The sequence below is a fragment of the Cetorhinus maximus genome, chromosome 22 (assembly GCF_964194155.1).
Source record: "Cetorhinus maximus chromosome 22, sCetMax3.hap1.1, whole genome shotgun sequence".
NCBI classification, from domain to species: domain Eukaryota; kingdom Metazoa; phylum Chordata; class Chondrichthyes; order Lamniformes; family Cetorhinidae; genus Cetorhinus; species Cetorhinus maximus.
In genome coordinates, this window is record NC_135900.1 from 33308720 (window position 1) to 33452898 (window position 144179).

Here is a 144179-nt window from a genome sequence, read left to right on the forward strand (position 1 = left end):
CACCGTTACTGAGACTAGCTTTCAATTCCAGGCTTTATTAATTGAATTTAAGTTCCACCAGCTGCCATGGTGGGATTTGAACCCATTTTTTTATTCTTTCACAGGATGTGGGCATCACTGGCTAGACCAGTATTTATTGCCCATTGTTAATTGCCCTTGAGAATCTGGCCTTCCTGAACCACTGCACTCCATTTGGTGTAGGTATACCCACAGTGCTCTTAGGAAGGAGTAACCAGAATTTTGACCCAGCGACAGTGAAGGAACAGTGATATATTTCCAAGCCAGGATGGTTTGTGACTTGGAGGGAAACTTGCAGGTGATGATGTCCCCATGCATCTGCTGCCCTTGTCCTTCTAGGTGGTTGAGGTCACAAGTTAGGAAAGTGCTGTTAAAGGAGCCTTTGTGAGTTGCTGCAGTGCGTCTTGTAGATGGTACACACTGCTGCCAGAGTGTTGGTGGTGGAGAGAGTGAATGTTGAAGGTGGTGGATGAGGTGCCAATCAATTGGGCTGTTTTGTCCTGGATGGTATCAAACTCCTTGAGTGTTGTTGGAGCTGCACTCATCCAGACAAGTGGAGAGTATTCCAACACACTCCTGACTTGTGTCTTATAGAGGGTGGACAGGCTTTGGAAGTCAGGAGTTACTCGCCACAGAATTCCTAGCCTCTGACTTGCTGTTGTAGCCACAGTATTTCTATGACTGGCCCAGTTCAGTTTCTGGTCAATGGTAACACCCAGGATGTTCATAATGGAAGAATTCAGCGATGGTTATACCATTGAATGCCAAGGAGAGATTGTTGGATTCTCTCTTGTTCGAGATGGTCATTCCTTGGCCCTTGTGTGGTGCGAATGTAACTTGCCACTTATTAGACTAAGTTTGAATGTTGTGCGGGTCTTGCTGCATATGGACAGGGACTGCTTCAGTATCTGAGGAGTCACAAATGGTATTCAACATTGTGCAATCATCAGTGAACACTCCTATGTCCCCAGAACATTAGCCTGGGCCTCTGGATTACTTGTTCAGTGACATTACCACTACGCCAGCATCTCCATACATCCAAATAAATTGTGGTTTCATAAATTTACAGAGTTTCATGCAACTTTGTCCTTCTGAGGCAGCCATTGTAAGAGTTGGGCAGACTTGGTCACACCTGCAAGGTCAATCTTGATCTGCAGTAAGCATCATAGTCCCACCCTGGAAGCAGCAATGCCTACCCCTCAATAGGACGGCTATTGCACAGGCCGCAACTGCTCTGAGCAGGTCCTGACACTGACCTCACATATTGAAGCCAGTTTCCAGAAAGACCTGAAGACAGGAACCACCTTTGCTGACTTATTCGGTGTGGCGCACAGGTATACTGCTGAAACTCTCCAAAATCATCTGCTGTATGCAAATCCTACAACTAATCAACTCAATGATCAGCAAACAGATGGTTTTATGTGCACCTTGGAGATCAAATCAACTGCCTACACATTACCAACAACAGACTCGCACAGGGATCAGTCCTCGCATCAGCTCGCTTCAACATATATACCACTGACCTCCCTCCCACAAAGGCATGGCTCTTCACATATGACAACTTGACCCTGATTTTCCACGCTAAAAAGAACTTCAGGGGATTGGGAAAACACTCACTGAAGATCTATGGTCTCTGGAAGCCTACTTCAGAAAATGGAGACTTCTGACAAAACACTGCCAAGACGGTCATTTCCACCTTCCACCTGAACAACTCAAACGCGCTCACGACCCAATGCCAAAATATCTTAGCATCACTCGACCATACATTGATCTACTGGCAACACTCCCAGAGGACTGGAGCCAAGGTCAAGATGAGTGCAAATCTCAGAGAAACTGGTGAGTACCACCTCGGGCAGCAGAGACAACATGCTATGTACTGTTTCGTTCTACCCAACAGCAGGATACTGTTGTCCAAGCTGGTTCAGAAGCCACCACACAAACATGGTAGATATTCACCATCAGCATGCCATGAGGATCATTTCTGGGATGTTGAAACCAACATAGCTCAAGTGGCTTCCTGTGCTAGCGCACATTGAACTTCCCGATATCCACGGAAAAAGCTTCTTCCTCAAAGAATGCCACTGGCTAACAGCTAATGGGGAGAATTTTCTCCCCGTCAGGGGGGCTGAGTGGGAGCGGGCGCACAGCTGATCGCCACCCGCAATCGGCTGTGTTTCGCTATTTTACATGGGTGGAAGAATTAAGGTCCGGCCAACGTGATGCGCACCCAGAAGCGCTGAGCACTCCCTGTGCGGGCGGGGGTGGGGGTGGGGGGAGGCTGAGTCGGGGCCTGTGCTAGGAGTGCAGAAATCTCCCTAAGGCAGCTCCGTGCCTCAGGGAGTTTAATTTCATTATCAAAAAGTGAATAAAAGATTTTTTAAAATTATTTAGACATGTCCTCTCATGGGACATGTCTATGAATTTCATTAAAAATCCTTATTAAAGTTTAAAAACCTTCATGAAATCTCATCCCGCCCGCGGATGAGGTTCCATGAAAAATGCGCAGGCCGCCCGGGCTCTTCGTCTGTCCACCAACCTTAAGGTTGGACGGGCAGCTCAGTTAATTGTTTCAATCACTATTTAAATGGCTTTGATAGGCCTTTGACAGTTGGCGAGTGTGCAGCCGACTCCGGTGTGCATCCGCCAAACTGAAGGTCGGAATGATGCACGGTGATGTCAGGACGCACGCCCCACGTCACCGCGCGTCATTTTATGCATCAGCGAGTGGGGCCCACCCCCCTCACGCCGACCAGAAGATTCAGGCCAATGAAATCTTGCCATTGACACAAGACATCAAAAAAAAAAATTCATACACTCATCTGAAATCCCATAGCCCCTACTGTAACACACTCTGCACATAACAACTGACAAACAATGGCACACCTCCTGGTTGACTGCAAAGATCACCGACCACAACCTGGTAACTGATCGAGTGGTGAAGTCCCAGGTTTCAACCCTCCACAGAAAAGCTGGACAACCCTCAACTGCTTGAGGATGGGCTCGGGAAGATGGGGTCACTTGGTCCCCACAGAGCACGAGGAATAGCTCAAATTGTGACTGTGGTCTGACTTGGGTGGCCATCACCCACATGCCGAACTCCTGTCCTGAGAGATCCATTCCTGGTTGCATCACAACCATTCACACTTCGTTGGCTGAAGACATTGAATGGATTGTTAGCTTCAACATCAAATATACCTGCATCCCAGCCATACAAATAAAACACTATATTACTTCCATTAGATGCCTCCTTCCTAGAAGATCTAACCTTATACATTCCTAGATGCATACATGTGTAACAGTGTCTCTGAGTCACAAAGTTCCAGGTTCAAATCCCACTCCATGGCTGGAGCAGAAGAATCAAAACTGACACTCCAGTGCAATACTGAGGGAACATTGCACTTTTGGATGAGAAATTAAACTGAGGCCCCATCTGCCTGCTCAGTTGAATGTAAAAGAACCCTTGGCACTACCTCGGAGCGGGGGAGTTATCCTTGGTGTCCTGGCCAAAAGTAATCAACATCCCAAATACAGATTATTTGGGTCATTATCATATTGCTGTTTGTGCGAGTTTGCTGTTCATATGTTGGCAGCCACATTTCCTACATTACAATAGTAACTGCACTTCAAAAAGTAATTCATTAGCTGTGAATCACTTTGAGACAATCCAGTGATTGTGAATAGTGCTTTATAAATGCGAGTCTTTCTTTCTAATTGCTACCCCTGAGGAATTGGACTACAGTATCACTTAAATATTTGCCAATACCTTACCAGATTTCATAAAATGCTTTGAACTCTTCCTGTTAACATTTTCTCAGGAAAATTGTACTGTAGAGGTACTCTAAAGCTTTCTCAGATTTCTCCAAATCTCTTCCAGACTTAAGCTGTCTCAACTGGTCGGGATGTTACAAACACATCTATTGTACACTTAATTTTACAAAGTAAGGCCTCTTTTCTAACTAATTTTGATGACTGACCAATAAGATAGTTATTTTATTGCAAGGATTCACTTCCACGTCAATCAACTTAAACAGGCACTTATCAAAAACTTGTAATGAGCTAATTTTAATTGTACAACAAAAACGTTTGCTCTTTGGCTGGTAACTCGTTTTGCTCTCCCAGCCTTAAGCAGCAACAAACCACATAAGTTAAAATTGGCATTCTTTTGAGCTACCTGTTAGTCTAGTTCATCTTGCTCAGACAACATAAACCATGTGTTATCTTTGTTTAGGCTTGTGGCCTTGACAACCTACATCTACCAGCTCCGGTCCTTAATTAAAACCATCTGCCAATTCAAACTCCCTTGTTCTAAGTTGAGATACTACTGCCCATATTAGGGTGATCAGATCACCTATTAGCATCAGCAGTGCAAAATGCAGGATATGCCAGCAGAACATCTCCACAACTAATTTCTTTACTCCATGTTGTGATGAAACCCTTTGATCTCTGGGTCCCTGTCTGCTAAGTCAGCAGCCTGTGGAGATTGTAGCATTTAAGGTAAAGGATGTTCCAAGGCTTGTTACATTTGTTCCTGCCTAGTGACAAGGAGGGAACCCTCTTGCAATGTTGTGATAGGTCACAAGATCAGTTCAAAGGTCAGTGAAAAGCTCTTCTTGAGGCAGTCAGTTTCTGGGAACAAGTGCCATGGAGACAGGGACAGGCAGAGGATCCCAGTTAAGTTAGAGAAAAAGTCTGCTGCCCACAGCCTTAAGTAGAGGGCCATCGGGGCGAAGGTGCCCCATTGGAGCAGTGGTGTTCTGTTTGGCAGGGCCATAGATCTGAAAATGTGCTTGTTAGCTAGTGTGTTTGACTGTACCCAAGAACCCAGGGAGAAGGAATCTTGGAAGGCAAGATTGAAACCCTATGAGGTGTGCCATTGTTAAAGCTGTCTGAGTGGGAGTGACATTTGGAGAGAATTTCAAGGCCAGATCGTCAAATATGGAGATTGGAAACTCTCGGGAGAAAGAAGAAGGTTCAGTGAGATTGGTTGGCTCACAATATGACAAACGCTTGATTGGGGTTTTGAGAAATCCATGGAATTAGGGTTAGCATTGAATGGTAAGTGTTGGTAAGACAGATTTGTAAATTGTATTATCTTTCTACCTTGTGTAGTAAAGTTTATTTTTGTTTGCTCAAAACCCATTGAATCTTGTGACTTTATTCACTTGGTAAGCATCTTTAGTCTCAAACACTCATGCCAAGTTTGGGTTCTGCCAGGGCCACTCAGCTCCTGACCTTATTACAGCCTTGGTTCAAACATGGCCCAAAAGAGCTGAACTCCCGAGGTGAGGTGAGAGTGACTGCCCTTGACAACAAGGCCACATTTGACCGAGTGTGGCATCAAGGGGCCCTGGCAAAACTGGAGTCAATGGGAATCAGGGGGAAAATTCTCTGCTGGTTGGAGTCATTCCTAGCACAAAGGAAGATGTTTGTGGTTGTTGGATGTCAGCTATCTCAGCTCCAGGACATCATCGTAGGAGTTCCTCAGGGGAGTATCCTCAGCCCAACCATCCTTCCATCATAAGGTCAGAAGTGGGATGTTCGCTGATGATTTCACAATGTTCAGCACCATTCGTGACCCCTCAGATACTGAAGCAGTCCATGTCCAAATGCAGCAAGACCTGGACAATATCAAGGCTTGGGCTGGATAGTGGCAAGTAACATTCGCGCCACACAAGTGTCAGGCAATGACGATCCCCAACAAGAGAGAATCCAACCATTGTCCCTTGATGTTCAATGGCATTACCATCACTGAATCCCCCACTATCAACATCCTGGGGATTACCATTGACCAGAAACTGAACTGGATTAGCCATATAAATACTGTGGCTACAAGAGCAGATCAGAGGCTAGGAATCGTGTGACAAGTAACTCACCTCCTGACTCCCTAAAGCCCGTCCACCATCTACAAGGCACAAGTTAGGAGTGAGATGGAATACTACCCACTTGCTTGGATCAGTGCAGCCCCCACAACACTCAAGAACTTGACACCATCCAGGACAAAGCTGTCCACTTGATTAGCACCAGATCCACAAACATTCACTCCCTCCACCACCGATGCACAGTAGCAGCAGTGTGCACCATCTACAAGATGCACTGCAGGAATTCACCAAGGCTCCTTCGAGAGCACCTTCCAAAGCCACGACCACTACCATCTAGAAAGACAAGGACAACAGGTAGATGGGATCACCACCACCTGGAAGTTCCCCTCCAAGCCACTCACCATCCTGACTTGGAAATATATCGCCATTCCATCACTGTCACTGGGTCAAAATCCTGGAACTCCCTTCCTAACAGCATTTTGGTATACCTACACCACATGGACTGCGGCGGTTCACCACCTTCTCAAGGGAAGTTAGGGATGGGCAATAAATGCTGGCCCAGCCAGCAAAGCCCACATCCCATGAATGAATTAAAAAAAACTTTCTACTTTAAACAAAATGTTATTGACTCCTAGCTGGGTCACCCTCTAATCCCAGGGTCTGGCCAAAGATCATAACAATATGCCCAGGAAATTGGGTTGACACTTCCTTGTGGGTGACTAAGCAACTCTCCCAATTTTAAACAGATGACTATATGCTGGAAAGTCTGTTGTGGTAGACTTAAGAGTTCAGTCTCTTAAGAACATAAACACCTTTTTCATCCTTTCTAAAGACAGCAGGACAGCAGTATATCTTTAAAAATTCAGGAAAAACATACATGGGATTTAGAGATCTAAGTTTTACTAACAAAACAGACACTCATACACAGGGAAAACCAATAAGTTACTGGTGATTCCTTTTGAAATCTATCTTCCTGCTTCTGTCACAAGTGACAAAAAGTTCATTGACACACAAGCTTGAATGAACCTATAATTAACACTAAAAACTGGTTCATTCCTTCATCATTAATTTATGCTAAGCCAACTGGGAAAGCTAATTCCAAATGAAACTCTTCTGCACTGGTGCCAAATTATGCACCAAAAGCTAAAACATAAAAAAAATCCCCATCTACAAACAGATTTTGCGTCAGCATCAAAATGAAGATACTGTCCATTGATCTTGAAGAAAGTCTTCTGTGGCACAGGTTTCACTCTTCCCAACATTAATTTAAATCTGGCACCAAGTTTAGGGGATTTGTTTCAGATGTCCAGCAATAATGGTGTTATCAATAAGCAGCCAATCGCATTGAAATATTCTCAAAAATAGCAAACTGCGAACTAGTATTCACTGATTATTCTTCATTTTTATTAAATTTTACAGAGCAAAATAAATGACTGGAATACATACATTAGCAGCTAAAATATCAAGCTTTAAAAATTTGAATGATCAAAACGGAAAAAATAGCATTGCACAAATGTAAAATTAACTTTTCCAGGGCCAAAGAGGCTCTTCAATAGTAATTATGAGTTAGTATGAATATAGCAAGGAACTTTAACAGCAATATCACAGCTTAAAAGGGGATCTCGTCATTTCAGTGATGGAGACTTCAAAAGCACATCCTACGAGCAAATGTAGAATCACTGGTAGCAACTTCTGGATTTCCGCATCTAAGTGCATTTGTGTGGACTCCAGTAGTCGCTGTCAGCTTTAAAAGAGTAACGATGGCGAATGTTGACTACTTCACCATTACTACCACGAAATCTGGGCCAACTGAGGGTTTTTAAAATAGGCAAAGTATAACTGTTGAATTTGAACGTTTGAAACATTTAGAAAGCAGTCTACAAAATCAGTTTCAAGTGTAATACAATCTTCATTCAATATTAGTACATAAATGCTTCAACACTACTAATCAAATTTGCACTATTAAAGATATTTATATTTTGTTAGGGCCAGGTGAGGAGGAGTGAAGTGGCTCCCCTCTATTTAGCCTCCTCGGTTGGCCACAACAAAGGTTTAAGTTTCTTTTTCACAAGGATATGCCTTTTCCACATCCAATTGTATTTAACAATTTGAGCTGTGAGTAATAAGGTGCCAACCAGCCAAGGTTTTCTTGAGTTAAAGAAAGAGCAAATTTATTAACCACTAAACCCAAGAAAAAAAATAATAAAAACACGACGTCAAGCATTTGGCCCTCACACACATAGGTATCAGAGATGAGGGGAGTTAGGAGTCCAATAAAAAAAGGTAAAACAATATATGGTTAAGTGGCCCCGAGATGTAAATTTCAAAGATTTGTCGCCGATTTAGGCTAGCTGGTTTCTTGGCTGCAGTCAGATGTAAAAGATGTTGCAAATATTACAAGATCTTGGTTAGCAGCTAGGTTTCTGATTGTTGACTTCTTGAACCTGATACTACAGCTGTTCCAAAAGAGAGAGAGAGAGCGAGAGAGAGGGAGAGCCCAGTTTTCAGTCTGTTCGTCTGGGTGAAAACGTTCCTGCAATCTCGCTGCAGTGACTACAGCCTGGCCTGAAATACTATATCCATTGTGTATTTCCAAGGGATTTTGGGTGGGTCGACCTGTGGCAGCCGTTATTTCAATAATCGGCACTTTGCACTTTAATGTCTCTTCTTTAGACAGTGATGAGTTTCGATAGCTCTTTGAATTATAGGAAACCCCCCTCTCTTCACACTCCCATGAGGGTGACTTGTTAGTTTTTTCACCTTCACCTTGGAAGGTGGCCTTGCATTTTAAAGTCGTTTGTTCTGTTTCATTTCAAATTGCAAAATTTCCAGTCAATTGAAAGTTGAAAAATAATTTCTTCAAAATTAAAGGGGAATAGTCTCGTGACAATATGGTTAATGAATTTGTTTTCTGATTATGATTACTGGCTACCTTTTCATATTACTGCACCTCTTTTTTGGATTAGTTAGATTAAGTGTTAATCTTTGAATACTTAACAAATATTTCCAAATATGAAAATGAGGAAAACGACAGCTTTTAACTTAAGAATTATTCACATTCCAAGCAGCAAAACGATCTGTATATATGGAACTTATCAATTCTCCACATCGATGTAGTATAGCTAACCAAGCAAGCAGTTGCTTTTGGAGTCCTCTTTTCATGAGCATGCAAGGAATGGCTATAATGTAAGAATGGAAAGTTTAAATTTTATTTTAGTGGAACTTTTCTTAAAGAATCCACGAGGGTGTGGTTAAACTCCTGCCTTCATGTTTTCAGAACAAACAAAAAATTTGGGTCCTCAGGATAGGATAAGGACACTCAATAAAGATATTATAGGAAATCTTATCTGTACATAGAATGTTAATCCCAATGCCAGCCAATATACACATTCAATACATCTATGCAAGATTCTTTAACCTGAACATGGTACAATGAGAGTACAAAAATACTGGCTTGTGACAAAACACATTTGGCGAAGAAAATAGAGGGAAGTAGGAGGAGAATCGATACCCAGAGCTCCAATTAATTAATTTATACGTGTAAGACAAATATTGCTTTTTAACATGCATTTTATAAATATAAAGTTAAATTCCTTGCAAAAATGTCATTTATAGCTTTGAGTTGCAAATGAACACAGGATGCTGACATTGGCATTATTGCTATTTACATATTTGAAATACACTGGAAAGAATTTGCATAATATATTGTAGATATTTACTCCTGGGAGTTGCATTCTAACATATTGGTGCTTAATGAACTCTGAAAAATTAATTTTCCACAGAGTAAATTACAGAATGCATTATAGCTGTTAAAGCAATCTTAAGGGAAATTGCAAGTTTTCCACTGCAGCACCATGCTTGGTAAGTAATAAATTACATGTTATACTTATTTGCCTTAATTCATGCTAATTTTGCCCAATTAATGTATCACAGTAATTCAGAAGCCTGTCACAGGAGAGCTAATTATTTATTGGAATTTTGTGTTCTGCTTCCTGGGAGTTTACTAGCAAACAAACTAGGGATTGTCTTTCAGCTGGGACCACTGTGACATTCCTGGGCTCGTTTCTTCCCCCTGTTCGGAGTTGGATATATGGATTATTATTATCCAGAGTAGGCTTTGTTTACATACCAGGAGTGTAATGCTGACAGGCTGTCAACCAGGCAGACAAACCTAGGAGGCTTCTCCGGAATCATTTCCTGTAGATAGTTCCTGCTTATGCAAGAATGCCTATCAAAATGAGAAAAAATGATAAGGTCAGTCAGGAGAGTCAAATTGTCTTCAGTAATTTCTAGAGTTTGGTGAAAAGGCGGTCATGAAAGCAACCAGCCAAAATACTAGTTTTGTAAATAAAAAATTAAGATGAAAGTTAAACTCAATTAAAATTATTACACATCTAAAATTAGCATACATCTTTATACAAAGAAATCTCAGGAATAAATATTACCAATACAAACATGCCTCAAATACAACAACGACTGAGAAATAGACCAGAAATAGACAAGTCGTCTTATGATGCAAAAATAAAATACTGCAAATACTGGAAATCTGAAATAAAACAGGAAATGCTGGAAACACTCAGCAGATCAGGCAGCGTCTGTGGAGAGAAATACAGAGTTAACACTTCTAGGTCGAAGACCTTGTATCTTGAACTTTTCCCAGTTCTGATGAAACACGTTTTAAGCAAGTGAAAGGGGTGGGACTGAAAATAGAATGAAAGGGGAAGTCTGTGATCGGGTGAAGGAGAGGATACAAAATTCCAATGGAGTTGAAGTACTGAGAGAGTGCTGAACTTTGAGGTTCCTTCCGCCTTTTAGATGTGAGAAACTGAGCCTGCCTCCCAGGTGGCTGTAAAGGATCCCATGGCACTATTTCAAAGAAAACTATGGAGTTCTCACCAATGCCCTGGTCAACACTTATCCCTCAACCAACATCACTAAAAACAAATCAACTGGTCATTATCACATTGCTGTTTGTGGGAGCTTGCTATACACAAATTAGCTGCTCTGTTTCCTATAACAGTGATAATACTTCAAAAAGTACTTAATTAACTGTAAAGAGCTTTGGGGCATCAGGTGGTCATGAATGGTGGTATATAAATGCAAGACTATATTATTAGAAAAAGATGTTGGTGTTACTGAACATAATGGCCAGATTCGTGAAATAATAGCCAAATCAAATAGGTTTCTAGGTTGAAATGCAGCACAATTCAATGTAAAATAAAACATCACATTTTGTCTTCATACAAGACTTTACTTAGACTTCAGTTTGAACACTATGCCCAGTTTTAGTGACACCACATGGTTGGTGATGTAGAGGTTTTGAGAAAGATTCGGGGGGAGGGGGGGGTGGTGGTCACAAGAGTGATATTCCATTTTAAAACACATTCGTTACCCAAATAGGCTGAAAACAAGGTGGGCAGTGCAAGGTGGGGGCAGGGGGTTACTTCACAAATGCGTAGACACAGAGGCAACTTGGTACAGATGTTTAAAATTGTGAAGAACCTAGTCTGTGCCAGACTGGCAGATTATTGCAATTAGGTAAATTACAGATGAGAAGGGGTCCTGTATATAAACAATGAAAGGGCAGTACTAGGTTATACATCGGTAGGTTCCTCTTTAGCCAGAGAATAGGCCTATGAAACAAGTTGCCGGATTGTGTTAGCTTGCTGCATACCTTCAAAGAAGAACAGAAACAGTTCCAAGCTGGGGCAAAGGTCATAGTATTTCAGCTACATGTATGCTAAGTAATTAGTCATGGTCAATATGGTCTCATCTTTTAAATTTGTTCTTGGGATGTGGAAGTCACTGGAAAGACCAGCATTTATTGTCCATTTCTAATTGCCCTTGAGCAGGTGGTGGTGAGCTACTTTCTTGAACCACTGAATTCACTCTGGTACGGGTTCCAGAATTTTGACCCAGTGACAGTGAAGGAGCAGCGATATAGTTTCAAGTCAAGATGACGTGCGACTCGGAGGGAAAATTGTAGATGGCGGTGTTCCCATGTGTTGCTGCCCTCGCTTTTAAAGGTGGCGGGAGACACAGATTTGAAAGGTGCTGTTGAAGGAGCCTTGGCAAATTGCTGCAGTGCATCTCATACACGGTACACACTACTGCCACCTGTGCACTGGCGATGGAGGAGATGAATGTTTAAGTTGGTGGATGGGGTGCCAATCAAGCAGGCTGATTTATTTAATGGTATCAAGCTCGAATGTTGTTAGAGCTGCATTGAACCAGGCAAGTGGAGAGTATACCATCATACACCTGACTTCTGCCTTGTAGATGGTGGAAAGGCTTTGGGGAGTCAAGAGATGAGTTACTTGCCACGGAATTCCAAGCCTCTGACCTGCTCTTGTAGCCACAGTATTTATGTGGCTAGTCCAGTTCAGTTTCAGGAAGTTCATGGTGGGGTATCCAGCATTGTCAAGGAGAGATGGCGAGATTCTTTCTTTTAAGAGATGTTCATTGCCTGGCACTTAAGTGGTAAGTAACATTTGTGCCAAGCCTCAATGTTTTCCAGATCATGAAGACACAGACTGCTTCCGTACCTGAGGAGTCGCAAATACTACTGAACTTTGTCCAATCATCGGCAAACACCCCCAATCCTGACCTTATGATGGAGGGAAGGTCATTGATGAAGCAATTGTAGTTGGTTGACCCAAGGGCACTAATCCGAGGAACTCCTGTATCAAGATGATAGATGCTAATTATCTCAGCTCCAAACAACCACAATCATCTTCCTCTGTGGTAGGTACGACTGCAAGCAGTGGAGAGTTTTTCCCAATTCCCAGTGACTTCAACTTTTCTAAGGTTCCTTGGTGCCCCACTTGACCAAATACTGCTTTAATGTCAGGGCAATCACTCTCACCTCATCTCTGGAATTCAGCTTTTGTCCATATTTGAACGAGGACTGTAATGAGTTGAATGGCTCTGGTGGACCAACACTGAACATCGGTGAACAGGTTATTGCTGAGTTAAGTGCCACTTGATAGCACTTTCAATGACATCTTGCATCACTTTACTGATGATCGAGAGTAGACTGATGGGGTGGTAATTGGTCGGATTGGATTTGTCCTGTCTTTTGTGGACAGGACATTACAGGCATTTTTCCACATTGTCAGGTAAATGCCAATGTTGTAGCTATACTGGAAAGCTTACCTAAGGACACAGCTAGCTCTGGAGCGCAGGTCCTCAGTGCTACAACCGGTATGTTGACAGGATCCATAGTCTTTGCTGTATCCACTGCCCTCAGCCATTTCTTGATATCACATGAGGTGAGTTGAATTGTGTGAAGGTTGACATCTATGATAGCAGGGACCTCAAAAGGTGGCCAAGATGAATCTTTAACCTGCACTTATAGCTGAAGTAGCAAGTACTTCAACCTTGTCTTTTTCACTGAGGTACTAAGCTCGAGGTACAGAGCTCTCCCACCCTCACGACCCCCACCTATTTAGAATGGGGATGTTTTTGAAGCATCCACCCTCAGTTAACTGTTTAACTGTCCACCACCATTCCCGACTGGATGTGGTAGGACTGCAGAACTTTGAGCTGATCCGTTGGCTGTGGGCCGCTTTCCTAGTCTACAGCTTGCTGCTTCTGCTGTTTAGCTTGCATTCAGTCCAATGTTGTAGCTTCACCAGTCTGAAACTTTATTTTTAGGTTTCCTGTGCTGCTCCTGGCATTCTCTCCTACACTCTTCATTTAACTAGGATTGGTCCCCTGGCTTGATGGTAATGGTAGAGTGAGAGATATCCCAGGACATGAGATTGCAGATTGTAATACCATGCAGATTGTAAATGTGTTTGAATACAATTCTGCTGCTGTGATGGCCTATAGCATCTCACGGGTGCCCAGTTTTGAGCAACTGGATCTATTTTGAGTCTATCTCATTTCACAAAGTGGAAATGCAACACAGCACGATGAAGGGTGTCCTCAGTGTGAAGGCAGGTTTGGTCTCTACAAGGCTGAACGGTGGCCCCTCCTACAAATATTATCATGGACTAATGCATCTGTGACAGGTAGATTAGCGAGGACGAGATCTAGTAGGCTTTTCCTTCTTGTTGGTTCCCTCACCACCTGCCACAGGCTCAGGCTGGCAGATATGTTCTGCAGGGCTCAACCAGCTTGGTCAGTAATAGTACCACCAAACCACTGTTGGTGGTGGATATTGAAGTCCCACAGCCAGAGAACACACTGTACACTTTAGTGCTTCTTCAAAGCATGTACAACATGGAGGAGTACTGATTCAGCATCTATGGGGGTGGTAGGTAGCAATCAGCAGGAGTTTTCCTCACCTATGTTTGACCTGATGCCATGAGACTTCATGTGGTCTGGAGTCAAACGTTGAGGACTCAAAGGACTACTTTCCTCCTCATCGTATACCACTGTGCTACCACCTTTGGTGGGTTTGTCCTGCGGGTGGGACAGGACATACCCAGGAGTGGTGACATTGTCTGTAAAGTATGATTCAATGAGTCTGACTATGTCAGGCTGTTGCTTGACTAGTTTATGGAACAGCTGTCCTAATTTTGGCAAGTCCTCAGATGCTAGTGAGGAGAAGTAGTCTTGATCACCCAAGGACATGGAAGAGGAGTTTACACATATTGAAAAGTTTATATAGTTATTTTTGTCTCTCAGGAACATTAAATGGTTGAAGTTGGGTGAAGGATGTTATGAATCATGATGCTTAAGGAATCACAACAATTTAGGGCAGGATCAGTGAACTTGGTCCTTTCCTGTCCCTCATTTTCATGCAAATGTATTTGAATCTCCAATTCAAGATCATACATTCTATTTTTATTTTCACGTTTCCATTAAAAATTTAGATATAGGATTTTAATAATGAAAATTGTAGATATAAATTTGCCATGATGTAATTACAGTTTCTGCCAATGGTAGCACTGCAGTGCCTCCACTGGAAGGAGGGTTCCATTCTAGCCTCAACTTTTTCATCAGCAGTTCCCAGTTGCCAGTTCACACAGAGATTTATAATGGAAAAAGTTGACAGGAAGTAGGTCAAGACGCAAGATTTTAAAACATTAAGTAATATAATATAGATATTATTCAGTTACATTCTCCATAACTGCTATTGCCAGATGACACTAAAATCCAACATGGACAAAGATCTTTTAATCACTAAGCACTGATCTATACTTTTATTATGTTTTATTAGTATTATTTAACAGACCACAAACATACATTTCTTACTACTGAGTCTATTTTTTTGTCCTTGCATATTATCAGGTATTGAAAGTAGCAGATATGAAATTTTAGCAAATTTATCTCATTCTTGCAATAGATGTGCTTCAACTTCAATTTTTAGGTACACAAAAGGCACCATCAAATTTATGTTAGAATAGCTATAGGCCCTCATATTCCAGTAGTAATATTGCAAAATTGTAAATGTCTCCATTATTACTCCTTTGAAACTGACAACAGCTTCTGCAGGCCACACGTGTGCAGTTAAACATGAAAGCCAGAAGTTGCCATCAGTGATTCTATATGCTTCTCCTTGGGTTGTGCTTCTGAAATCCCTGCAGGCTGCAATCAGAAATGATTGAACAGACGAGAACTTCCACTTTTACACTTGCTGTAGAAACCCTTGAAATTCAAGTTAAAGGTTGTTGAATGAGGTGTAACTGGGCTTTTAAATGGCATACTAAGGTCATAATTACCAAGGCTGAAAAACTAATTTTTGTGGAATGTCAAATTTCATTATGATAAAAAAATTCACACATTTTAAAGGTTTTTTTTTTTCAAATTTCAGTTCTACCATTAGCCCATATGTATCTCGATCTTTATTGTGCTCTCTGTAAAATGATTTAAAAGTAAAGGACAATCAGTGCATTTTACTTTTTATTTTGTAATATGTGAGAATTGGCTGTTTATCCTGCTGGATGGTATCAATGTTGCTTGACGCCTGGAGATGACCTTGACTTGGCTCCAGATTCAAACCAACCACAGATATCACTAGAACTTTGTGGGCAGTGTTTTTCCAAGGTCAGCAGCAAACGCCATCACTTCACCACTGACCACAAAATTGGGGCCATTCTGAAAAATGTATTGCTTACTTTTCAATGTAGCGACCATTCTTCAATTGATTTTTAGACTTATATGCTACAATTTAACAGGAGTATGAAAAACAAAAAGGAAAAGGGACAGGGTAGTTCCTAAGATAATGTTTATCTGGAACTTTTGTGCCATTCATTTACTGGTTTGATAAATCCTATCGCTTAACACAAATTTTTTGATGGAAGAAGCAACCTCAATATAAGTAATCTATGAAGAGAATAAGATCCACTCACTTATGGCCTACATGAAAGTCAGCGACAATTCCTTCCTATGATTAAAATCTTCATGACTAAAGCAATAACAATTATATTGTTAAAATAAACCTTTATTTTCCCAACAAAGTTCTTACCTCATTAACTTGAGCATTATAATAACTCTCAATGAATAACCACAGTGAAGTCAGTTCAATCATCTCAAAAGCCAAGAATTGATGGGTAAGAGCCATCTAGGATTGTTGTACTTCTTTCAAAGAACGAGAAAGACCATATTGAAGGCTCATTTCCAACATACCATTAGTTTAACCTGTGCTTACATAAAGGGGTATAGTACAGTAGAATAAATTGGCAGTGGGATTCTTAAAAACTGCTCAGAGCATAGCAACACCAAAGTGCATGTTAGCAGCTGTCTATCTGAGATAACATTGTGACGACATTTAATGAAAGCAAGCATACTACTCCAGGTCAGTACCTGCTGAAACATCTCTGGAGCAACACTTTGCACTTAGTCACAAATAGTTATTTTAAGCACAATGAACTTAAGAATCAAAATTTTAAGGAATAGAAAAAGGCCACAGGAAAGAATGTCTTTACATTTTATGGTTCAAAACCCCAACTACCTGCCTTCTGACCACATTCTTTACTTGTATTCCTTATCAGAGATGCGAATACCTGTAGTTACCTATTGATCTATTTGCATTCTTTGCTTCAATGGCTTTCCGCAGAAACTTGCTCCACAAATACATCACGTGCTTTCTTTCTTAAAAAGTTCCACGTGAGTTTCCTTCTTCATCCCAACTGCCGAGTTATTTTTTAAAACTTGGGTTAGTTTTTATGTAAATAGCTTGAAATATTAACATTTGTGGTGGATTTTGTTCTAGTTAAAGATCAAAAACAAATAGGTATTTTTTTGGTCAGCAGTGAGGTTACAAAAGTAACTGACGCTTCCTTCAACACATGGGGAGATGCACATTGAAATTTCTCCAAAGAAAAGATCAACTGTCGAGGGCCTTATACTTTAGAAATTGGAACAGATGCTAGTTCTCTTATGCTGGTATGTAGCATCTCTTACTATTCCATGCACCTCGTCTTTGAGGATGGAAGAGTCTCTCTGCTCCTTAGTTATCTAGTCCCTCGGGGAATTAGGTAGAGGTCACAAACCCGCCAAAGCCTTAGTCTACCAAGAAGGATCTTATTTCAACATCCTGGTTGCAAGGAGCATCATTTGAGAAAGAAGTCAACCGCATGCAGCCCTAGTTCTGAATCTGGAAACTTATTACATTTTAAAACATTGTGCGATTACAGGGGACACTGAAGACAGCTGTTATGGAAATTATTCAGTGGGAAGGAACCAGTCACCGAAAATGCTCAGCATCACTTGGCACGTTTCAAAGCCAGGTGTTATTGGCAGTCAACTGTGGCTCATAGGAATCAAACAATTTGTGGAATTAAAGTAGGCCTTTAAAGTCACAATTATATTAGTTAAAATGGGATTAAAACTTAGCGGTCTACATGCAATAAAATGAGCACAATTTTTTTTAAAAGGAAATTGTCCAGCTGAGCCAAAATCCAGTGGAGAGGATTTATGTTGTTCAGTGAACAGAATACCAAGCAATAATCATTGGACTTTGTCTTCTTTCATTGGTCCCAAACTATATTCAAACAGCAAAGGCGGTGCCTCATAAAGAACAAACCAAGCAATTACTACTGCTATTCATAAACATAGTGGTCTGAGAAATAAAGCAGGTAACTACAAATTTGGAAAAATCATGATTTGCACTTTTTCAGTATGACTGTATCTAGATGGAAATCATACAACTTTTATAACATTTTAATAGGTCCCATCCATGGTCACTGGCAGAGACAGTTAATCAGAAGTATTTATAAGATATTGAATAGTACCATAAATACTGTTTTTAAACAAAATAGGCTAAATTATTTCCCTTGTATCAATTCATTTTTTTTATACTGGGGGCACACTGAACTCCTAGTTTAAAATAAAGCAGGTTTTTTAAACTGGAGCTTGATGTGATGAAGCTTGCTTTCTTGCAAACTGAAGTCAATCTTATTTTGGGAAGACATGAATTGAATATAGGTTAGCAGGTCTGAGGAAAATGGAAAAACTTATTCAGTGTCTGTGATTTTATTCCCTCTGAAATAATATGTTTGAACTAGTGCAAACCCACTCTCGAGGGATTTGTTGGCACTCTTTCCATCCCGTCTTAAAACAAAACATGTTCTGTCGTGGGTTATGTTTACAATAGTACCAAATATCTGATCACAAATCAAAATCAGTAGGGGGTGCATTAGACGTCAAAGAAAAATGGTAGTATGCTTAAAAATATTTAAATTACAATTAATTTTGGCCACTTCAAAATGTCAGAAATCATCGAATGAAATTCCTGTCAAAATTACTTACTTTGTAGCGCTCAAAATAATATAAGTAATTTTTAATGGGCATACTTTCCTACCTTTATGTATATTTGTGAAAATATTTAACCAATTTAGCAGTTCCAAAGCATCATAGAATCACAGAATGGTTGCAGTGCAGAAGGAAGCCATTCGGTCTGACAAGTCTATGCTGAATCTCTGCAACAGTTATTTAGTTAGCCCCACTCCCTCATCCTTTCCTCAATTCCCTTTTGAAAGCCGTGACTGAACCTGCCCCCCCACCCCACACTCTGGCAGTGCACTCTTACCACTTGCTGCATAAAAAAGTTATTCCTCCTGCTGACTTTGGTTCTTTTGCCGCTCACCATAAATCTGTCTGCTCTGGTTCTTGACCCTCCCACCAAAGGGAACAATTTCTACCTACACTGCCTAGCCCCCTCACAATGTTGAACACCTCTATCAACCTCTCAACCTTCTCTTCTCTAAGGATAACAACCCCAGCTTCTCCAATCTGTTCACGTAACTGAGGTCCCGCATCCGTGTAAATCTTTTCTGCCTCCTCTCTAAAGCCTTCACATCTTTCCCAATGTGGAGTGCCCATATTGGAAGACAATTTGCCTTTACATACATATTTAATTTCCCTAGAATCAATCCAAAATGATTCATAGCTCCCGAGAGTTTATTCCTGTTCTTTCCATTTCTCAGCCTGGTAACTTGTAATCTTAGAACGGACATTCATAGACAGGCTCTCTTTTCTGGGGGCTCTCCCTCTAGCCCAAGCTAGACGACTGTTCCAGCCTTGTTTTCACTCCCCACGAACTTGATCTTTACAATCCAGAGTGAGCTTTCACACACATTCCTGCACTGCAAACCATAGATTCTCTCCCAGATCCAGGCAGTCTGAAAAACATTGCCTGTGATATTCAATGAGATTTTAGGAAAGCCTGTACCCTGATATTTACAATCTTCCTCTGCATCCTTCCCCATGCCAATGTGAACCACATGGGCCTTGTATCTAAGCTGCAATGCTAATTAGCCAAAAGCCTGGAACTCCCTCCCTAACAGCACTGTGGGTGATCCTAGACCACATGTACTGTAGCAGTTCAAGACAACAGCTCACCACAGCCTTCTCAAAGGCAATTAGGGATGGGCAATAAGTGCTGGCCTAGACAACGGCGCCCACATCCCATGAATGAAAAAGATAAATCTATCCCTGTGAGGCCAACTCTCAAAGCTGTCCATTTAGTTCCAAGCTGAAAGCATAACTGTTTACAATCAGACATTCTCAACACTTTTGGGACTTTGGAGATTCTCAATCTGTCCATTGTTAACACACAGACTGTGTGAGATATGTTATATTTTTTGAAACTAAAGGTGAAGGTGTCCTTTGGAATATTAGGAACTAGGCTTGGGTGAATCAGGTTGAGTGGCAAAGAGTGAATGCAAGGTTAAAAAAAATGAGGCAAGCAGGATAGGTGGAGGAAAGGATATAGGGGATAAATGGAGTAGTGGATATGGGGAGAGGGGGTGAGTTGAAGCATGAGCAATTGCGGAGGAATGATTAGCATGGCATGCTGTGACAAAAAAGGAAACCACAGAAAGCTTAAAGTTGCATTTAACAGGTTAACACACTAACCCAAATGTAGCCTGAACAAAAGACAGAGCAGAAGCACCCCAGATTTGCACTAAGTGCAGTAGTGGGCGTGGAAAAAGTTGTCTTATCCACCTGGAGGATTTTGGCAATGGAGGGTTTTCACATCATACTGTCCCATTCCCAGAGTGTCCCACCTCATTAATAATGCATTCACAGGAAATACGCGAGAATGTGGGCGGGCTTGGATTTGCCCATCACACTGTGACCTTTGCGCTTCCTGACTCCAGGCACCATATTTAATGTGCACCAGAGCGAAGCCTTCTTCATGTCTACGGACCAAGACTGCTGATGGTTCAGAAAGCAAAGACAACAGCAGCCCCCAAATTAAGTGACACCTCTCCGGGGCACCTGCTGTACACAGTGGAAAGCTCCTGCGATGTCCTCTCTTCCACCTCCCCCTCTCTGGCCATAGGAGGCTTAATCTGGCCTGGAGGGCGAAGGCAGCAGCAGTCAGCACCACCGGAGCACAGCCATCCAGTGCAGGAAGAGGATGAATGCTCTCATCTGTTCCACCAGGGTAAGTCAACCATCTCACCACACTCAACTCTCACACATCCACAGTGATCTCACACCTCAAGGGACAACACCGCTATCTCTCTCACAACCTCACATCTCCATCAGGTTCATATCCTCTGGAGCTCATATCCTCATCCCGTTCATGGTTCTGCTCACCACAAATATTCCACACAGTGCCATGCACCCTGCTCTCAATCTGCCCTCATGCAAGAGAAGCTGGCTCACAACATTAGGGAGGGGTCCCAGGCCAGATGTGGAGTAGCCCACTTTAGGCCCCTCACTCAATTTGAGGAGCGTGCCATCATGCTGACTGGTGAGGAAGCGGACCGTGCCTGCAGTGACAGTGAGGCCGGCGGCGAATAACCCCACATGAGGATCCTTCGCCCCATCATCCCCCTTTCAATGCAACTGAGTGCTCTCTCTCTCCCGCTTTTGACTCTGCTGCAATGAACTAATTATCTCTACTTTGGTTCACAGGGAGCACTGCCTAGTGTTACGACTCACTGGGGATTATGCATTGCAATATCAAGTGCCACTGTTCCCGAGCTACAACAAATGGGAAAAGATTTGATCAACTCACCTAACTGTTTAATTTAGGTTAACAGAATACGAGCACCAGGTTTGTAAACTTATAGGTAAACTGTTTACTGAACAAATTGTCTTTAACCAGTGGCAAAAGAAGTATGAACTGCTAATTTCTAACTCTATAACCTAAACTCTACCCCTTCCTAAATACCTGTACACACACACATACAAGACACATAAGACACAGAAAAACATGGATTTTAAAGAGTGGGATAAAACAGTTCAATAGCACCAATTCCAGAGTACAGGGTTCAATGGGTTGATTTTGATTGATATCTTCCAAATTCCTTTCAGTCCTTTGTTGATGACACGAGGTGGCCTTCCAGCACTTTCAGTATTTAGCTCACTGGTTGAGCACTTGCCTTTCAATGTCTCTAACAGTGATTTTCCCCTTTGCTGAGAGAGAGCGCAGGTTAGAGATACGAGGAGGAAAAGCCAGCAAGCTACTATTGTAGAATTACTGGAGTCTTACACACACAGGAGAGAGGGGTTTTAGGTCTTTTTCCTTTCAGGCTAGGAGCTATTCTGCTGCATTGCCCTCACACCAACCCTGGCCACCTGGTCAGGAGCCAATTAAAACATTGTTGCCAGGCAGTGCCCTAGTAGACCAGACTCCTCCTTGGCACCAGTGTGTGTCTTTCATGGCACACTCTATTCCAGGACAGCAATATTGTATATACCCCTCACACTGTTCCAGTAGACATGTCTTTCAAACTGCAGCTATTGTAATTTTAGTCCACAGTCCAACAGAAATAAAAAGATATGCTCTTTACGCAAACGATCAACACCCTCAGCCTCTAGCAAAGAGGGCACCTTCTCCATTGAAGAGCTGGAAAAAAGTAGCCTGGAAGACTTGTCACAGCACTTAGCCACACTCTCCAACAGCGCAGAGACACTGCAGTGGCAACAAGAGGGGGAAACGGGGCACCTCGACATCCCTCCAGGTGCTCCTTCCCTCAAGGAGTCAGACCTGGGCACCTGAGTGGAGGAGGAGCGGCAGCTGGAAACCCCTGGGTCATCCACTCGGGAATCTCAGAGGCTGCCTGCTCTCTGAGTTTCTTTTGCCAGTGACCACCCTTTGCAGCCCCCCCCCCCGCCCCCAACCTCATCCTTTGTCACTACAAAGGGAGCAGCTGGCCCACAGGAGGACATCCAAAGCAAGCTGGGACCCTCAAGGACTCGGCTCTCCAGAGGACGCATGTCAAAGTCAGAGGCAACAGGGCCAACCATTCACAGGCTGTCTCCATTCCTGCTGCAGATGGTAGGACAGCACCTAAAAGTGGTAGGCCTAGAAAAGTTAAGAAATTCTCATCACAAGTGGTTGCACGGGTGAACACATTCAGGTGTAATAACCTGAAAATATATTGGCGACGAGGGTGGAATCAACTTCGTCTCTGCACCTCGCCCTGTTACAGTGAATAAATGGATTATTTTTTAAAAACTACTCACCAGCTGCTGTTTGGAATGATCAATCCATATGATGCTAGCATTGAAGATTGAAGCCAGTATGTTCAGCGCCTTGGACTTTACTTTGTAGTAAATGAAATAACCATCAAAGAAAAGTGGAAAGCTATCCTGTTAAGTGTATGCGGCAGTAAAACATATAACCCGATTCCCAACTTGACTGACTGTCTCGAACGCACCCAATTCCAAGTCATGTAGCATATTTGGGGACCTAGTGAAAACACACTTCTAGCTGAAGCCATTTGTGATAATGCAGTGCTTTAAATTCAATTCAAGAGTTCGGGTCCCAGGAGAGTCCATCACAACCTACGTAGCGAACCTCAAACAGTTAACAGAATACTGCGACTTCGGAGACATTTTAAACAATATGCTGTGGGACCGATTGGTATGTGGAGTCAAAGACAATGCCATGCAGCGCCAATTGCTTGCCGAGGTAGATATCAATTTTAAACACGCCCTAGAAATCTCCCTCGCTATGGAAGGTGCTGAGAGAGACTCACAGGCTTTGTAACACATGGACAATGGCGCCTTACTTCATGTGGGGGGAGCCTGCCACCAGACATGATACGAAAGCCAGATCTGCAGAATTAAAGCGCAATTCAATGGCCACTGTGAGAAACATTAAGAAGCCTAACAAATGCTTCATCATCGGTTTCAAGACAAAGTTGCTATAGATGTGGATGTGGCCATGGAGCAGACACCTGTAAATTCAAAGAGGCAGAATGCCATTACTGTCATAAGAAGGGTCATATGGTTAGGCAATGCCAGACAAAGTTGAAGCAGTCTGCGAAACGGCAAACAAACATGATAGAAGTAACGGGTACAGCAAAGGCTGAAGCTGCTGCTCCTAACGTTTACTCCTTAATATAATGTGACTGCTGTGAAGACTGAGCCTATTACGGTGTCAACACAAGTGAATGAGAAGTCACTGAACATGGACGTGGATACTGGTGCCTCAACTACCATGGTAGGAGCGCACACTTTTCAGGGACCTTAATGGAGGAGAGCACACTTTTCAGGGACCTTAATGTAGGAGAGCACACTTTTCAGGGACCTTAATGTAGGAGAGCACACTTTTCAGGGACCTTAATGTAGGAGAGCACACTTTTCAGGGACCTTAATGAAGGAAGACAGCCAATAAACCTGGAGTGGACAACCACTAAATTAGGAAGTTATATGGGAGAATCTATTCAAGTAAAGGGCATTGCCACTGTCCCAGTCTCTTACAAGCAACAGACAGCCCAACTGTCTGTAATAATAGTGAAAGAGGGACCCAGTCTTTTAGGTCGAGATTGGCTACAGAAGATCAAACTCGACTGGTTTGAGATATTTCATTCAAATCAGATGGAAATACAACATGGCTTTTCGGGATGAATTAGGGAAGTTAAAAAGCATGCACGCCGAGATACATGTTGATCCTCAAGAGACACCATGTTTCTTTAAGGCCAGGCCTGTGCCTTACACCTTGAAAGAAAAGGTGGATGCAGAGCTGTGAAGGTTAGAAAAGCTGGGCATCATCCAACCTGTCCAATTCTCGGAGTGGGCTGCACCCATAGTTCCAGTGGTTAAGTCTGACCACACCATACGCATCTATGGAGACTATAAATTGACTGTAAATAAGGCAGTAAAACTAGATAAGTACCCGATTCCAAGGATAGAAGACTTATATGCCAAGCTGGCTGGAGGTAAGTCCTATAGGAAATTGGTTATGAGTCACACCTACAAACAATTAGAACTGGATAACACATCTAGAGAATACGTGACTATAAACATACACAAAGGTCTCTATCAGTACACTCGTCTACCCTTTGGAGTCTCTTCAGCATGCGCTATTTTCCAGAGAACAATGGAGAGTCTTTTGCAAGGACTCCCACGAGTAGTAGTATACCTAGATGATGTTCTCATTATTTGATCAACCGAGCTGGCACACTTGGCCAACCTGGAGGAGGTGGTAAGACGATTCATGGAAGCCAGTGTATGGTTAAAGAAGGAAAAATGCACATTTCAAGCACCAGAAGTCACTTATCTAGGTCATAGGGTGGACGCCATGTGTTTGCACCCGGTAGAAGATAAAGTTCAGGCAATAAAAGGTGCACCATCACCATCCAATGTAACAGAACTCAAGTCCTTCCTGGGTATGATCAACTACTTTAGCCGCTTCTTACCCAATCTGTCAACTGTTTTGGCACCATTACACTCACTGATAAGAAAGAACCATCGTTGGTCATGGGGGTCACAACAGGGAGAAGCCTTTGTGAAAGCAAAGAAACTTCTGCTTTGTGTGTTTATTGATACACTACAACCTATTGAAAGAGTTGGTGTTAACATGTGGTGTCTTTCCTTACAATGTAGGAGCCGTGTTATCACATAAAATGGAAAATGGATCAGAGAGGCCCAAGGGAAGGGGTTCTCGAGACATAGCCCTTCTCAACTTTGGCTGTTCTCAGTTAGAAAAAGAATTATCAGTAGTATTTGGTGTAAAAAACATTTCACCAGTACCTACATGGATGACATTTTACCATTGTGTCAGACCATAAACCATTAACGGGATTATTCAGTGAGGATAAGGCCATTCTGCCAATAGCATCAGCTAGAATACAACACTGGGCTCCGACATTATCTGCGTATGAGTATACTTTTTATGTACAGCCCTGGCCTACACATTGCAAATGCAGATACACTCAGTCATCTCCCGTTACCAGATAGTGTTGTAAATACTCCCGTTCCACAAGAACTAGTGCTATTATTGAATTTCTTAGATTCTTCGCCTGTACGCGTGAAACAAATTAGAAATTGGATGAACAGAGATCCAATATTGTCAAAAGACTTTGTTTTGCAAGGAAGGCCAAAATCACCTGTATCTGAAGAATCAAGGCCATTCCATGTCAGAAACACAGAATTGTATTGTGGAGTTCAAGAATTGTCGTACCATCACAAGGTAGAGAGCCACTTTTCACAGAGCTCCACAATGCGCAGCCAAGCATATCAAAGATCAAAGTGCTTGAGCAAAGCTATGACTGGTGGCTATGCATTGACAGTGACATTGTAAACATGGTCAGGCACTGTCTCCACTGTCAGTAACAACAGAAGTTGCCTGTTTCGACTCCCCTGCATCCGTGGGAGTGGCCTAGACGACCCTGCGTCCAAGTACATATCGATTATGTAGGTCCATTCTTAGGTACCATTTTCTTGTTAATTATAATTGCACATTCAAAATGGACGGATGGCTACAAAGTCAAATCGCCAATGTTGAACGCAACTACCGAGGAACTACATCACTGTTTCAGAATACATGGCCTACATGAAATTGTCATTTCTGATAATGGTACAGTCCTTACCAGCACAGTTTCAAAAATTTATGGATCTGAATGGAACCCGACATGTTAAAACAGCCCCTTGGCATCCCTCATCGAATGGTCCAGCTGAGAGGGCAGTAAAAACTTTAAGTCTGGTATGAAAAAATTATCAGAAGGCACTCTGGAATCTTGACTGTCCCAGTTTCTCTTCAGTTATCATACAACACCACATTTGACTACAGGTTTAACACCGGAGTTATTAATGAAATGCCATCTGCATACACGCTTACACTTGGTGTTTCCGAATTCAGAGGGGGAGGTAGCGCAGAACCAGAGTAATCAGAAATTTAACACAATAAGGCTCGCACAGTATAGGTGACACAGTAGACATGCAAAATTTCGGCAGTGGACCCTGTTGGGCTCCAGGAGCCATTGTTTCAGACACTGGTCCATTATCTTTCCAAGTACAAGTGGGAGATAGAATCATCCGTAAGCACGTAGATCACATCCATGCCAGAGAGACATTCCAACAATTAATTGATCAATCTGTGATTAATGTTAAACCGTCAACTTCTGAGGTGTGTAATCGACCTAGAACAGACATTCCAGATCTTTCAGAAGAGTCCTGAACTGCCCAACTCCAGTAATGTGTCTCAGTGCAGCTCCAGATCCTGTCGATCCTGTTCAGGAACCTCCAGTGGTACAGCTACACTGCTCTAGCTGTATAAGAGCATCTCAGAGGCTTGATTTATAATCAACTGAAATTGTTTAAGTGTTTTTCTGTAAAGAGTAATTGTAAAAAAAACTAAAAGGGGGAGGAAATGTGGCAACTGGATGATGTATAGTCACTCCCTCCTGTCAATCATGGGTCATGTGATGTACTGTGCGGGGGTCCGACCAGTGAGCTCTTAGCACGGACAATCCGCGGGGCAGGGTTTTATGAGGAGAGGTCTGGTCGAGCATGCATGCAAGCACTGAAAATGTCTCTGTAATAAAGTTTAACTGTTTCTTGATGAAACCAGTCTGCTCCATAGTCATCACAGAGGGGAAGGGTACAGGGCTGCAGAGCTCCATTACGCCAATCCTTGATGCCCTAAATTTGCAAGAATCTAGTAATGCAGGAAAATCCCAGTGCTCTTTCTTCGTACTGAATCAGCCTGCAGGGGAAGGATAATGAAATATTGATGCATTGTAAAACAATGCATCAGTAACCTGCCTGATCACCATGTGCACAGCAAATTGACTTTGTGTTGATGTTACCAGAAGCCGTTTGGAAGGAGCCAAACACATGAAAGTTTATAACTACAGTGACCTTAAGTGCCTTGGACGGTGTAGTGCATACACTGGTGTGGGGCTACAATTCTCACTCCAACAAGTGGCATAGATAAGGGGCATTCTTCCTATTAGGACACAGCTGCATTACACCATGCTCCTCCAAGAGGATCATGTATGGTGTTCAGATTCTGAGTGCAGGAATGCCTTCTGTGCCTTTACATCCTTTGCCCTCTTCTTGCAAAATGTGCAGCTCTTGGCTGCTGGTGCAGCTCTTGGCTGCTGGTACTGCTCCTCCTGATTTGACAGTCTAAAGGGTAGACCCAGCAGCATTCTCAGGTTCAGCAATTAAAAGCAAAAAAAAAATGTCAAGAACTTTCCTTTCATAAACTCATGCTCAAAATATCTCAAACACAGGCCAATCAGCCAAAAACATTCCCATAAAGCATCTTAGAAGCCTAAAGCAAATAACAGAGACTAACCTTATTGGAGGTGATGATCCTGTTCAATACCAATCAAAAGATGCTCGCCAATTGCTCCTGTCATGATTCGCTGGGCAGGTTTAAGGAAGTGACATTTCAGGTGTGCATGGATTCAATTTCACAAAGTGCAAGACTCAAATTACCATATTTAAATGATGTCTGTATTGTCTCAGGCAGCCACTGGGGATGCTTGTAGTGCACCTGAACCAACATGGCATCATTTGCTATTTCAGTACAGAATGCTGCCTTATAGATTTTGACATTTTGGAACCTGCTTTGGACGTCAGAAAAATACATACTAATTCTGACCACATGGTTTCTATAATAATAACGATCACTCATCGCAAGACTTTTTTCTTAGGAATTAGCTTTAAATCATATTGACTATTGTTTTTTAAAATAATGTGTATTCCAACATATTTCATGGTGCATACTTAATATTTACGTAGATATTTCATAACCAAATATTTAATCTCAGACAACTAAATTCAAATCTGTTACTCTTAGGATTTAAATATAAAACCCAATCCTCATTAAACTGCAAATGGAGTCATAATTTGTTGCCATCCAATTAAGAACATTTCTTCTGTAAACACTGTGGCCTGATCACTATGAATTCATATAACTAATGCAATAGTGATTCCATTGTAAATTCTCTGTTGGTCTGCTGCAATACAACAGAAAAATATGGCAACAGCATGTATGGACCAACCAATCAGCTAAAGAAAGGAAGGCGGACAAGTTAGCAAACCTTGTAGCATTTTTGCAAACTAAGCAGTTTCAAAAACCCTTTGATGAAATTCTTCAGTAACAGAAACATGCTAAGGCAAGCTGCTCACACCCCCAACTTGAATTAGAACCTCACTGCTGTAAAGAAATTTACAAGGCCAATTTGATTTGCCACACTTCTGACTTGCACATACACATGCCACTTTATTGGAGTGATCTCTGCATGTCTGTTAAAATATGTAATGCTGAATAACTGGCTTCTTCGCCCATTCCACCTTTAAGTAACTTTAAAATGCAAAGCCATTAGAACACATTTTCAAGAAAGTCAAATGCCATGCACAAATGCCAATATTCTTAGAATGAATTCAAAACTCAAGTCTCAAAATCAAACTGCACAATTACTTTCTCGTGTGCCTTTCATGTGACTCAATGCAACAGTTTAATAGGTCAAAAAAAAGTTTGTCTAGCAAAGCTGCCTTGACCACATACACACTTGAAGGTGTACTCATTGCCCATCAAACAAAATCATTTTCATACTGAAAGATTTTCCCGTTCCTATGTAGTTCCCATTTTATTCTGTTCAGCGGGGTCTGTGTTTACACAGTTATCAACACTAACAAACACAAAATAAGGAAGAGAAAAGCAATACTTAAATTCAGAATATGTTCAAGAAGATTCAGTTTATGAACACATTCACACATGGTTAAACAAAATATAGCCAATATTTAAATGGAGTCTAATTACTTTTATTTTTTGTGTTGGTTGTTTTAGTACATGGCTTAGACTAATGCTCTAGTCTTTAAAAAAATACAGACAGCCATAAAAAATATATGTATCTGGTTTGCTTTGGTTTATCTCACAAAATAAAGCTACGTACAAATTAAAAGAAAACACACAACTTACTTTTCAGAGTAAGTATCTCTAACCTGCAGCACTGCATTGCTTCATCAATTTAATTTGTTTCATTACTACTCGACACTAAGTTTCCAGAAAAAATATTTCAAACAAAAAAAATCAAAATCTTAAATTAATGAAATATATGAGTGTATTTAACCCCCCGCCCCCAAATTTCCCCATGCAGGTATGCTTAATCACGTTTTCAATTAAAAACTACAGAAAAATAAGCAGAGATGAATACTTGTAACAATCATTCCTATCATTAGGATACATCAAAAAGGCTTTACAGTTAAATCCCTAATTTGTTTTTAATCCAGACATTTAAAGATTATGCTCTTAACAGTAGTTTATAGTAATATGCATATTTAATAATTTAATGTAACATTTAATATAATTGGTAACCAAACTGATTCCTTTAATTTGAACCAAAAGCATCGAGAAAAATTAAGGCAGAAGGTTGTGAACCTGGATTGTAAATCTGGTTAACTACATAATACAAAATTAGTTTGAAAATATCTTTATCACAAACAACATACAACATTAATGCATATAAAAAGTTTGCAGAGGAACAGCTTTGGTTTTTGAAACTGTACACAAATTAATCATGCACATTTACAATGTTCCATGACAGCACCTTTGCCTATTAACAAAGCAACATTTGCAAACTTTAATGAAGAGCTTGCACTGCATGTTTCAAAACAAAAATACCAAATCTATTGTCCACATTAGTAGAGATGATATAAATTTCCACAGCAATTTAAAAAAAAAATCAATGTAGAAGTTAGAGTGCAACTGTTTTGTCTTCATAATGTTGAACATAACCAGGGTATTTTGGTATCTCCTGTCTTGACCACAGTATGGACATTATCTCCAGTTTATTCAGCTTGCTTTTAAAAAAGTCACGCTGCTTCAGATGATCATGAAGGAAAGCAAATCCCACAACATTCCATACAGATTTCCAAGCAGTCAGAGGACTCGCAGCAGGCATCCATGATGCCACAGTCCATGTCACATGGGCAGTTACAGTCATCCCCAAAGTCATCTGCTCCACAACAGCAGCAACAGTTTTCAGACGTACAGATACCACAGGAAGCTTGTCCCAGGATAATGTTGCAGAAGGTGACGAACTCACAGAATAGGCAGGTGAGAATGCAGTGCACGCAACCATCTTCAAATGGGAAAAAGTAGTTGGTAAATGGGGAAGGGAAGAAAAGTATAATATTACATTATAGCATGGCAAAGGATAACAGTAAACCAAAACATGCTGGTTTGAAGGCATTCCCTGTTTAATAATGACATACTATGATAGCTATACTACTGAAAAAGTGAATCATTTAAAGAAATATGTAACTCATATCAGTGCTGGTTAGCAGAAATACTCAGGTATCTTAATATTTTATCTATTTTACCAACTTCACACTGGAGTAATTCCAATAGGGAAAGAAACTTAATAATCATTCTACTTCGGGTTCCATCCCAAAAACACCAAGAGCAAATATTATGCTAGCATAAATCTGGCTGTGGTAAGGGAAATTAAATGAAGCATTCAATGTCCTTTCATATTTCCAAGGAAATATTTCAGGTTTTCGGTTTGAAGTCACTAAACTGGCTGTTCCTTTTCTTTGTCTATGTTAAGACTTTAAAAGGCCAAGATCTAAAAGCTTGTAAAATACATTTGCATGTTACACAAAACAAGCCCAGACACCAATACACAGGCTGCACAAAAGAGTAGGACTGAAATTTTCTATATTCCTCCCAAAATGTTATACACCAGTTTACAATAGTTTTGCTTAACTTATACCTATGTTGGGGTTAGTCAGAATTCCATTTAATACTTCAAAGTGAATGCAATGCTGGTGACCATGTATTGTGAATGGTGAAATCACTTGCACGTGACTAGCTGGCATCATAATTTACATGTAAAGATGAGGCAAGATGATTCTATTTGAAGAAATACATAAAACTTTTTTTCCCATTATGACTGAAAATTTTCTAAACTTGAGTTTCAATAACTTACACAAAAAAGAAACAATATTCAGTGATGTTATTTTTTGCTGGGCAATTGAACTCTTCCTACTTGAGTGTCCAGTGTCACCATCAAACACTCCCTAGACAGATACAGCAGAGACAGGGTCTGGAAGAAAATCTCCCTCTACTCTACCGTAATGACATGCCTTCATTCCAACTTAGAAAAGCACCATCTATTGCACCAGCTGGATATAAATTGCATTTCCACACCAGCCATCCGAAGGAGGATTGTGAAACAGTGCCAGTTTTTGGCTATGGGTCCACACAGGCTAAGTTCTAGACTGAGACCAACCAAACCCATTTCATAAAGGACCAATACAGACCACAGGCAGAGCAGATCTTCAGCTCATCTGTCTGGACTCTATCTGAATTTATGCTCCAGAGATTAATCCACCACGACACCCAGTTCTTATCATTTACTTTTATTAGCATACTGATTTTACCTTTCTTACACTTAACCAGAATTTTCATGCAAGAAACTTGCATGAAAAATGAAAATAGAATACCACTGAAATAAGTAAAATTAAATCAGGATTCTAAAAATCTGTACCAGGCAATTTCTCCAGATTTCTCCTAATCAGCCGATGTAAATTGGACGAAGATCAGCAGTACTCCATTTAGCTGCTTAAATAAGGTTTCCAAAATTACACTGGCCAATCTGGAGAATGCCTGGCAATAGACAGATCTGAATTGCATGCAAGTAGATTTTAGTGCACAAATTGAACAATGCAAAGATTGTTACCCAATTTAATCTTTGAACTCCAATTTCTTGCTGATTGAAGAGAACAAATTCAAGGTTTTCCCTTAGTAGCTAATTTAAGGTTTGAACATGACATTAACATATCGTTAAGCTCACTTATGCAACACAAACCTTGGGCCAGCTTTGTCTTAGCTAGCTAGCTATGTTGGCAGAGTTCAGAGCACTTGAAACAAATCTCCAGATATTCTGTTGTCTCACAGCAAGAATTAAAGAGTGCAAAATCGAAGTCACAGACACAGTTGAGATCCTCAGCAGGGGTCTCCTCAAGGCTCATGCAGCAACAGGCACAGCAATCACAACAGGAATTACAGACAGCAAGCTGACAAGAGCAAACCTGAAGGTGGCCAAGGGTGAACTCAGCACAGTGACAGAAGAGACAGGCCAGAACCAAAGAAACAGAGCAGTCTGGTGCAGAAAGGAAGGCTTGAATAAACAAAATAATTTCAGTAAAATAAGTATAAGGGTATGAAAATAATAAACACATTTATTCAAATCTTCTTCCTACATTTTTGGATTTGGGCTTTTTTTGTACATAAAATCTAATGCACATGATAAATGAAGCAAACATTCAAATATTTAAACCAACTTATGGTCCAATACAAGGACAAAAGAAAAGATACAGAACAGCTGAGAAGCTGTGTTCCTTTAAAGTAAATCTATAAACACAAGCATATGTAGCAACTAAATATTGTAAGCTTTAATTTCCTTTGACAATTATAGGGGACAACCCAATAGCATTTCTATAGTTTGCCGGTCTCCTAACCAGAGGGTCACAAATTCAAATCACTGCCTTGATTGACAATTGTAACTCACCCATCCTGATTGAGTAAGTTTTGCCAGTTAATACCTAGACTTACAGATGAAGCACCATGAGGCAGCTCCAAAAATAACATAATTCAGTCAACACCAAAAGGGTGCAGCTTCTTGTTAGCTAGCCACAGAGAAACCCCATAGCCAAAACAGAACTGCCCTCCTAACAAGTATGGTGGCAAAAAGCAACAGTGGGGCACCCAATAGGAACACAAGAAGTCAAATTGGTTTAGTTATTTTACTGCTCACTAACGTGAAGGTTGACAGTGCTGAAGAAATTAATATTTTTCCATGAAGTGTCAGATCAAAATCTCGTAGATCATGCATATTAAATGACAAATGTTTAGTAAAGCTTATTTTATTCTGTTATAATAGTATGCCTTATCTTTTGCTCTCAGAAGATGGCCCTACTTCACTAGCATAGATATGCCAAAATATCAGCAATGCAAGTGAGTGGATTGAGACTGCAGAACCCAAGTCACGTCAGAGTCCCTATGGACAAAAATGAGAAGTCACCCCATCAGCCAGGAATGGATCTAAAGGACAATAGGTTAATGCATTGTGTTAAATACTTCAAGCCTAACGTAACTTTTACACTACACAGGCACTCAGTTAAGTCAGTAACATGAGCACATCACATCAATTCCAAATTTTGATAAGTGCAATTTTTAAATTTAGTGACAGGTATTGTGGTAATTGTGGTATCAGTTTCCACCAAATATGGAGTAATTCACTGACAGATCCACCACAATGTCAGATGAGTGGGTCTTACTGAGTTTCCACCCCAGAAAGTCTTTTACGATAAAACACAAAATGAGATAAAAAAATACAAGATAATCCATAGGAGGGGAGGGAAATAAATGGAAGAATGAACATGACATATTATTCTTCCCCATCCCTAAAGCAATGTCCTATTATGAAATAAGGTCTACACTTGAATACACTTCAGACCATATTCCTTTTAAAAAGCAAGTCAATAGACAGCAATCAGGGGAATTTTAGCCCAACTCAACTGGCTGGGAAACCCTCAGGTGGAGTGCTGGTTTTATACCTCACACAATATGACTCTGCAATAATTTCGATGGAGAATAAAATGAGGCGAGTAAACTCGGCGGTCTACCCAATCCCATCAGTTTCCTAATGGGCAGGTCAGGTTAAAATTGCCTGCAGTAATTCTGCACGATTAGCAAGTGCTCAATTCTTTATCTCATTCAGCTGCAGGGCATTAGCGGCAAGGATACTAACCAGCTACTGGATTTTTCTTTTCATTGATATTGCCACCAGCAGGGCAAACTCAGCATAAGCATGAATGAGTTCCTGTGACCTCTCACTAGAGTACAGCTATCTCTGGAACACAACAGGTTGACAGCTATGCTGTCTCCTACTTTTCACTTCTAGTTTACCATTCATAGCAAGCAGAGGAATGGCATGGCTCTTACACAGACAACTAGCATCTATTGTTGATCAGTATGCAAGAATAATAAATGTTGTAAGGAACATATCTTTTTATTTTCTGTTGGACTGTGGATTAGAATTACAATGGCTGCAGGTTGAAAGACATGTCCACTGGAACAGGATGAGAGAAATATATAATGTTGTAGTCCTGGAACAGAGTGTGCCATGAAAGACAGGATGGTGCTGGAAAGGAGTCCTGGACCATGGGAGCTGCCTGACAACAGCATTTTAATTGACTCCTGACCAGGTGACCAGGGTTTTGTGTGGTAGCAATGCAGCAGAAAGCTCCTGGCCTGCAAAGAGAAAACATCTAAAACCTCTCTTCCTAATATCTCTATAACCTGCTCTCTGATGAAATCCCTGTAAAAAGGAAAAGGGGAAAACCACTGCTAGAGACATTGAAAAGCAAGTTCTCAACCAGTGAAATAAATACTGAAAGTGCTGGAAGACCATCTCATGTCATCAACAATAACTGAAAGGAATCCTGTACTCCGGATTGGTGCTACTGAACTGTTTATCCCTTAAAATCCATATTGTGTGTGTGTGTGTGTGTGTGTGTGTGGGGGGGGGGGGGGGGGGCGGGGGGGTGGTGGAGGAGGAGAGATTTAAGAAGGGGTAGAGTTTAAGTTAGTGTTAGAAGTTAGAAGTTCACATTTCTTTCTTTGGCCACTGCTTACGACAGTTTGCTCAATAAACAGTTATTTACTTAAGTTTACAAACCTGGTGCTCGTATTGTAAACCTAAATTAAACAGTTGGGTAGAATTGGGGCAACCTGGTGGTTTGGTCAAAATTTTCAAGTTTGCCACGGTGCGGGGAACAGTGGGGCTTCATATTACAGCACACTATCCCCAGTGAGTCGTGACAATGTATGCAAGTTTTCTTTGGTAAACGCTTGAACACGGCGAAACAATTTTAATATTTCACCAAAGGAGAAGTATCATAATGATGTTGGTTACAGAATGCGTTGGTTACAGAATGTGTCTATTAAGGAAGCCTTCATAGTTTTCTGTATGTAAACAGCAAGCCTTTATTAACTACTTGTAAGTATATACATATATACAGTAAAGGGTGAAGGCATGGAGCTATCTCTAGGCCTTAACACGTCTCTGGCCAACACCAGATTGACCCTAGCTCTGGGTAACGTGCCTACTTACATCACTGTGTGGGTGGTACTGTGTTCAATCCCACATTAACCCTGTGTATACCAGACCCTTATACTACAACTCCCCCCCACCCCCCCCCCCCCCCCACCCCCCACCCCCCAATCTTTATCACATGGATCTGGAGTTACATGAGTTTCCTTCAAGTCTATATTGTTAACATGTTATATTATAATATGCATTTACTTTATTGTTACAGCCTTAATGCTATTCCAACATTATTGCTCTTATTGTATTAGCATTAACAGCAATCTCACTTCCCCGTCGCCCCCTTCAAGTGCTTGAAGCTAGAGGTTTAGGTGGTCTGGAGGCCTTATAACCCTTTCGCATTTCATTCACTGTTCTGTGGAAGGGGTGCTAGGCTCTGTTGGTTCTGGTTCTTGCGGTTGGCTTGGACGTTGGACCGGCACTTGGGTATGCTTTCATTCTTTTCTTCCATTGCTTTATGTTGAACCACGCCTTGTCAGTTTGGCTGTTGTGTTGATCCATGGTTGCTTTTACTCTATGATTTTTTGCGGGGTGGATGAACACGGTGCTAGTCTCCTTAGCGCTGTTTTTCCTTCTTCTTTCTCCATGTGAGCAGCCTCCGAGGTTGAAGAAGAATGTTCCCGTGGTGAGAAGGTAGTTTAGTGGTGCGCTGCCCTCTGAGTTTTGTTGTCAATGGTGAGAGGCTGGTACCAGATTCCAGCATCCCTTGTAGTTGTGGCATGCTCGCTGGAAGTTGCAGCGTGTGCACGGTGGTTGCGGTGTCGACCAGCTGTACCATTGTCGTAGTTGAAGGTAGAGGCTTCTCAGACTGCTGTTAATTCTCTGGTGTCACTCCACTGCAAGTGCAATGGTAATTTTGTGGGCAGTAGATGGGTCTGACAATTGGGGCTTTTCGGAACCTGGAATGATAATACGCGAACCTGCTCTGCAAGGAGAGTAGAAAGATCAAAGGTGAAATCTGAGTCTGAACCTCTTTAGTACACAGGACCATGCTGCTCTGCCTGGCTAACAGTCGTAGTCGTGACATTCTCCTCCATCCATCCACCTGAAGGAGATCCAGGGTGACACAGACACCCCTGCTCAGGAAGAAGAAAGGCTGGTTACAGATGACATACATCAGCTCAAAGATTTGTCTCTTTATGGGGTATGTGGAACATTCCTTGTTCCAGTCCTACTCCGGCCCCCTCCCACAACTCTTTCTCCGGTACATCGATGATTACTTCGGTGCTGCTTCATGCTCTCGTCGGGACCTGGAAAAATTTATTAATTTTGCTTCCAATCTCCACCCCTCCATCATCTTCACATGGTCCATCTCTGACACTTCTCTTCCCTTCCTTGACCTCTCTGTCTCAATTTCTGATGATAGACTGTCCACCAATATCCATTACAAGCCTACCGACTCCCACAGCTACCTCGACTACAGCTCCTCACACCCCGCTTCCTGTAAAGACTCCATCCCATTCTCTCAGTTCCTTCGCCTCCGTCGCATCTGTTCTGATGACGCTACCTTCAAAAACAGCTCCTCTGACATGTCCTCCTTCTTCCTTAACCGAGGTTTTCCATCCACGGTCGTTGACAGGGCCCTCAACCGTGTCCGGCCCATATCCCGCGCATCCTCCCTCACGCCTTCTCCTCCTTCCCAGAAACATGATAGGGTCCCCCTTGTCCTCACTTATCACCCCACCAGCCTCCGCATTCAAAGGATCATCCTCCGCCATTTCCGCCAACTCCAGCATGATGCCACCACCAAACACATCTTCCCTTCACCCCCCTTGACGGCATTCCGTAGGGATCGTTCCCTCCGGGACACCCTGGTCCACTCCTCCATCACCCCCTACTCCTCAACCCCCACTTATGGCACCTCCCCATGCCCACGCAGAAGATGCAACACCTGCCCCTTCACTTCCTCTCTCCTCACCGTCCAAGGGCCCAAACACTCCTTTCAAGTGAAGCAGCATTTCACTTGCATTTCCCCTAACTTAGTCTACTGCATTCGTTGCTCCCAATGCGGTCTCCTCTACATTGGAGAGACCAAACGCAAACTGGGCGACCGTTTTGCGGAACACCTGCGGTCTGTCCGCAAGAAAGACCCAAACCTCCCTGTCGCTTGCCATTTTAACACTCCACCCTGTTCTCTTGCCAACATGTCTGTCCTTGGCTTGCTGCATTGTTCCAGTGAAGCCCAACGCACACTGGAGGAACAGCACCTCATCTTCCGACTAGGCACTTTACAGCCTTCTGGGCTGAATATTGAATTCAACAACTTTAGATCTTAAACTCCCCCTCCCCCCATCCCCACCCCGTTTCTTTTCCCCCCCCCACCCGCCTTTTTTTTCAATAATTTATATAGATTCTTCTTTCCCCACCTATTTCCATTATTTTTAAATCTAAAACTAAAACCTTTAGTCTTTCCACCCCACCCCCACTAGAGCTGTACTTTGAATATCCTGTCTTGCATTCTTAATTAGCACTTTTCTCAGACAAAGACCACCACCTTCAACACCTCTTTGACCCTTTTGTCTCTGACATCTTTTGATTATCTGCTCACACCACATCCTCAATGTGTCTCTTCCCCCCCACCCACCTTAAACCAATTTATATTTCTCCCTTGTTGAAACTATGCTTCAGTTCTGCTGAAGGGCCATGAGGGCTCGAAACGTTGACTGATTTCTTCTCCACCGATGCTGCCAGACTTGCTGAGTTTTTCCAGGTAATTCTGTTTTTATTTTGTCAAAGATTTGTTTACTGCTCCATGTTATATTCTCTCCACTGATCGGCTTTCCCTTGACAGAGTACAATTCCTTTGTGCTACCTTTCAAGCACATATTCTGTAATTGTGCTTCTGCCAATGGCTTTTGAAAGACGTCACAGTCTTTAGTGAGGACTTCTGTCTCTGCTCGTCATTCTACTTTCTTGATTTTCATCTCTTTGTATACCCTTTTGGGAATCTAATGTTTTTCCCAATGTTCCTTCCAAACATGCAACTGTTGCCTTCACTGCTGCAGTCTCTTTTTTGTACCTCTTGATTTCCTCCCAGAATACTGAACATGCCCGAGTCTTCTCAGAAAACTGGCTCATCAGTTCTTTAAGAGTGGCAATAAATTCATTTGGTCTCGCTTCGTAATGTTCTCGAGCGACAAATTTGGACCTGAGGGATCTTTGTGGCATGTCCAGGTCCTTCAACAGATTTTCCTTTTTGTTGAGAAGCTCAAGTACTTAGTCTTGAGTTTTCTTGTAATTTACCAGAATCTCAATCAGTTTGTTCTGCTGTTTTACCATTCCGCTGCTCAAGGTATTCTTTATTCCATCATGTTGAAGGGTAATATACTGTTTTTGAATCTGATCCTGAAAGACAATTAGCTGCTCTTTCAACTGTTTATTTCCTTGTTCAGCTCTTGTGTTCCCAATCGATGTATCAGTGTCATTGCTGATAGCTCCAAGGCAGCTTCTTCTGAAGTAGCATTCAACGTCTTTTCCAACTGCTCTTGTTTTTCCAGGGGCACGTATTGATTCTTCAAAAAGGTTCTTTCAAGGCATCAACTTTTTTTTTTGAGTACCTTTTCAGCATGCTGTTGTACTTGGCAGCACTTATGGTCAAGTTTCTTCAACTCAGCTTTGCAGGTGAATGTTCTCCGATTGTACTTCTGCGTTTTCTTAATCCATCTGTCGCAGTGCTTTTTCCTTGTTGTTCATTACCAAATGCTGGTACACTTCTGGAAACGTGGTCATGCCTTCAAAAAGGAAATTATTTGGGACTTCTGTCTCAGGCTTACCATAAAGATATATTACTGGGGTCACTGGAAAGTTCTGTCTCTCTTTGGTGCCCTCGTGTGGATTGTTTGGGTGTGGAGTTTTGCCTTTTTGACACTTTGCTGGGTGTTTTCTATGTCTTTTTTTAAGCTCTGCATACTCCTCCACTTGAAGATTAAAACATTCGTCAAAGGCTGTTAATATTTCATTGAAGCTGGTTGAGGCCTTATCAATGCAACACATTAAGATTATGTCATCAGCAAGTTCACCAAATGAGGATAAAAAGGGATGAATCCAGGCTCCTTCAGATTGCGTGCTTAGACACGATGCACTCCGATAATTTAAAAACTTTTTTCTCCAAGGTTTCTAATCTTGGGTCTGGTTTAGCACTTGCCTTAACCAAAATTGGTTTGGTGGTTTTAATTTTCTATCCATGGCCCATCTTTATAACAGGTGAGTACCTCTAAATTCTCTTTTTCTTCAAGGTGGCTCCGCAGCTGCCAGTTTTTTTTGTGATCTTCCCACGCTTGTCAGCTTCAGTGGGCTTCCATTGTGCTGGTGGGGCAATTGTTTTGTCCCTTGTTTAAAACTTATTAGCTGCACAGGAAATGTTTAAACAGTAGTTTTGGCCCTCTGTTTGGTTTTTTAAATCAGAGGAAAGCACTAGAAGGTGATTTTTTTTCCTGCCTTCTGTATTTTAGAACTTTTGTCCCCCCCGTTGGAACTTGTTGTAGTTCTCCAGGTTTCATGATGGCATCACCGGTCTCTTTGGAGACAAAAGAGAGTTCCTACACTGGCCGGTTTTGGCAGGCTTCGCAAAACAGTGGCGCGCTTCCGAAAGAAGAATTTTAACAATGGCTGCATGTGTCGGCTGTCTGCCAACTCAACCCACCTACTGATGTAGCACTGCGAGTAGCGAGGCGTTTAAATTAAGCACACGGTTGCTGTTTAAGTATTCAGATGGTCGCGAGGTTCCGAGGATTGAGTCAGTTAATTAGTAACTTTATTTTTCTTTTCGGCTTGGAGGATCAGGATTAGTTTCATTCAAACAGCACTGCTGACTGAATTAATAAATGGGGCTTCTCAGGACAGGCTGTAGCCTGGAAGTTAAAAAGATTTAGCTAACCCTGCAGTCTTCGGCTGCAGTAAAACCTCTGCCTTCAGTTTCCAGGCTCTTTCCTCAGCATCTTTAACTTTAGTGGGAGCTTCAGATCAGAATCAGTTGAAGACCTTTTTCTTAGTGTTTCAGCGTTCTTGTGAGGGTGAGGGCTTTTCATACCCAGCTGACACCATGCTGTAATGGCATTGGTTACAGAACGTGTCTGTTAAGGAAATTTTCGTAGTCTTCTGTATGTTAGCAGCAAGTCTTTATTAACTACTTGTAACTATATACATATATTGAGTAAAGGGTACTGGCATGGAGCAATCTCCATCCGTAGGTCTTAATAAGTCTCTAGCCAACGCCAACTGACCCTAGCTCTGGGTCATGTGCCTTCTTTCAGTGTGTGGACGGTATTGTGCTCAGTCCCACATTAGCCCTGTATATACCAGACCCTTATACTACAAGTAGTACAATTTATTTATTATTTTATTTCCGGGGTGGCGGTAGGAATATTGGTGCAGGTAAATTTCCTACAACTTGTCCTCAGTAAAGCTGTGCCCAAATATTAAACATCTGAATGACAGAACTCTTGGAATCCTGAAAATCCAATAATATATAAAAGGAGGTTACAAATGTTGCTCTAGTAACTCTTCCTTAGAGACAGAATCCATATTGCAACAGACCAATGGTAGGGTTAATAGCCATTGTCCATGAGGGACCATAGGTACCTCCCTCTGTTAGAGAGAGGGACAAGAGGCTTCACTCTGCATCAAGTGTGGAAACCTACCTCCTTGACTTGCCCCATGAACTACCGCCAGGACAAGGATTCACCAGCGCTGTGGGCTTCATTCTGCACCACACTCTAGCCATTTAGTCAACTAAGCTAACTGGCCCCCCATAACAGACCAATGATTTTAACGTAAACTATTAATTATTGGTCAAAAGTCTAAATGCATCTTAATACAGCTGAATAGCTACCTCAAAATTAATTTACATAATTAAAGAAAGTTTTAGTCAAATAATCACAGTTTAAACATTGTACATAGTATGGAGAAAAATGATTACACTAAACAAAACTATTCTCCAGGAAATATCCTATTTTGCATATTCAGCAGCTTCCTAGTTTATATACATTGTTGTTTATTGCTCTAGTACTGCTTAGAAATGGGAGCGCAACATACATTTTCTACATTATTTGAAATAATAAAGCATGCTGACATTTCATAAATGCACTTGAAAACAAAGGTTGTCTTCTCCAGGGATATTCTATTTTTGATCCCTTCCCCCTCCTCGTAATCAGGAAATATATGAAAAATGTGGACATACAACCTATTTGGAGACAAGTGTGCATTTAGGTTCCCCCCAAAAAAATATGCACACTTGTCCTTTTTTTCTACAGATCCTGGAAAATACCTGTATTGTTTGTGGAACAGTTTAAAATATCAATTTATTTTCTGCTGCCCAAATACTATTGGAACATTACAAAATCATATAAGCAGTGATAATGAGCTAATTCTGTCTATGAAGGCCAACAGGCAGGGATGTTGTGTTTTTTTTTAAATAACCCATTAATATGCTGCTTCAAATTCCTCAACTCACTTCCTTTATGTCTTGCACATCCTGTTTTGATTTCCTGAAAAATTAGTTGCTCCCTTAAGTCTATTAATTATCGTTAATATAACTGACTGTTAGGCCCTGAAGGCAGAAGCAGTAATTGACTCATCAATTTATCTCCACTTTCAGGTATTACCCAAGTTCAAGACATCGATTAAAACACTATAAATGCACTTTCTAGCTTTGCTAAACCCAAAGTGATTTGAAAAGACAAAAAGTACATCAAAGACTGGAGCTAACTGGCATTTCTTTGGTTAAATGCGAATACAGGAAATATGCATTACTTTCTTGCTCCATTATAAAATGCAAATAAGGCACTAGTAAAATAAACTACTGGCTATAGTTTAACTGAAAGAGGGAAATTCGCAAGTATGAATAAATCACATTTCTATTCAATTCAGATCAGAAACTGAGCAGACTATTCTCTGTTTAAATGCAAATTAGAAAGGAATCTAACTAAGCATTTGATGAATCCCCTATATTTTAAACCTAGCAAAGGAATCTAGTTGAGATTTTCATATTTATGCAATAGACATACGAGTCCCGTGCAGAGGTGAAAATAAAAAAAATGAATAAACACCTGGTTACATTTCAAATAATGTACGGCACCATCGGATTGATGGCAGTTTCAAGTATGATTTGCTGACTGGCATATAGAGGGTTAAAAAAAAGCACATGACATCTTTCTCTCTATAGACTGCCAGTGCCTCTACTTTGTCAGGATTCTGGATTTCAGGCAGCAGTATCAAATTTACACTGCCTGGTTGATATCAAAATTCCATTGGTCAGCCATAGCACTCCTCTCCCAGCAGCTGCATTCGAAATGTTTCGACTTCGTTTGTCTTCGTACCTGCAATCTTTAAATTATTTACATGAAGGCTTTTTACTAAAAAGGTGTTCCGGGAGTCTAAGGGATCCTCTGGTTTGAAACAGTACTGTATTTTTTTCCCTTCATTCTTTCATGGGATGTGGGCGTCACTGGCAAGGCCAGCATTTGTTGTCCATCTCTAACTGCCCTTGAACTGAGCGGCTTGCTGGGCCATTTCAGAGGGCAGTTAAGAATCAGCCACATTGCTGTGGGTCTGAAGTCACATACAGGCCAGACTAGGGGGAGGATTTTGCCTATGGTGGGCGGGCGCAGAGCCAATCGTGACCTGCAATCGGCTTCGCCCCACCATTTTACGCGGGCGGGCCAAGTAGACTGCGCAGCCAGTAGCGCTCAGCACTGCGTGCGAAAGAGTGCAGCAATCTCCCTGAGGCACAGAGCTACCTCAGAGAGATTGAATGGTTTCGAAAACTTATTCGTAAATAAAGTGAAAATTTATTTAAACATGTCCCCTCATGTGACAGTGTCACATCAGCTGGGAAATGTTTGTGAAGTTAGGAAAAGCTATTTATTTATTTTATATAAGCTTCAGGAAACCTCATTCACGCATGTGGTTTCCTGAAGAACGCGAAGGCCGTTTGAGCTCTTCGCCTGCCCTCCAACCTTAAGGTAGTGTTCTTAACTAGTTGAATTACTTTTTTTAATGGCCTGAATAGGCCGTTGACAGTTCAGTGGGTGCGCAGCCGCCTCTGGTGCGCGCCCGCCGAACAAAATATCAAAATGATGTGTGATAACGTCAGGCGTGCGTCTCGGACATCATTTTACGTGTCGGCATGTCGGGACTGCCCCCGCAGGCAAAATTCTGCCCTAGGTAAATTTGGCAGATTTCCTTGCCTAAAGGACATTGGTGAACCAGATGAGTTTTTATAACGAATCGATGAAAGTAATGGTGACTGAGACACAATTTAAATTCCATATTTATTAATTGAATTTAAATTCCACCAGCTGCCATGGTGGGATTGGAACCTGTGTCCTCGGACCATTAGCCTGGGCCTCTGGATTACCAGTACGCTACTGTCTTCCTGCCAAACTCCATACATAGGATATGCAGCGCAAACAGGCAATTGGCCCAAGCAGTCCATGCTGGTGTTTATGCTGCGCTCGAGCCTCCTCCCATCTTTTCCCATCTAAATCTACCATTGTAACCCTCTATTCCTTTCTCCCTCAAAATGCTAGTCCAGCTTCCCCTTAAAAGTATGAATGCAATACTGAATGGAAGCAGTGACACTTTTGCTTTGGTCAGAATCAAGCCCAACTTGGTTTGCCACTATTTCTGAAGTTAAAACCCATTTTCCAGGGTTATGTTGAAGGTAAGTGGCTTCACTGGCACTGGGTCCAATTTTCGAAGATGCAATTTAGAGGTGGGTGGGAAGAGAGAAGATGAGGCTGTGCTACAGGCAAGTGGGAGACTCATTTAACAGTTAAATTAGGTCACTCATCAGATATCCCCAACCACAACATCTACCTATATAAAACACATTAAGAACCTGATGTAAACCATCCTTTTAGGAACCCTGTAAGTTCATTTATTTTTCCCCTATACAATTTAGTTTTCCAATGTAACGAAAAATGTCAAAGGTTAATGAATCTGACTCAACATCACTGGGAACGACGTGCTCAAAAGCATTTGGAGGGAGTCACATTAAAAACAAGGCAAAAGTTTAAGCTTCATACTAATTGGTAAGTCTGTCAACTGTCAACAGTCTGCCATTGTCATTTTCAGATTTTGGTCCATTTTTTCTGTGTTACTTTAAAATTGAAGCAGGTCTAAAAACTTCCGAACATACGCTGAAGCTATTATAACAAGCAAGAATTGATGTGTTAATGTGCCAATGTTAACATTCCCTTACAGTTCAACATAATGATCATGGACAATGTAAGCCATGTGATCCAGTTGGTTTTCTTGGAAACCCCGCTACAAGTTCTCTGTTCAAAATATACTCTTAGGAGTGAGTTTCCTGGCTGGGTTGACTGGCATATCTCTAAATAGGGAAGAGGTTGGTCACTCCCTGTGAAAAAAAAGGGAGGATTCGTGCAAAGGGATGTATACGAAGGCTATCAGAGTGGTTATTGTAAGACTAGAGCTGACCAAGCCTGTGTAAGCTTTGTCCATTTCAGTGGTAGGATGGATGAATAGCTGCCAAAGAACTGTGACATTGTTGCATAGTTTATTATTTTTCTTATTCATGAGAAGGAATTTGAAGTTAAGTGAACTATTTTTAAAAAAAATAACAGACACTGCACATTCACTAGTTGTCTGCACAATGAAGTAATTTAATGATTCTGCATCTGACCTCAACTCACTGAAGCACTTTCATCAACCTACTGAAAAACTAGTAAATGCACATGAGAGCGTACAGGAAAGACGTTATCAGCTTCAGATCCCCTGGTGGTCTAGTGGTTAGGATTCAGCGCTTTCACCACCATGGCTCGGGTTCAATTGGCAGTCCGGGAATGACAAGCTTATGGGGAGGCGGTGGCAGTGGTATTGTCACTGGACCAGTATTCCAAAGACCCACGGTAATGCTCTGGGGACCCGGGTTCGAATACCACCACTGCAGATGGTGGGATTTGAATTCAATAAAAACCTGGAATTAAACATTTGATGATGACTACAAAACCATTGCTGATTGTCATAAAAACCCATCTGGTTCACTAATGTCCCTTAAGAAGGAAATCTGCTGTCCTTACCTGGTCTGACCGACATGTGACTCCATACACACAGTAATGTGGTTGACTGTTAAATGTCCTCTGAATGAGAGCAATTAGGACTGGCCAGTGATGCCCTCATTCCATGAGCAAATATTTTAAAAAAGTATCATTGTTAAACCTCCCACCCACCCCCCCCATGATAAGCCACTATCTTTTTTTTATTATTCATTCATGGAATTTGCTGCCCATCCCTAATTGCCCTTGAACTGAGTGGCTTGCTTGGCCATTTCAGCCACAGCAGTTGCTGTGGGTCTGGAGTCACATGTAGGCCACACCAGGTAAGGAAAGCAGATTTTCTTCCCTAAAGGACATTGGTGAACCAGATGGGTTTTTATAGCAATCGATAATTGTCATGGTCACCATTACTGAGACTAGCTTTCAGTTCCATTTTTTAAATTGAGTTTACATTCCACTGGAGGGATTTGAACTCATGTTCCCCAGAGCATTAGTCTGAGTCTCTGGGTTACTAGTCCAGTGACATTTCCAGGATGTCACCATCTCCCCCTATGTATTGGTGTGTATGGGCACACCCCTGGTCATCTAAGATGCAGAAACCCCTTACTGAGCGACCAATGCCACTGAATTCAAAGGAACATTTAAGACAGACAAATGTGCAACAGAACCAGCTAAACGTCAATGCTCAAGAAAATGCACTTAAACACCATCAATCTCTTAGTTGTTTGATCAGTATTCAAACATTCTTGGAATGTTAACTATTACTGTCTAAACCTATATGAAAAGAGTGCACAACTGCATTTGTTCTCAGAGGACAGTTTCTGTTCCTTCACATCTGCAAAGCATACCACACCATCCAATTATTATTTTTTATTCATTCACGGGATGTGGGCTTCGCAGGCTGGGCCAGATTTATTGCCCAACTCTAGTTGCCCTTGAGAAGATGGTGGTGAGCTGCCTACTTGGATCGCTGCAGTCCATGTGGTGTAGGTACACCCACAGTGCTGTTAGGAAGGGAGTTCCAGGATTTTGACACAGTGATAGTGAAGGAACAGCGATATATTTCCAAGTCTGAACGGTGAGTGGCTTGGAGGGGGACTTGCAGGTGGTGGTGTTCCCATCTATCTGCTGCCCTTGTCCTTCTAGATTGTAGTGGTCGTAGGTTTGGAAGGTGCTGTCGAAGGAGCCTTGATGAATTCCTGCAGTGCATCTTGTAGAGGGTACACACTGCTGCTACTGTGCATCAGTGGTGGAGGAAGTGAATGTTTGTGGATGTGGTGCCAGTTAAGCAGGCTGCTTTGTCCTGGATGGGTTTGAATGTTGTGGGAGCTGCACTCATCCAGGCAAGTGGGGAATATTCCATCACACTCCTGACTTATGCCTTGTAGATGGTGGACAGGCTTTGAGGAGTCAGGAGGTGAATTACTCGTTACACTATTCCTAGCCTCTGACCTGCTCTTGTAGCCACAGTATTTGTATGGCTAGTCCAGTTCAGTTTCTGGTCAATGGTAACCCCCAGGATGTTGATAGTAGGGGATTAAGTGATGGTAATGCCATTGAATGGCAAGAGGCAATGGTTAGACTCTCTCTTGTTGGAGATGGTCATTGCCTGACACTTGGGTGACGCGAATGTTACTTGCCACTTGTCAGCCCAAGACTGGATATTGTTCAGGTCTTGCTGCATTTGGACCTGGACTGCTTCAGTATCTGAGGAGTGGCGAATGGTGAACATTATGCAATCATCAGCGAACATCCCCACAATGACCTTATGATGGGAAGGAAGGCCATTGATGAAGTAGCTGAAGATGGTTGTGCCTAGGACACTACCCTGAGGAACTCCTGCAGTGATGTCCTGGAGCTGAGATGTTTGACCTCCAACAACCACAACCATCTTCCCTTGCGCTAGATATGACTCCAACCAGAGGAGAGTTTTCCCCCTGATTCCCATTGACTCCAGTTTTGCTAGGGCTCCTTGATGCCGCACTCAGTCAAATGTGGCCTTGATGTCAAGGGCAGTCACTCTCACCTCACCTTGGGGGTTCAGCTCCTTTGTCCATGTTTGAACAAAGGCTGTAATGCGGTCAGGAGCTGAGTGGCCCTGGCAGAACACAAACTGGGCATCGGTGAGCAGGTTATTGCCAAACAAGTGCCGCTTGATAGCACTGTTGATGACCTCTTCCATTACTTTACTGATGATGGGAGAGTAGACTCATGGGGTGGTAATTGGCCGGGTTAGATCTGTCCTGCTTTTTGTGAACAGGTCATACCTGGGCAATTTTCCACATTGCCGACTGCATGCCAATGTTGTAGCTGTACTGGAACAGCTTGGCTAGTGAAGCAGCAATTCCTGGAGCACAACTCTTCAGTACTATTGCTGGAATATTGACAGAGTCCATATGGTGTTACACAAGAAGTTGTGCCCCAAAAACTGGTCTTTTTGCCTCCACATTCTGCCACTGAGTCAGAAAAACCAAGTGATTTCCAAGTTCAAATCTCGTTTTGCACTGAGTTAACTGATCTCTGCCAGACAATGAGACATTAAATACATTCAGTCATCGTCATCCCTGGAATAGGGAGGGGAAATTGACCAGAACTGCTGAGCCTGGGTAACATTCAATCACCAGGTGCCAACTGCATAGGGAAGGGATGGCTTGGCTCTTATGTCACAACAGTTGTGCAATCTTGTGATCATACTATTTGGCTTACAATATCAAAAATGGGGCGCCTTATCCCAGGCATGTCACCGTTCTTGAGAGGAGAAAATTTAATAAAAACTAATAGGATACAAAGACAAATTCATTTTGATAAAATTCTGGTCCTCAAATTTAGATTATGCAAGATATATAGAGGTTTTAAATTAACAGAATGATTGGATTTTGAAGCTGACATCTGCAAAATTTGTGTATAATTCTAGATACACCATTATGTATTCACACTGATAATCACATGACAAGCTACCAGTTTGCAAGATGTTAGATCCTTAAATTAGAAATTACTTCCTGTTGGTTGGTCAGGATGTCCAGATAAAGCAAAATGATTCATAAGCCTACAAGGGAACTAGATCATTCCCTTTTTTTAAAAAAAATATCTGCTTTGAAGAGTTTACTGAATGAAATAATCCTTGGCAAACAATAACTCAAGATTATGATGCTGTATTTCTTGAAATTCTTGTCAAATGAGTTATAAAAGCAATTTTTATTAAAAAAAAAGCCATGTAGAAAAATCACAGATAAGTAGCTCCTGGTTCTTAATAGTCATGTTTCATAGCATTATTTAAAACAAGCACTGGAATGTAATAAAACAATTCTGCATGGTTAAACTTACCTTCTGGTGTGGATGTTGGTTTCTGAGAGTTTGTAGAGCTTAATTTGCTTTTCCTGCTGCCATTACTACTCACAGAAAGGCTTGATTTGAGTTTTCTGTGCATTTTCTGAGAGACTGGAGCAGAGAGTTTTCTGTGGTCTGGAATCCCATGTGTGATCCCATTGTGGATTCCATTTACATTACTCAGACTCGAGTGGCCATTTTGCAATTTGCCAGTTTCCCCCTCAGTCTGTTCCAGTGCTGAAGTAGTTGGCCAAGGCAGCGATTGAGGTTGAGCTAAAAGAATATATGAAAGGAAGAAAAAAGAAAGCTGAAGCGTTATACTTTCCAAAAACCGATTCCCACCAAAAATCAATATCAAAGATTAGCAAAGTTGCTGGAATTCTGGAAGACAACCAACTGTAACAATCTTTCAATACAAGCTTTTAATCTAACATGTCAACACTAGAAATAACTATGCTGTACAATATATTTTTCAAAAACAATTAGTTGGCTATAATAGCACTGGTTTCAATATAATTTAGTGCACTATTGTTACAGTCAACACAATCTAATTGCATCTAAAAGGACAATTGAAAACAGAAAGAACAGCTGCGCTATAAATGCCAAAGTTAGCTCTTTTTCCAAGAAGCAAAACAGCCACACAACAGTCAAAAGTATTTCATTAGCTGTAATGAGCTCATTAGGTTGTGAAACGCACTATAAATGCAAGTCTTTAACCATTCAAATTTGATAAAACTTAAAAAAGCTAACTAAGAGCATGCACAAATTCATCATCAATAACTTGCATTTGCATAGCACCTATAACATAGTAAAACATCCAAAGTTGTTATGAAACAAATTTGACATCAAGCCACATATGCTTGGTCAAAGACGTAGGTTTTAAGCAGAATCTCAAAGGAGAAGAGAGGGGTTGAGGAGCAGAAAGGTTGAGTGAGGGAACACCAGAGTTAAGGGCTAAGGCAGCTGAACGTACAGCCACCAACATGGAGCAATTAAAAAGAGAGATATGCAAGAGTCTAGAATTAGACAGAGATCTTGGAGGAATGAAGGACTGAAGGGCATTACAGGAATAGAGACAAGACCGTGGCGAGATTTGCAAATAAGGATGAGAATTTTAAAACTGGATCTGGAGCCAATGTCGACCAGCGAGCATAGGGGTGCTGGGCGAACAGGATTTGATGCATGATATGGGCAGCAGAGTTTTTAACAAGTTTAAATTTATGTTGGATGGAAAATGGGAGACCAGCCTGAACAGCATTGGATTAGTCAAATCTTAAGGTAGCAAAGGCCTGGATGAGGGGCACAGCGGTACATCAGCTGAGGCAGGGGGCAGAGTAGGGCAACGTTACAGAGATGGAAGTAGGCAGTCTTGGTGATGGCATGGGTGTGTAGTTAGAAGCTCGGATCAGGGTTAAATATGACATCAAGTTTTCAAATGACTGAATAAGAGGAATGGAATCAGTGGCCAGGGAGTGGGGTTTGCGGCAGCGACCATAGGCGACGGGCTCAGGCTTCTCAATATTCAGTTGGGCAAAATTTCTGTTCATCTAGTATCGGCTGTCTAACAATTTGGTGCTAGTGGTAGGGTTGAGAGGTGGTGGTAAAGAAGAGCTGGTTGTTACTACCGTATAAGTGGAAACTTTCGGTGGGGTTTCGGATGACGTTACCGAGGGTGAAACACGTAGACAACCAAGCCAATTGCAGATTGAAATAGTACGTTAATTGGAATTAAGAATGAATTCTTTGATGTTGGGCTAAAATGTACAGTCCAACTACTGGAGGGAAACAGGCAAGTGAACCCACAAATTAGGGGGCCGTGCTGTGCCATTGGCAGGGCCTTAAGTGAGCAAGTAATAACCAGTTAAGAACCTCAGTCATCCGCCACTCCGATTTAACAGGCAAGTGGGAGAAACTTCTGCTCAACATGTAGCTCAACAGGTTTAACCCTGTGGGATGCGGGTCATTGAAGAGGGAAGCGGGGCATTCTAGAACAAGGGGCCATAGTTTTAGGCGAAGGGGTAGTAGATTTAACTCAGAGATGAGGAGAAATTACTTTTCTCAAAGAGTCGTGAATCTGTGGAATTCACTACCTCAGAGTGCAGTGGATGCCGGGACACAATAAATTTAAGGAGGAGATAGACAGATTTTTAATTAGTAATGGGTTGAAAGACTATGGGGAGAGGGCAGGAAATTGGAGTTGAGGCTGAAATGAGATTAGCCATGATCGTATTGAATGGCGGGGCAGGCTCGAAAGGCTGAATTGCCTACTCCTGATCCTAGTTCTTACGTTCTTATGAAAGGGGGTGGGTGGTGTACCCCCTGGAGACAGGTGGAAGCTCCGCCTCATAATAACAGGCCATTGCCCGAAAAATTAAGGTGAGGCTACCCAGCCAGCAGAGACAGGCTCGCCCCCGACATTTAGGCTGGGGTGCGAGGAGCCCACCCTCAGCTTATTTAAGGCCATTTAATTCAGATGAGGGGGAACTTCTTCACTCAGAGCTTGGGGGATCTTTGGGATTCCCCAGAGGGCTGTGGAAGATCAATTATTGAGCATGTTCAAAACAGAAACCACTAGATCTCTGGAGACTAATGGCATCAAGGGATATGGAGATAGTGCAGGAAAGTGGTGTTGAGGTAGATGATCAGCCATGACCTAATTGAATGGTGGAGCAGGCTCGGTGGGCTGAATGACCTAGTCCTGTTCCCATGTTTCTATGTTCCATACAATCCAACCTCCTCTCTGTAAAATGTTGGCAAGCTCTCAAACCCGAAACTGTAATTATTTTTATTCATTCATGGGATGTGAGCATCACTGGCTAGGCCAGCATTTATTGCTGATCCCTAATTGCCCTTGGGAAGGTGGTGCTGAGCTCCTTATTGAACTGCTGCAGTCCATGTGGTGTAAGTATACTCCACAGTGCTGTTAGGGAGTTCCAGGATTTTGACCCAGCGGCAGTAAAGGAACTGCGATATATTTCCAAGGCAGGATGGCGTATGGTTTGGAGGGGAATTTCCAGGTGTTAGTGTTCCCATATGTCTGCTACCCTTGTCCTTCTAGATGGCAGTAGTCGTGGGTTTGCAAGGTGCTATCTAAGGCGCTTTGGGGAGTTCCTGCAGTACACTGCTGCTACTGTGCGTCAGTGGTGGAGGGAGTGAATGTTTGTGGATGTGGTGCCAATCAAATAGGCTGCTTTGTCCTGGATGGTGTCAAGCTTCGAGTGTTGTGGGAGCTGCACTCATCCAGGCAAATAGCGAGTATTCCATCTCACTCCTGACTTGCCCCTTGTAGATGGTGGACAGGCTTTGGGGAGTCAGAAGGCGAGTTACTGGTCGCAAGATTACTAGCCTCTGACCTGCTCTTGTAGCCACAGTATTTATATGGCTAGTCCAGTTCAGCTTCTGGTCAATGGTAACCCCCAGGATATTGATAATGGGGGATTCAGGGATGGTAATGCCATTGAACATCAAGGGGCGATGGTTGGATTCTCTCTTGTTAGAGATGGTCATTGCCTGTCACTAGTGTGGCGTAAATGTTACTTGCCACTTGCTAGCTCAAGCCTGGATATTGTCCAGATCTTGCTACATTTGGACATGGACTGCTACAGTATCTGAGGAGTCGTGAATGGTGCTGAACATTTCACTGATGATTGCACACATCCCCACTTCTGACCTTATGATGGAAGGCAGGTCATTGATGAAGCAGCTGAAGATGGTTGGGCCGAGGACACTGCCTTGAGGAACTTCTGCAATGATGTCCTGGAAGGGGTCATCAATAGTGCTATCAAGTGGCACTTGCTTAGCAATAACCTGCTCACTGACACCCAGTTTGGGTTTTGTCAGGGCCTCCAACAACCACAAACATCTTCCTTTTGTGCTAGGTATGCTCCAACCAGCGGAGAGTTTACTCCCTGATTCCCATTGACTCCAGCTTTGCTAGGGCTCCTTGATGCCACACTCAGTCAAATGCTACCTTGATGTCAGGGCAGTCATTTTCACCTCACCTCGGGAGTTCAGCTCTTTTATCCATGTTGGAACCAAGGCTGTAATGACATCAGGAGCTGAGTGGCCCTGGCAGAACCCAAACTGGGCATCAGTGAGCAGGTTATTGCTAAGCAAGTGCTGCTTGATAGCATTGTTGATGACCCCTTCCATCACTTTACTGATGATGGAGAGTAGACTGATGAGGCGGTAATTGGCCAGGTTGGATTTGTCCTGCTTTTTGTGTACAGGACATAGCTGGGCAATTTTCCACATAGCCAGGTAGATGCCGGTGTTGTAGCTGTACGGGAACAGCTTGGCTAGTGGTGCAAGTTCTGGAGCACAAGTCTTCAGTACTATTGCCAGAATACTGTCAGGGCCCATAGTCTTTGCAGCATCCAGTGCCTTCAGCCATTTTTTGATATCATATGGAGTGAATCGAATTGGCTGAAGACTGGCATCTGTATGCTGGGGCCTCCTGAGTAGGCAGAGGTGGATCATCCACTCTGCACTTCTGGCTGAAGATTATTGCAAATGCTTCAGCCTTATCTTTTGCACTGATGTGCTGGGCTCCCCTATCATTAAGGATGGGGCTATTTGTGGAGCCTCCTCCTCCAGCGAGTTGTTTAATTGTCCACCACCATTCACAACTGGATGTGGCAGGACTGCAGAGCTTAGATCTGATCCGTTGGTCATGGGATCGCTTAGCTCTGTTTATTGCTTGCTGCTTATGCTTTTTGGCACGCAATTAGTCCTGTGTTATAGCTTCACCAGGGTGACATCTCATTTTTAGGTATGCCTGATGCTGCTTCTGGCATGCCCTCCTGAACTCTTCATTGAACAGGGTTAATCCTCTGGCTTGATGGTAATGGTACAGTGGGGCATGTGCCAGGCCATGAGGTTACTGATTGTGTTCGAGTACAATTTTGCTGCTGCTGAATTGGCCCACAGCGCCTCATGGATGCCCAATCTCGAGTTGCTAGATCTGTTCGAAATCTATCTCATTTAGCATGGTGGTAGTGCCACGCAACAAGATGGAGGGCATCCTCAATGTGAAGGCGGGACTTCGTCTCCACAATGAGAGAGTGTGGTGGTCACGCCTACCAATACTGTCATAGACAGATGCAGCTGCGGCAGGCAGGTTGGTGAGGATGTGGTCAAGTACGTTTTACCCTCTTGTTGGTTCCCTCACCACCTGCTGCAGACCCAGTCTAGCAGCTATGTCATTTAGGACTCGACCAGCTTGGTCAGTAGTGGTGCGACTGAGCCACTCTTGGTGATGAACATTGAAGACCTCCACCCAGTTTATATTGTGCCCTTGCCATCATTAGTGCTTCCTCCAAGTGGTGTTGAACATGGAGGAGCACTGATTCATCAGCTGAGGGAGGGTGGTATGTGGTAATCAGCAGGTTTCCTTGCCCATGTTTGACCTGATGCTATGAGACTTCATGGGGTCCAGAGTCAATGGTAACCCCCAGCATGTTGATAGTGAGATATTCGACGATGGTAATGCCATTGAATGTCAAAAAGTGATGGTTAGGTTCTCTCAATGGTGATGGTCATTGCCTGGCACCAAGTGGCAAGTAAAATTCATGCCACACATCAGCCCAAGCCTGGATATCGTCCAGGTCTTGCTGCATTTGGGCACGGACTGGACTAATCTTTATATAGTACCAACATTTGCCAAAAACAATCCATGTTCGGGTAACATGCCCATCTGACATTAAGTTATGGATAAACTGGAGCTTTCTCCAGCTCAACATCTGCAAGGCAAACAATCTTTTCAGTCCTCATCAGAAGCACTGCACTTGGTTCCTGATTTCATCTCCCTTTCTGACTGCTTACTCAGGCTGAACCAGACCTCTTGAATCCAGAGCCAAGTTTCAAGCCTCACATCTTACTAAACATCACTTACTTTGATCCCAGTGAAATAGCCTCTTTGCTACGTGCTGAGCCTCAACAATGCTGAAACTCCTGTCGATACATTCCTCACCACCAGGCTATTTCTCCAACACATTCCTCGTCAGATCATCTGAAATCTATCCCTCTAAGTTCCATTCGCAGATCATTCCTGCCTCTACCAGAATCCAACTGCTCAACACACTGATATCAAAGTTCTCAACCTTGTCTAGAAACCTCTGTACAGCCTTGCTCCATTCTACCACTGCAACTTTCTCCCTTTTTATTGTCCAGGTTTACTCCTGATGTTTTTCCAACTTTTGCTGTGTAACTCTCCAATTCCCCCATTGATGACAGAGCTTTTCAACATCGTGCCCAGGTACTTTCAAATTCCCTTCGCAAATCCTTCCCTCTTTCGACTGGCTGTTCAAAACCAGACTATTAAGCAAGTTTCTCTCTATAAAGTGTTGTGGGCCATTTCAGTCCATGAAGTGCGAGTTTTGCAATAGACACTTTTCAGCAAAAATCTGGAAAAACTGGTTTAAAAGCTCAGGAAAATGATTCCACATATCATGTAAAATGATAAGCCAAAAGGCGTCCTTCTCTGCTGTTATTACTCTGACTAAAAATAAGAAAAGAATGTCTGCTGCTGAGCTCAAGGCCAAGTTAACCTCTGAGGTTGGGTAATTAAAAGGTTTGTCTTTCTTACATGAAAGGGCTGAGAGTAAACCTCACTCTTCATAGTTATTATAGAGTAAAATCAATTTGCAAGTTAAAAGTGATATCACACATGATGCTCATCACTACAGAGTTTGGTTCAGGATGAACACAACTGTTCCTCCTTTGCCTTTTACACAGGATCCCCAAATAAATACTTCAAGTAGGAAACAACTGAATAGCACAAGATCAAGACAAGTCCAGAATTGATTTCTAAATCATTCCCACTTCTCCTGCCAAAGTCATTTGGGAATTATTTTAGCATTTATAAATAAAAATTTAGCAATTTTAATGTTCTGGTTTTGGTCAGTTTTGTCAGATTTGTCTAGAAGTTAGAAATGTATTCAAGATTGAAACACATTCAAGAGGTTCACATCTCAATCTCACACGTATCAAACCTCCAATGTACCATCAGTCTTTATAAAACGCAGCAATGCAGAACCACTAACAGTTATAACTATACAAAATTCTAAACTCAGGAAGATAGGTAGGGAGGGAAGGGGTAATAGAAAACATGACATAGGCAGTAACTATTCCAAAGTTGAATTCTATATCTATAGTGAGCAATCTAGTATCCTTTTCCACATGTATTATTCATACACTATAGATAATTCTTCTCCAATAAACACTGAACAGATTCAGGGAAGAGACTGACAAATATCTGCTAAACTTGCAGTCTTTTTTGCAGGTAGATCAAATGAACAGCCATGCTCAATTGATATAGAAGATTACCCACACTTAACCACCTTGCTCTTTCACAAATCCAGAATTCAATTATCGTAGTGTTTTATAGTTAGTACAATCAGTAGTTTGGCCCAGGAAGAGCAACAAGAGGCAAAAGAAAATATGTTATCAGCCAAGGTTGAAAACTATTAGTAGGATCAATGGATCATCTTTAAATACAATATAAAAAGGTGTTCAGTCTTTTGTTATCTTGTCTTTATAGTCAGAAACACGACTTTTCCATTTCATTCCATTTCAGGTTCATAAAAAAGATTCGAAAGTTCAGATGAACCAGAAAGAATTCATCTGGAACACAAAGTTTGGATGCTGCTAAGTAAACAATGATCTGTCTTAATGATAGACAAAGTTGCTTACTAATGAGGGTTTACAACTCATTTATCCAGCAACTTATATCACATCCATTAGATAAGTATTTTCTCATCTCTGGAATTTAAATCACATGGAGGAGTGGCAAACAGTGAGGATGACTTAAATTGCCTGCTCATTCTATGTCACGTTACAGGCAAGTGGCAGATGGAATTTAATAGAGAAGTGAAAGGTGATTCATTTTGACAGAAGGGGTAGGAAGAGGCAATATAGATTAACAGAACAGTTCCAAAGAGTGTGCAGAAAGGGGGGCCTGGGAGTGCTCGTACATCAATCTTTGAAGGTGGCAAGACATACTGAGAGAGTAGTTAGTAAAGAATATGGGATCTTGGGCTTCATAAAGAAGCATTGAGTACAAGACCCAAGGAAGTTATGCTGAACCTTTAAGCAGCTCTGGTTAGGCCCCAACTAGGGTATTGAGTCCAGTTCTGGTCACCGCACTTCAGGAAGGATGCAATAGTTCTCGAGAGGATGGGAAAGGGATTCTCCTTGGAGCACAGGAGATTGAGGGGAGATCTGATAGAAATGTACAAGACTATGATAGGTTTGGATAAGGTAGACAAGGAATCACTATTCCAAGGACCAGGGGGACACAGATTTAAGGTTACAGGCAAGAGATGCAGGGGTATTGTGACAAAAAGCCTTTTATTTGTGCAGCAAGTGGTAATAATCTAGAACTCGCTGCCCATGAGGGCAGTGGAAGTGGAAGCAATGATGATTTCAAAAGAAAATTGGATGGGCACTTGAAGAAAATAAATCTACAGGGTTACAGGGATTGAGCGGGGGAGTGGGATTGACTGGATTGCTCCGCAGAGAGCTGACATGGACTTGATGAGGCTTAATCAGCTGCCTCTTTAAAAACAATCATGGCTTTCCTGTGAAAGAAGAAGTGTTTGTGTACACGGAGCTGGATGAAATTCACTGTGTTAACCGAGGGCACTGGTTTATTCTTTAATATGTTCCTCCTAGAGGTCAAAAGAATAGAAACCTGGAAAGCATTTACACACGCTATACAAAGGATATTTAAGGAGACTACAAATATCTAACTTATATGAAACTGGACAGGATATTTCCAAGATGTGCTTTGGCCTAATAAATTAGAACAGCGATATAGCTGCCTGGGTTTATCAAGGTCAGGTCGGGTTTACAGCGCTGACATAAGAGTGCGACATCTCTTATGATCTTCTTCCCTATCTAAGAACAACTTAAACCAAATCACTTGTAAGCAGTAGGTGTTGATGCAAAATAGCATCAGAAACTGTGGTGACTCTTGTGTATATCCTCTGGATTTTGATATAACCAAGCTGTGTGGTATTGGGGCAGAAGAGATCCTTCATGTAGTCAAAGAACAGATACACAGAGGTACACAAGGTCAGAGGACCAGTTTTTTGGAAGAGAGAGGGTGTACACAACATTTTAAAATAAAATTATCTCAAAAGGTCAATTTTGATGTATGCATATGTGTGTATGTGCCCAATCTATGAGAGGTGGACGGAAGAGTGGGAGAAAAAAAGGTTACAGACTTAAGAATGTTTCTTGCCAGGGTATGTGTAGGACCTGTAAACAGACACTATGGAAGCTATTCCTAAATTAAAGTATTTGTACTGAAAATATTACCAGCTATCCTTTCAATAATGTGATATTTACAGCGCAGTGTCGATTATGTTACTACGTCAAGTTCTTCCTGAACAGTCTGCCCAAGTTAATAGGTAAATTTAGGGTGTCAACGTCATGGGTACACAAGAAGTCAAATGAGTATAATGAGCTTGGTGTCCCTCTGTTGATTTAAGAACTTTAACATTGAAGACTTGACTACACAATCAAAAGTAGAAATGGTAAAAGACTGAGAAGGTGGGCTTTCAGTTCAATCTGCTGCGTAATATAGCAATTCTTGCCAAGGTTATATGGCCTAAGCTAATTTCTCAAGTCTTTCCAACGTATGCTAAGTATGAGCATAATGGAAGGTGGAGGTACCTTAAATCTTAAGTGTCAAGTTCACAGCTTCATCTTTCTATCACTGAAGCAAGACAAAATAGGCCGACTCGCAACACTTAGAACATACATTGCAGAGTTGTGTCCATTTGGTTACATACAAGGTCTTTGTGTAATCAACACAAAATATTGAAATAACTTGCCACTAATTGATCCATGTGTTGATCATTCTGACATTAGTTCTAAATTTGTTTTTTTTTTAACAACTAATTTGGACCTTTGTCCCCTTGTCCTACTCATAAGGTTTAGCTTAGTATAATAAAGCTAGGAGTCATAAATCAAGATAACTAAGATAATAAACCCAATAAGGAGAAATTTCTTTACTTGGTGAATGGTTAGAATGTGAAACTCACCCCACTGGACATGTTTGAGGTCACTAGCTTAGATGCTTTAAAAAGGAAACTAGGATACAAAAGAAAAAAAATAGAAACAGATATACTGAAAGGCAGAGATGAGGTAGATATAATGGAAATTTATAGGGCATATAAATGTTAGCACATTCTGTGTAACTCTATAGAATGTTGCAGCTGCCCTGCAGTATTTTATTATTTTCCCATTGCAACTAAGAACTGAAATAACTGATTTTTTTACCCACATTTTGTGAAAATTACAGTTTGGAGAACAGCAGCAACCTTTCTGAAGGCAATTACATGAAATAGAAAGACATTCTAACCTAAACATTGATTACTCTGGATTCACTAAACTATAAGGGGAACCATGAATCTTGGCTAGCAATTGGATTGCTGTGTAATCTGCATAAGATTACAGGGATTATTTATGATGCTTAAAAACACAACCCATAAAATTTCTATCAGGTCAAGTAACAGCACCACAGTCTACAACATGATCATCCATCTCACATAGAAGCAAGTCAAGAAAGTTTTCAACAAACATTTGAGGAAGATAACAGATATTTAGCAACAGGTAGATTGCACAGATTAACTCAATTAACTTGCCATAAATCAAGCAAGATCAAAATCAGTGACAAAAACCATAAGACTACCTTATCTGAGCACGCACACAGATTCTCTCGAGTAGTGAAGCAATAAAAAGAAAACTCAATGAACATGGATGGAATTCACATGGAAAAACTGGATAGTTTGCTGAGGTGTGTCCAACCCAGTTAAAACTGACCCAAGTGTTTGCAGTCATTAGATTTGGTATTAAAGTTCTACACAAGCTTTTGGATCGGTTTATATCACAGCTAGTAAACAATTCGGAGATATTCTAAAGGGTAGTTGTTCAACAATATCCCTTATGCTTTGTTATGCCATTTTGTAATATTGGGGGGGGGGGGGGGGGGGGGGGGGGGGGCAAATTTCTGATCAATCAATACACCAGAGTAATCAGCAACTTTTTGTTGCTGACCATTGATCCAAAGCCAGATATTACAGGACTGAGGAAAACATTTGTTGCAGTGATTAATACAAAGGCAAACATCTTGCCCACATTTCAGTTGACCCAAATATTTGAGGACAGTATCAGATGTCAATATTGCTAATTATTAATTTACCATGCAGACTTCCCTCCCATTAATGAGTTTAGAACTAAGATATAGGACTAAATTTGGGCAGTTTTGGCTGAGAACTCAGCAACACAATACATGTAGACCCATGTCTAATTAATAGAGGCACTCAAGGACAAATATCACAGTTGACAGCTAACTATGGAACAGGACTTCCTTGAGATAAGGCACAGTGCTGATAATGAGCTGCGTACAGTTTTTTTTCCCAAGTTATATATGGCTGAGTCAGTGGGGTGTCGTACTATGCTTGTTCGTACCTTCCTCCTTTACGAAATTTTAATTGGCATTTCTAAATGAAATTCCAACATTCAAACCCAAAATATCTTATATAGAAACAGTGCTTCATCTGAAAAATCAATGACGACAGAGGGAGAGAAAGCAGTTTTCTGTTGATTTCTCAATCATGTTGTTTTTGGACACTTGCACTTGCCACTTTATTAAAGTCTTTTTTATTCAAGGTGGTACTTTTTGATTGGTATGGAATTATTTGCATTGCAAAAATCATTCCAAAGTCATATCTCATATCCCTTTGATATTCTGCTGTTGCAGGTATTTGTATGCAGAAGTTCTTTGGAAAGAGGTATATCATAAATCAAAGATAGATGTGGAAAATCAATTGTCCACACTTTATCAAAGTACAAACTCAAAGAAAATATTGTTCGAAATGTAACTTATTTTATAGTTAAGCTTCAAAATGGTCCTGTATTTCAGTTTGAACTGTACATAAATATCTGTGAACTTTGCCAGCTTTTCACTATCCCAAAAATAGGAAATAGATTACACAGCACTTTTATTTTGTGCACCCTTCAAGGAAACGTATACAGGCATATAAGCGTTGAGGCGACTTTAAAGTCATCCGCAAGTACACAACTGGAAGTTTGAGTGCTCAAGTCCAAGACAGCTGGCTGATCTTAGAATATAAGTGGCCAGCAATTAACAAAGCTAAAGTTTCTGCCGTTACACTTGTAATTAGAAGCATACATGGCCACCATACAACACGTCTTGCCAAAGATGAACCTTCCAAAACCTCCTTATTTAAAAGCATTTTGCCATGTAAAACCAGAGCCTTACACTGGAACATTTCTTCTACCCATTCCTTTCATTCTTGGATGAAAAATGTTGGCATTGATATTTCAGGTACAGAACAATTTTACAATTCACATTAAAAATAAAGTTCTGGCTCTCATATTACTAACATATGTTTGTTTTTATGATGTTGAAGAGTCACAGAATTAATGGCTTTCAAATGTTTTCCAGTTACTGCACCACCCTTTGCTGGGCATTTTGAAACGCTCCCATTTAAACATCTCCAAGCTAAATGACATAGCTCAGGCAGAACAGTGAGACATTGTCTTCAGAAAAGTTAGATGCTGTATATCTTAAATCACAAACAGATGTGGAAAAATCAACTGTTCGTAATTCATCAGAATACAAACTTAAAAAAAAAATATTTCTGGAAATGTGACATATTTTATAGTTAACCTTCAAAATGCTCCTGTATTTCAGTTTTCAACAGTATACAAACATGAACTTTACGAGCTTTCAATATCCCAAAACCAAACCGATTAAGTGACAGCACCTTTTTCCCCCACATCCTTCAAAAGAATATTGCAAATATAGCCGTAAACCTGAGGTAAATTTAAACGTCAATAACTATGGCTAACTAACACTTTGGGTGGGATTTTCCAGCCACACCCGCCACCAGGATCACCCAGTCCCACTGAAAGTCAATGGACTTTTGGCTAGGCCACCGAACTCCCGCAGCAGGTCCCGCCACAATGGGGCGGAAAAATCCCAGCCTTAGAGAACCACTGGCATTAATGACTGGGAGAAGTTTGCTACCAATCATTCAAATTCGCAACATCTTGTCTACCAAGCTCCATCATGCTTTGATTCCAATTGCTTTAATGATGACGCAAAGCAGCAGCAGGGGAGGAAAGAAATGGAAGCAACTCCTGCCCTACGTGCCCAGAGATCTGCAGGTCGAGAATTGCTCTGTTCAGTCACATGAAGACCCTTAGCAGAAACTCACAACCCAGAGTGGGCATCATGTTCAAATTGAGGGACAGCTAACGACCATCGAAAACAGGCTTGTGGAGTTGCTATCACCGGTGCCATATCGTAAATATAAAGAAATGAAAATCATGCTTATAAATATGTTCAAGCTGTGCCTTTTCAGAAATTCTGAGTGCTGCAGTGAAAAATGTGAGCTTTCAATAAGGACTTGCAATGGAATCCCTGGTTTCAAAACTTGCCTTTTTTTTTTGAGTCAGACCCCAAATGAAAGGGGAACCGAACCTTCAACTTTCTAGGGAAATAAACTAAAATGGAGATTGAAACTGGTCGAAAACATTTGAGCTCAGATCACCCAATGGTGCAGTGCAGGCAGGCTGAAGGAAATGAAGAATGGATCCAGGAGCTGGCAATAGGCAAATACAAGGTTGCTGCAGCTGTCTCTGTTACTTAAGTAATTGACTGCGCAGACTTGGTCATACAGTGCACAGGGTTGTCACTGATTGTTCAAACAAAGAGACAGTGTTGGTGGATCCACGCCATCAAGACTGCCGTAAGCAGAGCTAAACAGATTCTGGAGAAGCGCACCATTTTGATGAAGAGAGTGCCCATAGAACTGAGATTGGTCAGGAGCTGCAGCTGAATGAGAATTGGTGGCCAGATCCTCAAAGGAGCTAGAATTCTACTTGACATTCAAAGTTTGAAGGGTTTTGTGGCTGAAATTGGTGACATATATGCTGAGTGGACTGCCCCCCCCACCCCCAGTAAAGCCACGAGATCTTTCTTTGTTGCATCTGCTATTTAATGTGCAATTTGTAATACATATTAATTGTGATTTGCTGTGAATTCATGTTTTGGTTAATTGTTAAAGTTATAAAAAGTGAAATCTTGTCCATTGATTTTTTCATTGGAGTCACTCTGTAAATTAAGTTCTTTTGGTTTACTAGATGTCAGGCTAACTGGCCCATAGTTCCTAGTTTTCTCCCTCCTTTCTTGAATAGCGGGGTTATGTTTGCAACCTTCCAATCCAAGGGGAGGTTCCTGAATCTAGGAAATTCTGAAAGATCAAAGCTAATGCATTCCCTATCTCTGTGGCTAGCTATTTTAAACCCTAACCTGCAACCATCAGGACTAGGGGATTTATTGGCTTTTAATCCCATTAATTCCTCCAGTTTTTTTTTTAATAACACTAATCTCTTTTAAGTGGCTTACTTTCAATGAACTCTCGATTCCCCATCATTTCTGAAATTTTTATGTCTTCTACCATAACCAATGATTAAAAAGTGTTTTTGTTTAATATCTCTATTTCCTTATTCTCCATTTCTCCCAACTCTTCTTCTGAGGTGTCTACGATTACTTTTGCAAATCTCTTCCTTCTTATGTACATTTTTGTGTTTCATTTGAGATGTTAAATGAGTTTTACAAGATGACAGGTGGAGTATAACATGGGGAAGTGTGAGGTCATTCATTTTTGTCATAAGGATAGGAAAGCAGGACCTTTTTTAAAAGGTGTGAATCTGGTATATGTTGATGTTCAGAGAGACTGTGCGCTCCCTGTACAAGCACACCTACGTTAGCATGCAGTGATTATGAAGGCAAATGGCATGTTGACCTTTATTGCAAGGGGATTGGAGCACAGCAATATGAAAGTCTTGCTACCATTGTAAAGGGATTTGGTAAGACCACACCTTGAATACCGTATGCAATTTTGGTCTCTATGTTTAAGGAAGGATATACCTCCACTGGAGGCAATATAGCGAAGGTTCACTGGAATGAATGGGTTGTTCTACGATAAGAAGCTGAGTAAATTGGGTCTATATTCTCTGGAGTTTAGAAGAATGAGATATAATCTCATTTAAACAGAGAAGATTCTGAGGGGGCTTGACACAGAGGTTGTTTCCACTGGTTGGAGAATCTAAAATGGAGAGGTCGGGGGGAGGGGGGTAGCGGAGTCTCAGGATAAGAGAACAATCATTTAGGACTGATGAGGAGATGCTTCTTCACTCAAGGAGTTGTGAATCTTTGGAATTCTTTATCCCCAAAGGGTTGTGGATACTCAATTGTTGATGTTGTGGCATCAAGGGGCTCTGGCAAAATCAAAGTCAATGCGAATAGGGGGAAAGCCCTTCATTGGTTGGAGTCATACTTGGCACAAAGGAAAATGGTGTGGTTGTTGGAGGTCAATCACCTCAGTCCCAGGACATTGCTGCGAGAGTTCCTCCGGGGGTGTGTCCTAGACCCAACCATCTTCTGCTGTTTCATCAATGGCCTTCCCTCCATCATAAGTCAGAAATGGGGATGTTCACAATGGTTGCACAATGTTCAACACCATTCATGACTCCGCAGATACTGAAGCAGTCCATGTCCATATGCAGCAAGACCTGAACAACATTCAGGCTTGGCTGACATGTGGCACAAATGTTGCTTACCATTTTAGTGTCCCAATCACCAACTGAAACATTCACTCCCTCCACCACTTATGCACAGTGGCAATGTGTGCTATAGACAAGATGCACTGCAGCAACTCAAGGCTCCTTCAACAACACCGTCCAAACCCATGACCTCTACCAGCTATAAGAACAAGATGCACGAGGACACCACTATCTGCAAGTTTCCCCTCCAAGCCACGCATCATCCTGACTTTGAACTATATAACTATTCCTTCAAAATTCTGCAACTCCCTTCCCAGCAGCACTCTGGGTGTAGCTACACCACATGGACTGCAGCAGTTCAAGGCTGCAACTCACCACCTTCTCAAGGGCAATTACGGATGGGCAATAAATGTTGGCCTTACCAGCAATGCCCATGTCCCATGAAAGACTAAAAAAAATACATACTTAAGGCTGAGATAGACAGATTCTCAGGGAATCAAGGGCAGGCAAGAAAGTGGAGTTAAGTCCAAGATCAGCCACGATCATACTGAATGGCAGAGCAGGCTCAATGAGCGGCATGGTCTACTTTTGCTCCTATATTATGTCCTTCCTGAGGCTATCTGATTCTCTTCATTACTTCAATGATCCTTAGGTTCAGCCCATATCTTCTGTGGTCATTTGAATTCTGAAAGAATTCCCAGTTGTTTATTTTGAAAGGGTGACAGAAATATGTGCATGTTCAGTACAGAGTTTAGGCAACTCCCTCTTCAGCCCCAGGCTGAGGTCTCCAGGCACATGGGGAAGACAGGCTCCAGAGATGTGACTGAAATGATGTCTATATTATACTGATTAAGTGCCCTCCCACTGACACTGCAATCTCCTGCGCAGCCAATACCAGTGGCCACCCAAAAGCTTGATCACAGTATAACTGCTGGGATTGCAACTCATGACATTTCATACTCTATTTATCATAAACCAATATTCAGAGATACTTTTGAAATGCCAGGGTTTCTTTGAGGTCATTAATCAGCTTTTGCTAGTCCTCTGACTTGCATTTGCATGGGAAACAGGGCCTTGAAACTTTAATGCCTCATTTCCATCTAACAGGCCATGCTCAACAATGAAAGCATAGAGGAATGGGGCGGAGTGAGGCTATTGCACTTACTCACGTTTAGTGCTGGGAACTCAAATCCTCTGTTTTCCGATCAATTCAAGAATGGACAGCAATCTATAACACTCTGGAGCACTGTGGAGCCAATGTAGCAAAGGGGTTATGGGTAAATAGGAATTGATGTGGGATAGGAAACAGACAACAGAGCTTCAGATGAGCTACTGTTTCTGGAGAGTGGAAGATGGCCAGGGGAGCACTGGAATAGTCAAAAGACATAGATGAGTCAAGGCAAGGGCCTGAGGATCATAACAGGCTGAATGCAATTGCTCCCTACTGTTGATTTAATAAGGGCTTAATGATATACACTAACCGATAAAGCTTTGCACATAAAATTACACCTTCCTTAACAACACCTTCAGCAGTGGTGGTAGTATGGTGCTGCTTTCAAGGACTTTTTTCTCCTGTTCATTCGACAAACAGTCTGGTTACTTTCAAGCACTATATAAAGTTGTGCCACAGGTCACTGGAAAGCCAACTGCATCAGACCAACATTAGGAAGCTTTAGGACACTTCCATAGGTCTTATGAACTTTAAATTCAAAAAGCCACACAACAGTAATTTGAAAACTTAGTCTTATTGGAACAATGAAAAAAGTCATTTGATCCAATCAATAATCAAACAGTTTACATCAAGACTAGACTGCTCAATTCTGAATTCAATAAACATTGCATTTTTTGACTGGCACCAAAAAAAGTTGAATACTTCCATAAAATCTCAACTAGTTTACTAATGCCCTTAAGGGAAGACAGGCTGTCACCCATATTCAGTCTGGCCCGCATGTGGCAGGTAAACTGACCTCGCAAGCAATCTTTGTCCAGAATAGGCCGAATATGTGGCATTGTCACCTTATCCACTTATCAAGAACAAATATGAAAATGACTACACTCTGCATTACCCTTCTCCTTGCCTGAGACTTCTCTCAAAATATCAAGCAACATCACTCTACACCTTTCCCACCCTGGTTAAAAACAATCACAAAAATAATATTCCTACATATCCTCTAGTCATGTGTTTAAATGCCTTTAAAAATCACTGCACTGTCTTGAGGTAAACTGCAAAGTTTGTGAAGCGGGTGGGGTTTGGATTTTCTTTTGAGTACAACATTTTAATTCATTTCTTTCTTTGAAACCCAATTTTGTTTCATGATACCTGGCCCATGAACAAATTGGTGCCAGTGGGATAAGTGAAGAATGTTTGGTACATGTCAGAGAGAAACACTATTGACAATGGAGTCTCAAAAGGATTCATGTTGAGGCTACTGCTAGTTATGTACAAACTTGATAGTTATATGCAAACACCTGGGGTAAAATTACTGACCAGGGTGTCCAAATTTGCATATACAGGTAAACTGTGTGCAATCAATAATGTTAAACCAATGTATGATAGTCCAAAGAGATCAACACAAGCTAGGTCACGAACCAGAGAGGTAACACATACAATTCAATTCAACATGGATTAGGAAAAAGAAATGAGAATGCGGATCACAAATTAAACAGAGCATGCTTGAAGACAATGGGATAGAGATATTACAATTTTCGCTGATACAGCTTTAAAATCATTGGCTCAGTACTCAAAGACTGTGAAGAAACTCAAAATTAAATGTGGGGATAAGTCAGCAAAGGTGACGTTAAAGGTGTATCTGGCCTTGGTGAGATTGCATTAGCAACAATACATTTAGTTTTTGTGTCCAAATTATCAAAAACATGTAGAACATGAAGGGAGTCAAGAAGTGAGTTATAAGGCTAATTGTCACATTAGATCACAGTTAAGAATAATAATCCATCTTGGGACTTTATGAAAAGGTGTAAAAGAGAAGACTTATTAGTAGCCTTTTAAGATATGAAAATTTGGATCCAGGGAAGTTCTTCCATCAGGTTTTGAAGACTGAGGGATATTGTTAAAGGTGTTGAAATAAAAATAGGAAATTTCAGCAATTTTTTTTTCTAAAAATACTGAAGTGAATTATGAAAGAGGTAATCAATGGGGAAAAGCAAAGCTAGGATTTTGTAAAGTTAAAAAAGTGTGTATTTGAATACTTCCCGCATCTTTACGTGTTACATCATACTTGAATATTTTGGGAATTTTACACTTCTCTACTTGCCTGCCACATTGAAATTTAAACCAATGTGGCTACTTTTACTGCTGACAACCCAAACATATTGTCATCTACAGGAAAGTTAAACAATGGTCTGCAATCATCAAAACATATGAAATTTGATTAGACTTGGTGCCACAATTGTGAAAATTGCATTGTAACAAGATGAAATTAAGTTTCCTTCTTGCACCTCTTGGGAGCACATATCAGTAACTCATTGGTGCAAAGCCCACAATTTCCAATCAATGGATGGAATAGCGTGGGACACACACTTGCCAATAATTTCCTAAAATCCACCATCAGTGGGTGAGGTTCAAGAACAGAGAACATAGGATGGAGTAAGCCCTTTAGCTCCTTGACCCTGTTCTGTATTTCAATGTGATCATGGCTGCTCTGTGACCTATCTTCATATGCCCATCTTTGCCTCTTATCCCTTGATATTTCAAGAAAAAAAAAATCTACCAATCTCAGATTTAAAGTTTACAATTAATCTAGTATCAATTGTTGTTTGCTGAAGAGAATTCCAAACTTTAACTCTAGGTACACACAAGCAGAAAATTCACCCTCTAAAATAATCCCTTGCTGAAGCACACACAGTGAAGCACTGCACCGAGCAGCTGCAAATGTCAAGGATAGTATCACATTGATCTATATTATATTTTGCTGCCCTTTGCTGTTGTAGTTGTAGCTAGCCTCATACATCAATCCAGCTGGACAAATTCAGCTGCACTTATATAGAATAGGAACAAAGGAGATTTTCATTTTGAAAATGCAATAAGTAATCTCCTGCACTTATATACATCAGTTTGACATTTTAATAAATTATTAAGTCCCAGTCAATTTGAAAATAACTACTTGTGTCACATTCACTTTTTTGCACCACAGATAAGCTTTGAAAATAATTTCACAAATATATCTGTTTATAAAGCAGGCCCACCAAAATTCATTGCACAAAGATTTTTTTAAGCAGACATAACCACGGCTGCTAATTGTATAAATTCTGTGACAATAAGAAAACGGTAATCCTAAGAATCTAACTATAAAATAGAATAGTTCTGAAAATATTATAGAATTGCTAGAAATAATATTTGTAGAAGAAATGCCAAAGCTGTGGTTTCTTAGCAATAAGTTTTTCTCTCTTAAGTTCAAAGAACTGCCCAGCCCCTCCTAGAGATAACAAACACAGCAGTCAATTATCCATTGTTCGCCAGAAAGTCATTATCTATATCACATAGTTCCTTCAGGCACAGGCCTTAAGTCAACATTCCTCAGGGCAAGATGAGGCAGGAAAGGAAGGGGCTACCTTGGCTACTTGTCATTTGATAATTGGACAATTGGGTGGGAAGCTGCAACTGAACAAGTGGTTGGTAGGGGATACTCACCAACCCCTAAAAATAAAGCATATAAATGAGCAGTCAAGCAGAAAAAGAACATGGGGGAGGGATAGTGGAGAAACTCTTGAGGTTTGTTGTTTTGTCTTAACATCCTGATCAGCTCAAAGGCTTTGAAGAGATCATTATGGCAGGCAACAGAGAACAGGTCATTTCGTTCGTCTGTTCTGGGACTGGTAAACCTTCTCACCTGTCAAGGGTCATATGTCTACCCTGTCTATTCTGATAGTTCCAATATAACACACAATCACACTCAATAAACCCCTTTAAACAATAGCACTTGTGAGTCTTAAACACTTTTGAGTAGTGTTACCCAACAAACCTTAACAGTATTGAAGTATCTGCTGATCCCCAATTAACAAAAAAAACACCTGGGCAACTACAATTCATGTAATTCTTTTGGAATTGCTTCAAAATAATTTAATTTAAAAAGCTGCATGAAGAGGGATGGGGAGGAAAGGATATCTATATAATCATGCCCATCAGTAAACTGAAAAAAAAATTGAGGCAGTATTCCATCTTATAAGATATTCTAATGCTTCAGAATAGTTTCATTAAACCATCATTAAAATTTTCCCTCACGTTAATATATCCCTTTGGTGCATATAGCAGTAAACAGCTCCATAATCAAACTTATAACAGTCCTGGACACCAACTCAAAACTGCTGAGGTAGATCGTGACTCTGTGCAATAGTGTAAAACAGATGCCGGAGTCAGAAGGCCATTTTATATTTTTGCTGATTTTTGGTCTCCACTAGGAGAGATGTAAATTGGATTGCTGATTCACTGTCACCCATTTCATACCATCACGCATAGCCAAGAACTACCCCAATGCCTGAACTATGAAAAAAGCTGTACTGAGGACTTTTAAACTGTTATTTTCCATTTGCATTTCTAAATATTAACTACTGGAGTCAACAGTACTCTATCCTATGATAAACACAATTTATTATAATTTTATCCAGAACAGTCAATGCACCTTCAAATAAAATCTGAAAAGCATTTAAACAAGGCCAGAATTACATAAGCCACAAGTTTCTTTAAGGCAAGATTTCTTACTGCTACGGAATACAATATTTAAATAAAAACGTCAATATTTCCAGGTCGGATGGACAAGAATTAAGCATGCTCTAATTTTTTTTTAAAAATTCAGTCATGGGATGTGAGCCTCACTGGCGAAGCCAGCATTTGTTGTCCAACCCTAATTGCCTTGAGGTGGTGGTGGCAAGCTGCCTTCTGGACAGTGCTGTTATGGAGCGAGTGCCAGACTTCTGATCCAGTGACAGTGAAGGAATGGTGATATAATTTCAAGTCAAGACATGCAGCTTAGAGGACTATTTGCAGGTGGTGGTGTTCCCATACATCTGCTGTCCTTGTCCTTCGAGGTGGTAGAAGCTGTGGGTTTCAAAGGTGCTGTCGATAGAGGCTTGTTGAATTGTTTAAGAATGGGCCTTATTCTTAAATCTCAGAGGAGCTTTTTGACCCAAAATGGGATGTCAAAATGACAGTCAGGCCAATAGGACATTTATTTGTGCAAATACCACAGCAACTCCAGGTGAGGACAGAAGTGTGATTAAATACAGAAATCAAAAACTGCTGTCAGAGATGCTGCATGGCAGTGTAACCTTCATAAAATGGCTTCCCATCCAAATGCATTGAGCCACGTTAAGTTCCTGTACTTCCATGGTAGACAAGCAGAAAACCTACCAAGCAAAGTTAAGTCTAAGTACTTTTTCAACAACATGATGTGTTAATGACTGCCAGTCGATCTCTCTGGCACTAAAAATTATTAGAAGCATGGCATCCCATTATCAGGTGAGTTTTTTTTAAATGTAAAAAGGAACTTGATATCATCTTTTTAAAAATTTCTTATTCTAGTCTTTTTTTTCCTCTCTATTTCTTTTTCTGCACCTGATTTGATCATCATTCTAACTAATAGTTCCTTTTTCAAACCTTATGCTGCTCATTTCACAATCCTTCATTCTGATTAGTTAAAGGGATACCCTGCCTTGTTCCCTCTGATCCCAGGCACCCTGTAGGGGAGCACAGCACCAGTTCCATCTCACACTTCCAGCAAATTGCAGCACAAAATACCGCAAAGATTAAACAGGCAAGGGCAAGGCCAATTCACAACGACAACATTCACTGGCTATTTACAATTAATTCAGGCCGAGTCAAAGTTTTAAAAGAAAACGACAAGGCAGCCATGTTTCCCGAAGTCTCAGAATTTTTGGGCATCTTAGCTGCTTGAGAATTTAGAAGGGTATAGATAGACTCCCAACATTTTGAAATAAATCATATTAAGTCAAATCCTATTCATTATTTTACATGTTCAATTTAATGAGCTCAAGTAATGTGTACTGCAGTGTCAGAAGGAAAAATGAAAGGAGGGTCAAAATCTTATTTCTCAGTATGCAAATGCTGTAATTGAGGAGTGGTAGTGGAAGAGAGGAGATTTTTTGATGCAGGCTAGCAGAAATTTTATTTCTGTTGGAAGTTCTGTTAGAATATAATGGAGTTCTGGATTCATGACTTGGGATATATTACAGTGTGTGGAAATTGAGCAGAGTGGTATAGATACTGAAACTCACATGTTGGAGAAATACTCATGCAAAAACTTGGAGGGAAAGAGTTAAAAAATAATCTGGAACATCAGAAAGAGAACCACCTCTATATCCATCTAGTAATTTTCCATTTTATTTAAAGTTTAAGAAGATTAAAACATATTAAAAAGTGAAATAGAAAAATAAATTGATTCACTTGACTTAAACATTTTTTCAATTTACTTGTCGATTAACTTAATTTTATCCGAGTTACTCAAGAGTTTCTAAAAAAAGAAAGGGGCTGTGATAAACCTCAGACAGCTGGATTTTTTTCTGAAATACTCAGAAAAACCATCAAAATGCTAGAGGTCTTTATCTCTGCTATATTGCCCGAGTCCCTGCAGGCAATGATACATCAATTTTTGAAGATGGCAGATTACCCATTGTGCAATCGACACTTTTGCTGCAAAATCGTTTACTAATGCGATTTGGATTTGCATGGCATGTGTATTAGATTATGGGGTGTTGTACTTTTCCCTCATGTTACACAGCAAACACAATAAAGATACTTCATCAGGCCATCCATCACCCAAGGTCAATATTGAGAAGCTGATGAGAGTCAAACCCATTTTGGATTTAGTGATATACTGGGATGCTATATCTTATTAAAGCTGTTAAGGTCTTAACTCCTGTTCCTACACCTCACTCTGGAGGAATATGAAGCTGATTAGGGCCTGCCAGAATACTTACCACTTGAAATTATACTAATGTTCCTATATTTATCAAGCAAAAGGACAAAGGCGGATATACTTTCAATAAAAGAAGTTCTATTTAGTCTCCAATTATCTACTTTTGCTCCTTTAATTTCCACATTGTGCTTACAACCTTAAATTTGGTAATACTGATTATTCAAGACCAACTCTCTCCTTCCCCCACAGACAATTGTAATTATTTTTCAATAAAAGATACACTTCTAAAAAACAAATTTGAAACACTTAACTAATTCTGTGTGTAATTAATCACTCTATACTATTCAAACATGTCCAAACATCTAAATATATGTTACACGCCCTTTAATTTTTTCTTTACAAGTTACTAGCCCTAAAGGCCTGCATTTGTCATGGAAAAAATGTCCAACTAACTGTATCAAAACCAGTATGCAATCTTTTTATAGTTAACTTGATACATGTTCGAGTATTAGTGCCTGACATCTGTATGAAAGATCAATGGCAGTGAAACAACTGGTATGCCTCGCTATAGTATTGAATAAATCCTAGTTCTACTGTACTACAATTGAATGGCTTACTATCAAATCTGCTGTCATTACCTCCCACCTTTAAAAAAAATATGCACCCTTGACCTCTCTGTCCTTATAAACAATCGCCCCATCTCCAACTTCTCTTTCTGCTCCAGTGTCCTTCAACATGTTGCTGCTCGCAAATGCATACCCATCTCTCCCTTAACTCCTTGTTTGAACTTCTCCAACTGTTTTCACCCTGCCACAGTGAAATGATCCATATCAAAATCACAAATTGGACCCTATATGATAGTGCACTATGGCACAATCCTTCCTCATTCTTCCAAACCTGCATACAGCCTTGACCACAACAGCCTCCTCCAAAACCTCATCTCCATTGTCCAGTAGAGCTGCCTTTTCCTAGTTCTATTCTTATCAATCCGTAACCAGATAATCTCAAGCAATGGTTTTTCAACCTGTTCCCCCGCATTTAACTCTGGGAGTTCCTCAAGGATCTGTTCCTGGTCCCCTACTATTCCACATCATCTGAAAAGGACAACCTTCTCTCAGCTTTGCAATTTTTCTTTCCACTGCCTTCCCACATACTGACAATTGCATACGTGACTTACATTTTCTTTTGGTTATTACATACTGCCTCCTTTAATCTGCATATGAATAAGTGCAGCCAGATCCTCCTACAATCTCCTTCAGGTTAAGACTAATTGCAAACCTTCTCTCAACAATCAACCGCCTATTTCAATCTTCAACCCCGCCACTCATGTCCATTACCAAGTGTGAAGAGTTTATGAACTTTCTCAAAGATCAAGACTAACTATACAGCTATCTCAACCACCATTAAAAAGGAAAAAAAAATAGTAGAAATACACAGGTGATCCAATGAGACGAGACAGGTTAACATTTCAGCTAAAGTGTTCTTCAAAGGCTTAAAACCACAATTTACAGATACTGACTGACCAGCAGCATGTTATTTACTGTCTTGAAATAGGTGAGCTCCAAACCAGGGGAGGAGATATAAATTATTCAAATTAAACTGAACCTCAAAGTCCCACAGAAATCAGAGTAGTGTCATACCAGTGACATCTGGCGTGAGTCATTCTCATCCTGCCACATTTCCGGCAGGATTTCCATCCTAGTGGAAAATCCAGACTTTTGTAACAGCATACACCACCTTTTGATCCCAAGCTTTGATAATGCTGACAGCTGTGATTGCAAATATTACTTTCTTGCAAATAAAACCAATGTCTGACCGAATGGAGATATTCCTCCCTCTGAATCAAGAGGTTGTGGATACAAGTCATGGATTTGAGGCATTTAAAGGGTCTAATCCAGGCTGATGCTTCTGTGCGGCACTGAGGGAGTGCTGCAAAGTTGTAGGCATTGTCATTTGGATGTGACGTTAAACTGAGGTTTGTCCGTTTTTATGGTGCTACTCTTGCTGTCCAGACCAATGTTCATCCCTCAATCAACACCTTCAAAAACAAAATTACTGGTATTTACCTCTTTGTTGTCCATCTATGTAAAACTTGGCTTCTGCATTTGCCTTCAAAATAACAGCAACTCTACCTCAACAACAATTCATGGTCTATAAACTTTGGAATGCAATAAAAGTTTCTTTAACTGTAGGTTATAAACTAATATTTAAAATCTTCACATTTGACCTTGTACAAAACCAGAAAAAAAAAATTGAATAAATTATACTTGGTACAAAAATCTACAGACCATAAACTCATACAATAAAACAGGTGTCTACTTGTGTCATATAGCACTTGAAAAGTCAGAAAACTTCCCAACACAAGAAAAAAAAAGTAGACAAAAATAAATTAAAATAACTAAATAGTATAGAATAACTAAATAGTATAGAAACTTTCAATGTAAACACACCTAGAATTCAAAGTTGCTCAGTGAGAGCAGGCACACAAAAAGATGACTGTACATTTTGAGTCATTCTTTCTACAAAAATAAATTAGCTTCTGGCTTATTGGGGGGAGGGGGGTGGTAAGAAAGAGGTATACAATCTGTAGTTTTAAAGAATTCCTATTCCAGACTTGAATTAACAATTCATCAAAATGTTGATTTGGCCATTGGACAAATACACTATGTAGTGTGCTCACAAGCCTTCAAGAGCAGGGAAGAATGATTGTTTGCACATGTCGACTGGCTCTAAGCCTGGACAACAAAGGTAGTACATCAGAACCCAATATTGAGAAGGAAGAAGGTTAACTGCTACTCAACATCTGCCAGAGTGTAGAGTCACTTAGACAAGTGTGGATTAATTAAGGGAAGTGAGCACGGATTTGTTAAAGGCAAATAGTGTTTAAGTATGTTTTGATGAGGTAAGAGAGAGGGTTGAAGGTGATAGTGTGGTTGATATATATGGGCTTCCAAAAGCCACTTGATAAAATATCATGCAATAAAGGTAGCTTGAGAAAGCAGTTAAAATGACACACAAGATCCTGGGCTTTATAAGTAAAGGCATAGAATACAAAAGCAAGGAAGTTAAGGTAAACCTGCATAAAACTAGTTCAACTTCAACTGGAGAACTGTGTCCAATTCTGGGCAACACACTTCAGGAAGGATGTATAGGCATTAGAGAGAGTGGAGAAAGGTTCACGAAAATGGTTCCATGGATGAGCTGGTTTAGTTATGTGGATAGGCTGGAGAGATGGGATCCTTGAGAAGAGAAGGTTGAGAGGAGTTTTAACAAAGGTGTTCAAAAATCATGAGGAATTTGGCAGAGTAGATAGAGACAAACTGTTCCTATTGGTGGGAGGGCTGCGAACCAGAGGACGGCAATTTAATGTGATTTGCAAAAAAAGCAACGATGATGTGGTTGTGAAAACGGAATTGTATAAGCCCTTGAAGAGAAAGGAAAAGCTGTTGGGTTATGGGGAAAAGGGCAGGGAAGTGGTACTAGCAAGAGCTGCTCTTGTAGAGAGCCAGCACGAACAAAATGGCTGAATGGTGTTCTTCTGAGCTATAATCATTCTGTGATGCATTGATTTTGACAGCTTAGTATAACCCTCCTTACCTTAAATTGTCTATGCTTTAAATTAACTTAATTAGAATAAACCAAACATCTCAGGACTCGTATAGTTAGAGTACTAAAAAACTGACATTTCGTATCTGTTGAATGCTAAGTAAGCAAAGATATCATTCAAATGTAATTCGTATAAGCTAGCAACTGACTGCACTTGAAATTTAAAGGGATAGAAACTGTTGTGTTATATCGGTTATGAAAATTATACTTAACTCGTTGGGGAGCAGAAGTTGGAAACTTCAACTCCTGATGGACTCAGAGCTTTTGTGCATGTGCAGACTGCAATGGGTTGCACATGCACAGTTCTGCAATTTTTGACTTATTTTTGGGCCCAGCGTGCCTCTGCAGGAAGCAAAACAGTGCGATAATACAGGTCAGGGGACCAGGAGCAGAGCACCATGGGAGACTAGAGTCCCAGGGAGCGGACAGGGAGAAGTCCCAAAAAAGAGTCCCAGGGAGTGGACAAGAACAGGAAAAGGTTCCAGTTCATTTAAGAGAGAAGCAGAGAAACAGGCTCAAAACAGGAAAAAAGGCTTTGGGGGGGTGGGGGGGGGGGGGGGGGTAGCAGGCTAAGTGAAGAATGCAGCCAAAGGTTGGTGACTCTGTGCTGCAGGTCACTGAGGCAAAGGTACCCTTTTGGAGCAGTAGTGTTCTGCTTGGTGTGGCCAAAGAACCAAAGTTGTCCTTGCAAATTGCCAGTTGAGTGCACACTCTGGAATCCAGGGGAACGGAATCTCAGGAAACGAGATTGAAAACCCTGCAAGATGGGCCATCGTTGATGCCAGAGTTGAAACAACTTGGAGTGAATTCCAAGATTAGGTCTTTGAAGATGAAGACTGGAATCCCTCGTGAGAGTCAGAGTTTCAGTGAGACTGGTTGACTCAGTGTTACTGATGTCCAGGTGGGTTGTTGAGAAATCCATGGACTCTGTCTTGGTTGCATCTGCCATTTGTTGAGTAGTGTGGCATGTTCGACCACAGTTTGCTTGTTAATTCACAAGTACCTCATACTCTAACATTCGGGATTAATATAAGATAGCTATTGTAAATTGTTTTATCTTTCTGACCTTGAATAGTAAAGTTTATTTTTTGTTTGTTCAAAACCCTTGGAATCTTATGTAACGTGAACCTTAAACAAATAACTTGAACCTCAAACTTTGTCTACTTTAAACAAAATGTCATTGGTCCCTCACTGGATCTTACCCAAGAACCTGGCCTAGGATCATAACACACCCACGTTTCAGTACAGGCATTTGTCGCACTGCTAAATTCTTGCAGTTTTTTTTTATAAATAGGCATTTCAGACAGACACCTAAAACAGGCCTTAGGTTCCTTGAATATGTTCATTGAATGTGTGAACACTTGTTGCAAAAACCTTTACAAAATTAGTTTTCAATGAATAGTAGAGGTGAAGTGCCTTACTGATCACAGAACTTTGTTTTCACATTTTTGGTTCTCAGTTGGTTAAAAAAAATGAAATGAACACTGGAGCTGTTTTTCAAAGAATACTTTCTAGAACTTTGCTTATAAAAGTAATTTTAATGATGACAGATTCAAGAGCAAAAAGAGACAAAAAAAAGTATTACATATTTTGATTCACAATAGTGTTTTCAATTTTGAAAGATACCATCAGTGCAGATTTTCTTTCTACAATTTATGACAAAAAACTGGAAAATGACATTTATAAACCAGAATTGTTCCAAACTTAACTAGTCATAGCACGTCAAGAAGCGTACATACAGTGGGCCACCAATGAATATGTACTAGAGCCATTCCACCAACAGTGAGGTTTTTGTTCTTCAAATCAAAAGCAACAAATCTGTAATGCAAATATCACCACAAACTCATACAAGTTTGACAATATGCATGGTAATGAGAAAAAGCAGTCCTGGCCCAGCAATACCTGTGGCACTTGCACAAACTGTTAATACACTCAGACAGCCATCATTCTGTTAAAGCAATTCTGTTGACTCATGTTACTTTACTGACATTATCGCATTTGACACAAGTTAACTGTATGTCAATATTGCCACTATCTGTAATTGTGGTATTATTGTAATACTGTCAGACAGCAATTTGTTCCAGAATGTACTACATTAGTCAAAAGACCTTCCATGCACTTACTTCTGATGAGATCACCAGTAGTGTCATCCACCATGGTTGATGGGTGCGCTGCATCTTGATGTATGGCCCAGTTACCTGGTGAAGGTAAGGCCTCCTGCTGTGCAACTTCTCTCCCCTCCTCATGCTTATTGGTATCTGAAAGAGGCAATTATTCAATGTTTCCTCCAGTTGACCAATTACTAAAAACATGTAAAAAGGTTTAAGTGAACAAATTATTTTCCTTATTTTGGTCATCAATTGATACTAGGGATTTCTCAAATATTTATGAGCAAAAATCACATCACTCATCGTTTAGGTGATTATATATTTTGTTCTAATTTGAAGAGCAATTTTACTGCATATCAGATGGCATGACAACAGAGTACACCTAGAGAAAAAATAATCAGCAATGATAAGAGTTGAGAAATCTTACCTTAGAAAACAGAAAAGGTTTAGAGGTTGTCACTACAGTGCAGATTCTATACCCATCCTATGCACAATGATGGAATTGATTACAAATACGATAGCATCATAAACAACAGCTACTACCAAGTCAGAAGAGAAAGCTTCTTTGATTAACCACTGATTTCTTTCTGAGGAATAACATTCCAAGTGGACAGTTCCATAGAAGTTCTATAATGCTTACTATTTAAGAACAGGAGGATTTGGGACTCGGAGTGAAACCTGGGATTCAATAAAAGTTGAAGGGTAGGAGGTAATAAGTCATTTCTGAGAATGTCACTACAGGGTAAGCACTGAGGGGGCTGCCCTAGGGACTGGTATTGAAAACCCGACTGTTTTAATGTTCATTAACAGCTTGAATTCAGAATCGTAATTCAACATGGTCAAATTTGCAGATGATACATCTTTTTCCCATCTTTGCTACCATTAAGTAACGGTGATAGAACAAGAACTATAAAATAAGTTAGAAAGCATAAAGGGAATATCAATGGAAGATAAAATTTAACAAAGGTAATACAAATAAAGATAAAAGCGACATAAAAATACCATGAATGGTGTTGAAATTGGTAAAGATGAAATCGAAAAGAATTGAGGGGTTTTGGCAAACTCAACACTCAGCCAACCTGATCACTGCAGGGCAGCAATCAGCAAAACAAACTAAACACAGGACTATATAAGCAAACAGGACAGAAGATATTCCTGCTCTGACTGTAAAGTGCTCTGATCAGATCCTACCTTGAATGCTGTATCCTGTTCACCAATATGGTGGGGAAAGAGACAGTCAAGTCCTGGAACTGGTTCAGAGAATAGCCAAGAGTCTGATGCGAATCAGAGAGCTGAGTTATAAGATTAGATAAACTTGGGCTTGTTGAAGGAAGGTCAAGAAATATTACATAGCCATACAATGTAGAAAAAGGTAAATTCAGAATACCATTTCAAACTACTGCATGAAAGTAAGAAAAGGGGTATAGGCTCAAAGTAGTAAAATACAAATTTAGGAGTGATGTCAGGAAGTTTTTCTCCACACTAAATGATCAACACATGGAGTGAGTGTTTGGGTAGAGAAGTGGAGGCAAAATTCTTGAAACAATTTGCAAACAGCTGGATGCCATTTGAGGTCATCAGAGTGTTCCTGGATAGATAAGCTAAAATAGATTATCTGGCTGATCATCTGTAATTATATTTGAACATTTTCAATAAAACTCAAGACTGTCAAGATTTGAATAGTCCCCCGTATTTGGGAAGACTTTTCTGGATTCTGTTCTGCATTCTTGACAGGAAACAAGTAATGTTGATCTGATACACAATTCCTGTAAAACTTTTGACCCTCCAATTATAAATCCATTGTAGCCATTCTACATTTCCTCTATTTTATCAACACCATTAGTTCAGTGCTGCTCCAAAACGTATTTTAGATCCTCGTATGGCATTCTACATGCCCTTATTCCTCCTTACAAACAGCATTGAATGCATGGTGGGCATTGTTATCTCTTGAGTTATTTGAACACATTTAGGTATGGGCCTTAAAACTGAAACTTCTTCCCCCTCTCAATTTTACCTTCTTCTTAGGAACTTCAAAACATTTAAACCCCAAACTCAGCATCCTTCCTCATGTAGTATATTTTCAATTTTGTTTTTATTATGAAATATGGTGCTTCACCTTGGCATTTCCGTTTAAAAAAAATCAGAATCTCCATACCTTACTGCATGCCCCCCAAAAGGTTAATTCCATAGTAAAACACAGTTGTACAAAGGGGCAGTGTTTCAAACAATGACACTGAATATCACAGGCATGACAAGTCGTGTGTGAAAATTCACCGCTGATGTTCTGTGTAGATTTCTTTGGACTGAGCATTAATTCATATTCTGTAGAACTATGTCTCAGATTAAAAATCCTGATATTGTATTTGCTTGTCAAGCCCATTTTGAACACTGCTTTCTGTCCATTATTCATCTAAATGGATGAGTTAACATTTCATTATTTTCCAATGCACAGTGTGGCACATGCACAGTTCAGTGGATTGTTCATGACACTTTTTAAAGAGATGGCAGGGCTAATTTTAAAAAATGATTAAAAATCTCAGATGGCAAAGTGTTACTGCCTTCACTAATTTACCGCTATAAGCCATCGTGCGACCGAAAGCAGAGTTTGCTGCTGCCACATACAGTCTACTGACCAGCTGGCCGTCCCCAGGCAGCTCACTGAAGAGATATCAATTTAGGACCACACTGTCAGTGGCAGGGGCCTCAGATAAAGCGATTAGAAGGAGAAGGGAAAGCAATTGGGAAGTGCAGTGTACTTTTTGACGGTGACAGTTTAAGGCCCATTGGATGGGTTCCTAATAGTCTTGCTTTTCTTGAATGCAGCAGGGCAACCCAGTTTTGCACTGGGGCTCAGGCAGGCGTTATGCCCTTATTTGCATATACAAAAGGGTCCAGTGCAGGTGAGCGCTCTGGACACGTTTTGCCTATACCAATATGCTAGACGGTGCACTTCCAGCCTATAAGTGTTCAATTTCTGCTCTCAATATTAAAGACTTCGGTGCCTGTTAGGCGCCTGGGAAACAGGCAAGGCCTTAGTGAATTTCTAGGCCATACACACACTGAGAAACCTTAAACCTTAGTTTATACTAACATACCAACCAGTCACCTTATAATGCTTTCATAGTAACAGGGTGCAGTTCAGGTGGTTTACCATTGGCAATTTTTTTCTCAAGGTAATTTTCCTCATGCTGGTGAAACACCCTGCAGCGTAGCAAAACGGAAAACAAAATCCCCACAGGATCTCTTCAAACTCTCAGGATTTTTCAGCAACTAATTTTACAAGATCATTCATTCTCATGTGTTTGAATTTGTTCAAGCAGTACCACTGGTATTATCGCTTTACGCTACTTAAACAATTTTTTCTTTTAAAACAAACAAAGGCAAAAAAAGGAAATTATATAATCCCTTGGGACAGGACACATTTACAGCATTCAGACTTTTTGTGCATCAGTCAGAAATTGTGGCTTAAATACTCTTTCATTACAACAAGCCAGCTTGCAAAGTGGTTGGTGTATTATGAAATAAAAACAGAAAGGAAATCCTGGAACCACTCAGCAAGTTAGGCACCAACAGTGGAGAGAGAAACAAGAGTTAACCTTTGGGGTCAATGGCATTTTCTCTGCCCTGAGTATTGTCAACATTTTGTTTCTGTATGAGTATTATAAAGCTATACAATAACGGATGCATGAATGAGCCCCGTGTCTTGTCACCAGAATTGCTAAGGACCTGATAAAACGGAAGGAAATTTCAATTTTAAAAGGCTGTTTCCCGAAAGCAATCTAGGTTAATTGACTGCTTTTGGAAAACTGCTGTTAGTGAGCAATATTTTATTTAATGTTCACAGGCAGATAGGACTTGGAACTAAATTCCCCCACCTCAGCCAAAACAAGTGCTCTATGGCAACCTAAACAGTGTAAATAAACATCAGCCCACATTATGCTGACCCGAGAACTTGGTACAGAGTCAGTGATGCATCCATGGAATGGTCATTTGTTGCATCAGGCATCCACCCCCAAAATTTCCAACCCTTGATTTTCAAAAACACAACTTGATATTTTTAAGTTCATAATATGAACTCTAATGGCACCTTTGTGGAATTGTGTGTGTTCACAACTTGGAGGAGCTGGGAGAGCCAAAGGGCAGCTTGGCCAGAAAGGAAATAGAGCACAATGAATGCAGTATCTAAAAGGACGCAACAGCGCAGAATGTTTTGAGTTCCTGACTAATGCTGTAACAAAAATCTCTAATTTTTAAATTAATAGATATGCCTTTAATGTGCAAGACCAACAATTCTGCTTTCCTGAAGAAATAAAGGGAAAGAGATTGACTGATCCACAGCAATTGCTTCAAAACTATACAGGCAGTAATTTCAGAAAATGTACTTGTCCACACTTTCACAGTAAGAGAACAGTAGAGGGGGAAATGAAAATAAGATTGGGGAAGAGTGAAAAACACTTAAATAAAAAAAACTTTTAAATTTCTCTCCCTGGACTTTCTCACAAATCTCACTTCCAGCTATGAACTGAACTGTTCCCTCATATAATTCCCCCTCTGTGACCAAGTAACAGTGAGAGTTGCAGAAAAACTTGCACTCGGATGGAAACATGCAGAAGACCAGAGACCCGGCAAATCATCATGCAATCAGACAAATCCAAATAATGATGCTCCAGCAGCTATGTGACCATTAATCACTTGTGACAACAGAAAACTAATATCACTTTCTGGGTATCAGGCAAACTTAATTCAGATATTTTCATTATGATATATGGCCATAATACAAACAATGGTTTTTTTCTACAGCCATAGATGGTTGTGTAGGCAGTACTGCTTCCACATTAATAGCCAAGCACATATCACTGCATAAGAAGGATTCTATAGAAGACTGAGAATGCTGAAAAGAATTCTTCAGCTGCTGGATAAGATAAATAGCGTGGTGACATCGTGAAGTGATAGACTGGAATTATCTAGGAGCACTCCCCGCAATGCTTCAGTGTACCATTTCTATTTCCAATGCAAACCAACTCTCTCAATCTCTCAAAGTGAGATTGCCACTTTAGTGCCAAGCCCAACAGCTTTGTGCTATGATGTGAAGCCAGGTCAAGATCACTCAACTCATTTAACTTACAGCTCTTGCATCACCACAAGAGAGGGATTTTGTAGCTGAACAAATACCAAGCAGACTGGAGCTCTTTTCTCTAAAAAAAGTAAACCTGAATCCCTCAGGAGGCTAAGGCAGGAAGAAATATAAATGGCAAATAAAGAAATGGCAGAGTATTAAACAAATATGTTGTGCCCATCTTCATAGTTGAAGATACAAAAAAGTACCAGAAATAGTGGTGAACCAAGGGTCAAATCAGTAAGCAATATTAGTAAAGAAAAAGTATTGGAGAAATTAACACTGATGGTTGACATAATTCAGCAACCTGACCACCTACATCCTAGGATTCTAAAGAGAGGTGGTTGCAGAGATAGCAGTGATCTTCCAAAATTCCCTAGATTCTGAAATTGTTCAGTGAATTGGAAGGTAGCAAATGTAATATGGTTATTCAAGATAGGAGAGAGAAAGAGAGAGAGAAAACAGAGGACATCAGGCCAGTTAGCCTGACATCAATTGTCAGAAATGCTGGAATCCATTATTAAGGAAGCAATAACAGTACACTTAAAAAATCAAAATATGATTAGGCAGAGTCAACATGGTTTAAATGAAAGGAAAATAATGTTTGACAAATTTCTGATGGAGGAGACTTTTTTGAGAATGTAACTAGCAAGGTAGATAAAGCAGAACCACTAGATATAGCATATTTATATTTTCAAAGGCATTTGATATGGTGCCACAGAAGATTGCAAAAGATTATGGTTTATAGGGCACAAGAACAAATTGAGGACTGGTTAAAAGGACAGTGTTGGGGATATTTAAATTCATAATTCATGCTCAAGAGGTATAGATTTTAGTTTTAGGAATTGAATTCTAAATGTAGATAAATGGAAACATTGAGAAATTAGTAAAGAATCTGAAAGTAAGTGCAATTAAAACAGATCTAGGGTAATTACAGTTTAGGAGGAAGTTTTGTGTTGCTGGAATGGTGGGAAAAAATATTCACACCTAGGATTATAATGGTTATTTTGGATCTATCTGGAGGAGTCAGTTTGTCCCAAGAGATCTCAGAAAATGCTTTGAAATTGGAGTGTAAAGTAGGTTTCCACTATTCATGTAAGTTTCCCAGATCAAAGAAGCTAAAGGCAACTTATAAACACTGGGTTTCTTGATGGAACCAGTAAGTCTAGTTAAAGGTCCATTATCTCCTGTTCACATGGGTGCCAAAATCAAAGGGTTGTTTTGAAGGTAAAAGATACCTAATTTACATTTCTCTTGGAACATCCCAGGCATGCCACATTGCCATGGAGATAAGCTATGCGGGGGATACTCATTTGTTTCAGGTTTATCTCTTTGTTTTCTCACAGAAACCGATAGTCAGCTTGGAAGTCTGTAAGATGGTAACTGTGTATCTGCCAGCAGACAGAACAAGGAGTATAGAGGTCATTACGAATCAGGGGTATTCCTGATCTAGAGTGACTGAGCAGAAGTTGCGAGTGGGGCCCCCACTTGGAATGAAAAGTTCAAATGCATGAGGAAGTAAAATTGTCAAAATCTGCTGGTAAAACCACTGGAAGAGTTTGGCAGTGGAACCCTCAAGAGTAAGCACGTGTTCTGGAAGGCTAAGTGCCAGACTGGGAAACTGAGGAGTCAAAGGGAATTCCTAAGACCTGTCACACACCTTGGTTTGGACTCAGAAAAAGTGAAGGAACACTCAAGATCCTGTAATGTGTAGGGAACTCTTGAGTGGAACAACTTGCTTTGTTTAATTCTTGTGCAATAAAACTGTGTGTGAAGTGTGAACTCTTGTGGCATCATTCTTTCAGTTAATAACTGCGAGGTCAAATTTCTTTTAAAAAGTTAATGGTCTTCAACATCATAGCAGTAAACAGATTAAGAATAAATGGGTCATTTTCAGGTTAGCAGTCTGTTGCTCATGGAAGGCCATAAGGATCAGTGCTGGGGCCTCAGGTTAATTAAGTGTGCAAGAAGATAGCAGATGGAGTATAATGTGGGAAAATCTGAGATTATTCATTTTGGGAGAATTTTTTTTAAATGGTGCAAAACTATTAAATGTTGATGTTCAGAGAGTTTGGGTGCTCTTTGTACAAGAATCACAAAGTTAGCATCTAGGTACAGCAAGCAATCAGAAATAGGAGTGGTACATTAGGCTTTATTGCAAGGGGATGGAGAACAAGGGTAAGGAAATCTTGCTGCAGTTTTGGGTTTGGGCAAGTTCCCAGCTGAAATACTGTGTACAGTTTTGGTCTCTGTACCCAAGGAAGTTTCAGGCCTAAGGAAGGCCTTTGATGGATGCAAAGGTTCACAGATTGACACCTGGGATGAGAGGGTTGTCCAATGAGGAGATGTTGACTAGCACGAGCATAAACTTTTTGAAGTTTAGAAAAAAAGGTGATCTCATTGAAACAGATAAAGCTTTTGAGAGGGATTGACAGGAAAATTGGGAAAGGCTTTTTCCCCTGTCTGGAGAGTCCAGAACTAGGGGTTATAGTCTCAGGATATGGGGACAGCCATTTTGGACTATATTCAAGGCCAAGATTGATAGATTATTGGGGTGAGAAAGTGGAGTTGAGATTGAGATTCAACCATGATTTTATTAAATGGTGGAACAAGTTCAGGGGGTCATATGGCCTGCTCCTATTTCTTATGTTCTTAACCAGCCACCATAAATTTAAGGTCAGTTATGAAGACGGGTTGGGGACGTTAGGACTGCTTTCCTTAGAGAAAGGAAAGCCAAGAGGAGATTTGATAGAGGTATTCAAAATCAGGAGGGGTCTGGACAGAGTAGATAGAGAGAAATTGTTCCCATCTTGAATGGTTCGAGAATGAGAGGGCACAGGTTTAAAGTAAAGGCATTAGTATAAGAAGCAAAAATGATATGAGGAGAAACTTATTTTCTCTCCCCTCCCCCCAGCAAGTGGTTAGGGTTTGGAATGCACTGCCTGAGATTGTGGTGGAAGCAGGTTCAATTGAGGTATCCTAAAGGGAATTAGTGTTACCTGAAAAGGAAGGATGTGCAGAGTGATGGGGAGAAGGCAGGGAAATGCTACTAGGCGAGTTGCTTATTCAGAGAGCCAGTGCAGACATGATGGGCCAAATGGCCTCCTTCTGCACCATAACAATTGTGATTCTAAAGTTGTTAATAAATCTAATAAGGAATTCAGAAGCAACTTCTTTACTTGGAAGAATGATGAAAACATGGAACTCATTACCATGTGGAATGAAGGGGAACAGCATAGATGTACTTAAGGAGAAGCTAGGTAAGAGCATGAGGAAGATAGGAAAAAGAAGAATATGTTGCTAGGGTGAAAGTAAGTGAATTAAGTGGGAGGCGGCTCAGGTGGAGCATTAAAAGAGGCCAAATGACCAGTCTGTGATGCAACTTCTTTGTAATTCTATACGTGTATTTCAATGGTTTCTCCAGGTGACAGGGCAGCGAGCTAAATGCCTATACCACCCACTATACCAGTTTTTGAGAATGCTGAAAATTTAAGAAACTTTGAAACTGACCTGCAAAATAACAACTTGCATTTTACCACATTAAAGGTACAATATAAATGTTCCAAGGTACTTCACAGAAAAGCAATCAAACAAAATTCGACATCAAACCACATAAGGAGATATTAAGGGTAATAGCTAAAAACCTTCCTCTTTGACCAAGTTTTAAGGAGCATCTTAAAAAGGAAAGAGGTATAGAGGTTCTTTGTTTGGCAGGGAGGGGGGAGCAAATTTCAGAGCCTAAGACCTCAGCAGCTGAAGGTCCAACTGCCAATGATGTAGTGATTAAAGTCGGGGGTGGACAAAAGGTCAGAATTGGAGGAGTGCAAATGCCTCAAAGAATTCTATGGCTGTGAGAGGTTGCAGAGGTAGGGAGTAGAGAGGCCATGGCTCTTGCAGCCAACATGGGTGATGCTTGAACAGAATTTGGTGTGATATAGACAGCAAGAGTTTTGGAGGAGCTTGAGTTTAAGGAGGTGGAAGATCAGGGGCCGACCAAGAGCAGTCAAGGTGAGAGTTTCATTGAATTGAAGTCACAGCTGAGCCATGTAATAGTACAACAGTGGAAATAAACGGTCTTAGTGACGGTGTGGATACATGTTCAGAAGCTTATTTAAGGTCAAATACAACACCATGGTTGCAGGTAGTCTGTTACAGCCTTGGGCAGTTACGAGAGACGGGGTTGGAGTCGGTGGTTGAGGGAACAGAGTTTGTGGCAGGAGCTGAAGACAATAGTTGTTTCCCAGTAAAAACTCTTTACATTTTCCATCCCTGGAGAAAAAGAGAATAGTCAAATTCAGAATACTCAAGAAGCACTATACCCTAGCTACCGCTACATCTGTGCAAATGAAAAATTCACAGGAAATTATAGTTATTGAAGGCCTGGTTTAAATGTGTTGGCCAGGGGCTGCAGCTGAACTGCCAGTCACAGGCAAAAACAACTTTTGACCTGAAGTAACTGGAGTCCAGTTGCTGGCCTGAGTAACTTTTGAAACCTGACTCCAGTCACTGGGTCTGAACTGGCTAGAACCGGTTTCAAAGTACCTGAGTGTCTTGAAGATAAAGGCAATTTGATGGGTCCTTATTTAGAAACAGAAAAATGGGGTGATCCTGCAAGTCTTGGGACAGAGCCAATGGAGAAGATGCCACAGTTCAGGCAAGCAGGCCTAAACCAACGGGAAGAGAGACAGCACAGCTTGAAGAGATACGATTCAGTATAATACTGAGAGGATTTCGGGCGTGAGGCAGCAAGACTCCGGAGACCAACCATCGCAGAAGCGGAAGAACCTACGTCAGCAACGTAGAGACGCAAGAGAGAGAGAACGGAACGCCTGGCCACCGTCAGCTATCCTTTTCGGGTATTAGCTTTTATATTCTGTGACCACTCGGAGTGTCAAAGAAACCTAGTGGGTGTGCATTTAGATCCTAGTTTTGGGTATAAAACTGTGTAACCTGCTGTAAACTGCATGTCTATATTTAACCAGACATATAAGCTATATGTAGATGATCTAACGACGTGAATAAAGCGAATTTAGAGTTAAGAGAGAATTGACTCTTCTCCTCTGTGTACTAAGCCACTAACCGTTACCGGTGACCTCCGGCAACAAATGCCATTTGATGACTGAATTAACTAAGTTATTTACATGTATGAAACAGTTACCAAGAGGACAAACCATTAAAAATGCAAAGCAAGTTTATAGGTTTGTTTGAAATGATCTGCATTCACCACAATTATTGCAACAGTTGGTGTGGATAATCTCGCTTGTTAAAGTAAAAGTGCAAGAGTATATTAAGTGGGACATAGCAAGCCCTCTTCATATTTTCTCAACTTTGCTAATAAATTGAACTCATTTTTTATAGTGTTCATGTCAAAACAATACATTTCTGCTGACATAAAAAAAATTACTAGTTCTGTAACCAAATATGAAGGAAGCTGACAATGTAGTAATAAGGCCATTTAATTTTTACGGGATGTGGGCGTTGCTGACTAGGCCAGCATTTATCGCCCATTGAGTTGTCCTTGACAAGGTGATGGTGAGCTACCTTCTTGAACCGCTGCAGTCCATGTGGCGTAGGTACACCCACAGTGCTGTTAGGGAGTTCCAGGATTTTGACCTAGTGACAATGAAGGAACAGCGATACATTTCCAAGTCAGGATGGCAAGTGGCTTGGAGAGGAGCTTCCAGGTGGTGGCATTCCCATGCATCTGCTGCCCTTGTCCTTCTAGATGGTAGTGGTCGTGGGTTTGGAAGGAGCTGCTTAAGGAGCCTTGGTGAGTTTCTGCAGTGCATCTTGTAGATGGTACACACTGCTGCTACTGTACGTTAGTGGTAGAGGGAGTGAATGTTTGTGGAAGAGGTGCCAATCAAGCTGGCTGCTTTGCCCTGGATGGTGTCAAGCTTCTCGAGTGTTGTTGGAGCTGCACTCATCCAGGCAAGTGCAGAGTATTCCATCACACTCCTGACATATGCCTTGTAGATGGTGGACAAGCTTTGGGGAGTCAGATGGTGAGTTACATGCTGCAAGACTCCTAGCCTCTGACCTGCTCTTGTTGCCAGTGTTTATACAGCTAGTCCAGTTGTTTCTCGTCAACGGTAACCCCCAGGATGTTGATAGTGGGAGGATTCAGCAGTGGTAACGCCACTGAACGTCAAGGGGCGATGGTCCGATTCTCTCTTGTTAGAGACGGTCATTGTCTGGCACTTGTATGGCGCGAACGTTACTTGCCACTTATCAGCCCAAGCCTAGATATTGTCCAGGTCTTGTACTAGGTATGACTCCAACCAGCAGAGAGTTTACCCCCTGATTCCCACTGACTCCAGTTTTTCTAGAGCTCCTTAGGGCCATGCTCGATAAATGCTGCCTTGATGTCTCGCTCACCTCACTCTCACCTCACCTCACCTCTGGAGTTCAGTTTTTTCCTCCATGTTTGAATCAAGGCTGTAATGAGGGCAGAAGCTGAGTAACCCTGACGGAACCCAAACTGAGTGTCAGTGAACAGGTTATTGCTAAGCAAGTGCTGCTTGATAGTAGTTGATGACCCCTTCCATTACTCTACTGGTGATCGATAGTAGATTGATGGGGCGGTAATTGGCCGGTTTGAATTTGCCCTGCTTTTTACATACAGGACATACCTGGACAATGTTCCACATTGCTGGGTGGATGCCAGTGTTGTAGCTGTACTGGAACAGCTTGGCAAGGGGCGCAGCAAATTCTGGAGCACAAGTCTTCAGTACTATTGCTGGAATATTGTCAGAGCCCATAGCCTTTGCAGTATCCAGTGCCTTTAGCCATTTCTTGATGTCACGTGGAGTGAATCGAATTGGTTGAAGACTGGCACCCGTGATGCTGAGGATCTCCAGAGAAGGCCGAGATGGATCATCCACTTGGCACTTCTGGCTGAAGATGGTTGCAAATGCTTCAGCCTTTTCTTTTGCACTGATGTGCTGGGCTCCCCCATCATTGAGGATATTTGTGGAGCCTCCTCCTCCAGTAAGTTTAATTGACCACCACCATTGCACAAAGAGAAACAAATCAGCAAATTCACAGTTCACAGCAACTGAAATCAGAAAGTTGAGGGTTTTTAAAGAAACATAAAAATAGAAGGACAATAGAAATAAAACAGCTGCCTAACATATAATGTACAAGGGACTCCCAAGGTTAAACTTCTGGCTGCTGATCAGGTGACACACCCAAGCACCAATTTCATGCAAACTGTTGTCCCTTAAGTTTGTTTTCCTCACTTTCACATGGAATTACTTGTCTTAAGTTGCAGTTGTGTTACGGTGTTAGCTAGAAGAGCCATTGGCAAGATGTTGATAATATTAAACTGCAGTTCTAAGAAAATTACAGGAGCCTTAAATTAAACATTTCCACAACATTAACTTCAAGTAAGAGACTTCTACATGATTCGACTAATTAAAAAATTTCATAGCAGTTTTGAAAAATGTTGCTAAACATCAATGTAAATCTTTGAAGAGATCCTTTTAAAACCAATGAAACTGTTTGGATTTTGCTCAGATAGATACTCATTCTAAAACCCGATACTTGTATTGAAATTTAAGACACTTTTATTTTGAATACAGATTACTTTTGAGTGCATCTCGTGACAGAAGTGACAGTATAACTCTGAAAACCACGAAGTACACTACTGTCCAGAGGTGCAAGGCATCTCAGTTTGAATCTCAAAGTCTTCAGCATAAATCAAATCTGCGATGTAGCTAGTATCAGCATCATCTAAAACAAACCGAAATGAAAAGCTTGGCAGAACTTATTCAATTACAAGACAATCAAGACATCAAATTTTAACATACCCCAAAAGACCAAAGTATAGGTTAGATCTATGTTAATCTCAAGTTTCAACTAAAATCCTAAAACTATTCTAATTCCCAGGGCAATCAAATGTAAACATGAAAACATATTCAGATATTCACTTAAGATAACTAAGTTTTGTAGATGAAAGATATAAATTTAGTGAGGCATTACCTCTAATTGTTATTTTGTTTGCTCTATGCCATGTGCACTTTGGGTCAAACGTTAAGTTTCTTTTAAGTTTAAACCGAAACGTTTGAACCTCGGAGTCTGAACTCTCCCAACACCATGTCATTGCCTGCCTTTCTCCCACCTCCCCGCCCCCCCCAAAAAAAAAGTATCCTTACCGTCAGTGTGGAGCAAAAGACTGTTTTCTGTAAAAATGTCCTCTTCTGGCCCTTCAGGCCCTTGAGGCTCTTTCACCTGGGACATCTGCCAAGCAGCTTACTCAGGCGCAGATGCCAGAAACAGAATCAGCGATCCTGAGAAGAGAGAGAGAAAAAAAATCTCATAAGTACCAGCCAGCAGATTTTCTTTTTTTTAAAAAAAAATCAGTGTAAAACAGCACATTCTATTCCAACTGGGCATTCGTTTAATTTCGAAAACTGCTTTTCTGTCTCCACTACAAGCCCATTAATTGAATTGCGCCAACAGTTGTTCCAAAATCTGAAGAAATTAACCACATACATGAAATGTAGATTATTTTCGTTCAACAACAGCTAAGGGGAAACAGTGCATTATTTACTAACAGTACGGGATGAAGAGGCTCGGTCCTATATTCTCTTTGGGTTACGTACCTGAAAACCATCCCAGACCCAATTGTATGTTTTTCGAATGTGAGCTGATTGCATTAATTAACAAAAAGTTACAAAGTCTCCAAACGACGCCACTCGGTTACTTTCTACAGTCCCTGCTTTCAAGCTCTGACCAAACCTGCTGCTCTTACATTATTCCTCTCCAACTCATTTCTTCATTTTTCTTCACAGAGAGCCTTTTTTTCCTCCTTTTCTCCCCAGACCACAGTTTTCATCATTTCCGGATGCCAATGGTATTCAGCGCTGGAATGAAGCCACGAAGAGTGTGGGATAAACCGCGGGGTCCACTTGCCCGTCGGTCAATGCAGCCTTCAACGATAAAAAACCAATGGGAATCTGTTAACTCTGTATTTCACTCTTCGTTCAATCTGACTTATGTGCATTTCAATCATTTATTTCCTTTACATGCAAAGTTGTAGTCAAATACATTTCTATATTTAAGTTAAATATTCAGAGTCGTCTTTCTTTGAAAAAAAGTCCCAGCCCGAAAAAAGGAAACATTATTCAGGTTTAACACACAGATAGTGCAAAACAGCTGAATCATTTTCGGTTTAAAATGCTGCGTGATAGCCTGATGCACATTCTGGCTGTTACACAGCAGCTTGATAAGTAGCTCATATCGGTTGACGCCCAGTGGAACTCAAGGCCCAGAGAGTAAAGGGATTGACTTTTGCTGTATCACACGGAAGTTCAGCAGGAGCACAGCTAACGAAATTACACTGGGTGGAACACGTGGCTATTGATAGACAATAACTTTTTCATTCAATGCTGCACTTCAAAAGTATGCCGCTGCTATGCTATTTAAGTTAGAAAACTATACACGCCTCAGTCGAACGATGCCTTTAAGCATGCAGTTGTCACAATGAGCCATTCAAAATTAAAAGCTCACCAATAGGAAAGATTTCCTCTGTCAGAACGTATTAGCAATATTGTAAAATTGAGGAGTTTCAGTTTTTAGTGACATCCTAAAGGATTCTAAAAGACCGGATGCACAATTTTACAAAAGTAACTATCAAAAGAGGTGTTTATGTTATGTTTATGAAGCTGCAAACAAATAGCAACCAGAGGGAACCCCCCCCCCACTCCCAGGTGCTGAATCAAGAACTTATGTTGACTGAAAAGCAATATGATCAAGGTGGGAATTGAGTGTTATGGATGGACAGAAACAAAAGTGTATTTGAGATGACAATCAGATCAGCTATGATTTTATTGAATAGTGGAGCAAGGTCGAAGGACCAAATAGCCTACTCCTGTTCCTAAGTTCTACGTTGTTAGGGGAAAATTAAAAATGCTAAAAGAGAACACTGTAAGAATTTACTGAAGAACACTTAAAATCACCAGGCAGACATGGCTGCTAAACATATTAAGAATTGAAGATTGCCAGATGAACATTGCACAGCCTTGAGAGTCAGACTGGAGATACAGGAAAGGACATAAATTAGATTAGGTGTACTCCCCTCTCACATAGGGAAGGGGCAGGTGGTTTTAGCTTTGATATGGGAGGACATACAATAGACAAAGAGGGGGCTTTGATGAAACACAAACTTGAGCTGTGAGAACCAAAGTTTTTGCGTACGTGTTTTAATTTTGATTGTATAATATAATTATGTATACCTCCTTTAGAATAATTGGTTAGCAAAATCACATGTTTATGTACACAATAGGATAGAGTTAGCATGAGACTGGTGTGTCGGTTACCGATTGGATGCATTCAAATGTATTATGATAAGAAAAAGTACAAAAGTAATGAAATGTAATCAATCTGGGAGCTGTGTCTTCATTCTTAGGAATGATTGCGGCTCCCTTGCATATGCTTGAATAAAACCGGTTAAAGGAAGCCTGAGTCTCTGTGGTCACTATGTGATTGGGGATTGTAACTTCTCTTCAACTGGCCTATGTGGTAGTTGCTGGATTGGAGGGGATGCCTTCTTCATATGTTCTAGTACACTATTGTAGCAGGACTAAGGTCTCACACTCTATATTTTTATAATATACATATATATCATCATGGCTAATTGATAAAAGTTTAAATCTGGACACTGACCTTTTAAAATGGCTGAAGTTATGTCTGTCTGTGACCCTCAAACAATAAGAGCTATTTGGCATATAAAAGACATTTGCACCTTGTTATCTCTGAAGAGACCCTAACGACACCCCCTGTGGGCTGCAGAGAACAAATTCAAAGGAAACTATACAAAGGCAATCTGCATTTCAGTACCCAGGCTGACCAATCGGAGTCTACGCCAGTCAAAGAGTCCTACAGTCTTCCTTTAAAATCTTAATGGCTGGGTCATTTAGCAATCCCAGGGATCCAGGTGAGGAATAGGTGTCCTTTGTTAAAGGCAATGTAGAGAGATGGGAGTCACGTGACATGAACCTTTAGCTGGGAAAACCAGTTATATTGTCTTGCTGTTCTGCAAAGCTCAGTCTGCCATCTTTCCATCTACCAAGCAGCAGTACAGAAAAGGGGCTCTGTCCAGCTTTGAATGCCTGGTGCCATCTTCAATGTTTCGACTGGAACTTATGTACCATTGCCTACAAGGCTGATTCTACTCTGCATGCCTATCTCATCATGGAAGTCAAATCAACTGGAAAAGTGAATTGTCCAACGTTCAGCCAGCTGACGTCTGTGAAGGAATACACCATTGAACTTTGATTCTAGACTTTGGGCTCATGTAAAACAATAATACTTTTCTCTGTAGTCTTTGCCCTGTGAATCATTCTTTCTCTATCCCTCTGTTACTGTATGAGTGAAAAGGCGGCAAGTTTGAGTGTGTGCAAATAAATTAACCCTTTGAATTCATACTATCTCAAGTTTGCTGTGGGGGTCATTAATAGAAATTGGATCACATTAAAACTAAGGGGTTGGGAAATAGGCCACCGGTTATAAAGAGGGAAGCAAATCAAAACACCTTTCTGATTACATACTGGTGGTGAAAGGATAAATCAGGGCTGGTTAAATTAACTTCCTTCCTGTCCATAGCTATTATAAAATAAAATATTTATTTCACCATCTTAATCTGCTCTGCTCTTTTAGAAGAGCTCCACCACTGTGATAGAGGTAACTTCCTCTCCCCTTTCATCAAGGCAAGACAACCCCAGTAAATATTCTCAGGACACATTTCAAAACAGCTAGCTTCTTTCTTTATTATTTATTCTTTCATAGAATGTGGGTGTCACTGGCAAGGCAAAGATTTGTCACCCATCCAGTCTTGAATTGAGTGACTTGCTAGACCATTTCAGGGGGCAGTTAAGTTACATTGCTGTGAACCTGGAGTCACATGTAGGCCAGACCAGGCAAGGATGGCAGACTTCCTTCCCTAAAGGACATTAGTCAACCAAATGGGTTTACAATAGTTTCATGGTCACCATTGTTGAGATTGGCTTTTCAATTCCAGATTTTACTAACTGAATACAAATTCTACCAGCTGCCATGGTGGGATTTGAATACACAGACATCCTAGGCATGTCCCCAGAGCATTAGCTCGGGTCTGTAGATTACTTATCCAGTGATATTATCACTATGCCACCATCTCTTTCATACAACCTCTTTTGTTTCTGTATCATGATTTAAAGTTTTTTTGGAAAAGTTTCCTTTAGTACTATATACTTGAAAATGAGCTACAGGAACTGGCCCCGGCCCTTAGGCTGTCCAATATTAACTGCAATGTCACTGCTGTGTCACATTTAACAATTTTTTTTTAAAATCCCATAGCACATTGCAGAGGGAAGGAGTAGACACAGAACAGGGATTGGGAGGTTGGGGAGAGAGAGATGTTTGGAGGTATGATCAAAAGGCTAAATTTTGAGGACACTTTTGAAATAATGCGACCAAAATGAGATGGTTTCAGTGTTAATAATCTGAACTTGGAGAAAGTACGGTTCATCTATGATTTGGTGTTCGTCAGAAGGCCAAAGAGCACAGCAATAGCTGAGGGTGGCAATGATGCGATAAAGCTGGGATGCAATTGAAAAAAATCATGGAAACTAACTCCATGCTTCAAGAAGCAGCATATCTATGATGAAGAGGGAGGGATCCTAGAAAATTCCAGAACGACGCTTTCATTGAAGCATACAAGATTCTGAAAGGGCTTGACAGGGTAGACACTGAGACGTTGTTTTCCCTGGCGGCGTAGAACATGGGAACACAGTCTCAAGATAAGGGGGTGGTTCATTTAGGGATGAGATGAAGAGAAATTTCTTCACTCAAAGGGTTGTGAATCTTTGGAATTGTTTACCCCAGAGGGTTGTTGATGTTCACTCATTGAACATATTTAAGATTGGGATAGACAGATTTTTGATTTCTAGGAATTAAGGGATATGAGGCGCAAGCAGGAAAATAGAGTTGAAGACCAAGATCAGCCATCATCAGAGCAAGCTCGACGGATCTTATGGTCAACTCCTGCTCCTCTCTATCTCTTGTGTTCTTTAAGTTTTAATTTCTCCTTTCATTACAATTAAACAGATGCTATTACTATAAGAAGATACTGAAATGTCAAGAATGGCTTCACAGTGTAATATTAATCTGACACCACGAACATAAAACCAATTTAAAATAAAATAAACATTTTTAAATGTTTTTCTGCTGCCTGTGTTGTCTTTTCCTTTCTCCATATTATATTTTCCTCAAAGGCAAAATACTGCAAATGCTAGAAAAATAAAGTAAAAACAGAAAATGCTGGAAGTACTCAGCATATGTGAAGGGAGAAAGATATTTAACATTTCATGTTGCGACTTGAGCTGTAGGCAGCTACCAGCAATGCGCCCAAGAGACCCAGGTCAATGAGGGACCCAGGGAAAAGGTGAGTGAGGGTGAGGTGGGGGTCACATGAAGAAGGGAGGGGGGGGGGGGTCGGAGGCAAGGGTAGGGGTTGCTGTCAGCGCCCCCGCCCCTACCTTCCCATGCCAGGCCCCTCAATCAGTGGCACTAAGTGCCTTTGAACAAGGCACCCTGCCCTCGACCCCGTCCACTGGAATTCCACAAGCAAACTCAGATAGTCAAACAATACAGCAATACCTGAGGGTGGCAAAGTTGCGAAAAATACTGGGATGCAATTGAAAAAAGAATGGAAACTAATTCCATGCTTCAATAAGCAGCATATCTATGCTTTTCGGGCTCCCAACACGGGGAGTCCCCCACCGGCCAATGGTTGAATATTAGTGGCGGCAGGATAAGGCCCTTAAATGGGCATTAATGTCCCACTTAAGGGCCCCAGTTAGCATCTGGAGGGGATGGGAACTAATTGGGCTGAGGAAGGAAGGCAGTGGGGTCCCCCACCCTGCACTTTCCCACTCGATTAATTGCCCCAGCCTCTGAACTCACCGCCGGAACCATTAAATTCTGCCCTTTTTACTGCATTTAAAAATGCTTCACAAAACTTCTAGTGAACTCGTCACTTGAAACAGGAAGATTCCAGGCTCCGTTCCTGGTATATGCCCATCCAACATGTGCACACAAGTACTTCCTGAAGGACTGTGGGTTAGTAATCAGGACTAGGAACGTCAGTAATTTTTGATCTCCCAAACCCAGGGATTCTGACACAGATTCTGGCATCCCTGCCATCAACCCGACCCCCAGGTCCAAAACTGTAGCATAGACAACAACTCACATTTATATAGCACCTTGAATGTAGTAAAACATTGGGCTGGGTTTTGCTGTCGGTGAGCAGGGGGTGGGGCCCGCTCGCCAACGGCAAAATGACATGGGATGATGTCGGGGGAAACCCCCGATGTCATCCCGCCCCATTTAAATATTCAGGAAGGCGGGAGCACATCGAGATCAGCTGTCCGCCCGCCGACCTGTCAATTGCCAATTGAGGCCATTGACAGGATAATTAAAACAATTAAAGGCCCTGCCCATCCAACCTTAAAGTTGGTGGGCAGGCCAGGAGCCCTGGCGGGCTTCTGAAAAAACATGAAACCTCATCCACCAGCGGGATGAAGTTTCATGTAGGGTTTAAAATAGTTTATTAAAGTTTCAGTGAAATTTATTAACATGTCCCATCTCGTGTGACATTGTAACATGAGGGGGACATGTTAAGGATTTTATTATTTTTCTATTTTTAAAGTTTATACAGCTGTCAGCGATCTCCCTGAGGCAGTGCTTAGCCTCAGGGAGATGTGCACTCTTTTGTGCGCATGCGCGAAAGAGCGCACTCTCGCATTTGGGGAATTCCCGCCCCTGCCCGCACAGAAAGCACATAGCGCTTCCCACTGGATGTCACACTGGGCGGGCCTTAATTGGCCCGCCCACTTAAAATGGTGGCAGGGCCCGCTTCTCCGGCGGTGATCGGCTCCACCTGCCCGACAGGCGGAAAATTCTGCCCATTCTCATCAGCAAGCATCATCAGGCAAAATTTGACACCCTGCCACATGAAGAGGTATTAGGACTGGCAATCAAAAGCTTGGTCAAATATATTGGTTTTACAGAACATCTTACAAAAGGAAGGAGAAGGTAGAGAGGCAAAGAGATGTAGTGTGGGAGTTCCAGAGTTTAAAGCCTAGGCAGCTGAAGGCACAGCTGCCAATGGCGGTTTGATTAAACTTGGGATGCACAAAATGCCAAAACTGGAAGACAGTGGGACCCGAAAGGGGTGCATGGATGAAGGAAGTTACAGAGTTCAGGGAGGGGAAAGGCCATGGGGGTACATTCCTGACCTGTGGGGCTAATCTACCCTTTGGAAATCTTCCTCACCCAGTAAAGAAATCAAAGCTTAGGTGCTTCTCATCTATTCCTACTTGTTGAATCATGAATCTCAAACTTAAAAAAGCAAAACATGCAGGTGTCACGCTCGACCAGATAAAGGATGACAAGCCTGAGTTTAGGAAACATGTCCAAATAAAAAAAATGTTAAAAGAATGTTCACCTTTCACAGAAATGACAGATAGAATGAATTACCAAACAGATGAAAAACTCACAACTTGCTTTACTGTATTTAGAATCAAATAAAAAGATTTACCCATTTTCATTGTAAGGCAAATAGTGTTTTGCGATCGTGTGCCCCAGACCTGGGTTTTGGGAGTTTCTTTTAGTACATTCCCTTATTCCTCGGAGGCAGAAATGAGATACTAGTTTTCCAGAAGTGCTTTTTTGCTCCCTCCTAATCTTTCTTTAAGCCTTCATTTTTATTATTTTTTATATTCATTCAAAGGACGTGGGCGTCATTGGCAAGGTCAACATTTATTGCTCATTCCTAATTGTCCTTGAGAAGTGGTAGCGAGCCAACTTTTTGAACCGTTGCAGTCCTTGTTGTGAAAATACCCCCACGGAGCTGGTAGGGAGTTATTATGATCAAAATACAACTAGTGAGGAGGAGGAAACTTTGATTCACATCAGTGCACATTCTTTACTGCCAGTAATTCCTTTGAACAGCATTTTTCTATTAACATTAAACACCTTAAGTGAAGGATAAGTGACATGCATAGGACAAGGGGAGGTATCTTAGTAGTAATGTCAAGGGACTAGTAGTGATCTGGGGACAAAGGTTCAAATCCTACTATGAAAGTGAAATTTTAAATTCAATTAATCTGGAATTAAAAGATATTCTCAGCAATGGTAACCATGAAACCACTGTCAATTGTCATAAAAAAACCATCTGGTTCACTTATGTCTTTTAGGGAAGGAAAGCTGCAGTCCTGACCTGGTCTGGCCTACACATGACTTCAGACTGACAGCAATGGGGTTGACTCTTAAATGCCCTCTGAAATGGCCGAGCAAGCCAGTCAATTGTATCAAACTGCTGTAAAGCTGACAAAAAGGAATAAAACCGGATGGACCACCTGGCATCAAACTAGGCACTGGAAATGAAAACAACACACCCAGCCACGTCAACCCTGCAAAGTCTGCCTTACTAACATCTTGGGGTTTGTGCCAAGATTGGGACAGAGGACCCACAGACTAATCAAACAACAGACTTACATATTCATATTCACCAAATCATACCTTACAGACAATGGCCAAGATTTTTAGGATGGCAGGGTTTCTGCCATCCAAAGAGTCAGCAGAGAACACATCCCCACCGATACTGCCTGCCGGCAGTCTTTTAATACTCCCAACAAGTGTTAAACGGCTGGAGGCGGGACTTCTGCTCTTCACTCTTCAGAAAGTCCCACCTCAAAGAACTGCATGCCAATCTGATTAGCTGGCAACTCTCTAGTCCCTGCAGTGCCAGAAGCTGCAGTGGACAGGGCTGGGACTGCAAGCAGTCCCCAGAGCCTAAGTCCCAGGATTCTAGGACCAGGTAAGTTTTGAGGGGCTCAGGGCAAACATGGGAGCAGGGCTTGGGAGAGGGGGCTGCAGATGGTGCCAAGCATGGACCCAGGGGCTGGTGGGGCCCAGGCTCGGTGTTTTAAATGGAGTTTCTCGTCATCTCATACTGAGCAGCCAGAGCCTCAGGCCTAAAAGGCCAGCTTAAAAAAACCGATCCATCAGGCTGAGAGTTCTGATCTTTTTTAAAGCCAGTCTGTCAGTGTCAAGTCAATTTCACAGAGTTGCTGTGCTGCTTTTGAGCTTCGGGCAGCTTCACAATTTTCTGATTTTTTTCTCTGAACAGCCTGCCAGAAAAACGTGAAGCTGCCCAAAGGTGAGCAGCATAAGCACAGCAACTGATAGTGTTCTTGCTTGAAAAATGATAAGTGTGATCCCTGTAATTTTAGAACCAATTGGATGCTGGGCTTGTGTGTTGGGGGAGAGGGGGGCGGGGGCAGGGGCTGGGGGGGAGGTTGGAGAGGGGGTTGTTGGGGAGGTTAGATGTAGCTTGGAGAGGGGGTTTGGAAAGGGGAGTTAGAGGGGATTATGGGAGGATGGGGGTGAGGGTGGTTGGGGAAGGTTGGGGGTAAGGGGGGATTAAGGGGAGGTGGAGGGGGATTGCAGGCAAGCTTTGGGATGAGATGGAAAGTGGGGGTTTGGGGAGAGTTTGGGACGGAGGTTGGAGTCGGTCTTAAGGGGGAGGTTAGATGAGGATTTAGGGGGAGGTTAGCTACAGAGTTGAATTGTTTTGTAAACCTAGTGATTTCTTTGTAGCCACTTTCCTAACATCAGTTGATAGCTCTGTGATTAATCATCCTTAGAGAATCAGCATTGGGCCTCCAATTTCACCATTTCTGCAGTCACTCTACTTACTGCATGCAGGTTTAATGAAAAAAAGACAAAACCTACATTTATACAACACCTTTCATTATGTCCCAAATCACTTTACAGCCAATTAAGTACTTTTGAGTTGTAGTCAGTGATATAATGTGGGCACTGTTATCAAATAGCGGAGCATGCTCGAGGGGCCAAATGGCCTACTCCTGCTCCTAATACGTATGATCATATATCATTCTGAATGGATGAGATGAACTGGGCTAGAGTGCCTTTGTCACCCATAATTATCTTGTGAACAGAGGGTAGAATCATGGCCGGAGTTCTATTTATTTTGTTGCTATTGGACGTTCACTGTGGTTGGGCTTTGTAGGGTGAGATTGTCAGGACAAGAGTGCATAATGGGGCTCATAGTGAATCAGTAACCTGTTTAACACCCCACATGATTCTCAAGAGTCTTTTCCATTGGCTTCAATCATGTCCTTTTGTCTACTTATCTATTATTCCACTCTATCTTGGTGATTTTAATGAGTTTTTGAGGAATGAAATATTGTGATAAAGTTGTGTTGCGTAATAGTATTGAAAATATATTGTAGTGAGAAGCAACAATCACCAGAGTCTTCAAACTTGCTGATCAAGAAAACACAGATACAATTGTGAACCATTCACTCTTTGTCCTCTGGCCTCTTAAAAGGTCTTTCACACAGAGACACCCAAGGCTCCAATGCTTCTCACCGACAGTGAAGACCTATATTGTTCAATCATTCCACTTTGTTGCCCAGAAATCATTTGATCTTTCTACCCTGTGAGATTACTGATAAAATAAAATCCAATTACACCTCTTGTATGAAATAATTATATTGAATAATGTCATGCACCCAGGCAGAAGAAAGTCTTCTTCTACTTCTACAGAATGGAAAATGTCTTCTGTAGTTTACATGGGTTGCAATTATTGAATCTTTCCCCTGAATATGAATTTACTGTCACCTTATCCATATGGTACAATATATAAAACATGCTAATGAGGGCTGAGGCAGTCACTGTAATCAGTGTTATCCTCTGCAAAGTGTTATAAATGACTAATGGGATATTTTCCTGTCAAAGTAACAATAGTGCACAATGCTGTTAAGGTAAATTTTGCACTCCCTGGTCTGTTTAATGGTCGAGGTGGACACCTATAGGATGCACACAAACTAAAACTGCACTATATCATTGCTGCTGTTAATATTAATGACCCATGCTGCATATATATTGGACAATATTTGTAACCAGATACCAAAAATGGAGGTTATCGTTTTACTAGGACCTTTCTGTGATTGCTTAGTGAATCGATTGGTGAATATTGAAAGGGAAAAAATATCACTCAGGATTGAGGGTTAAAGTGGTTGCCGGGGTGGGGGAGGAGGGGGGGTGACGGTGGGAAATAAGGGGCCCAGAAACAGGATAAGCCCATGGGGGCCCTTGAATTCTCTCTCTGGCCCTGGAGGGGAGGTGAGGTCCGGTGGGGGGGTGGGGGTTGCATGGAGAGGCTGGGAGGGAGGACCTACAGGGGCCAGATCTTCCGGGGGGTGCACCCAATGTTAAAAGGAGGCTGCTGACGGAGGTGCTTTCCACCCGAGTTCCTGCCTAAAGCCTCAACATGGTTAATTTTCATGCCTCCCCACCCCGCCCCTGAATTCCTCCCACCAGACTTAAAATTGAGGCTGAGTGGGAAACATCCCATAAATGGGAAATAATTAGCCACTTAAGGGCCTCAATTGGGGCAAGGAAGGGCAGGCCAGCCTAGGCCTCAGCAATTCAAGCATAAAATTGCAGAGAGGTTGGGGCAGGCAGGAGCCCTGTGGGAAGGCTGTCTGAGAAATTTTACAGTCACCACCTGCCAGTGGGGGATAGTAAAATTCTGCCCAATGTCCAGGACACCACCATCAGCATCCCTTAGAACGTCCTGTCCCACCAGCAGGGCAGACCCACCAAAGGCGGCGATACAGTTGCCCTTTGAGTCCTCAACATTGACTCTGGACCTCATGAAGTCTAGCATCAGGTTAAACATGACAAGGAAATCTCCTGCTGATTACCTCCTACTGCTCCATCCTCGTTTCTCCCTCCCCACCCCCCACCCTACCACTCAGCTGATGAATTAGTACATGTTGAACACCCCTTGGAAGAAACCCCGAGTGTGGCAAGGGCACAGAATGTACTCTGGGTGGGGACTTTTATACCCATCACCAAGAGTGGCTTCGTAGCATCACTACTGACCAAGCTGGCAGGGTCCTAAAGGACATAGCTGCTAGGCTGGGTATGTAGCAGGTGGTGAGGGAACGAACAAGAGGGAAAAACCAGCTTTACCTTGTCTTCACCAATCTACCTATCACAGATACATCTGTCCATGACAGTATTGGTAGAAGTGACCACCACACAGTCCTTGTGGAGATGAATTTGCACCTTCACATTGAGGATGCCCTGCATCATGTTGTGTGCAAATGAGATAGATTTCAAATGGATCTATCAACTCAAAACTGAGCATCCATAAGGCGCTGTGGACCATCATGAGCAGCAGAATTGTATTCAACCGCAATCTATAATCTAATGGCCTGGCATATCCACCACTCTACCATTACCATCAAGCCAGAGGATCAATTCTCAGGAGGGCATGCCAGCAGCAGCACCAGGCATATGTAAAAATGTCTAGGATTTTATGGCCCGGTCCTTCCTGCCCAAAGTGAATGGACTTTTGGCTGCTCTCCAAATTTCCCGGTCCCGCCCATGATGATTCTTGTCATGGGCAGGACCAGAGTACCCTGGCCAATGAACTTCAAAGCAGTGAAGCTACAACACAGGACTACTTGCATGTCAAACAGTGGAAGCAGCATGTGATAGCCAAATCAAAGCGATCCCAGGACCAATGGGTCAGATCTAAGCTCTACAGTCCTGCCACATCCAGTCATGAATGGTGGTGGACAATTAAACAACTGACTGGAGGAGGAGACTCCACAAATATTCCCATCCTCATTGATGGGGGAGTCAGCACATCAGTGCAAAAGACAAGGCTGAATCATTTACAACAATCTTCAGCCAGAAGTGCCGAGTGGATGACCCATCTTGGCCTCCTCCGGAGGTCCCGCACATCACAGATGCCAATCTTCAACCCATTCGATTAACTCCACGTGATATCAAGAAATGGCTGAAGGCACTGGATACTGTAAAGGCTATGGACCTTGATGACATCCCAGCAATAGCACTGAAGGCTTGTGCTTCAGAACTAGCTGCACCCTTAGCCAACTGTTCCAGTACAGCTACAACACAGCCACCTACCCGGCAATGTGGAAAACTGCCCAGGTATGTGCTGTCCATAAAAAACAGGACAAATCCAACCAAGCCAATTACCGCTTCATCAGCCTATTCTTGATGGACGATGTCGTCGACAGTGCTATCAAGTGGCACTTACTCAGCAATAACCTGCTCACAAATACTCATTTTGGGTTCCACCAGGACCACTCAGCTCCTGACCTCATTACAGCCTTGGTCTAAACATGGACAATTGAGCTGAACTCAAGAGAGGAGGTGAGCGTGACTGCCCTTGACATCAACGCACTATGTGACCAAGTGTGGCATCAAGGAGCCCTAGCAAAACTTGGTTCATGGAAATCAAAGGGAAAACTTGCCACTGCTGCGAGTCATATCTAGCACAAAGTAAGATGGTTGTGATTATTAGATGTCAATCATCTCAATCCCAAGACATTGCTGCAGGAGTTCCTCCGGGGAGTGTCTTAGACACAATCATCTTCAGCTGCTTCATCAATGACCTTCCCTCCATCATAAGATCAGAAGTAGGGATGTTCCCTGATGGTTGCACAATATTCAGGACCATCCACGACTCATCATATGAAGCAAATCATGCCCATATGCTGCAAGACCTGTATTACTTTAGGCTTGGACTGATAAGTGGCAAGTAACATTCACGCCACAGGAGTGCCAGACAGTGACCATCTACAATAAGTGAGAATTTACCATTTCCCCTTGATGTTTAATGGCATTACCATTGCTGAATCCCCCACTGTCGGCATCCTGGGTGTTACCATTGACCAGAAACTGAACTGGACCAGCCAGATAAATACTGTGGCTACAAGAACAGGTCAGAGGCTGGGAATCTGCAGCGACTATCTCACCTCTGACTCCCCAAAGCCTGAATAACACCTACAAGGCACAAGCCAGCAGTGTGATGGAATACTTTCCACTTGCCTGGATGGGTGCAGCTCCAACAACACTCAAGGCGCCAACACCATCCAGGACAAAGCAGTCCATCCCTTCAGCCACCTTAAACATTCACTAACAGACGATAGTGACAGTAATGTGTACCATCCAGCAAGATGCAATGCAGCAACTCACCAATGTTCCTTCAACAGCTCTTTCAAAACCCATAAACTCTACCACCTAGAAGGACAAGGGCAGTAGATGCATGGGAACACCACCACCTTCAATTTCCCCTCCAAGCCACTCACCATCATGACTTGGAACGATATTGCCATTCCTTCACTGTCGTTTGGTCAAAATCCTGGAGCCCCCTCCCTAACAGCACTATGGGCATACCTAGACCACATAGACGGCAGTAGTTCAAGATTATGGCTCACCGCCACCTTCTTAAGGTGGCCTCCCTTTAAATCTCTATCTCTTTACATAACCTCAGCTGGATATTCCCCAAAACTGCTCCCACTGCACAGCTGTAACTTTATAACAGAAGCGTTGAAGAAACGTTATTCCTGCGTGTAAACTAAATTATGACAGCAGAGCATGAGGAGGTCCAACGATGGTTCAGGCTTTCAAAAATCTCAAACATTCTATGTATCAAACATGGGAAAAAATAGAAGACTAAGAGACACGTATAGGAATTATATGAACTTTTCTCAGCTAATACATTTTAAAATGTTCGAATTGAAATTAATACAGTTGTTTAGGCTGCAAATCTTTCTTTTTTTTGATTTACACAAAATGGGCTGGATTTTACCAGGCCGCTAGAGAGAGAAGGCAGGGGTGGAGTGCCCTTTGCCTTACTGCTGCCATGGCATTTTAGCAACAGCAGGGAAGTCCTTCTTCCCAGAAATGCCAAAATTAGGAGAGCTGTCCCATAGACTAGTTGAGGAACAGCCAGTCATACTCACTGAATCAGACCTTACAGCCAGTATCCCTGATTACTCCACCACCATCACTGGGTATTTCCCGTCTCATCGACAGGACAGACCCACCAGAGGTGGTGGCACAGTAATATACAGTTGGGAGAGAGTTGCTCTGGGAATCCTCATCATTGAATCCAGACCCCAAAGTCTCATGCATTATGTCAAACAAGGGTAAGGAAATCTCCTGCTGATTACCACCTACAGCCCTCCCTCAGCTGATGAATCTGTACTCCTCTATTTTGAACACCACTTGGAAGAAGTACTGAAGGTAGCAAGAGCACAGAATGTAATCTGGGTGGAAGACTTCAATGTCCATCACCAAGAGTTCTCATTCGTACCACTATTAGCCAAACCCTGGAGGACATACCTGTCAGACTGGGCCTGCGACAGGTAATGAGGGGACCAACAAGAGGGAAAAACCCACTTGACCTCAACTCACCAATTTATCCGTCACAGATGTATCTGTCCATGACAATATTGATCAGCCCTGGTGGAGATAAAGCCTCATTTTCACACTGAGGATACCTCCATCCTGTGTGCAGCATTACCACCCATGCTAAATGAGATAGATTCAGAACAGATCTAGTAGCTCAAAACTGGGGCCTGAATTTTGCGCACATCATGCACACACAGTCGGCAGGCCTGATAGCGGATGCGATATCCATTTCTGGCTGCAATTGCATTTGACGCACGATTTCACACTGGCTGCCAATTAAGGGCCAGCCAGCGTGAAATGTGCCCAGACATTGGTGCAGCACTACTGGCGGGGGTGGGTGTGTGGTGGGCGCTCGGTCGAATGGTGACCTGGACACGGGTATAAAAAGAGCCTAGGCAGCTCCTAAAAGGCTGCCAGAAGTTGGGGAGGAGCCTCAGGGAGCTATCCATGAGAAACTCAGATATGTGGCAGCAGTGATGGCCTCCGCACCCAGTGAGCATGGCAGACAGGAGGGCAGTGCCGATGGGCACTCTGCCCCAAATTCTCTAGTGGAGGCAGTGAGTGCCCAGCGTGAAATGCTCATGCTGCAGGATAGAAGGAGGAAGACACCCCAACAGACGAAGAAGGCCTGGATGTGGGTGGCTGTCCAGGTGAACGGGCATGATGTTGTGCGCTACATATGGATCCAGTGCTGTTAACAGATCAATGGTCTTCTGCGCTCCACAAGGGTGAGTACCAAGCTGGCATAGAACTGAGTATTGATGTCTTGGAAGGTGGCTGTTATTCATGGCGCTCAGGCGTGTGAGATGCATAGTGCCTAATGCCACATATCCCTGCACCCGCCAAGGGTGTATTGACGGATGAGGAATGTCAATGTGATGGGCACCTTGAGCTGATTCTCCTGGGCGGTGGGTTGTGAGGCTGGTATAGTGTTGCAGGTAGAGGGTGTTCTAATGAATGCACATACCCATACAGGAAAAGAGAAGTATAGCGCGCTGAAGCAGGCATCAACAGGTGGTGGGGTGCTCAACATCCTGATTGTCATGGAATGCAATCGAGGAGCAAGGTCCACAGGTCTCAGAGAGGCAGGGGTCTCGGACAGCGGTAAGGGTCCAGTGAGAGACGGGAGGGAGTACAAGAAAGGTAGGGTCATGGCATCTCCAATGAGAAGTTCAAATCCAGAGTGCCCATTGCTCGTCCAATCACAGTGTCTCAGTGAGGCAGTTGTCTGTTATGGCAAGCAACCATCATACTTGCCCAGGTACTTTGTTATGATGCTCTAAGTGACACATTCTGTTCCTCCCTTAGAAGCGTCATCCTCATGACACGCCGCTGACCCCAAGGACCCCCCGGCTTGACACCCAAGAATGGACTGCCGACCAACGCACCCCCGTCACATTGTTCTCCGCACCAAGCAGCAGCGCAGATACAGGAATGTCGGCGGGCAATAGCATGTCGGCTCAGTTTGTAGTGTACTGTGTTGAGGGCACATCACACTCACATGAGGAGCTGGTGGAGGCAGAGAGTGCCCAGGGTGCCGGCAGCCGGAGGATTGCTGAGTCCAAGGGCAGAGTCCCAGGAGTCGTCCATCAGGCGGCAGATGCTCGTTGTCCAGCGGGATCCGTGTGAAGATCTGGCAGAGATCCCTCTGGACAATGAGCATCTGCCCCCTGATGGACGACTCCTTGGATCCCTGCATGCCATGGTCTCTGTCGTGGAGGAGTCCACTGAGTTGACCTGGATTTCCGAGCACACTGCCTCCTCCATTGAGAAAGTAGTGACTCTCATGGAGAGGCAGCTCTTGGAACAGAATCAGGCGTTCCTAGGGCTGCACTCAGACCTGCAAGCCCACACACTGGCACTGACCTGATGGATGAGGCACCTGGCCTCTCTGCTAAGTGCCCATCCATCAATGGTGAGCAGGGAGGTTCAAACCAACCTCATACCTGTGGACGAACTGCATGTCAGATCTGCGGGTTCCTCTCAGGGCGCTCCAGATGAAGGCAGCAACACCTCCACGCCTCTGCTAGTGCCCATGGCATCTCATGAGGCCGCAGCAACTGAGGAGTGCCCACCCATGGCATTGTATGCTCCCTCCCAGGCGGGGCCTGCAGTCTCTGCCGGCCAGAGGATGGCCGCCAAGGTCATTCAGGCTAGTAGGACATCACAGTCAGCAGGCTGCCTCTGTTGCCACTGCCAGCGAGGGGGAGGCACCAAGACGCAGCGCTCACAAGTGGAAGTTAAAGGCATTATAAACACAAGAGGGGTCATCATGGGTGATGTAACTTCAGTTGAAACGTGTTCTATGTTCAAATTGAGCAAACATGACCATGAGTTCAAGATGAGATGATATTTCATAGTCTGAATGTGCTTTATGTTTCTCATAGGTGTTAGGCATGGCAGTGGCTTGTGACAGACAGGAAGGGCTGTAAACTTTATTTCAGAGGTAGTTAACTGACATAAGGCTCACAGGATGGCCTCATCATGAATGTTCAGTAAGGAGGCGTCACCTTTGCCCTCATGTTCTTACCAAGCCTTGGATGTCTAGCTGAATGAACGGAGAATCAAGGCCTCCCTGGTCTCCCTGACTCCCACAAGGTTTATCACTTCTGCAGTCACGTCCTTATCCTGGGCCTCCTCCGACTCCTCATCAGACCTGTAAGTTGAGTCATCCTCTTTGTCCTGGGGAGCAGCCTCGCTGTCTTCATCCTCCAATAGGTCCTCCCTTGAGAGAGTCAAATTGTGCAGAGCACAGCACACAATGACAATAAGCGGGATGCACTCAGGAGGATATTGCAGTCTTCCCCTGATTGGCACAGGTAGTGAACTACATCTTGAGCAGCCCAATGGTCCTCTCAATTACCGCCCTTGTAGCGGCATGACTTCAATTGTACCTCTCCTCCGCTTCTGTCCTTGGGTGCCTAAGTGGTGTCATGAGACATTTTTTCAGGGGATAGCCTTTGTCACCCAGGAGCCAACCATCCAACCGAGCTGGAGCGACGTAAAGCCTTGGCAACTGGGAGTGTCTCAGGATGTACGCATCATGGCAGCTGCCGGGGTACCTGGCGCACATCTGCAAAATCTGTGTCCTGTGGTTGCAAACAAGCTGGACATTGATGGAGTGGAAACCTTTTCTGTTGACAAAGGCACCCAGCTCACCTGCTGGTGCTTTAGTGGCAACATGCGTGCAATCTATGGCACCCTGGATGCAGGGGAACCAGCAATTACAGCGAAGCCTCTGGCTCGCTCAGCCCGGCTGGCATCGTTTGTTCAGAAATGAATGAAGTTCATCACCCATCTGAACAGAGCACCAGTGACCAACTCTAATGCAGCTATGCACAGCAGATTGGGAGACACCACATAGATCACCCGCTGACCCTTGGAAGGAACTAGAGGAGAAGTTGTTCAGGACCACTGTCACCTTCAGAGCCAATGGCACCGACACAGTTTGAGGCGATCTTGGGGCCAATCACCTGGTAAATGGAGGTCACAGTCTCCCTAGAGAGGTGAAGCCTCCTTCAGCATTGGACCTCAGACATGTCCAGGTAGCTAAAGCGCTGCCTGTAAACTTTCGCTGCAGGATAACGGCGTCTTCTGTGGACCCTTCTGCCTTGGACTTCCTACTGGCCTTTCATCCCCTCTGGCTGTGCCTCCCTTTCCACAGGTTGCTCTCTGGGATGCTACTTGCAGGCACCAGCCCTCCTCTCCATTCTAACACTCTCCTCCTCTTTGGAGGAGGTCCCTCCAGCAGAGTAGACAATCCCATTTCCTGGAATACAGATGGCACAGGTTAGTGCACTGAAGGGTGCACTCAGCAGAAAGCCTGTATGAAAGCTTGTAAGCCAAAGAGCTCCAGAAAACACAGAAAAGCCAATGAATGGTCAGAAAAGCACCCACAACCAACTCTCACCTAAACTCCTACCTACTTACAGAGCCACAGCTCTCATCACCTTTTATTCCGCCCTGGATCAAGTTTGAATAAGAAATGGGATGACCGCCTGCCCATGTGGCCTGTGTGCTGACCGCAAAATCGCATGGGCCACATAAAATTGGCTTTTTAATGGCCTTAATTAACCTTTTAATTGTCAGCGGGTGTGCTTCCAACTCCTGTGCCGACCAAACAACCCACGTAAAATTCTGGCCTGTGTATCCATGGGGCCATCAGCAGCAACATAACTGTATTCAACCACAACCTGTAACCCCCATGGTCCGGCATAGCCCTTACTCAACAGTTATCATCAAGCCTGGTTCAATGAGAAGTGCAGGAGAGCATACAAGGAGCAGCACCAGGCAGACCTAAAAATGAGGTGTCAACATAATGAAGCTATAACACAGGACTATATGCACATTAAATCTGGAATTGAAAGCTAGCCTTAGTAACAGTGGCCATGAAATTATCATCGATAGTCGTAAAAACCTATCTGGCTCATTAATGCCCATTAGGGAGAAAATCTACTGTTCTTACCTGGTCTAGTCTACATTTGACTGCAGACCCACAGCAATATGGTTGAATCTTAACTACCCTCTGAAATGGCCCAACAAGCCACTCAGTTCAAGGGCAATTAGGGATGGGTAACAAATGCTGGCCTTGCCAGTGACACCCGCATCCAATCAACATATAAATTAAAAAATCAGCAGAAGCAGCATATAATTGACATAACTACTCAACCCAACAGCCAATGGATCAGATCATAGCTCTGCAGTCCTGCCATATCCTGTCGTGAACAGGACGGTGGACAACAACTAACAGGAGGAGGAGGATGGCAGAGCCGAGCAATTCAGTGCAAAAACAAGGCTAGCATTTGCAACTACCTTTAACCATAATTGCCTGAGTGGATGATCCATCTCAGCCTCCTCCTGAGATCCCCAGTTGACAGATGCCTGTCTTCAGTCAATTCGATTCACTCTATGTGATAACAAGAAATGACTGAAGGCACTGGGTACTGCAATGGATGCTCAGTTTTGCCTTCAGTATTTATGGACAGCAGAGGTGTAAGTAATTCAGATTATGTATGTTGTGAGCGGTGTGTTTCTTATACTCCACTATCACTATCCCAACATGCATTTTGTCTATATCACATGTCGTTAAGGGTTTAAATAACAAAAAACTTTCTATTTCATTTAAAATACTGCCCCATAGTATGCAGAGATTTTGGTGCATTTTGTGTTTTTTGGTAAACTGCTTACAGACTTTGCTGGGAACACAAATGGGATTAGTTAAAACAGAGATAAACCAATGTTTCAGGTTAGGTCTTTAACCTGGTCTGGGAAGAGTGTCCTGCAGTCAGCATTGCGGTGAAGCAGGCTGGGAAGAGTGTCCTGTTGTCAGCATCATGGTGAAGCAGTCTGGGAAGAATGTCCTGCAGTCAGCATCACGGTGAAGCAGTCTGAGAAGAGTGTCCTGCAGTCAGCATCACGGTGAAGCAGTCTGGGAAGAGTGCCCTGCAGTCAGTTCTTGTTGAAAATAACAAGAGTGACATCACAAGCCAGTGCGAGAGAGCGGTGGAGAAATCAGAACCAGCGTGAGTGTGGGAAAACTTCAAAAAGTGACGTCAGCACAAAAGTGAGAGCTGATTGGTGAGTAGTGGGTTAGTGTTTTTCTCCAGTTTTTCCTCTAGTTTTTCTCCAGTTTAAAATAGATTAAGCTTAAGGAAAGGTAAGAGTTCTAGTTTTTATTTAAAGTACATAAATAATTTAATTTTTTTACTGTGTTTAACTTAAAGTAAGGGTTTTTTTCAACTAGAGGCATGGCAGGGCAGCTCAGTCCTATGTTATGTATCGCCTTGAAGCCCTAGATGCTCCTTGCGCTCTGACTGACCACGTGTGCAGGAAGTGCCACCAGCTGCAGCTATTTGAGTTCTGAGTTTCGGAGCTTGAGCAGCAGCTGGAGGCACTGAGGTGCATCCGCGAGGCTGAGAGTTTCGTGCATAGCACGTTCTTAGACGCGGTCACCCCACTGCTTATGGAAGTGCAGACAGAGAGGGAATGGGTGACCATCAGTCAGAAGAAAGGTGTCAGGCAGGTAGTCAGGAAATTCCCAGGGTGCATCTCACTCGAGGACCATTTATCTGTGTTGGAAAATGGTGAGAGTGACGGTTCCTCTGGGGAATGCAGCCACGCTCATGGCACTGTGAGTGGCTCAGCTGCACAGAGAGGGAGGAAAAAGAGGGGAAGAGCAATAATGGTAGGAGACTTGATAGTAAGGGGAGTAGACAGGCATTTCTGTGGCTGTAGACGTGACTCCAGGATGGGCTGTTGCCTCCCTGGTGCCAGGGTCAAGGATGTCAATGAATGGCTGCAGGGCATTCTAAAAGGGGAGGACAAACAGACAGAGATTGTGGTACATATTGATACCAATGACATAGGTAGAAAGAGGGTTGAGGTCCTGTAAGCAGAATTTAGGGAGCCAGGAAGCAGATTAAAAAAAAGGACCACAAAGGTAGTAATCTTTGGATTACTCCCGGTGCCATGCGCTAGTGAGTATAGAAATAGGAGGTTAGTCCAGGTGAATGTGTGGCTGGAGAGATGGTGCAGAAGGGAGGGCTGTAGATTTCTGGGACATTGGGAGCATTTCTGGGGGCAGTGGGACCTGTACAACGCGGATGGGTTGCACCTGAATCATAACTGGACCAACATCCTTGCCGGGAAGTTTGCTAGTGCTGTTGGGGAGGGTTTAAACTAACTTAGCAGGGGGATGGGATCCTGAGAGGAGGTTCAGCAGGGGGAGATGCACAGCCAAAATTAGAAGAGAGAGCAAGTGAGTCTGGAAGGCATAGAAATTATTGGCCAGTTAAGGTACAAGGGAGTTTGGCAAGGTTGGATGGTATTTATATTAATGCAAGGAGTCTGACAACAGAGAAGGAGGTAAAAGAGGAGGAGGTATCGCAATATTGATCAAGGAATCAATTACAGCAGTAAGGAGGGATGACATCTTAGAAGGCTCCTCAAATGAAGCCATATAGGTAGAACTTAAAAACAAGAAGGGAGCAATCACATTGCTGGGAGTGTACTATAGGCCCCCAAACAACCAGAGAGAAATAGAAGAGCAGATATGTAGGTAAATTTCAGAGAAGTGTAAAAATAATAGGATAGTAATAGTGAGGGATTTCAACTTCCCCAACATTAACGGGTTAACAAAAACAAAAATACCTGGAAAAACTCAGCAGGTCTGGCAGCATCTACGGTGAGGAACACAGTTAGCGTTTTGAGTCCGAATGACCCTTCAGCAGAACTAAGGAAAAATAGAAGAGAGGTGAAATATAAGCTGGTTTAAGGGAGGGTGGGACAAGTAGAGCTGGATAGAGGGCCATTGCTGGAGATAACCACCAGCTTATATTTCACCTCTCTTCTGTTTTTACTTAGTTCTGTTGAAGGGTCATTCGGACTCGAAAAGTTAACTGTGCCTCTCTCCGCAGATGCTGCCAGACCTGCTGAGTTTTTCCAGGTATTTTTGTTTTTGTTTTGGATTTCCAGCATCCGCAGTTTTTTGCTATTATCTGGGTTAGTCATAGTGTGATAGGTTTAGAGGAAGCGGAATTCTTAAAATGCATCCAGGAGAGCTTTTTAAGCCAGTACGTAGGAGGTCCAACAAGAGAGGGGGCAGTCCTGGACTTAATTTTAGGGAATGAAGCCGGGCAAGTGGTAGAGGTATCAGTGGGGGAGCATTTTGCAGATAGTGATCATAACTCCGTTAGATTCAAGGTTGTTATGGAAAAGGACAAGGATGGGCCAGAAATCAGAGCTTTAAATTGGGGAAGGCCGATTTTAATAAGATCAGATATGATTTGGCCAGAGTGGACTGGGAGCAGCTACTTTTAGGTAAATCTGCGTCAGAGCAGTGGGACTCATTCAAGAAAGAAATAGGGAGAGTACAGGGCCAACATATTCCAGTAAAGATAAAGGGTGGGACCAAAAAATCCAGGGAACCCTGGATGTTGAGGGCTATACCGGATTGGATAAAGAGAAAAAGGGAGGCTTATGGCAGATACCAAGGGCTCAAAACAGCAGAAGCCCTAGAGGAGTATGGAATGTGTAGGGGGGAACTTAAAAAGGAAATTAGGAGAGCAAAAAGGGGGCATGAAAAAACGTTGACAGGTAAAATAAAGGAAAATCCAAAGTTATTTTACAAGTACATTAAGAGTAAGAGGATAACCAGGGAAAGAGTAGGGCCCATTCAGGACCATAGTTGTAATTTGTGTGTGGAGCCGGAAGACATAGGTAGGGTTCTAAATGAATACTTTGTGTTGGTGTTCACATGTGAGATGGACAACATGGGTATGGAAATCAGGCAGAAGGGCTGTGATATAATTAAAGAAATTAGCATAGAAAGGGAGCAGGTTCTAAGTGGTCTGACAGGCTTAAAAGTCGATAAATCTCCAGGCCCAGATGAAATGTATCCCAGGCTGTTGAGTGAGACAAGGGAGGAGATAGCAGGGGTGCTGGCAATAATTTTCAATACCTCTTTTGCCACAGGAGAGGTGCCAGAGGACTGGAGGACAGCCAATTATGGTACTGTTATTCAAGAAGGGAGGAAGGGATAAACCAGGGAACTACAGGCCAGTCAGTCTAACCTCAGTGGTGGAGGAACTTTGGAAGCAATTCTGAGGGACAGAATTAATCTACACTTGGAGAGGCAGGGATTAACCAAGAACAGTCAGCATGGCTTTGTTAAGGGGAGGTCACATCTGACCAATTTGATTGAATTTTTCAAAGAGGTGACCAGATGTGTAGATGAGGGCAATGCATTTGACGTAGTCTACTTGGGCTTCAGCAAGGCTTTTGATAAGGTCCCACATGGGAGACTGATAACGAAGGTAAGAGCCCATGGGATTCAAGGCAATTTGGCAAATTGGATCTAGAATTGGCTGAGTGACAGGAAGCAGAGGGTAATGGTCGAGGGGTGTTAATGTGACTGGATGCCTGTGTGCAGTGGGGTTTCACAGGGATCGACATTGAGTCCCTTGCTGTTTGTGGTATATATAAACGATTTAGACTTGAATGTAGGAGGGTTGATCAGTAAGTTTGCGGATTACATGAAAATTGGCAGGGTGGTAAATAGTGAGGAGAATATGCCTTAGATTACAGGAGGATATAGACGGGCTGGTCAGATGGGCTGATCAGTGGCAAATGGAATTTAATCCGGATAAGTGTGAGGTGATGCACTTGGGCAGGACAAACAAGGCACGGGAATACACGATGAATGGTAGGACCCTGGGAAGTGCCGAGGATCAGAGGGACCTTGGTGTGCATGTACACAGGTCCCTCAAGGTGGTGAGACAGGTAGATAAGTTTGTTAAGAAGGCATATGGGATACTTGCCTTTATTAGCCGAGGCATAGAATATATGAGCAGGGAGGTTATGCTGGAACTGTATAAAATGTTGGTGGAGTATTGCATGCAGTTCTGGAATCCGCATTATTGGAAGGATGTGATTGCACTAGAGAGAGTGCAGAGGAGATTTACCAGGATGTTGCCTGGGCTGGAGAGTTTTAGTTATGAGGAGAGATTGGATAGACTGGGGTTATTTTTCCTGGAGCAGAGGAGATTGAGGGGGGACATGATTGAGGTGTATAAAATTATGACGGGCATAGATAGGGTAGACAGGAAGGAACTTTTCCTCTTGGTGGAGGGATCAATAACCAGGGGGCTAGATTTAGGGTAAGGGGCAGGAGGTTTAGAGGGGGTGTGAGGAAGAATTTTTTCACCCAGAGGGTGGTGGGAATCTGGAACTCACTGCCTGAAAGGGTGGCAGAAGTAGAAACCCTCATAACATTTAAGATCTGCGCTTGCCATGCCATGTCATACAAGGCTGTGGGCCTAGTGCTGGAAGATGGGATTAGAATAGTTAGGTACTTGCTTGACTGGCGCAGACTCAATGGGCCGAAGGGCCTTTTTCTGTGCTGTAGACCTCTATGACTCCTTGGAACTGAAAGAATGGAAGGTTAACCTCCCTTTTTCCCCTGTTTCTATTAAAATGCTTCTTCCCCAAAACATTAATTTTGCTCGCTGCACAGATGTTGACTGATCTGATTTCTAGCAATATCTCATTTTACTTCAGATTTCCAACATTTACAATTTTTTCTTTCATTGGTACAGTTGTTAGCTCTGGATGTTAAAGAGCCTCATGTGCATTTAACAAGTCTTACTATTCAGACATGGGTGAAAGTAAAATAGACAACAGAAGACAGTCAACAGAGGGAAACAGAGTGGGAATAATGGCATAGGTTGAGCCTGGGGAAATACAGTGAATAAGTTAGAAAAGAACAAATTATGAGAGACAGGTAGCACTAGTAAGGAGAGTGAATGAAAAGGGGAAATATTTAGCATCCACTCCGATTCTTACAATTCCAGTTGCAAACCACTGCTGGTAATCCAATCCATGTCATGCAGGGAGAAATATCTTATTTGTCCCCTGTTATCTCAGTAAAAATACCAGTATGAAATAATAATGACTAGCAGAAGGTGGCAAGTCTTCATTGCAGCATAAATGAAATGTTGGTTGTTATGACCCCCACAAAGGCCAATAATGTGAAAAGAAACAAACTTTCCAAACAACCCCAATGAGAAAAACAATGGATAAGATTCCACTTTTAAAATCTGTAACAATCAAACCCAAAATCAAATAAATTAAACATGAATTAACAGGAAAACTGTCGTCGGTTATGAACTATAAATTTCACATTAAGTATCTGATGTATCTTACAGATTGCTCAGATAGTACCCTCAACAGATATGACATCAATCTTAGCCTCAAAGTCCTTCAAAACTCTGTCTTCCTCACAAAAAATTCCAGCTCCTCCCCTTCTAGGATCTAGCCTGAACCCCAGATGACAGCAGCACACAACCAACCCAAGTTCTGCTTTCACCAAAAATGGCACACGTTTGTAGAACCTCAACTCTGCTTACGACGGTCTTGATGGCAATGATCCACTAATGTTACCTTCAAGTAACAGAAACAGTGGCAACTATGTATCTGACTATTCTCAGCTCCTGGATTCAGCCTCCGTCTTCTTCAGCCTGTCTGCACTGCAACACTAGGATCTGTGACCTGATGGCAAAGATGGCTCTGTGTCCTTTTATATGGGCTCAACCAGTTTCAGCTCCCCAGAAATTTTGGTTTCCAATCTCGGATTCAGTCTTAGTTCCCTTAGAAATCAAAAAGTCCAGTTTCCTTTTTTTGGTTAGGGTCTGTCTCAAATATACGCAGATTCCATCACATCATAGTAAAGTTAAGAAAGAACGTGGTGCAATGTCTGGTTAACAACTCGTTTGCTATTACTCCAACTGATAGCATGTGAATGGCTACGAAAACTTAACATTCCCCACTCACATCTATACACAAGTGAAGCTAGTACATCAAAAACATTGCTGGTAATGGTAGTAATTCCACTGATTTCACTACACATCAGTAAACTCAGTGAATACTCTAATGGTTCTAACAGTGAATACCCTAATAATTCTAATACTTGGGCATTAAACCCTCTTTAACTTCAGTTTCCAACCTTAGGCGATTTACAAATTGGTCTGCTGTCCTTGGACCACTAGATGGAACATGTGGCTGAAGCAAGGACAGTGAGATGTCCTCTTCCATCCCATAGATGGAATCGATTAAGGAGAGAAATTGTTTTGCTAAAATAGTCTGATTCTGTCAACTAAAGTAGGATAAAACAGGAAACAGATTTTAAGATCTGAAAACAAAATCAAAGTAGATGTTTGAAGAGAGAAAATTTAAAAAATGAAATCATGAAATTGCTCAGTAACCCTCGTGACACTTAATATGGTGTTAACATCCCTCAATCAAACAACATTAACTGATTTAATTATACATAGCTGCTAACATTGGCACAATACTAGGAGTACAATGAATGAGATCTATCTTAAATCTATTTGCATATGTGTAAAGATGTGTGTTGATGTCGTTTGAATGAGTGAGACAAAAACAGTTTGTATTTTTGTACCAAACACAGTGAGTATTACATAAGAAAAATTAGACTTACCAGGTCCGACTTGTATTTTATTTAATCTTTGTGTTCTAATGCAGTTGTGTAACATTCTTTGTTCACACTTGAGCCCAGATAGTAGTGGAGTTTATGTGCAGTAAAGCAAATGCTAAGGGTTGAATTACAGAGATATATACATAAGGTGGTATTTAATGAAGGTGACCCCCACACCACTTCATTTAGAGAAGGTCCATCGAATTATGTGCCACTTAGGCACTTAACTGGACACCGGTGGGCCTTCCCCGGGATCAAGGGGTCCAAGGGCTGAAGTCCCACCTACTGAGAGCTGCCAGCCAATCAAGGCCAGGGAGGCGGTGGTTGCGGACAGTACGACACCCACCTGAGGCCTGTATCACCGCTGGATCCCAGGCCACAGGCGAGTGATGGCGGGAGGGGGCTCACGAGATGGAGGTCGCAGGGTATCAGCAGCAAGGGCAGGGGATGGCTCTCAGGGACAGGCCTATGCCAATGCTGGATCCATCGATCAGGCACTGTGCCTTTGAACAAGGCTGCCACCACCGCACCCTACCCCATCGGATCCTGCGTGCAACCCCGTGAACTCCCCACCCACCACTAGGTAAATACCAGCGGCAGTAGGATGAGTCCCTTAAGTGGGAATTAATTGCCCACTTAAGAACATCAATTGGCAGCAGGGTGTGAAGGCCATCCCAGGCCTTTCCACCACAGACTTAATCGGGGTGAGGCGGAAAGGTGACGGGGTCCCCACCTTGCTGCCTGATTAAATGCTTCCTCACCATCAAACTTTCCACATGGGAGGGAATTAAGTTCCACCCATGGTCTTAAATTGGCTAAAAACTCCAGGTCTGGATGATTTGTGTCCCAGACTGCAGAAGGAGGCAAGGGAGGAGATCGCAGGGGCTCTGACCCAAACTTTTAATTCCTCTCTGGCCACGGGGGAGGTGCCAGAGGACTGGAGAACCGCTAATGTGGTTATTGATCTGTATTGATCTGTAATGGAGAACAATTAGCCAGTACAAGAAAATAGTGGACATCGGGCATTAGGAATATAAAATGAAATAATCCTGTCATGCGAATTTGCAATTTACCAGAAATCAACTATCAGCCTGATTTTGTAAGGTTCTGCTACTGATGTGGGTAAGTTACGGGTGGCATAAAATAGGGGTGGCATCATTTGATGCCTGATTCCTAAGACTGGATTTTGCCGAATGGTCTGAGCTCCCAATGTTGGGTTAATTTCCAGGCCATTTGGATGGTGCGTCTTCTGTAGGTACATTGTGCAATGTGGCCAATTTATGGCAGGCCAGTCGGGGAGCCAACAAAAACAATCGGTGTTTGGAAGTTAGTGCTGGCAGGGGCTTTAGGATGCCATCTTTAAAGGGCAGTCATACTGTCCGCACACATAGAAATCACATTCCTCTACAGTGGTGAGACCTGGTAAAAATATGCTAAGCAGGAGAAAAGACTGAACAGTTTCCACCTTTGCTGTCTCAGACATATCCTCGGCATCTCTCAGATACCTCCATTAATCATGAGTTATTCCCCTCTACAAGTTGTGCCTTGCTCAGTTTTGCAGCTTCCAGCCTACCTGCCGCTCTACACACTGAAAACATATTGAAATACTGGGGAGGGTCTACATTCCAAAATTCAGTGAGGCCAGCTCTCTAAATTAGGAGTATTATATTATGAAAGTTGTGTATCTAGAAATATGAGTTTTTACTGAGCAAACTGTCAGTACAATTGTTTGAAAGCTTATACTGAAAGGTATTCACCAATGGTTGAGCTTTGAAAATGATTACCTGTTGTTTCCATAGCAACAGACTAAATGTGAGTGCGCCAAAATTGTACTTCCCAGATGTGCTGTGTGCTTCTCAGACCACCTTACAACATTAAAGACAATTTTCAGGAAATGGCACAATGCTATGAAGGTTATAGGGAATGCATCTATGATGTTAAAGGTAAATTAATTTCTCAAAACCTGCATCTTTTTGTCAGATTATAGGGTCATGCTTTTTCTTGACTTTCCAAAGGGATTGACCTGCTTTGATGGCTAACCATGATATGATGGTCCAGAAAATGTTGAAATGGCACATCTCATGGTAATTGACATGAATCACATTTATTTCCTTACCCTTTTCATCGCACTATATTCACACTGCAAATGGCCAGAAATGCAACAATGTCACTGTCACATCTAGGACCTTGTGAACATCATGCCCATTGGTCTATCTCTTTAATCAATGAAATTTTAAGGATAGAGAAGAAACCTGAGCTAATGATGAAAGATCACATAGATTGAATTAGAATCAAATTAGATCTAGAAAGATAAATAGTAAAGGGGGGGGCGGGTGGAGGGCGCAACAAGAGAGTGGGTTAAGAGACAAAAAGACAGAATAGAAAAGTTTAGAAAAACAAAAGGCCAAGCTGTAGAAAAGGACATTGTAATCCAGTGCATTTGGGAATTGTGTTGATCCTTGAAAAGCTAAGAATAAAAGATGCAATGGTCATGTCATGCTCATGGACAATTGGGAAATGGACAATTTATTTTTCTGAAAAAAGGAAACAGCAAAATGGAACAGTGACACGTCATCACAAAATTGACTCCAGAAAGTCAGGTGACTTGGCTTCTGGACAGACAGGGAATATGTCTGGTAAGTTACCCAAAATGCAAATGGATTTGTGGGTGCTGATGAACTACCTCTCACCATTTCAATTGAAGAGATTTAAAGAACAATGGCTAGACCTGCCAACCCCATGAAAATGGGATTTCATATAAAGTCATTCCGTGAGATGAACTTAGCTTGAATGTTGATGGGATATCAAACATCTCTCCATTGTGTGTCAATTCCCTCAGTTTCAACCCATAGGGCTGAATTTTCCGTTTGTCGGGCAGGCGGAGCTGACCCAATTGCGGGCGGGCGTGGACCCGATCGCTGCAGGCGATCCAGGCCGCACTTCCATTTTGCGCGGGCGGGCCAATTAAGGCCCGCCCAGCGCATTTCACACCCCCATGGATAGTGGGACTTTTAAAATTGCGGCGGGCGTGCACAGACTGCCGGTTCCAATGGGGAACCAGAAGTCTGTATAAAGAAAGGCCAGGCAGCCTCCTTTAGGTTGATCACCATGGCCAGCTCCAGGTGCAGGGGGTCTGCACAGCAGGCTGTGGTAGAGGGAAGGCCAGAGGAGGAGGACAGGCTGCAGGGTAGACCAGCGGCAGGCCAATGTGCCCCTTGCAACTCTGATGACTACCTTGCTGCCCTTGTTGAGGAGGTGGCAGCACGGCGAGAGGTCCTGTTTCCCCTGGATGGGAGGAGGAGGGCCCCCCACGTTACAAAGCGGGCCTGGCAGGAGGTGGCAGAGGTGGTCAGCTCCATGGATGCTGTGCGGCGCACAGGGACCCAGTGTCGCAAGTGCTTCAATAACTTGCTGCGCTCTGGAAGGGTGAGCACCATGTCGGCCTTGGCCATTTAACCCAGCAGGTAGCCTTAGCCTTTCAGGCCCCTCCCCCACCCCCCACCACATCTTAGTGTCGTTACTGCACTGGGCATTTGGTGCACGCTGGGTGGGCAAACAGATAGTGACCATGCTTACATCAGCCTTAGTGGTTGACAAGAAGATGGGTTCTCCCTGCAGCATGTGTTGGTGTTTGTCGCATTTGAGTAGTCTGGGGGCAACCTGCAGGGGAGGCAGCTAGACACATACTCAGAACTCCAACACATGTCATATTGATGGTGATGAGATGGTGGAAGGGGAGCCTCAAGGTGTCGTGGCCAAGAGCCACCTGCTGGCCTCGGCACCACACCTAGTTGCGCCTCCTTGCCATGGGTGCTAAGACCCGTGTGTTATTGAAAGTGCTGGATGACGAATGTGTCCAAGGTGGCCACTGGGGGAAGGGGTTGGGAGCAGCCGTACTATCTGTTGGTGACTGATCACCAGTGGTGTGGACAGGAGCCGCTGGAGGCCTCAGATGGGCCACTGTGGTTGGGGTGTGGCGTGCGTGTGCAGAGTACATGAGCGATCAGCCCCAATAAATGGTGTTCTCTGTTCTGCAGGCGAAAACTGCACACAACAGCCATGAGTGTTTGCGCACTGGTGGTGGCCAGGCCATGCTCCACATACTGACCCAATTTGAAGAACAGGCCATGGAGCTGGGGAGGAGCCAAGCGACCAGGGTGGCAGGTGTCAGCAAGGCTGGGGTGCAGAGGCCAGGTATTTGAGGCCCGCAGTCCCATCCACTCTGTCTTCCCACCATCCAAAGCACTGATGGTTGCTGCAATCGTTAATGCAGCAACACTGCTCATCCACAGACTGATACAGTCAGACGTGTGGGTCATACACAAAGGTCCCTCGGCCCCTTGAGGATGCGCGTCTCTAGCACCTTCCAAAGTCGCCTTATCCTATTTGTGACACTATCCCGGTGGCCTAACATGCCATGGCATCGCTGCTGCACATCCAAATACTTATTGCATCTTAGGAGAGTTTGTACCTCCACCACCCTTTCAGCCAGTGTGTCCCACATTACTCTATCCAAAAGGTCCTCAGCACCTCACCTGTCAACCTTGTGGCACTCAACTTAAATAAATGCCACCACGTTAGTCATCCCTGCGCCAAGGGGAAATGTTGCCTCCTGTCCACCATAACGGTATGAAGGTCAATAATGTGACCTGTCAATCTCCTGTGCTCCACGGCAAATGTCACAAGTGTTTGCAATGTTTCCTCATAACTCCAACTCTCCAGGCCAGCATGCGTCCAGGTCAGGAACCTCTGCATTCTCTCCACTCCAATGCCATCCCTCCCATGAAGCGCAGGTCACAACTGAACGCAGAAGTGTAGCTGTGGCCTCGACAGCGTTTTCTGCACTTGCAACATGACCTCCCTTTCCCTACATTCTATTCCTCAGCTAATAAAGGCAAGCCTGGCTTTGACCTTGTTAAACGCCTTATGTTCCTGTTCTGCTACCTTAATGGGTCTGCCCAGCAAGGTCCCTGTAATCGTCCTTACTTTCCACAATCCTACCATTTCTCCTGTATCCTCATACCTTGTTTGTCCTGCCCCACTGCATAACCTCACACTTATCCACATAACATTCCATGTGGCATTCCTTAGGCCATCTGTCTGTATGTGCGTGTAATGTTTGGGCCTCCCCTGGACTATTTACCACCCCACCAATGTTCTTAGATGTTAGATTCTTAAAGGTTAAGCGCATTATGAGCCTGGGGGGAAAGGGATGAATGGTGTTACTGACTGAACGCTAACTGATCCACTGTCCTTGTTGTTAATTTCAGCATCACCACCGCATAGCCGCCAAGAGGACGTCCAGAGCCCCCCCTCCACACCTGAGGGGCGTCAATTGACACGAGCATCACATCTTTTCAGCGAGCCAGGCACCAGCGCAGCGACTACCACATAGATGGGGAATGTAACGTCGGCTACTGTCCCGGGGCACAGTGGAGAGGGCACTTCACAATCGCTGGAGGAGATGGCACGGACAGAGAGTGCCAATGACGTCAGCAGCCGGAGGACTGCAGGGGACCAGGCACATGCTGAGTTGGGCAGTGATGATCTGCCTCTGGAGATGTCCGCCATGCAGCAGCTGCAGGAAAAGCGGCTGGGTGCATGGGAGCATCTGGCAGGGTTGCACAAGAGTATGCTTCACTTGGTCTCTGTGGTGGAGGAATCCAGGCAGTGTCAATGATGGCATGAAACTCATGTCAGAGCATCAGGTTTCCTCCATGGAGAGATTGGCGACTCTCATAGAGAGGGGCTTCCAACAGATTGATCAGCTTCTGAGGTGGTTACGCTCGGACCTGCAAGCCCTCACAGTGCTAATGGCCACAGGTGGTCATTGGCAATGTTGGAGATGTTCTGGCCACCAAGTGTCCCAGTTTGGTGCCCATCCATCTGCGGTGAGCAGGGAGGACCTCACGTCGGCGCAGCAGCTGCCTGTCATTGCTGCGAGCTCCTCTCAGGGCGCTCCGGATGAGGGCAGCAGCTTCTCCGCCCCTCTGCCAGTGACCGTTGCATCCGTTGAGGCTGCGACAACTAGGGAGGTGCCAGTTCTGGAACTGGCTATTCCCACCCAGGCGGGGCCAGCACAGGCTCCACAAGCCAGAGGACGGCCGCCAAGGTCATTGAGGCCAACAGAACAGCAGAGTCAGCAGGCTGTCTCACAGGCCACTCCGAGCGATGGGGCGGCACCAAGACGTAGCACCCGCAAACATAAGCATAAGGCACGTTAGGCACTCCACGGGTTCCTCACTGGTGCTTTTCTGTTGCCCCTAGATTTGGGAATTTATATTTGTCAACGTCGGAGCAACGTTTTGTTTTGTTTTTTGTGGCACCATCTGATGGATGGGAATAAAGTCCACATGTGTTACCATAGCTGAGGGTGTCTCCTTTGTGCTGCATTTGTATGGTTCACAGACATATCATGAGTGTTTGAGTGGACATTGATGTTTATGTACTAAGCCCTTAGTTGCAGCTGATGAAGTGGAAGATGTAGCACTTAAGTGCTGTGTATGGAAGCGCCAGGCAATGCTGGTCCTGCTGATCCATGTGTGTGGAGCTAGCTGAAAGTTCATTGGATTAAAGACTCCCGGATGTCCCTGCCTCCTTGGTGTAGTAGCGGGTCGGTGTGCTGCCCCTCATCATCGCCCTGTGCTTCCTCATCCTCTGAGCCACAACTGGAGTCATCGTGTGCAGCCGCATCCACTGAGTCAAGGTCTTCATCGTCCACTGCGTCCCCCCTTTCCAGCACAAGATTGTGCAGAGCGCAGCATGCTACCACTATCACCGAGACGCGATCTGGGGGATACTGGAGTGCGCCCCCTGAGCGGTCCAGGCATCGGAAGCGCATCTTGAGAAGACCGATGGCTCTCTCCACCACAGCCCTTGTAGTGCCATGGCTCCTATTGTAGTGCTGCTCAGCTTCTGTTCTTGGATGGCGGAGAGGCGTCATGAGCCACCTTCTGAGGGGATAACCCTTGTCACCCAGCAGCCAACCATCCAGCCGAGCCGGAGCACTGAAGAGCCCCGGCACCTGGGAGTGTCTGAGGATGTAGGCATTGTGGGAGCTGCCTGGGTACCTTGCACAAACTTGCAGAATCTCCATCCTGTGATCACACACTATCTGCACGTTCATGGAGTGGAAGCCCTTCCTGTTGATGAAGGCACCGAGCTCACCTGCTGGCGCCTTGATGGCCGCATGTGTACAGTCTATTGCACCCTGGACGCAGGGGGAAGCCAGCAATGGCTGCGAAGCCTCTGGGTCACTGTGTCTGACTTGCCTGGTCGCAGTGGAAGTGGATGAAGGTCAATACTCATCTGAACAGAGCGTCCGTAACCTGCTTGATACAAGGGTGGACAGCTGATTGGGAGACACCGCAAAGATCACCCACCAAGCCCTGGAAGGAACCAGAGGCATAGAAGTGGAGGGCAACTATGACCTTCAGAGCTGCTGGCATGGGGTGTCCGCCACACAGTTAGGGGAGATCTCAGGGCCAATATCCGACAGATATAGCTGACTGTCTCCCTTGACAGACGGATCCTCCTTCGGCACTGCACCTCAGTCATATTGAGGTAGCAGCTTCGCCGCCTGTATACCCTGGCAGCAGGATAGTGGCATCTTCTGCGGCCCCTTCCACCTTGGACTACCTCTTGGTCCTGCAACCCTTGTGCCTGCACCTGGGCACCCAAAGGTGGCTCCCCTGGAGGCTGATTGTCCAATCCTGGCCTCCTCCTTATTCTAGCCCTCCCTTCCTCCTCAGAGGAGCTGCCTCCAGTGGCGATGTCAGAACCCATACCCAGGTTACATGGAGGCCTCCGGAAAGCTGCAGGCCCGATAAAGATTCCTGACTGCAGAGTGCTGAGCTGAAGCTTCAAAGTTCAGAGAAAACTGCTGGAATTCTTTCTGAACTGCTACAGATCACACAGGCAAGTTTAAAACACTTGCTACAAAAATACTTCACATAAAACATTGACAACCCCACTGAGCCCACATATCCCACCTGTGGATGAGTTTTGTTAAAAAGTCACTTACCCACCTGCCCGTTGCACCCATGCGCCAAGCCGAAGATCGCATCGGTTGCCGAGTTAAGCGCCTTAACAAGCCCTTTAATTAATGGCGGGCGTGCATCACACTTCATCGGGTGCCAGCCAAGCTAAATATTGTGATGGCGCACGGTGACGTCGGGACGCTCACCCAACATTAGCGTGCGCCATTTTACGCGCTGACGTGCGTGGCCCGCCACCCGCACATCATCTAGAAAATTCTGCCCATAGTGTGGACAGTGGAATACTGCCATCACATGACTGAAACTGGCTGGAGAGAGAGCCAATTCCTTATTAATCAACAAAGGCAAGTCAACAAGGCAGTCTGAACCAATATCTCAGAAGGAGAGATCGCCCAGCAAAAAGAAAGACCCGTGCCTTGAAAAGTCAGTCATCTTAGGCAGAGAAGAGGGGCTAATTTGTTTTACCTGCCAGACTATGGGTTTGCTTTTTGCAGAGTTGGGTAGACTCTGCAGGCCTTTAAAAATGGTGGCTAGGACTCAATTTCAGGATTCCCAACCCATCCCCAGGGTTTCTGATTTTTACCAGGGCATTTTAAGGGTACGGGCTGGCTCGGGTCACTTAGCTTGTACCCAGCATTCCTGACCTAGCCAGCTCCATTGCAGGGTTAGGCATGTCCTAGTCCTCCACAATTTTCATGCAGTTAGGCCAGCTTTACTAACAGTTCTGGATCATAGCAAAGAGGTGCACCCCCTGCAAAGCTATGCCCCCCCAACCACCCCCATGTCCCCTCATGCCCCCATGCCAAGATATGCCCCCCACTCACCCCAAATGGGCCCCTCATGTGCTCCATGCCAAGATACCACACTTTTGTGGCCATTCACTGTAGTGACAACAGGATGTGTAAAAAAAGCTTTAAAAACAGTTATTCAGTGATAGCTTCTGACTTTTTAAAATATAACTCCTTTTTAACTACAGGCCAATACAAGTTTACTACTCTAATGGATGCCTGGGCTCTCTTCCAAGTGTACATAATGAGGTTTTGCTGAGAGCTGAGAAATCCATTAGCCAGTTGATACATCCGAGCACCAGGGAAAAGCATTGCTTGATTGACAGCTCTGGCTCCCTGATCTATGCTGTCATTTGCACAATGTTTGTTTACACAAGGTAAAGGAGTTTCAAGTGCTTATGCTTTCTTCTATTGATATTTTAAAGGGTCTGAATTACTAACACTTTTATTGGGGGTATGAGGGTCCATGGGGTGGGTGGGGGTCATGAGCTGACAAGGATGGGGGATGGGGATTCTTTGAGAGATGAGGAGGTGTGAAGGACTGGAGGGCATTTTTGTTTTTATTATAACTGTGATGAAGTTACACAGTACCAAGGCAGGCCTTTTAAACAGCCCACCTCTGCACCCAGCAGCCCCTTTGGCTTTTTCCCGGGTTGGCTGGCCTGACTGCAGCCCACAGCTACCCACTCCGCAATGAAAATCCCATCCTTGCAGGCACTTTCTCCCAAGATGGGTGGGCCGAGCTGGGAATTTTCCCGATTGCTGCAACCCGCCTCAAGGATGAATATCCAGCCCTATATTTCTTAACTGCAGGAGCTCGGCCACAATTTCATCTGAAACAGCTAGAAACTTCCAACCTCCATTTGTCTTCAAGGAACCAGAAGAGACCTGCACCATTTTCAACCACCAACTTAAGGACTGCAAACAAGTGACCTGTTTCTTGTTACTCTGTTAGCAATCTCAGTGCATTTTACATCTTTGGAAAATACCTTTTCTTATTTGTGTGTCTGTCTATGTGTTTGGGGTGTGAGTGTTTGTTGCATTTACATTTTGGGTGTTAGAAAAATAAACATTTATCCTTTCTTTTGATTTAAACGTACAAGAAAGCCAGTTCATATCTGTTCTTTAAAGTGACAGTGTGCAAAAGGGTTAAAACACTCTTCAAAAATACATCTTATTGTAGTCAGTCAAGAGGTGAGTAAAGGGGGAGAATTATCCCACACTTCTCCCTGTCTGTAACAATGAATGGCGGGTAGGTGTGCAAATTGTACAAACATCTTACTGATAGACAATATCCTAAAAATATTTTCCGATTGAAATCTGTCTAATTTGTATTTCTGAATGTCAAAACAGCTTTGCATCCTGAAAATTATTGCCTTATGACCTAATTTATTTTTGAGCTTGTGAGCAATTTGTTTCATACACGTAGCACCTTTAAATAGTTTTGTGCCACCATGCACATGTCATAACTTTAAGAGGCCGACTTGTGCGTAGGAACTTTTGAGCTGCTGCATGGCTGTGAAACTTAGAGGAAACATTGAGTGTGAATGGCAACTGTCACAAAATTATTGCAAGGAGATTGAAAACAGGCATTTTAAAAACCTCTAGGAACAATTCACTACAAGTTGGAGTGAGACCCGATAGATTCATTTGTTCATTTTCAAAACCTCCAAGGTTGAGTTTCATATCAGGGTCATAATCGTGCCATTAATTGGGTCCTTAAGGCATTTATTACCAGCCCTAAACATAACAGCAAGATTAATATGCATTAATGTGTAAATCCAACAATTTCATGACATGCAATTAATTTCAATGGAGAGGTTGCAATTCTTTCATTTTCTGGCTAACAGAAGAGCAGTGCAAATTATCCAGCAATTTGTGAAGAATCAGAACTCATGGTGCACCACTTCTTCACCACAAATTGCTGGATATTTAGTGAACTAACATTGGCAGCCGCCATGGTGTTGCAATTATTTTTCCAGCAATTTCTGGGCCAATGAACTGTTTGCTTCATGTTTTGTACGTTACTTCAATTCAACCCACAGGTTGCTGTTTTGTCTTCTGGTTCCCATAAATTCAAAATAATCACACTTTTAGACACAAAATGCTTGAGCTTCATGGAGTGTAGTTCTTGCTGCTCTCCCATGTGGCTGGTGTTGCTCAGCACCTGGCTGCAATGCAGCAGGAAATGTGCACCCTGGATGTACATTCACATAACAATTAGTTCCTAACCGTTTACAAATAATATACTAATTTAATAAACCTTTTTCTTTAAAAAAATGTATAATGCTTTTATATCAATATAATGGTTCCAATTGTTAAGTTATATTTTTTTTTATCTAACTAAAGAAGATTAACAATCATTTTTTATAATTAAACTGAATCTTGTCTCCTTGCATTCTACTTCTTTGATTTTGTTGAATGTCCTCCCATGTGATTCTGATCACTGGCACACAACTCCTTCTCTCATCAGCCCTTGTAGGTTTGCTGTGTGTTCTGACATGCAAGGTGTGAAAGAACTCATGTACTAGATTAAACCAAGGAAACTTCTCAACTCTTTCTTGTCGCTTGGGACTTACACCTCAGAAATAACTGTGACCTTTTCAGGACTCGGCTTGACTTTGTCAGATATATACACCATTCCGAAGAACAGGCATTCTGTTACCTTCACAACGCATTTGCCTGTGTTTAACTTGATCCCAGCTTTCCTTGTTCTCTCAATGGCCTCACATAGATAGTAGTCATGATCTTTTCCATCTACACCATAGGTCTGGATATTATCAGCAATGCCAGCTGCTCCTTTACATCTTTGGTATGTCTCATCAGTTTTTTGCTGGAACACATCTTGGCTCACTTTAAGGCTAAAAGGTAGACGCAGGAATTTGTACCAGCCAAAGGGTGTGTTGAATATTGTCAACAGCGAAGATTCCACTTCAAGCTTTATGTCCCAGTAGCCATTTCTGGCAATGAGCTTGCTGAAAATTTTTGCCCCTGCCAGTGCTGGTGTGATCTCTTTCAGTGTTGGAATAGCGTAGTGATTCCTCTTTGTCACTTGATTAAAATCTTTGGGAGCCAGGCAAATTCTTAGCCATCCATTTTGCTTCTCTCTCACCATAATGGAATTTACCCAATCTTTAGGCTCTGTGACTCAGGTGATCATTTCTCTCTTCCATCTCTTGGAGCTCTCTTTCAAGCTTTCCTTTTGGTTCTATTGGTATTTTATATAGGGATGAATCACTGGTTTCTTCACTGGATCAATAGTATGCGACACTCAAAATCTTCAAAGCATCCAACTCTCTCATCAAAACATTCTGGATACATTTGTACCAGATCTTCCTTGCTTCTCATCAAGGGCAGTTTTTAATGGGTGTACTACCTTCATCCCTTAGTGTCGCCTCCTTCACCTCATGGTTTACTGAGATAAGCTGCAGCTCTTCACAACTGTCCAATCCCAGGATAACAGGACTGTCTGTTTCAGTGATGGAGAACATACAGTTAACATCTTTTTCTCTGTGTGTCTCTCTGATTTGGGTCATTCCTAGCTGTTGAATCTCAGTTCCCCAATGCTGTTAGCATGATTTTGCTTGATTTCAGAGCAGCTTTCCTTGGGTAACCATTTTCTTCCGAATTTTCAGGAAAGATCTTTTGGTATAGTCTAAGCAGGATGATGTTACTCTGTGCTCCGGTGAGAAGCTTCATCTTCGAATTAATGGTTGTAGATTTATTTCTCACCCTCCTGATCTGAATGGCTGTGTGAATTTCTTTCCTTTGGGGATTGTCACATCCAGCCATTTCATGCAGTTGTATGGTTCCTATGTCTATATGATCTCAAACTCATCATAATCTTCCAGGGAATGGACATTTTGGTTTCTGTCCTTCTCATTAGCCCTGTTGCTCGGCCTCTGATAACTCCTTTTCTATCTTCTTTCTTTGTTCTGTGCATCTTTTCCCAGTGATTAGGCTTTTCACAAGCTCTGCAGTTTGATCCTCATTCCTCCTGCCTGTGAACACATGTTGTTATCCATAGTTCCTGAACACCTTTCTCTCTGTCTGGTGTGTATTCTTTTATTGCTGTTTTACTGCACCAACCCTGTTGCCTTTCTCTTGACTTAACTGAAGGCTAGTTGTTTGCGTATTCTGCATCTTCATCAATCTACTTATGGCTTCATGTGTTCTGGCAGTGTCTACATACTGCAATATTGTGAGCTTGTCCTTTCCAATCAAATGTTTTTGTACAGCAGGCAGAGCCTGTTTCTGTTTCTTTGAATTTACATTTTCTGGCCGCATTTTTCAATCTTGTTAAGAAATTGTCAACAGGCTCACCTAGTTCCTGCCTCAGGGTTTGAAACTCATATCAGTAGATCTGATGATTTGCCTTTGGCAGGAGATGTGTGTTGAATTATTCAAAAAGATTTTCTGGGTTTTTACTGTCATCCTCACTCATCCCCCAGCTATTAAACAAATTTAGCCCTTTCTCTCCTACCCACAAAAGGATGTAGCTGAACCTTTCCTCTTCGCTCATGCCTTTTATAAAGCTATCAAATGGCAGTCTGTACTTTTGTTTAAACTTCTCAAATGCCTCAGCGACATCATCAGCTTCCCAATTTATTATGGACAGTAGCTGAGCATTCATTGCTGCAGTGGTGACCATTTCCTTTTTGCAATATTCACTCAATTTTTCCCTTTCTCTCTGGGTTGATTTTTCTCAATCTAATTCAACTTTAAATCCATTTAAATTGTTGAGCCTTACAGACAGCCACTGCCATCATTTTATGTCTTCTAGTACCCATAAGTTCGAAATAGTCACTCATTTAGACTCAAGATGCTGGAGCTTCATCATGTTCATTTCTTGCTGCTTTCCATGTGGTTGGTGAACCATAGAACCATAGAACAGTTATGGTGCAGAAACAGTCCATTCAGTCTATCGTGTCTGCACTGGCATTATAATAATATAATGTTACTCGGCGTCTGACTGCAGTGCAGCAGTATATGTGGCTCCCTGGATGTACATTTGCATAACATTTGTTTCCCAACTCTTTACGAATAATATAACAATAAAACAGTTGCTTTCAACCCCCTTCCTCCAGTGAGCCTGGAAGGGTTTAAGACCGGGCTACTGGTCTGAGGCTGTATTATTTCCACCAAGCGACATCGTAAATTCATCGACTTTGAGGTTAGCCAAGGCTCGTGCTGAAACAAGCAAGGGCCTTATTTACAATTAAAGGGTGCAGCTTGAGGACATCATTGGTGGCATGATGGTATTTTATTCTGGAGATCCACACAACACCTGAGTCATGGCGCCAACTGGCTGGAAGACACTAATGTAAAATTTACAAATGCATTTGCAACTAAAAATAATCTGGTCATTTCACCTTTGTTCTCAATTTACTGCTGTCTATTACATTATATCACACCAGCAACCTTCACTTTTTTTTTAACTGCTGGTTTGCTGGCTATTTTGAGATTTTCTACATTCTGAAAAAACAAGTTCCCTTAAATATTTTATAAGTATACATTCCAATCTCTTAGCCTTGCTTTTTCTCCAATTTGATTCAATCTGATCTGTTTCCTTTTCTTCTCTTCCTGTTTCCACATACTTGTTATTGTTGGTGCTTCCTAGTTCTGTCCACAAAGCTATTCCACACTTCAATTTCAGGTAGTGTCTAATGTAGGGGAAACAAGAATCATCATTTACTTGTCTAATTTCTCATCAACTGACTCTAAATGGGTCAGGTAGTAGCCCTATAAAGGATATCAGAATTATAGATGAATTTACACACACAATCAGTCAAAAGAGTAAAGCTATATAATGTTTTTATACCCCTCAAATAATATCCTTGTGCTAAATCCTTGTAAGATATCAATCTTCCTTACTTTGAACTCTAATGTTCCTGTTGTACATGCACCAGAAAAATAATAAAACATAAAATGTTCTTTGTTAAAATTACAGCCTCTTTCTTCCAAACTCAGCAGTGGCAAATTGACCAATTTCAGAGTAGCAATGGAAAATGACCAATTTTCTGACAGATTCATTCTTTACATTTTCGAACCGTGCCCTTAAATGTTTTGTTTCAATGCAATTAGGGACCAGGAGATTTTTCAGAGCTCCAGCTTCATTCAGAAAACTTCTTTGCAATATAACTCACATTGGAGGAACCTTTGGGAAACCACTTTAGTAGATAGTGACCTCTATCATAATTTATCGATAATAAACAGTAAAGCTGTAAAAAGATTCACACTGTGAAATAATTTGTTACCATACAATATCCGCAATGTTTCTGGCATCTTTTATCACACTTATTCATTTTGTTTACTTCTAGGCATCTAAAAATATTTTGAAAATGGCACCAAGGCCTTTGGAAATTGTACACGAGAATGCTTTTTATTTAAACAAAAGAGAAGAACTGAAAATCCATAGATCTTCCAATAACTCAGATAGGAAAGCGGCAGGATGGCTACATTAGTCTTGGTCCCAGATACACCAAATGCCAGCTTTGCCCCATACAAGTGCACCAATGTAGAGTTTTCAGGGAGTTTCACTCAAACAAGGACACCAATGCGAGAGGGGAAACTGACAAGTTCGAAGTTTCCCAGCTTAGAGAATTGCACCTACAGCCTTTTGAAAATTTACATGCTTTTCCCATTATAACAGGGGACAATAACCACTGCGTTGTAATATTTCTGGGGGAGGGGTTACTGAATTCCCCCACACCCCAGAATTTGGGTCCAAATCCACATTTCAAAGTCTCTTGAAATGTATCTGAGATTGCATAAAAACAAAGAAAGTAGGGCCAGGAGCAGGATATTTAGCAATTCAAGCCTGCCTCAACATTTAACATGATCATGGCTGATCCTCTATCTCAAAATCATACTCCCGCTCTCTCCCCATACCCCTTCAGTGACTTGGCCTCCACAGCCTTCTGTGGTAGAGAATTCCACAGGTTCATCACCCTCTGAGCGAAGAAGTTTCTCCTCATCTCATTTCTAAATGTCCAACCCTGTATCCTGAGACTGTGACCCCTCATTCTAGACCCCCCCCCAGCCAGAGGAGACATCATCCCTGCATCCAGCCTGTCCAGCCCTGTCAGAATTTTATACGCTTCAATGAGATCCCCTCTCATTCTTCTAAACTCCAGTGAATACAGGCCTACTCGGCCCAATCTCTCCTCATACGACAATCCTGCCATCCCAAGAATCACTGCACTCCCTCTATGGCAAGTATATCCTTTCTTAGGTAAGAAGACCAAAACTGCACACAATACTCCAGGTGTGGTCTCACCAAGGCCAGCACAGCTTCAGTAAGACATCCATGTTCCTGTACTCAAGCCATCTCGCAATGAAGGCCAACATACCATTTGCCTTCTTAACTGCTTGCTGCAACTGCATGCTTGCTTTCAGTGATTGGTGTGCAAGAACACCCAGATCCCTTTGTACATCAACAGTTCCCAATCTATCACCATTTAACTAATACTCTGCCATTCTGCTTTTCCTGCTGAAGTAGATAACATCACACTTATTTGCGTTATATTGTATCTGCCATGTATTTGCCCACTCACTCAATGTCTAAATTGTCTAAATTGCCTTGAAGCATCTTAACGTCCTCCCCACCTAGTTTTGTGTCGTCAGCAAACTCGAAAATATTACAGAGATAATGTTTCAAGTCCGTATGACTCTTCTTCAGACCTGAAGATGAGTCATACGGACTCGAAACGTCATCTCTGTCTCTCTTTCCACAGATGCTGTCAGACCTGCTGAGTTTTTCCAGCATAGTTTGTTTTCATTTCAGATTTCCAGCATCCGCAGTATTTTTTCTCTATTATATTGGAAATATTACATTTGGTTCCCTTATCCAAATCATTGATATACAATGTGAATAGCTGGGGCCCAAGGACAATTCCCTGCGGTACCCCACTAGTCACCATCTGCCACTCCGAATATGTCACATTTTTCCTACTAAGATGAAAACAACAAACTGCGGATGCTGGAAACCTGAAATAAAAACAGAAAATGCTGGGAAAACAGAAAATGTTGGAATAACAGAAAATCCACCGATGCTGCCAGGCCTGCTGAGTTTTTCCAGCATTTTCTGTTTTTATTCCATTTATTCCTATTCTCTGTTTCCTTTTTGCTAACCAATTCTCAATCCATGCCAATATATTAACCCCAATCCCATGTGCTTTAATTTTTCACATTAACCTCTTATGTGGGACTATATCAAAAGCTTTCTGAAAATCCAAATACACCACATCCTCTGGTTCTCCCTTATCTATTCTGCTAGTTACATCCTCCAGTAGGTTTGTTAAACATTATTTCCCTCTCATAAATCCATGTTGACTTTGTCTGATCCTGTTTATATTTGCTAAATGTCCTGTTATCACATCCTCTATAACACACTCTAGCATTTTCCCTACTACTGATGTTAGGCTAACCAGTCTGTAATTCCATGTTTGCTCCCTCTTTTTTAAATAGTGGGGTTACATTTGTCACCCTCCAATCTGCCAGGACCTTTCCAGAATCTACAGAATTTTGGAAAATGACAACTAATGCACCCACTGCTTCCATGGCCACCCCCTTTAGTACCCTAGGATGTAGATGATCAGGCCCTGGGGATTTATCAGCTTTCAGTCCCATTAATTTCTCCAGCACTATTTTTTTGGTAATACTAATTCCCTTCAGTTCCTCCTTTTCTCTAGACCCTTGTTTCCATAGCATTTCTGGGAAATTATTTGTGTCTTCCTTTGTCAATATAGAACTAAAGTACTTGATTAATTGCTGTGCTATTTCCTTGTTTTTTATTATAAATTCGCTTGTTTCGGACTGCAAGGGGCCTGCATTTGTCTTCACTAATTGTTTTCTTTTTACATACTTGGGGAAAAATTGAGTATGAGAATAAACTTGCAAGGAACATAAAAATGAATTGTAAAAGCTTCAATAAGTGTGTAGGTGAAGCAGGTGTCTCTTAAGGCTGTCCCTTAAGAATAGCCTTCCCTGTACCAGAAATTCCTCCCAAGAATGTAAACCTTCTTTCCTTCACCAGCTGTGCAGCCCCTTGTTGACCCTCCTGATTTTCCTCTCCTTAACCTGTTCAGTCTATGGTACAAGAAGCAATCTAGAAATTGAAACCTTTCAGGTTTCATTTTGCAATCCTTATCTCTAATTCCTTAAGTCCCCTGCAAGAACTCAAATGTGCTTCTATCTATGTCATTGCTTTGAAGGTGGACCATAACTTTTGGCTGTTCTCTCCCCTTTCCAGACAACAGTATGCAGTGTTGCCTCTAAATTTTCTTTATAGTGGGCAGGCTACAATCTCTTTTGAGCCCTACTATATTGTCCATGGATGGCTTACATTTTAAAAGTCATTGAACTGTCACAACGTTGTGAGTTGCCTGTGTGCGGTACATTCCAGATTGCTGCATAACCGCTCATAGCAGCACCTTCAAGGAAACTTTGCTCTCCTACCACTGGTCCCATTATCCCTCTTCTCATAAGTCCCATTCCATCTCCACTTCTCACTAGTACATACCACCTCTCCACAATTAGAGATGTAGATTGCAAAATAAAACCTCAAAGGCTTCAGCTTCTGGATTGCTTCTTTTACCATAGACTTAACAGGTTAAGGAGAGGAAAATTAAGAGGGTCAACAAGGGTCTGCACAGCTGGTGAAGGAAGGAAGGGTTTACATTCATGGGAGGATTTTCTGGCACAAGGAAGGCTACTCTTAAGGGACCACTTTCACCCGCTATGAATAGGTCCCATCATACTTCTATTCCCACATGCCTCATTCACCCTCTCTTCGCACGTCCCATTCTCCCTCTCCTCACATGTATCATTCTACTGCATCTCCCATCGCCACTCACACAGATACACCTTCCCTTCCTCTGCCCCATCCCTGCTTGAACTTGCTGCTCCTCCAATCGCAGATTCCATCTCTCCCACTGCTGCTCCATCAAAGTTGCATTTTTTGCCAACCTTTCTCTAGACACTCATGCTTTTGCCATTGCATTTGATGCCCTGCCCTGCTTTACGCTAGCGCTTACAGTTGTGAGCAACCTTTTAATTTGAATACACAATATATTCCAGATTGCTATGTGGCTGCACAAGCTCCTTGGAGGGAACATGATATTCCTCATCTTAGCTCAAAGAAGCAGCAAATGTCATTGGTCCTGAGAACTCATGATCATTGTTCTTAAAACAAATGTCAAGATCTGTTGTCACAGGCAACTTTTAGCTTTGACTCTTCTAACACCAGCCAGGACAAGGAAGGTCATCATTTTTACATAAAGCGGTAGATTCCTAGGCAAACCAAATTGGCAATAATACTGTGGTGGATGAATTCCTGGAGGGTATACAAGGTGTTTTTTTAGACCAATATGTCGAGGAACCAACCAGGGAACAGGCTATCCTAGATTTGGTATTGTGCAATGAGAAGGGGTTAATTAATAATCTTGTTGTGTGTGGTCCCTTAGGGAATAGTGACCATAACATGATAGAATTCTTCATTAGGATGGAAAGTGAAGTAGTCCAATCCGAAACTAGGGTCCTAAATCTAAACAGAGGAAACTACAAAGATCTGAGGCATGAGTTGGCTAAGATAGATTGGGGAACTTCATTGAAAGGCATGGCAGTGGATAGGGAATGGCTAATATTTCAGGAAATAATGTATGCATTGCAACAGTTATTCATTCATTTCTGGGGCATAAACATAATAGGAAAAGTGGCCCAACCATGGCTAACAAAAGATATTAAAGATAGTATTACATGCAAAGAGGAGTCATATAAAGTTACTAGAAAAAGTAGCAAGCCTGAGAGGATAAATAGAGATGTGGGGCAGAACCAGATTTGCACTAAGTGCAGTAGCGGGCTGTTAAAATGACTTTTTATCTGCCGGCCACAATGGGGACTTTTCACACTGCATCGTCCCAAACCCACTGCATTAATTATGCATTCCCGGGATGCACGCCATTTTGATGGTGGGTGGGCTTTGATTCGCCTGCCATGCAGTCACCTCGCCGCTTCATCACACCAGGCACCACATTTAAAGTACAGCTGTACTCGGTGCTTCCAGCCCAGGGCTACAGCAAAGAAGACATGGCCCCGAAAGGCAAGGTGACTGCAGCCCTCAAGCGCCTTTTGGACGCCGTGGAGGCCCACTGTGATGTCCTCTACCCCTGCTCTGGCTGCAGGAGGGGCAGCTACATTACCACTCCAATGATCGCCACTAATCACCACTGCCAATGTTGCACAGAAGAGGTTGGCCATCCAATATAGATGGAGGATGAATGATCTCATCCGTGCAGCCAGGGTAAGGCAACCATCTCATCACTCTAAACTCACACACTCATGCCAGTAAATGTATGATGGGCTTCTCACTCACTGTCAGCTCAAGGGATATCACCACCCATTCTCACGTATCCTCACATGTCCATCTGGCCTCGTCTCCTCTGGAGACTGCCTCCTCAACCCTCACCATCTTGAGGCTACTTGCACAGATCAACCTGTGCCCCCACACACACGCTGGGATACCCTCCTTCCCCAGTACAGCTCTCGTCCTGCAGCCTCTTTCCTTGCCTGAGGCCACTTCTCCCTCTTCCCCAAGCAAGGCCTTGTCCTGCAGCTGTTGAAAAGCCACCCACATATGGCTGGTCTGGTAGGTAGAGACCTGCCGTGAGCCCCCCTAAAAGTGATGTGGTGCTGCCTGCGAAGCCTGGCGCTGATGATTGCAAGTGCTGACCGAAGCAAAGTAGGCAAACAAACCTTGAAGTCCCGAGCGAAGTGCAGCTCACCAAGTGCATGCCTTATATATATGCAGTTGTGAAACACGTCAGCGTGTTTTCCCATCGATGTGGGCGGACGATCCAGCGGAAGGGGGTGGGATGAGTCCAGCGGGCTGGCCTTATAATGATATGCTGATGTATTACAATGAGGTTCCCGATGTCTGATAGTGGCCTGCCGTCGGTGGGTGGAGCAGACGATCACAAACTGGTTTCACGACGTCGTGAAACCCATTTTTGGCATTCTCGCCACATTGTCCGCTCATGCCATCAAATTACCCCAACACTGGCAGGCACGGAAAATCCTGGCTGTGGTGAAGGATTTCAACCTGTGTACCACAGACCACCAAACAGTGGCAATGAGAGATGAGAGGAGAGGTCTGCAAACAGTTTATAGAGCAACATAAGAAAAACATGGCAATAATATTGGGCAATTTTAACTATCCCAAGATATACTGAAATAAAAGTAATGCATGTCGTCAAAATGAGAAGTGCTATTCAAAATGTATCTAAGATTGCTTCTAGGATCAGTATATTTCTTATCTATCAAGGACTGCTGATTTAGTTCTGCAAAATTAACTGGGATAATCTGAAAATAAGAGAACAATAGTGACCTCAGCATAGTTAGGTCCAATAAAGGAACAGAAAATAATAATGTCGAGCTGAAGGTAAGGATGCTGGGCGGGTAAAAAAGAATAAAATGAATTAAGATAAAAATGATTTGGCTCAAATTAACAGGGCAGAAAGGTTACGAATCAGATAAAAAGTCAAATATGAGATAGAACTATTAAAAACTATAAAAGAACTGTAAAATACTTTACTATTAGGTAAAATGAAATATCTCACAGTCTAGAATTCCATGTATAAATCGAAAAAATCAAATTAACTTGAAACCTAAAATAGGAAAATATAATAAAATTAGAGCTAACAATGTTAAAGATAGCCATGAGAAACATGGAAACTATAGTGGGAACATGAAAAGGGCTAAAAGAGAATGTAATAAAATATAGAAAATAATATAAAAGGAAACAGTAAGAGCTTATATAAGCATATAAAAAGTAAAAGAACAGTTAAAGAGAGAGTAGGGACATTTAGAGATGAAGGAGGGTACCGAGTTATGCAGGATTAAGATATGGCAGAGATAAGCATCAGCTTCACAAATGATGATGGAAGTTATAATGTAGGTGCAGCAAAGGAAGAAATGGAACAATTGTTAGCGATAACTGTAGAAAAGGAATAGGTCCTGAAAACATTAACAGAATTCAATACAGTTAAGTCACTAGGTCCTGATAGCATGCAGCCTAGTCTGCTGAAACACATCAGGGGGGTGATAGCAGGCACTCTGACCATAATTTTTCAATCCTCCTTAAATGTGGCAAATTGAGCTTTGGGACTGGAGGGTAGCTAATGGGGCTCCTTTGCTGAAGAAAAGGAGGAGAAAAATAAATTGTGTAACCATGTCAGTTATAAGTAAACTTTTAAATCCCAATTTTAGGAGTACAGTGCATCATGGGCGAGCCCAGAGCAATAAAACCCAGTTAAAAGTGGGAAATAAGGATACTGGTCCGAACTGCCCTTGTATACCTTAAAATGGAACTCCAGTAAAAACTGAGAAATAGGAGTACTGGTCCGAACTGTTTTTCCTTCTGGGAGGGAATGGGAAAATGTCATCATGGCTTTCCTGGTGTGTGTTCTGGACCATTTTAATTATTGATAGCAAGTAGGAGGAAGCATTTCTGCCCAAACCTGGTGAAAATGATGAGGTGACCAGCAGGCAGGAGGGGAATATCAGACAGAAGCAAGATATTGGATTAGAGTATAATATTGTGCGGCAGGAGGTACCTACTAGGGGCCGAGTGAGTGTTAGTGCTGAAGGATGGGATCCATAGGCAATTGTAGTTGATAAGTGAGAGCAAGCCTAGGACAAGGAGGCCCAAAGTTCCCATGAGGGCCATATAAAAAAGCCCTTTGGTCCCTTCCAGCTCCTATTTCATATGTTCTGGACTGTAAGGAAACCTTAAATTATAAATTCAATCACACCTGGGCCTTTTCTGGCCATGATCCTGCCTGCAGCCAGGTTTATGTGGCAGGTCCAGCACATAGTACGTACCCAACCTAGACTTAATCATGTGTCATAGGATCTCAACATTTGAACGTTTGCGAGGCCCATACCTTCCTGTGACATGCACCTCCAACCTGGAACTCAGGAGTGGAAATAATGGTGGGTGGGAGCATGGTAGAAGCAGGCAGCTGAGTATTGTTGCATTTTAAACCTTGGCAATCTGATTCCCTGCAGACGTGAGAGTTAAAGCTAAGGGTGCATAATTTGAGATGGAAATCCATAGGTTAATCAAAATAAGTCAGCATGGATCTGTTAAAGGGAAATTATGTTTAACAATTTTAGTCGAAGTAGCTAAATAGATAGAAAAAAAACTTGCATTTTCATAGCACTTTTCAAAACTAATAGATGTCCCAAAGTGCTTTACAGACAATGAAGCATTTGTTGAGGTATAGGAACTCAGGTTAACATTCCATTCAAAACACAGCATCTCCAACAGCACTCCCTCAGTTCTCTACTGGAGTGTCAACTATAATTTTTGTGCTCAAGCCCTGGAGTGGGACTTGAACTTGAAACCTTATGAATCAAATGTGTGAGTGCTATCAGCTGAGCCACAAGTGACAACATGACTGAATAGCATTTATACAGCACCTTTTCACGAGCACAGAACATTTCACAACATTTTATGGTCAACTAAGTACTTTTGAGTGTAGTCACTGATGTAATGTAAGGAATATGGCAGCCAATTTGTGCACAGCAATTTCCCACACAAACAAATGCGATAATGACCAGATGACCTGATTTTGTGATATTGACTGAGGGATAAATATTGGCCTGGACCGCAGGGTTAACTCCCCTGCTATTCTTTGAGTTTGTGCCATGTGATTGAGTACATCCTCCTGAGACCCGTGGACAGGTTTCATGGCATTGTAGAATCTCTTCCAGTCTTTGTGGTCTGCGTATGACTGAAGTTCATCTGCTCCCTGATTCAGCCAAATGTCTTGCATCTCCCTGAGCTTGCATTAGTCAGTCCTTCAGATGTTTTGGTAGGCATTGTGCTTAGATGGTGATGTCTTGTTATTGAGATAAATCCTATAGAGGAGATATTTCTCTTCCAATAATTTTTGGATCACCTCATTGTTCTCATTGAACCAATCTTGATGATTTTAAGTAATAGGGCAAAGTGCCTCTAGAGCAGTGGAGTACACTATATCGCTGAAGGTCACCCAATCATCCTCAAAGCAGCAAGTGCCTGTTTTCACTGTACGCAGGCTACTCTTAAGTTCCTTTGAGACAGTTTCTTCATGACTGCCTGTTTCAACCTTGAGACATTGAGATACTTCTAGACCTTCATGACCTCGGGGTGGGTGGAGGGATAGATCCTGATGTTTAGCTTTGAAATGATAAGATGGTGGTCAGTCCAGCAGTTAGCACTGCACATGGCTTTTGTTACACATGCATCCTGCCAGAAAATCTGCCTGGTGATGAAATAGTCAATTAGATGCCAGTGCTTGGAAGACGAGTTGTTGAGATTAAGGAGATGGAAAACTGTATTGGGGACTAAGAAATATGTTCAGTGCACACCTTCAGCAAGAGGAGACCAATGTTGTTACACCTGGCAACTCTTTTTTCCCCAATGATCTCTCCCCATGCCTGATAATCTGCACCAACTCTTGCAATGAAGTCACCAAGAATGATTAGCTTGTCTGATTTTAGCGCAGTAGAAATTAGAGAGTGGAGGTCATCATAAAATTTATCCTTGAATTTATCATTGATACCCTTGGGAAGGAACATCAACTTACTGACAAGATGGTTCATGAACAGCAAAGGCTACACCAGCTTTCCACCATTCTTTTTTCCATGGCCACTCCACTTGAAAAGAATGTGCAACTTGCACCGATTTCCTTGAGCTGACCCTTCTCAGGCAGATGAGTCGTGCCAAATGCAGTGATCTGGACATTGTACCTAGCCAGCTCTCTATTGATAAGATCAGTTCTTCTATCAGGTCTGCTCACTGTGGCATTGTCCATAAGGGTGCACATGTTCCATGTGCCAATGGTGACTGATGTCACCTTTACTTTCTGTTTTGAGATTAACTGCTAGGGGGAGGTGGTGGTGCAGTGGTATTATCACTAAAAACTAGTATTCCAGAGACCCAAGGTAATTCTCTGTGGACCTGGGTTCAAATCCCACCATAGCTGAAAGTGAAATTTGAATGAAATTCCATAAAATTCTGGAATTAAAAGTCTGATGATGACCATGAAATTGTCATTTAAAAACCCAACTGGTTCACTGATGTCCTTTAGGAAATCTGTCACCCTTACCTGGCCTGGCTTACATGTGACTCCAGACCCACAGCAATGTGGTTGACTCTTGAACACCCTCTGAAATAACCTAGCCAGTGACACCCATATCCCATGAACAGACAAAAAAAAGACTTACAACCTGGTTGATGGGATCCCTGTCAGCTGTGGCCTGCTGGTCATGGAGGTGAAGCAGACAACAGCCTGGATTTTACATGCCCCCACCAGGCATGTTTTCAGCAGGAGAAACACATAAAATAGGATGGGTGCTCACTGCATCACCTTCCCGCTCACTCCCATAACAATGTAGATGGGCGGGTGTGAAATCAGCAGCCCACCCATCATATTTAAATAAATAATTAGAGGTCAACTGAGCTTGTTAGCACACTGCCCATATCATACTACATTTGGCATGGGCAGTAATGGACAGGTCATTTTTGTTCCAAAAGATTTTAAAAGGGCAGGCAAGAAGGAAGGCGGGGGCTGGCGGGGTAATATCTTTGGGGGTGCCCTAAGTACATCGGGGGGGGGGGACACAGCCCCCCTAAGATAGTACACCCCTTTCTTCTTACTCGCCTGCTCTCTGAAACCCACCACACCCACCCCCCACATACCCCTCCTAAGCTTGCCAACCCCTCTCCGCGAAATACCCTGGACTTACCTCACTCTGGGATCCA

The 144179-nt window shown here is 42.4% G+C and overlaps 1 protein-coding gene across 3 annotated transcripts; it reads right to left on the reverse strand.

Annotated features, from left to right (window-relative positions):
* Positions 1–29239: 29239 nt before the first annotated feature.
* On the reverse strand, positions 29240–93849 carry mdfic (MyoD family inhibitor domain containing). Of its 3 annotated transcripts, none has more exons than XM_078568058.1 (5): positions 92035–93212; positions 91436–91570; positions 78179–78313; positions 48952–49227; positions 29240–30574 (listed from the first exon to the last, which is right to left on the reverse strand). In XM_078568058.1, exons 2-5 carry the CDS (start codon positions 91518–91520, stop codon positions 30324–30326), a joined length of 747 nt encoding a protein of 248 aa, XP_078424184.1. In that variant the 5' UTR covers positions 91521–91570; positions 92035–93212; the 3' UTR covers positions 29240–30323. The 3 variants fall into 3 exon arrangements, with proteins under 3 accessions (XP_078424184.1, XP_078424185.1, XP_078424186.1); XM_078568059.1 differs by lacking the exon at positions 92035–93212 and adding an exon at positions 91886–92000; XM_078568060.1 differs by lacking the exons at positions 29240–30574; positions 48952–49227; positions 78179–78313 and adding an exon at positions 89399–90336 and having other exon boundaries at positions 92035–93849.
* Positions 93850–144179: the final 50330 nt, after the last annotated feature.

What these genes read in the sequence shown, in the direction of transcription:
- mdfic (XM_078568058.1), bottom strand. Translation starts at nt 91,520, where the DNA reads ATGTCCCAGGTGAAAGAGCCTCAAGGGCCTGAAGGGCCAGAAGAGGAC. An exon ending in TACTGGTGATCTCATCAGAA is followed by an intron (nt 49,228 to 78,178) that starts GTAAGTGCATGG and finishes ATATTCTTTTAG; the next exon opens with CTCAACCTCAATCGCTGCCT. An exon ending in ACCAACATCCACACCAGAAG is followed by an intron (nt 30,575 to 48,951) that starts GTAAGTTTAACC and finishes TCCCATTTGAAG; the next exon opens with ATGGTTGCGTGCACTGCATT.